Source organism: Vidua macroura, chromosome 6 (assembly GCF_024509145.1).
Source record: "Vidua macroura isolate BioBank_ID:100142 chromosome 6, ASM2450914v1, whole genome shotgun sequence".
Classification (NCBI taxonomy): domain Eukaryota; kingdom Metazoa; phylum Chordata; class Aves; order Passeriformes; family Viduidae; genus Vidua; species Vidua macroura.
Genome location: NC_071576.1, coordinates 43,321,934 through 43,454,655, shown reverse-complemented (window position 1 = coordinate 43,454,655; position 132,722 = coordinate 43,321,934). Strand labels below are relative to the sequence as shown.

The 132,722-nt window shown below is 39.2% G+C and overlaps 4 protein-coding genes across 5 annotated transcripts; 2 read left to right on the top strand and 2 right to left on the bottom strand.

Annotated features, from left to right (window-relative positions):
* Positions 1-8,446: 8,446 nt before the first annotated feature.
* Positions 8,447-30,197, bottom strand: TRAF6 (TNF receptor associated factor 6). Its single transcript, XM_053980676.1, has 7 exons — positions 30,157-30,197; positions 21,991-22,317; positions 17,530-17,680; positions 16,787-16,945; positions 15,776-15,847; positions 14,365-14,442; positions 8,447-12,865 (listed from the first exon to the last, which is right to left on the bottom strand). The coding sequence occupies exons 2-7, from the start codon at positions 22,284-22,286 to the stop codon at positions 11,984-11,986; spliced, it is 1,638 nt and encodes a 545-aa protein (XP_053836651.1). The 5' UTR covers positions 22,287-22,317; positions 30,157-30,197; the 3' UTR covers positions 8,447-11,983.
* Positions 30,198-37,286: 7,089 nt separating this feature from the next.
* Positions 37,287-40,409, top strand: RAG1 (recombination activating 1). Its single transcript, XM_053980421.1, has one exon. The coding sequence runs from the start codon at positions 37,287-37,289 to the stop codon at positions 40,407-40,409; it is 3,123 nt and encodes a 1,040-aa protein (XP_053836396.1).
* A 7,452-nt stretch (positions 40,410-47,861) lies between these two features.
* Positions 47,862-50,530, bottom strand: RAG2 (recombination activating 2). Of its 2 annotated transcripts, XM_053981548.1 has the most exons (2): positions 50,515-50,530; positions 47,862-50,072 (listed from the first exon to the last, which is right to left on the bottom strand). In XM_053981548.1, the coding sequence occupies exon 2, from the start codon at positions 50,065-50,067 to the stop codon at positions 48,484-48,486; it is 1,584 nt and encodes a 527-aa protein (XP_053837523.1). In that variant the 5' UTR covers positions 50,068-50,072; positions 50,515-50,530; the 3' UTR covers positions 47,862-48,483. The 2 variants fall into 2 exon arrangements, with proteins under 2 accessions (XP_053837523.1, XP_053837522.1); XM_053981547.1 differs by lacking the exon at positions 50,515-50,530 and having other exon boundaries at positions 47,862-50,088.
* On the top strand, positions 50,342-91,260 carry IFTAP (intraflagellar transport associated protein). The gene is given in 9 exon segments (XM_053981549.1): positions 50,342-50,539; positions 54,562-54,636; positions 61,536-61,691; positions 73,301-73,458; positions 75,001-75,072; positions 76,002-76,056; positions 82,902-83,032; positions 89,583-89,707; positions 89,709-91,260. Coding segments are annotated over 7 exon segments (720 nt in total). The 5' UTR covers positions 50,342-50,539; positions 54,562-54,636; positions 61,536-61,582; the 3' UTR covers positions 89,779-91,260.
* Positions 91,261-132,722: the final 41,462 nt, after the last annotated feature.

The following is a 132,722-nucleotide window of genomic DNA, read 5'->3' as shown; positions in this document are numbered from 1 at the left end:
GTCACCAACTTGAGAAAACCTCCTGGAGGAGCTGCCAGAATGGGAAGAAGGAATTTTTCTCACCACCTCCGGAAGACTGTTACCTTCTGCTTCAATAATGACCTAGACTGAGTCACTTCTCATCACCTAGAATCTGTCTTCCTTTTTTACTCTGTCTCCTTCTTAAGGTAAGTGATTTATTCTGTGTCCATGCAATTCTGTCATAAACTTATTGATGGGGCTATGCTTAGTACCACTGGCCTTTTTTCTGATATTCCCCATAGCCAAGCACATGGTTTTATTGCCAGGAAGCAGAGCTGCTTCTGGTCCTAGCCATGTGGACAGCAAGTTGGTTTATTTTTAAATTTTTTATCAATCAGAAGGCTTGCAGTATATATTACTGATGGCAGCAGGGTGAACACTGCAGAGTTTGGGTTGCCTTTTCTTTTTAGGTCCAAGTGGCAATGGGTTCACCTGGAAGGCCTTTTGGCACTTGCCACTGAGTCAGCAGATGGAAAATATTTGGCTCTTAGAGGCAACCTGTGTCCCCCAGAGGAGAAACTGCAGGTCTAGTGAGAGGCAAATTGTGGTATTTATAGTGTGCTTAGTTATGCAAACTTCTTAATTTTACTGTAGTCTCAGAGTAGGAAACCTTCCTAACTGGATTCTCTGTTCCTTCCCAACCTGGCTCCTTCCCCATGCCAGCAGCAGGACTCTTGGGCCTGGCAGAGTGCACCTCCCTTGCCCTGAAGGAAAGTTGTGCATTAGGTAAAGCCACCAAATGGGTGTCTGAGCTCTTGAAAGAGGCCAGGCTGGCTGTGTTCTCTGGCTGTCCCTTCCCCACTTGGGACAGGTCCTGCACTCAGGAAAGCAGGTGAGAAAACAAGACCCACCCAGGCATGGATTCCCCACACTGCCCAGGGAGTTTCCCAGGGGTACCTGAGCTGGAAATTCAGCCCACGGTCAACATTCTCTGTAGGAAGGTCACTGCAAATTTTCCTGTTAATTAAAAGTGTGAAGGGCAGGGTATTTGGTATTTCCCTGAGTAAAGAGGAGGTAATTAGTCATCCTGTTCATATTTCAAATATGGAAGGTGGATCTGGCAGGACAAAAATAGGTTAAATGGGATATTCTTGTTTGCCCACACATTTGGATAGGGCTTTTTCTTCCCCCTGTTATCCCAACAACTCCAGGTAAGGGCACCAAGCATTCAGCTACATAAACAAAAGCTTTAAAACAGAGGTAGCATCTTTAAAAACAACTTTCCAGCAAAGGTACAGCTCATTCTCATCAATGTGGTGCTCAAAATGGCATGCTGTAAAATAACTGCCACTTGCTACCTGAGAATTGGCTGCCTTTTATTCATTACTTGCATCTGAAGATATCTGGAGTACCCTTGTTAGTTATTTCCACCTGGGAGAGCAAGTGCTCTATCAGGATTGTGCCAGTTTACATATCTCCTATGTTTAAGCTCATCCCTTCTAGGGGGCTAATCCTGCCCCAAGCACTTCTTCAGATCTTGTGAAAGCTGTCCTAAGTCCACAAATAGTGGCAGCTCAGATGTTTGAGTAGTTTGGGTGCATTTCTCCAAACCAAGTGATGAAAAGAAGTGACAACTCCACTGCATAAGTAAGTGAATTGAAAACTGTCATTATTTATCAACAGTTGCTTGGTGTGCATGGCCAACACACTCTTGGGGCCACAGATATGGGCTTATGTGTAGGAGACTCACCTGTATGGGAGAGAGCAGTAAAGAACGGGTATATGCGCAGGTAAAGGAAATAGCTGGCTAGATTAATCTTCACCTGAATAATTAGTATAACAAAAGGTAGAGGCTTAATTATGGTTTGATAACCAGACTTTGCAATGAACAAAAGGAAAGCAAACTCCTTAAACAAAAAGACAATGGCTTGAAGGGTCCCACCTACCCTAAACTCCTGCCATAGCACAGAGCAGATTTTCAGTAGCTGTGAATTGCAAGAGTATTCAGGGAGTTGCTGTTTGAAGTGTCTCTCATTTGGCTTCAAAGCTAATTCCCACTTATGCCAAGAGCTAGTTGATAATTCTTGTGGCATAATTATTATCGACTGTGCAGTTAACAACCTCTGTTACATTGGAAAATAGATTGGAGTCAGAGATTTTTTCTGACCTTGAAATTTATGAAGACAGCTGCATTGGCTCACACACAGGAGTTTTCTGTGGTTGCTGAGTTTTTTGGTTTTTGGTTTGGTTTTTTTTGGTTTTTTTTGTTTTTTTTTTTTTTTTTAATTTTTAAATTTTTTTCCTTTTTTTTTTTTTACCTGAAAGGTTGAGTTCTGTTAGAATTGCTTGGGCTTCTCAAAGACAGACCAGTTATAAGATGCTCAGTCTTCAAGTCAGTACTGCAACAGGACTACCTAGAAAGTGACAGAATTTATTAAATGTCAGTAAGAAACCACAGACTGTGACACAAATCACCTGCCCTGCAGGCCTTTGAAACTGATTTACACCCATCACTGGTAAGCCAGCCCTCTTTTTCATGAGGGGTTTTTAATCCTCTTCACACTAAAGGCTTATTGACTAACATATCAATGGTTCTTGGAGTAGAAAATTGTTCACCCTTGTCTCCTGTGCATCTATCTCATGGCTTCACTATGACAAGTGCTAAACCTGTCTTTCTTCAGGTACATCTCAGGCTGATGGATTTTGTATTTGCTGTATGGTTGGATATAAGAGATGAGAGGGTGGGAGAGGCTGTTCTGCAGGAGAGAACTGATGGTATGTGTGAAAAGTGCCTCTTAAGTGGTCTATGCACCACATCTGAAAAAAACTCTCTTCTAATATATATATATTTTTTTTTTTTTGTGGGAATGGGAAAAGCATTCTGATGTGCATTTGGAACTTTGAATCTCAGAGATTCAGAACCACTGTCCATTACAAGTTTGAGTGAATACAGAGGATTTCTTGTGATTTTCCCCATCTTGTTGCGTTTTTCAGGAGCCAGCAGTGGATGGCGATTACATGCTGAGCATTGCTGTGTTTGGTAGTGCAGATGGAGCTCCTCTGAGCTCCTCCATTCAGCCTGTCACTGAATGTCATCAGTCTCCCTTCTGGCTCTTAAATGTTCAACATCTCTCTTCCCTGAAAGCCCTGCAGCAGCCTGGAGAGATGCTGCCTGCTGGACCCACAGTCCTGGTTAACTTCAATGGCTCATCCTCAACAACACTGTTTTAAGGAACCTTTCCAACTATCCAGGAGCTGCTCTGGCAGTCACACTCCCACCCCCTGAACTGTGGGAAACCCAGAACTGAGCTGGTAAGGAAACCTTTTCTCTGACTGTGAGTGTGGGGTGTGCAGCAAGCCAAGAGGGGCACCCATGGGGTTCCTGGAGCCACCCACTGTGAAGGGGCTTTGTTCCCAGCAGTGACAGTCTGGAGTGGTGGAGGTGTGACTGCCAGAGTGACTCCTGAATGGTCAGAGAGGAAAGTTTCCTTAACAACTTCAGGGAAAAGGAGCTGCCACCATCCAGCCATTCCCCTGTCAAACAGTGTCCTGTAGTTCTTAAAAAAGTCCTGCTCTTTGAAATCAAAGTAAATGCTGCAGTAAATGAGACCTGAGAGCATTTGTCACAAGCCTCCTACTACCTTATTGAAATGTATGAGCTGGTGTGAAATGACATCCACGCTTGTCAGGCAAACAATCAAAAAAGCCCATTTTCAAAAGCTCATTTCTTTGTCTTTACCCAATGCTTAATCTAATCCACTGTTTGTCTATATCAACATAGCTGTCCTCCTTTGCCTGGGGTTTACAGCGAGGAGAAGAAATTGTTCAAGATCTGGACCTCTCGCATCTTTTTTCTTTTTCCCCCTGATGAACAGTTGTGGTTAGCTGATTGACTCACAGAGCTGGTGATGCCTTCAGAGGGCAGCAGCAACCTCTCTCTACTCCTTCTCTGGCTTGAGAGTACTTACCAAGACTCAGCTCTACATGAAACAGAGAGTGAAGGTCCATTCAGCAGTAGACACTGCTGTTTGTAGGGACTGTGGAGAGACCAGTGGAGCAGAACTAGGCCTTTGAGGGACTGACTTTTTACTTTGCAGATGTGTTCTTCCTACATTGCTTGTTTGGGATTGCCCTTATTGGGGAAGCCTCCAATGGGCTTTTGAGAATCTTAGAGGAAAGCAAATTTGTCCCTGTCTCTTACCCTCCAAGCCTGCCCTCCCTTCCCGAGGCTCTGCCTGGGACAGTGGCACTCCTCACCTCCGTCCCCACTGTGTGTATTGGGTGCTGTGGGGCCTCTGGCTTGGGTTGTACCTGCAGAAAATGTGGGTTTGGGAAAAGGAGGACAGCAGAACCCATGGGCCAAGCTCTGACAGTCTTTTCTGCAGTGAGGAGTCCAAAACTGAACACAGGATTAGAGATGTGGCTCAAAGGAACTATGAGTTAGTACAATTCCATGGGAGAAAGACTTTTACCCTTTCTCATTTTGGCAAGGACATGTGATGGTGTTGGATGCACAGTTCTGGCTCAAAAACCTGCGGATAGTTGGACTGGGGCAATTTTTGTTAGAATTTATTTTTCTTATCTTTGTATAGATACATTATTATGTATTATACATGATCTATTTATAGCATACATTTGTATATATTTAATACAGTACATCAATATAATACTACACTTAATTTAAACATGTCTTTTTATGTATATAATATTTTTAATTTTTTATTGAGTTTTTGTAATCTTTATAATTATTTATCTGAGACTATTATAACTGGACTGAGAATATACAGGAACCAGAAATAGGCAGAGGTTAAAATATGGTTCCTTTGCATTCACACCTTGGTTTCCACTGCTGTTTGAAAGCAGCCAAGGAACCAAGTAATTCACTGTGGCTGTTCATCACTGTCCTGGCTGTTTGGTGGTCTGACCTCCCTTTTCCCAACAGTACTAACTTACCTTTCAGGATAATTATGTTTCTACCCATAAAAAGTCTAAATCCCTTCCATTCCCAGAGGATCCAAAAGCATACACTGTACAGACCACCAAGATTAATTAAAAATATTCAGTCCCTGCATTTTATCTAGAAGGATGTGTACAGGCACATGCCTCTATAAAGGACTTTTGCATGAAGAAACTCAAGCTCAGGGGGTTGTTTCTAGGAAGTGAATCACACTGGAGGCACTTTCTTAGGCAAGTCTAAACTCCACACTGTGAAGTTTATCACACGTAGGTGTGATACTGAAACTAGGAACACTTGTATGTGTCACTTTTCCCTGGCAGTACCTTCGCTCCTTAACACTGTTAGCAAAGGCCAAGGTCATACCTGGCTGAAACTATTCCTTTATTAAAGGCAGAAACAGAAACAAAGTTCAATCTTGGACAGAAACAGGTCCATGCAAGCAGGAATACCAGAATGGAAATACAAGTGCTAACTAAGCATACTGTTGTAGGATTTAACAGGTCAAACTCCTGGACTTGACACCTTCACTTGACACCTGCTGTGTGAGCATGCAGCGAGAGCAGCAGCTGCTGCTGAAGACAGAATGGAAAACCAGCAAATTACTAATACTGGTCTGTAGCAGGAGTCAGGATTCTGCACATCAGGTGAGACAAGGAAAGATTTGTGTTGTTGCCTTTTTTTTTTTTTTTTTTTTTTTTTTTCTCCAGTGTGTCAATTATCAGCTGAGTTCCGTGGAAATCAGGTTCTGTCTGAGAGGACTAAGAAACTGAAACCTCACATTTTTGGACAGTTCATCACAGGGCTAGAAAGATATCTGTCCTGCTTCTAATCAGCTAAGAAGAATGGAGGAGGGGTTTTCTTCAAAATTGTCAGTACCAAACTGCAAAAACACTGTTCTGTTCATGCACTGCTCCCTTCACTGCTGAGTGGGATAAATCTCTGGCCAAAAGCCACCAGAAAACACAGCCTACGAATCCATTCTGCCCCAGGCCAACACCTGTCAAGTCTGGCCAAGTCAAGTCAAACTGGCTTGGTGCCTCAGTGAGAAGCTCTCAGCTGGAATATTCAGGACCAGGGGGTAGACCAGGGCTTTCCCCCTGCTTCATCAGCAGGTGACTGGCTGCAATAACCATCCCCCTGGTGTGGCAGAGCAGCCAGCTCCTGAAGGCAACAAAGGAGCAGCATGAAATCACTGAACTTGGGAACACTCGTGCTGCATGGCCTCAGAGATCAAACCAAAAGGAAAAGAAGGCTCATTAGTTGAGGCTGGGACTGTAGCTAATAAATTATTTTCCTATTGCACAATCTCCTCCTTGCACACAGTTTCATGAAATTTCCTATTCCATCGGAGAGGAAAACTCCCAGCCAAAATGCAACTTTCAGAGTGTGAAATGCAAGTGGTTGTTTCAGTGGAGCAAACATGTTCAAAGAACATGATCACCAGAAGAGCAGACAGGGAAGCAGGGCCCCAGCATTTGAGCAGAAAGATTATTTTCACGATGCTGTAGCTCAGTCTTTATTTGCTCTGCATTCAGCATACACTAGCAAGGTAAATTATTTTTTACAGTTTTTTTTTTTTTTAACTGAAAGAATTGCAATTTTTTAGAAGGGTTGAGAAGTGGTGGCAACAGGTCCACTTGGGATGAAATATGGATGAGGAGGGACTCAAGATATGACCACTACTTTAGAATCTTTCTGTTTCTGTGCAGACAAAAGGAAATGCAAAAAAAGAGAGGACAGGAGAAACAAAGACAGTTCTGGCTGGGAGTTGGATTTTTTAATGCTGTTGCAAACTGGAAAAGACTGCAGAACTACCATGAACTCTTCACCCATTCTGAGCCCTGACAAGCTTAAAATAACTTAAGCACGTATCTACCTGTGTGTTCAGAGATGTATATTTATCAAGGTGGTTAGTTTAATTGTAAAAACTTAAAACCAGTAAAGGAAAAAGACTTGAAGGCCACAGCTCCTGACATTTGGTACTTCAAGGTTACTAAGACTGTCAGGTCTTGTGAGGGTGTTGATGGCACTCAGTCCAGTGTGGTCAAGCTCTCCCTTCCAGATGAAGTGGACAAAGGCTCAGTGGTGGTAAATGACGAGGGTGAGACCAGTGCCAGGGAAGTGTTTCCTTTGGTAAGCTTTTGTGCTAGCATAAAAATTTCCTATTTGAGTGGTATGAGATTATTATTATTATTTTTTAATCCAAGATGAGTAACAGGCAGAATTCATCAGCCCTCTTACTCATTTCATCCACACGGGCTTTAGATTCCCTCCTCACCATTTTTGGTCAATTAAGCTCCCCTTGTATTGCCTTCTATTTGCTGTGTATGCCAATACCATGCTTGACCTTTTTCAGGGCTAATTCAGGAAGTTTTTTTGACTTCTGTAAATGCTGTCTTGGAACAGGCTAAATAGTCACAGTTCCTAAATGAGAGACAGCACAGAAGAGCTGAAGTTTAGCTGAGTGTAGTAAGGAATGGCACAGAGACTTTCTCTTTCCAGCCAGAACAGCTGGAGTGCTGGTCTCCTGCTTTTTGGGGATGAGGAAGGTAGCAAAGCAACTGGTTTGGCACTAGTTAAGGATTTTAGCTAGAAGAAGCACATTCTTCTTGTGAAGTCACTGCAATGAACTAGTATTTGTTCAGGAAAATATCCCATCAGAGTATCCTGGTCCATATCTACTTCAGCCATTTTTTTTTTCAGAAAGGTACATGTACATTTGTACTTACACAGGTGTGAACATGCTCCTATATTGCTGCTTTTCTGCTTCTGCACATGGACTTTCCATTCATTCCTGGGGCAGCTGCAAATGCCAGCTTTTCCTGCTTAAAGAAAGGTCGTTATTATCTCACCAAAAGAAGATTTTAGTGCGCTTAAAATATGGAACACTAAAAATGGATTAACACAACAGAAAACCAATGTCTGAGCAAGCCTTCCTATCATGGAAACTATTAGGACCAACCTGGATGAAAGACAAAGTCATAATTAACTTGACATTAACAGCACATTACTGCAATACCACTAATGTTACTCAGAAAAATCTTAAGATTTTGAATATCCCTTCCTGCAGATGCTATAAAAACAGATCCAGATTGAGATAAATCAGAGATTGCAATAAAATCTGTACCCCTCTTACTGAGAGGAATTCCCTCTGGTTTCTGATCTCAATCTCCTGCAACAAAGTTTCAGCCCATAGTTGCTTTTATGACAAAAAAAACAAGCAAGCAGATGTGGCCAGAGAGCTGAGAGTGCAGCTTTTTTTAGAGTTACATCTTAAATTACAGGATGATTATGGGAACACTTACTTTATTGTCTATTACATGAACTGTATCTTTCAGTAATTAATAAAGCTATCAACACTATAAATGCCAGAAGTTTTTTATCTTGAAATATATTCTTTGCCTTCTTGATGCTGTATGATATCATCCACCTCTGAAACCCACAGGACAGAGAAACTACCACAGCAGTCCTGTATCAGTTAATACTTTTTAATAGACTTCCATATGAATAAAGATGCAACATGCAGTGCACAGTTTAATTAGTTTATTTTTTAAAGTTCTGTCAGAAATATAGCTGTGCATTAATTACAAAATATATTAAACTATCAATCAATTAATCCAAGGGAACAGGAGTACTTCCATTTTGTTCAAATGCAAACCAATACAAACCTTTAACATTGAGACAGAATAATCTTTTGCATCCATCATCAATGTATTTGGTCTGCTGCCCTCTCTAAATAAGAACAGAAAGGTCACCCTGATTTCATTTCATTAGCAAGTTTAATCCCTTGATAGCAAACATGACGAGACGCATCATGAGACTGCTTAAAAAACAACTCTATACATCTCACACTATATGAGCTCCCACATATACATTACATACCAACATTTTTAGCAAAATAATTTTCCCTGCCCTGCAGGGGAAGACATTCAGAGGCAAAGAGATAACACATTCATCATATATTATAATTGGAAAATTTGTGCCATAGCAGCTTTGCAAATACACGTACTAAGAGTCGGTGACTTAAACCATGTTAAAGACAACAGAAATTTGGAAGATAAAAGAAGCAAAGCCACTTTTTAAACCACCTTGAGATCTAGTAAAGCATTGGTTTACAGAACAAAACCCCACTGCTGAACAAATTACACAGGACATGGGTTAATTAAAATATTTCTTTGATTCAGCGACAACTCAATGCTGCAGACCTTTCTCCTTCCATTTAAATAGTTCTATCAATTATACCTCAGTCCACCATAGTAAAACAAGTTCTCAAAAGAAGATTTGAATAAAGGGAAAAGAGGAAAATGGAACAAGTACATGAATAAATATTTCATTAACATTTATAATCTTTTTATGACAGTAAGATTTAACTGATACTTAGAAAATTATCTCTGACAGTCTCTCATGTAATACTCTGATATTACAGTAATTTGTCATCACTCAGAGTTCTAGTCGCTAATATAAAAATACAAAACTAGTAGAATAGCAGCAGTGAATAAAGCATGCATATTACTGTGGCCAATACAGAATTATACATGCAGTAGCCTTCTATTCCCTATTGGCTTGTGCTATTGTACAATTTTAACCTGAATCATTTAAACCCTGCCACCACAAGGAGTTTCCTCCTCAGAGGCAGAAGTACATCAGATCTAGCAGATAAGGCTCAAAGCAAAAATTCCATTCAAAATGCAAATCATCAAAAGCAAAGAAAGTGTTAATGCATTTAGTGGGTCTTGGGTGTAAATTATCTGAACAGAGAATAAGGACATTTTTCTTATTTCTAGGGTTGAGGAAGGACCTGGAGTAGGAAGAAGCTCTCAAATGACAAATGTTTTTTCTGACTGCCTCCCCCTCCCTCCCCTCCAAAAAAACAAGAAGGGACACAAAAGAGAATGGCAGTTTTTGAGCATCTTGAAAAAACACAGGTAACACAGCCTGAAAGTGGAGAACTCGTGTACAGTGCCTTCTGTGCAGAGTGGCTCCGTGCACTGCCATGGATATTGACAGCTCTTGGCTAAGAATGGCTTCACTGGGAATGCTCCAACTGAAGACACTCCAGAACAATTCAGCTGATAGGATGAGGCTATTCATTATAAAATCTACTTTGGTTTTAAAGCTATCTTTCCCTGTTTTGAGTAACATATGCTCACCTGTCCCCTAATGACAGAGAATGAACTAAAGTCACCAACAACTAACTGCATTTACCATTAATCGGGAAGTTCATGTTTCAGTAGTGACAATACTCCATCGAACGCAATCCCTCTTCTATCTAATTTCTACAAGCATGTTCTAATAGGTTCTACTAGCAGAAGAAATTTTACTCATCTGGATATGATGAACAAAGTGGTAGGTTGGGTCCTGGAACTTTTACCTCTCATGCAGGCAGGCAGAGTATCCTCCCAAACCACTAAAGTATAGTAGTCTTTCTTTAGTCTTGTTTATATTAAGCAATGTGCCCTTTTCCCCACTGGTATTGCTTTGATCATACCAAATAGTTGGACCACTCTTCAGGATCTCTTAAGCTGCAGTGTCTCCAGTCTTTATGTTGTTCCACTAGCCTGGATAATGCATCATTTAGTTCTTTCTTCAGTATCTGGACATGTACTTAGATTATGGGGTGAACAAAACTTTTTTCTTCCCTCCTTTTAAAGACAAGATTCAGAACTTTATCAGCACCATGAAAGTTAAAATTTTTAGCACCAGTGAACTTGAACTATTCAGCTTTGACTGGTCAAAACTAACATTTACATGGCATACAATCAGTACAGAAAACAATACACACAGCATTAGGAACCTTTTTGACACAGTGAATCTAGTGTTTGATAAATGAGTATCTATGAAAGCCAGATGTTCTTCCAAAAAGCAAACAGGATTACTATTTTTCCTCACACTGCTGAATTAATAGGCTTTCCTTACCATCCATATTGCTGAGTTGGCCCAGTTCCGATTGTCTAAAGGGACAGGAAATACCCACAGCAGTTGGATGCTGATATGGCCAGCTGCCCACAGAGAATTCACAGGGGATGACCTGGGTACATCACCCACAACACCAACAGATCACTTGAACAGATGCAGGTCAAGAGTTCAGCTTTGGTACAAATTTGGGTTTCAACAACAGAAAACAAATTCTGCATCACCCTCTCTGTTTAGTACATCCCTTTGTTCATGTGTGCACTCACAACCTGAAACATGTCCAGCACTAGGAGATCCCACCAGCACAAAGGGATTTCATTCAAATGCTAAACTTTCATATCTCTTGATGATCGTGGTTAACATTCTGGGCCTAGAGCACACACTTATAGAAAGATTTATCAAGATAAAGAGAATTAGGGAGGCACATTCAGACCACACTACAAGTATTTCTTCAGTGAACTCAGCTCCCAGTCATTTAGCCTTCTCCACAACACTACCTTGCACCTTTTGGAAATACCACCATTAACTCTGCATCAACTCTTCATCAACATGCAAATTCCTGAAGGAGGAAAGGGTCAAAGCATACCTGAACCCTTGGTGACATGAACAAAGTCTTAACCCTAACTTCAAACTTCAGGAGACACACAGCCAATGCAAAATTCTAGGTAAGTCAATATAGAAACTCTCTCAGCTTTCTCAAGCAATTGTGAAAAAAAAAAAAAAAAAAAAAAGAAAAAAAAAATCCCTCATCTTTATTAATTTTGTTCCTTCCTTGCAACAGCATCTATTCCAAGGCACTGAGGTGAAAAGACTTACAGGTCTATTCGATATGACTAAAGTTTTACCAAGCTGAGATGCACAGGTTCTGCAATAGGATTTTCCTATAGGCAGTTAAGTTTTGATTAACACTTCATTTATTTAACTTGCTACAGAAGTAGTTTATTATTTTAAGAGAGAACCTTACCAAATATTTAAACGTAGAACCTCATATAGAGAAAAAAATACCAGCAACAACAAAGGTCCATTCAGGTGAAGATCAACTGTGTTGGCAACTATGATCTTTTACAAACCCGTTGTGGACAATGAAGCACTTTTGTGATCCGTGTGGAAAAACATGAGTAAGGCACCATTGCCCTGGTTAAGACTTGCAGGCTACATGGCTCCATCAGTACTGCGGGGCTGGAACCCTTCTCTGCGGACACTGTTCAAGTCCAGGCGCGTGAGGACCTCGCAGCGCACCAGGAGCGTGTCATCCTTGATGAAGGTTCTCTGTTTCAAGGTCTCCAGGTGCATGAAAGTCACATATCCAAAACCTTTCGGATTGCGGTGAACTGTCGGTCTCTGGAAGGCCAGTAGCTCTGGCTTGGCTTCCATCACCTCTTCATGGTTCTGCCTTTCTGGGCCTTCTGATTGATCCAAAATAGAAAGTCGAATGGTGCCTTGGAAAGGCCAGGGCAGGTGGCTGTCATATTCCCCTTGCATAGTGTGCACAAACAGAGAGATAAAATTAGCACAGCGCTGAGCATTTGGTAACTGGATATGCAGGCGCAAGCACAGCTTGTAGCCAGGCTTCCCAGTATAGAAGCCAGGACTGTGCAACACTACAGGTCTCTCTTCTTCCTGGGCTTTTTGCAATCCACTGAAGTTCTCAATCTTCCAGATATAAATACCATTACATTGTTGTGCCTCCATTTCAGTAATCTTTCCCTCTAAATTGCGGATAGTACGTTTGAGTTCTGCCATGTGAGTGTTCTGAGTCTCCATTTTAGCAATGAGTTCCCTGATTTGGTGATCTTGTCTCACCAGACGACCTTCTAACTGCTGAATAGTTTCCTTGAAGTTTTCAACTTCTGGATTGCAGTTGTATGCAGCATGTGACACGTGTGAGAAGAGGGCAGGCTCAAAGGGTAGGCCATTGATGAAGGGTACAGGATTTGCAGCAGTAACACTGATATTTTGAAAACTCTGAGCCATCATCCTCATGTGAACCTGAGTGAACTCCTGCATATGTCGTGCCAGTTCATTCCTTTGCATCTAGGATTTAAGAGATATGGTATTAGGAACACATCAAACATCTGCAATCACATTTTAAATGTGGCTCTGAAGAAAGTCAAACAAGTAGCTGCTTTTGTCATGTGAGAAAACCGGCAGTGTGAATCAAGGACAAAGGTGTGACAAAACAGCACTTTACCAACAGAGAGCTCCAAATTTAAGATCACTGTTAGGAAAATGGAAAAAGAAGTTCAAACACTAGCGGGCAAATCACAGAATCATTTAGGTTGGAAAAGCCCTTTAAGATCTTTGTGTCTTTGGCCTGATGTTGATACAGCTAGGGTTCAACAAAAGCATAGATATGAGGTGATTTCAGCACAGAATTGTTAACCTGAGAAGTTAAGATAGAACTGACATAAATGACTGCAATATAAATCAGATATGTGCATTATTGTTTTTGTTGGTGTGGGACTTTGGGATGTCACATATTCTTGTTAGAATATTTATCATTAGTACTAGCATATTGTATAGTTGCATAATTCTATGTAATGTTTTAATAATGGAACCTTTGATTGTATTTTTACAGAAGCTGCAGCATCTCCAGGAAAACAACAAAATTTAAGTTCTCCGGAAAAGACTGAGAACAACTTCTTACTAAAGACCAACACCCACACTTCAAATGGAGGTAATTCTGAGTAAAAACTTGAAGTATTTCAGTAGTACATACAGTGAGAAATAGGAACAGTATATTTCAAACTGTGCACCTGAAAGTAAAAGCAAGATAGGAAGAAATATGGAGTATTTTATACTGAAAACATTCTAGTCAAATATTCCAAAGGGCTGTATTCAGGGTCACCTTCTTGTTAACGAGCATTCATGATAAAAAAATCCAGGTTTTGTAGGAGTGAAAATTTCCCAATGAATCCATCATTAATTATGGTGCACATTCTTAGTAACACTGTTCAACTCAAAATGAAGACATGGTGAAAGACTGTTAGTGATAAATATACTTAGATTTTTTCTGTGTTTTAAATCTGTATTCCCTTCACTGATTTGCTAAAATGCTCCATAGTACCAAATAGTGTATGAAAACTGATGTGGAAATGAAGGGGAAAGACCCATTTTTACCAAGAGGTATTAAAAACTAGAAATAAGAGTATCTAGATTAATAATTTTAGAATTTAATAAAATTTCTTTATGGAGCTCTAGGAGTCATAAGTGTATCTGGCCACAACTTTGGAAGAAATGCTAGAAGCTACTTTATTGATGTGAAAGCTGAGAAAGCATGAAATAATAAAAGCAAGGTCATCAAGCAAATTGTTCACAGAGCTTTTTAACTTTGAAAAAGCAATTTTGAAATGAAATGTATCAACATGCATTGTTTCAGAATTAAGATAACTCAAAAGAAAAAACCCACAACCATAAATCACTGAAGATTTTGGGTTGGTGAATGAGACAAGAATAGGAAAACACATTACAAAAGCAACAGACAAAATCATGCAGAAGGTTTGCAATTCAGAAGGTACTGATCAAAAGCTTACCTTTTCAGGACACCCAAAGGCACTGTAAAAACATGGCACTGGGGCAGTAGGACAATCATTGTCATAATGGTTAGGCATCTAAAACAAATCAGATTTGATATTACTTCTCCATCAAGAGTATTCTCTTATCCAGAAAGGATACAGCTGGATGGATTTTGAACAGGTACCTGAAGTCAGATCAGTTTATACCTACATAAGTTCTTAAGGGAATATGGAAGTTTTGAACAGAAATGTTAGCTGATGATAAAAATTATACATCCCACTTGTATGTACTGTAACAATTCATTGACTTTGTTCTTATGTTAGGCCTCAGAAAGCATTCAGGTTTCCTTGCTAGACCAAACACTTTTTGTTTCTAGCCTATCCTCCAGCCAGGTCACGTTCAATTCCTTCCCTTCTGAAGGACTACTTGCACATACTTATTGTGTCCCTCTTTATTATCATCTTCCTCAAAAAGTTCAAGTTACTTCAATTTTTTTTTTGTGGTCCATGTTTTCCAGATCCAGATCAATCATCTCACTGCTCTGGATCCTCCCTATCCACCCTCCCTCAAAAGCACAACAACTTCAGCTGATGCCTTATGAGCCCTAAACAGAGCAAAGGATAATTCAGTATTTCACAGGCAGAACCCCTATTTATATAACCCCAGGTGTTTGCCTTGTTTAAATATCATGATGAAGCACAAGGCTAAAAAAGATCAGCTATTATTACAAATGTTTAGCATTCTCTGTTCCCCACTTCTTCAATTCATTATTCTAACAACAGACTTTTTCTTTGTTATTATTAAGCTCAGTCCTGTTTGTCAGAGTACTTGTGCAATTTTACAAGATCATTCTTTATTTTAACCCAGGCCATCAACATAATTGCCATCCCAAATTAAACAAATCAATATTTATCATTTTCATGCCAGTGAAGTTATTATTGAACAGAAGAAATAATAATGGCTATTATATCAGTAATGGACAAGCAGAATTCCAGCCAGCATCCCAGTTTGATAGTGAATTTACTTATAGCTACTTTGCAATAGTGGCTTTCCAAGTACAAAAACTCCTCCTCTCTGCCCAAATCAAAGTCTCTTCTTGTAATGTCAGCCATAACCACTGGCAGTTGTTGGTATTTTTTCAACTCCATTCAAGATCAAAGACGTGACGTGGCTCCTGTCAAGAAGCAGTAGAGCTGAACAATGTGATGTGCAGCCAAAATCCTACAGAGGTTTGCCAGACTGCAACTGCAAGCTGGAGCAGCATTTAAGGGAGTATCACATCTGCACTGGACATTTTCAGAGAGAGGCAGGTAGTGATTTAGCAGCTAGTAGACAAACTGTATCTCCAAGTTTAATTTCAGATTAAAGAAGCAATGTAAAAACAAAGCATCTGACTTGGAATAAACAGAGAAAAAGGAGATCTCTTACCTGCTCTCTGATGAGCACCGTGTTGCAATATTCACAATATATATTGGCAAGTGGGCAAGTTTGGTCATGAAGCTTAAGTGATCAAACAGAAAAAAGGAAGGGGAGAAAGCATCAGTAAAGGTTACCCAATTTAAGAGAGGGCTAATCACCCTTGATCAGACATAAGATTTTTATTCATATACCTAATTTTGCATTTAGCAATATGCAACTGTGAAACAAAGAGAATCCCTTTACCCTGAACAGTATGTTTTCTGTTACTGCTTTTTCCTGGACTTACATAAGAGCTTCATAAAGTTGCAGATATTTTATTTCCTAGAGCTCTTTTGCTTCAAAGAAATCTGATTTTAACCATAAGTTTCTAAAATTCATGTTCAAGTGTACTGGAACTATATGAAAGCACTTTTTTTGTTTGTTTTTAATTGTATTGTTGGACTGTATGAGGTACATTTGATTGACAATTCACAATATTAATATCCAAGAACATTCAATAGTCACTGAGATAAAACACATCCATATATAGATAAAGAAATGGTAACAGTAAAAGTAAAGTATTATCCTCACTATCACCCAAGTGAAAAATGCAGAGCCAGGAGAAGAAATCAGAAATTATCTTGGTCTTGTGTGGTAGCAGATATCCCCAAAATATTTACTTCCTGATACATTCTCTCTCCCAGGAATAAAAACTGCACATGTAAATTCTGCTTTTTGTGTTCCATGGGCAGTAGATACAGACTGTCTGATGGCAAGGTCAGAAATCAGTGGTTCTTACGCAAGTCCACAAGTCTCCTCACACCACATGGTTCCAAATAAGTTTGTATTTAAGGACAATCTCTCCCCAGCTTTTGCCTGTTCCAGGCTCATGTCCTGAGTTTGCAGCTTCTCAGCTGTGCAGCAGCACAAAGAGCTCTTCTAGACCAAAACCTTTCACTTTTTTTTTTTTTTAACTACTGTTCCCTTTCCAAGCAAACCCATGTGAATGCAGGTTGACAAACTGACACTCCTGCTAAATACCTCTTTATCTTCATAGGCCATAGATGTGGCACAGTTTGGGCAACACACTTGACGCCTCGGACACTCTTGGGTCATGTGCTCTTTCAGATGGTTCTTTGGGAAGGTTCCTTGGCACTGCAGGCATTCCACAGTGGAAAAATCACACTGCAGCTGGTGGTCCTGCAGAAGGGCAGAAGAGGGATTTGATACTTCAAATAAGAACTATCATCTCATCTGTTTTCAAGAGAAAGGACAGTACAAGACAAACGAATCCCAATCTTTCCTTCATGCAAGGAAATCCTTATACACTTATGCTGACTCTACCAACAGCCTGTTACTATCCCACTACTAAGGTCAGGGTTTCATGTATTCAGAGCTTTAAGAAAGCTCTCAGTAAAAATTCAGTTTTATATTTATTCTTTTAACTGCATATATTATTTTCCAAAACAGTTATTTCAACTAATATATGTAGCTACTTTGAGAGACTATTCAATTGACTTTAATAAACTTGTGTGAAGCATGGACATAGCTGATCAAAAGGCAGACATGCAGAAAGCTGCATTAGTACAAGTGTGGTGCACTGTGATGCTCCCTTGAGAATCACCTAACTACAACTAAATACAAATATGTGTAACTACAGTCTTGAAAGAAAAATGCATGGAGTCAGCATAAATGAGTATCAGGTATAACCATCTATATAAGTTATTTCAGATTTTTACTTGCCCATGAAAACAAGGTTCCATATTTTCAAAGTTACTTCTTACCTCTAAGTGCCTGAGCTCCATCTTCATGCTGCAGCCCTTGTTGGGACATTTGACCATTAATGAAAGGATTTCCCGTTTGGCAAAGTTGTCAGGAAAAAGTTGATTTTCAAGCAGAATTTCATTGTCTACAGGACATTTGTGACCTGCATCTCTAGAATGTGGAAAAGCAAGAAAAGATATTCCAATATTATCAACAGATTTCCAAGCACTTAATTTAAAATATTTTTACACCAGCAAGACATTAGTGGCCAAATAATAACACAGCAAAAAGATCTTTAAAAACAATGCTATTTATGTGGCATAATCAGAAAATATAAAATGTATTTCAGAAAAATTGAAAACACACAGTTTCACTGGAGGTGGCATGACTGGGGTTGCAGCACTTTTCAAACTCAAACACATTTTATTTGTACAAATGGCATGTTAAGTACTCTGGAAATAAACTTGAGGAGTATGCAAAGACACTAAGAATTTACAGTCCTGTTTCTGCAAGTACTTCACATAACTCCAACATCAAAAAATAGTTCACATACTACTTCAAAGCAATTATTTAAACTTTCTTAGACCTCCTCTCATTTCTTTCTCATTTTATAAACAACCAAGGTGATCACAGCTATGAAAAAAAGCACAATTGTCTTTTTTTTCCAGATTGACTTCATCTGTCTGGCATTACATTACACACTGCTCAGTTTGCTGGTTTTGTTATACAACCATTTGATCAGCTGGTCATCCTTCAATTTCACTATACAGCAAGCAGGGTGAAAACCTCCAGACGCAAAAATTATTAGTAACTATGAAAATTACACTGGACTTGGAACTGAGTGTTGCATCTGAAGCCATTTCAACAGCAAACAGACTGGAAGTCAGTGCTAACTGGTGAAGGTTTGGAATCTGATGGAACATGGATGCCTGCAACCTGCACAAGGTAATTAACAGCCTGCTCCAGTTCATCAGGTTCTGTCACCTGCATGTATATACAAACATCATTAGACATGGAGTAAAAAAGGGGATCACCACCATCAAACTTTCCAGTATCAGCTCATTCTGAAAGCAGTAGGCTAACATATTGATTCACAATTAAGTAATGCAGTTAAAGAGGCATGAGGGATCAAAGCTCCTGAATGCTAATGGAAACAGCAATAAAATGGAAAAATACATGGGGCGGAAAAATGTCAAAGAGCACTTGTGGTGCAAGGCTCAAAGGCCAGATCACCATTACTGCCTGCAAGCACAAGGGGAAATAGAACCTAGTGGGCTGTGGAGACCAGGAAGGAATTTATGTTCTTTGTTGGAAAAGGAAATAATTGCTCAGCAACTCCATCAGCAATGCTGCTAGAGGAAGTGGAGGTAAAGTTGCCACTTCAAAAAGAAGTAATGAACTTCCTTTCACAAGTTTTGCTTGCAGAGCAAGCTCACCACATGCCTGAGAATTATACTCCTAAACAAGTAGAAGAAAGAAAACACCTAGCTTGCCTTGTTTCAGAGTTCCCTGAGCTATGACCAGTGTGATCTTTGTCACAAGCTAGAAATGTTCCCTCACTTCACAACCTACAGGAAATCAGTTTTCACAGGTATAGCTTGGTTACAAACACCCTGTTTAGTGGAGCATGAAGACAGCTCAATAGGCCTGCTGATAAGACAGCAGCTTTATTTCTACAGAGAAAAGCTAATCATAAATAAGAGCGAGCAGCCAACAACAGATTAATTTGGAATAATGATTACCAAATCCCCAGTTTAAATAACTAGCAGATAAAGGGCAAAATAAGAATGAAATGCAATTTTCCGAAGTAGGAAAGTGTAGTAAGGAAAAAACAGTAACTCATTTTAGGATATTAAACAGGCTTCAAAAACTATTTACAAGGATCAGGATTGTGTTTAAAACACTGCTAAGGTCCATCTACAGACAAAGATGTTGCTACATATTTCCTGTGACAGAACTGAGTTTATGCACCTCAGTTCTAGCTTACATTACATTGAAGGTTTTCTTATGCTGGAATTTTTTATCACACTACACTCTGCCACTCACAACAGTACCTGTGAAACAATGGCCATCTGCTACAAAGTACAATGAATAGTCCTGTAAATTACCTTCAGATTAAAATACAGGTATCAAAAGTAAAGCCAGAATAATTTTGAAAGAAAAGCCTGCTCTGTGATTTTAACAAGTGAGCGGTTTAGCCGAGAAGCTGAGACATTTGGCAGAGGCTTTAACTGCAGCCATGCCAGCTGCTGGATGAACTGCCAGCACCCAAAGATGTCCCTGCTGCCCCTTGGTACCTCACAACTCTGCTTTTCCAATAAACAGAGGTCCTGATATTTGGCAAGCTCTACTACAAACCCTAAGTCAGCCTTGCCCTAAGATACAGGAGAAGACATGAGCGAAATTGAATTAGCTACTGCACCTGCAGTTAGTTCTTCTAAAATTTCCAGCAATATATTTTGTTGACAAGTAACATTTGTAAACACATTTGTAGTTACTTAGGTAGATAAGCTTCTCCTCTTCCATGAATTATAACACTTCAAAGCACTTCAGACAGCTTTATTTAAAAAGCTGCCAAGATTTTCTGGGAGGCAAACGTTTACTGTGATCAAATCTCATCTAATCATGTCCTTCACACTGTAAGATCGAAGAGTCCAGTTTTTAAAAGGTTTTCCATTTTTTTTTCTAGTTGCAGACACAACTCCTTCCACACAAACAACTACAATTGTTTGTGTAAGTCATAAGAAGCAATTACTCAAAAAATGCTTTTCCATCCTTCATCATTTAAAATCCTTAATCTCTGTGTTCACTTGAGTTAAGACAGTGGAGAAATGAGGAATAAAGAGAAGCAATTTTTCCTGATCAAATGAAGGCTGTGACAATCAAGTGAAAAAAAAGCAGTATTTAGAGAATATAAAATATCCCTTTCTGTTTTCATTTTAGTTCTGTAGAAGCTTCTCAATACCTCAATCAATCTGGTACTGTAGACAGTACATACTGCAAATCAATACCATACTGTAGACACTTCATAATTCAAATCAATAGCTTGAACTATGGATGCCAATTAAGCATGCAGTTCAGCCCTTCAGGGATTCAGAGAGATCTGGCACTTCAAGCTGTCCTCCCTGCTTTCACAGTCACTCAAACTGCCCTCCAAAGACAGGGTTCAGTGGGGAATGAGGGAAAACTTTTAGTAGCAATGAAACATCTGAAATATTACACTGATGATCTACAGTCTCAAAAGAAAAAAATGCTTTCCATCTTGTTTAGTATTCACTGAAACAGTCATCACTATTCACAGAAATGAAGTATAATACAGAAAAGGTATAAAAGAAGCAGAAACTTCTGGTCATGGTCCTTTCCATGGAGAAATTCTTCCAGAGAATTTATGTAGCAGAAACTACAGAGAAGCCCACAAAACACTGTATTCAGAGAACATAATTGCTGGTATGCTATTCATATAGTGAGCTACAAATGATGGATAGGGAAGAAAAAGAAATGGAATACACTATGGACAAATGGTATGAAAGACCAATCAAGAAAGCACTGTCCATTTTGCCAGCTATAAAATAAATGCCAGGGAAAAACACAGTAACACTGAAGACAATTTAATGATCTTTACAAAAAGCGTGCAAAGTAAGGTTGAAAATGAGCCAATTCTACATATGGGTCACACAGAATTGAATATATAAATTCCTACCAAAGTGACATTTGAGCTATCTCAGCAATTGCTAAGAAAAAAAATTGGCTTATGCTGAAAAGGAAAAATCCTACAGCATAATACCTATCAATGTAATCCAATACTCACTCACACGTGTGGGACACTGATGACTTCATTCCAGGTTTAAGGCAAGTGCTCTCTACAAGGTACTCTCTGCCCTTTCTTGCCCTTTCAATAATCCATTTTTATAAGCCTAGCCTGTTATTGCCTTTGTATCTTATTCCCAGGCCCTCATATGCCACCCGGTTTCCTCTCTCAATGCTTTGTTCAAAACTATTCCCTCATCACATTCTCTCTTCCAGCTCAAGAAGGAAGCAGCTAATTTCAAGTGAAGAACTGAAAGCGTGAATTGCCTTATCTGCACCAAGAAATCAAGTTGGCTGTAGTTTCCTGTAGTTATCAAGAGAAACAATCATTGGCAAAAGACAGGTAGTTTTATAATCCTGAGCTGGAAATGGAACTTATTTGGGGGACTTGTCTACCTTTCTTTTTTTAATTATTATTTGAAGTTTAATCAATTTTTTAGATTCATAACCTGGTTAAATTTGTGAAAATGGCAAACCATCTAAAACTCATAAAACTTCCAAACTTGTGACATTCTGGCCATATATAGCATCTTTAATGAATAATAAATTTCCAGAGTTCTATTAGCACCCACTCGTAATGCATCTTGGGCAGCTCTATTCAGTTTATATTGACCTTAAACTGCTCTGCTACATTAATTTTTTCTTAAAAACACCTTCCACAAGTTTTCCTTTACCTTATTGATTTGACAATGCAGCCTTTGCAGAAACGGTGGCCACACGGTGTCTGCACTGCTTCCCGGAGAGCCATCAAGCAGATGGGACACTCATATTTACTTTCCAGCGGCGGATCGAACTCCACGTCATATCCCTGCGTCTCCTCGGTGAAGGAGCCAGGCGCGTTGCCAGCACCACTGCCCACGCTGGAGCTCTCCTCCTTGGCTGTGGCGCTGCAGGCGCTGGCCATGGCTGCGCAGCAGCCACTCTCCCCGTCTCGGCCTCCACAGCTGCTGTCACTGTGCAGCAAGCTCATGGCAGCTGAGCAACGGTTACACGGCAGTGTGCTGCAACAAGGCAAAAAGATGTATTAATTTAAAGCACTTCAAACCCTCTCTCCCAGGCAAGAACAATATTTATTGCCAACCAGAAATACTGGAACAGAGTTACAGAGATTTGGTTCTAGTCAAAATCACTTTTGTTTTGTCCGCATTATCTTTTTTTGCTTATCTTGTGATATGTAGGAAAGGATACTGAATCCTGTCAGCGTAGTTCAAACACACCCCCCCACCCCGTTCTGTAATCTCTTTCATACGACTATCCGATTTCTGTTAAAAGAGAAATCATTCCTCTTTGTCCTTGCTATGTCTACTGTTTCTTTACCCCTTCCATATTATTTACTTCTAAGACATTCAGATAGATTTTATGTGGAAAAAAATACTGTACAGAATCAAGTTTTCTTGGAGGACAACAGCTCAATTCCATATTTTCCTTGCAGTGTATATATGCTATTTAGCATTTTCTTTATCGAGCAATTCACAACATAGATTTCAAACCGACTTAGCTGCAGGAACACAAATAAAATATAAGTCCAAGTACCTAAACCAAGCAGCTGATGTGCTGTAAATGAAATTCAAATATACAGCACTGCTGATAACTGCCAGTAAGACTTTAAATTGAGTAAGAAGCTACAAAGGAGATAAGGATAATAATTCCACAGCTCAAAAGCTATCTACAAATTACTAGTCTACTCAAACAGAGCTCTTGCTCTCCTTTCCCTCTTGCAGGCTAGCTGGCAGGAAGGACAAGGGACATGATTGTAAGAACACAAGAAAAAAGTTCCCTTTCCCTGAAGAGTGGTGGATGGCATACTAAAGCCTGCTTTTACAACAGTCCTCCAAAGCAGGGTGAACTCATAGGTATGAAATGAAAAAGTGCAGGTATCCCCAAACAGGTTGCTAGTGTTCCAACACAGAATGAGAGAACCTTTAAAAAAGGTCTTAACAACAAATACAAATTCTAAAGACCAAGAAACCTTCCTCTCTCCTGGTTTTTTTTTTTTTTTTTTTTTTTTTTTTTTTTTTTTTTTTTTTTTTTTTTTTTTATGTTTTTTAATTTTTTTTTACAATAATTTTCTTAGAATCCTGCTGTGGTTAGTTTTCTATAAATTACATTTCTTTGAAACACAGAGATTATCACCAGGTGCAAGGCAGTATGAGTAGTCTGAGGGTTATGGAGCCAGGGATGAAAAACAAGCCCAGTAAGCCCAGATTTGATAATCTTTTGCAAAGCAGCATAGGCAAAAGTCTCTTGCAGTGTTCACCTAATGAATTCACTGTAATAACATTATGTCATTTAAAATATATTACGGATGGAAATCCAATCAAGAGACGAATCATACATCACTAGTTATCTACATCACTACTACAGATGCTGAATACAGAAGAATGAATAGGATTACCTTGACCATGAACTCACAAAACTGAAAATTTGCTTGCCTATATCAGAATTTGAGTATCTGAACTCATTTTTACAAAACGTTCATGGAGGAGGAGGACATACAGGTAGTTTTATTTGCATATTTATTTTATAACATCTTTAGTGTTATAAAATTAACAGAAATATTAATCACACAAGGTCTCAACTAGCATTTATGGGAAACATATTTTGAACACATGCAAAAATCACAGGAATGTGCTTTAGGCCATTTACATGATAAACATCTGGCAATACTGCCCATGATAACACACTATGAGCTATTTTATCCAGCTATCCAGACCAAAAAAAGAGGCATATCTATCTAAAGAAAAATAAAATTACCATATTTTGGTTAGATATAGTTACAATAATCAAACCAGAACTTTTATTCTGTTGTATGAATATATGACTTTCCATCTTGTTGGGGTATGCAGGGGTATGAGAAGTATCTGAAAAGCAACATTCTTGACATCTCCAAAATACCATTAAGGTACAGAGCCTCAATGCACAGGCTGACAGTCCGGAGTTCAGTACTGAACTCACCAGCAGTGCTCCCTTTCTGCAGAAATAACTCTAGAGCAGAACTGTCTGGAACTGCAGCCGAAGAGTGCTGCTCATTTCCACTCCTGTTTTCCACCTCAATGTACTGCCCCTATACATTATCCACCACAACAGGCTTTAACACTGAGGCTCCTAAACACAACAGCAATACAAACTAAACACCGAGCGTGCTCCCAGAAGCCGCTCCAGCCATAGTCCAGACATGAGCAGTTTAATCCCAAAAAGGCACCAGCTCCCCCAGTGACTTAGAATGGATGCAGAGGAATCAGTGCTTAGAAAGATGCTCTGCGTGATTTTTTTTTAGCCTGCCATCAGTAGATATATTCTCTCCAGAGAAGAAACCCAGCTTTTTTCCACTGTTAAGCTAACACAACTTATTTAACAACTGCTGCAGAGGATGATCAGTCCATGGGCCACATTTCATGAAAAATCACAGGAACTAAATTGGGTCAATGGAGTGGGAATGTTGGTATGCAGGACATTAGAATCCGCAGGCCAGCCTAGGACTGAAAAATCCACATTACTCTAAGCCACAGGGATATATTTAGTGAGACTAAGAAAGGGAAGAGGAACATACGTCCCTTTAGCAATGTCACAAAGGAATTCAGGAAGTCACAAGAAGAAATATAAAACAGCTTTAGTCAAATTCAGCTGTCACATTAATTGCAAAGAAGTGCATGACTCTTCTCTTGGGCTGTTCCCAGGGAAAAAAAAAATCCCATACTATTTACAATTCTGTTCTTATAAAGAAAAAGCCATGATCTGACTTGGTATAATCTCACTAGTTGAACACTTTGTAGATTTACATGCTATGCAAGCAGTGCCTCTTTGGCCATTTGAACTGTTTCTACAGACATAGCAGGTATGTATATTCAGTCTACAGAAACAAACTGCCATACTAGAGTCAGTTAATGAACGAGTCACTGCAATCAGTCAACGTCCCAGTCTGACACAAAAACCCCCTTATTCAGTGATATACTCCACTCCTACATGAAGCTTTTTATCTACATATGACCAAGTGGTTCACAAAAAAAGAAGTGCAAGTATCTTTTTAACTTGGGAAATTCAGGCACAAAGAGACAACTTAAGATGATTAAGAGCCAGATTTTAAACTTTGTTCATATTTTATCTAAGATAGGATTCTTGCTACTACTCTTATCCATTTCATCTTATCTGTGAGCAAAATCCTCCTTCCTCCACACATATTTCAGTTGTGGGGCAAGGCACAACTTTCCAAATCAAAATCCACACTGCTGTTACTCAGACAATTAACCAAGGCCTTATTACTCCAGCACAGTTTAAACAAATTTCTCTATATGCTGTAAGTTCTGTACTAGGACTTAGACCTATCTCTTGTGGAAGTTACTTTATCCTCCAAGAGTAGAACATAGGTTTAATCTTTTTGGACAGAGCAGTGCTAGGACAAAACCAGCCATAGGAAAGAGTACTTTGGATAGTAATGACAAGTCTTTTCCTCAGTGAAGGTAGAGCAGACAATCTGTGAGCTTACTGTAGCAGTTTTTCACCTTCCTCTTGCGGGGAATTAAAAAAATGCTTAGGCTGGAAAAGGATGGATTTTAAACCTCAAACTAGGATATACCCCAAAATTCAAATCAATTCAAAGACTACATCAGTTTTTCTTCTTATTGATAATAGTTGCTATTCTTCCTCTGTGCTGAACAAAACTAAGTCAAATGCAAGTACAGGAATATCCAAATATTAATTTAAATACCTTGCGTACACCACAGCATTGAGAACTTATCCTTTTTTAAAAAATGTTAGTAGTTTAACACATTAAACACTTTTCTAGACTGCTCTCTGTACCTTTTTTGTTTCCACAACATTCGGCTTTCAGAATCAGGAATAACAGCAATTAAACTGGATCATTACATGGTAATTCTTGCTTTTGCTAGTGTGAAGTTTCTAAGGCAGAGAAAGTCTTAAACTACATTTGGTAATGTACCTGAAATGCTCTTTTCTAGAGCTAGGAAGTGCTGCCAGACCTGCTGACACTGGAGATAATGGGCTTTAGCTTGGGCACAGAGGTACGCAGGCCTTGGGCTGGCAAAGGTGGATTTCGCTCTCCAAGGCAACAGCTGTGTTGTTTGCCAACAGAAAGGAAGGTGCTTTCCATGCCAAGTGGTAATGGACAGAACTTGTTTGATCATTACCTGTGCTGCAGAAGTCTGGGAATGCCCTAAGGATGAAACTTTCATGCCCAGGAAAGACAGTTAAAGGACAGTTAAAAGAAAAGGAGTTCCCATTCCACTCTTCCAACTTTGAACCATAATGACACCTTTCTTCACTAAGTAACCTGTACTCTGCTGCTATTTACACTGCTACACTACACCGTGATTAGGCTGATGTGAGATAGCACAGTCAGGCAGAAGAGCAAACTCCTGCAAGAATAATGTACCTTATGATGGAAAAAAACTAATTCAAAACAGAATTTAAACTGCCCATATTTTAAATTAATGCATGCAACAAAGCTCAGTACTCTGATTTTTCAACTCCCATAGTATAATGAAGTTGAGGTAGGACTTACAGATTTTCAAATGCCAAACTCCTCTAAATTTAAAAAAAAAAAAAAATCACTGGTATCAGAAAGTATCTTCAGATTGCCTGTAAAATCCCACTATCATTAAGAGCATTAGGGAGGAAGTAAAAGTAGTCATTGTATACTATTTACACTGAAATATAAAATCATATTTTCAAGCATTAACTTAAGGAATACTGTGCAAGGAAGTATCAGTTGCGATATGAGAAATTTTTTATTATAAATCAGGAAGTACTTAATACAATTAATTTCCACATGACCTTTTCTGGAAAATTGACACTTGACTACCCATATAAATAATGAATCAATACAGAAGACTATTCCAAATCCTTTTCCTTACTCAAAGTTCACAAATATAATTAATTTCCTTGCAGCCTGGACAGCACACACCCAGCAGGGGAAATGCCTTTAGCACTGCATTGACAGAAAAACTGGCCAAACTTTTCTCTCTTCAGCTGCCTTGTATATGTATGTATAGATTTCTGGGTCATGAGACTGACAGACCAGTGGAGTGACTTTGGATAATTTGTTTATGGAGTAATACTTGCAACACTTATTCCCAGGCACATTAATCAATGGTCTACTGATAAGCACCATATGTTTCCACTAGGAGGTTTCTAGCTATCATCACTATGGTCTCATCCAGGCAGAACACATGGAATTATGCTAATGACTTTTAATTAATACCTATAAAACACTTCCATTTCAAAGCTATCAAATGGCTAGACAAGCTGAGGCAATAGGAGATTCAGGCAGAACTTTTAACTGCAAAAACTAAATTCTTATTTTTTGTAAGAGTCTGCAAGCATGTTGCTTATTTTGTTGAGATACAAACTTTCTTTTTTTCTAATAGCAGCAACCTTTCAGACATCCAAGTCTTTTGGACAACCACCACGCTCATATCATTTTAACATGTGAACCTAAAGACCTGAAAGAAGAATTTTTCTTTGAGAAAAAATCAAACAGCATTCAGAGCTCACTAGACTATCAAGAGCTCCTGACTAGAGCAGAGCAGCCCTTGGGGGGTTTCTGAAGCTTTCCAGGTGATTTCTCTTTATTTGTAAAGAATGCTGTCAGGCTTTAATCATTTTCATGCTTGAATGTTACTTAGGAGACTAGATGGTGGCACACTCACAGTTGCATTCATATTTTGTCCTATTTAAGTATGTCAAAACAAATTTAATTTTAGTGAGCTGTGGAAGCATACTATACTGCATTTAAGACCAAGATATTCCATGGGTTTTTCCATAACCAAAAAACAAACCCAGGCTAAAATTCCCTGAAACTTTCTTCAGTTTATTAACTTTTAGATAGAATTTACTGGGAACTATTCAGAATAACAAATAAAAAGAAAGCACTGTTAGTGAGAAGAACAGTACTACTTAACTCTTTACTTTGGCAGTGACTCTGGCTTCTGTTCTCCCTTTGCACACTGAGAACACATTGAGATATGCATTATTTCTTTCTATACCCCTCAGTAGATCTACAGAGAATGTAAGATGCTGCCCTAGTGGGGACAAAGTAAACATCCATAAAGCACTTCAAAAAACAGGCAGGGAGAGGTATGGCTGTGAACAAATGTGATTTCCACAAGGCACAGGCTCCAGGCTCCACTTAATTACCATCCACCTCTACAGGCATGAGGCTTGTATGGGGCATTAGTAAAATGATCTGAGACCCTGGGAAAACAAACAGTGAATTAAAGACACATTCTGAAACAACTAAAACATTACTCCTTTTCACTCCACCTTACATTTACTTCTGTTTTCTTTTTGACATGCTTTATACCCGGAAAATTTTATAGCCAGTTTTCACAGCCTGGATCTAAAACTTTTCTTTTTTAACATGTGCTTAGATAATCTGTGCTACTGAGATACAAAAGTTCCTCTTCTTGACATAGTAAACTCATGGAAGTTCAATGGGTGAAGAAAAGAATGCATGTTCACCATGATATTTTTTCATCCTGAAGTTCTATCAGCATAGGTACCTATTGTGTGTCTTGTCTTTCTAAATACAGTAGCAGTTTTCTAAGATAGAAAGCAGTACTGCAGTGTTGCAATACTACAAAACTTAAAAATTCACTTATGTCTTGACAAGTTCTCAATTCAACAGAGTCTGACTGAACTCCATGAATCTTTACTCAATGGGAAAAGCTGTAGGTAATGTGGAATATGCAGAAGAATTATGCCCAGAATGATACCATGAAAAAAATCCAAGTGCTTTTATTAGTATACTTCTGTGACTTTTCCCCCCCCTTCTTGTATTAGAAGGAGAAGTTTTATGGCCTTTTCATTCTACGGGAAGATAAAGCAGTTTGCCTGCAAGTCATTTAACAGCTGGTGAACACAGTGCAAAATTCACCCAAAACTTCAAATCAATACTTTATTAATCACTCACAGTGGTATCTAAGACACTACAAATCCACAGAGCTGAGGGGCAGCGTGCAGAAGGTGTCAGAGGCAAACATGGGGGAATACTTTCGGCAACCTTTAATGACTAGGTCTAGGGGATATAATTAGAACATTTTCCTCCCACTTACAGCTGAGATTTCCGTTTAAGTACGAAAAGACTCAGCGCGACCTATCTGAGATAGACGAAACTGATGGAAATTACTACTGAAGTCATAATTTATTACTCGTGTACATAAAGATACCGTAAATATTAAATACTGCCAGACTCTACTAGAAAAAAGGAGCTATCGGGTTTAGAAACAGTAGCTTGTCTTGCAAATTACCCTTTAAGGCGTTCCCGAATTATTTACTGAGTGTCTCTATTTCACCCCGGGAAAACAGAGCCCAAGTTCAGCTGATGTGCTCGAGACAAGCGGGAGCACAGCTCCAAGTTCCCGCTGCTCACGCTCCCGCCGCTGTGCGATAGCAGGACAGTCATTCCGGCCAGCCTCCCACCCGCCAGGCCAGCCGGCGTGCCTGGAGCCCCGGGCCGGCCGGGCTCAGCCCCGCTGCTCTGGCCGCGCCGCGGTTTCAATTCCGGAGCAGCGCAGGCCGGCGCCCCAGCCCCACCAGCGCCCTGCCCCAGCGCAGGCCGCGCTCCCCCGCACCCCCGGCCCGGCCCGGCTATACGCCGAGCTCCGAGCTCGGTGGAACGGGGCGCAGGACTCCGCGGGGCAGGGCAGGAGGCGGCTCTGCTCCCCAGCCGGCAGCCCCAGCACGGGGAAAAACGCTCCGCGCCGGGCGCCGCCACAAGCCCGCAGCGGCCCGAGTCCAGCCGGGCCCCCGCTCCCCGAGTCCGGCGTCCGGGCCCGCCGCAGCACCCGCCCTCTCGGCCGCCCCGCGCGTCCCGCCGGACTCACCGCGACCCGCGGCCGCTCCCAGTCCGCCGCCGCTTCCGCTTCTGCTCGGGAAGCGCCGGAGCAGCCGCTCGGAGCGAGCGCGGCCTCCTGGGCACCACGGCCGCTGCAGCGCCCTCCGCCGCCGCGGAGGGGCAGCGCCGTCGGGGCGGGGCGGGGCGGGCTCGCAGGGACGCGGGCGCTGCGGTGTCTCTGTCCCCCGTCCCCGACGCACACAAAACTGTCACCATCGGCGGCTGAGCCCTCCTGCCGGGGCCGTGTTCGCTCCGCGCTGCGGATACTTCTATGAAGAGCCATTCGGATGCGCTCCGCTGCGTCCTGAGCGCCGTTAAAAACGAGGCGCGGAGAGCCGGGGCTCGGTGGGGGTGGTGTGCGTGCTCACGGCTTGGGAGTCACCAAAAAGCCCTTTCTAAATGCAAACCAAACGCTCCCGAGAAACGATTTCCTCTGCCCGCCCCAGCTGTGCCGCGGGGACTCCTGCAGACACCGAAGCCGGGTGCGCTGCCTCCCCCGGGGGCTGTGGCCAGGACAGCAGGCAATTGTAAGAAAGTGAAATACCGGGACAGTGTGAACACAGACAGCTTCATTGCCTTAGGAACGAACGAGGGGAAATTGGTTGGTTGCATTAGTTTCTTGGGAAGAATCTCTGATTAACACACATTTAAATCCAACAAACTGTTCCCACTGTTTGGGGGGATATAAGGGGTGTGTGTTGTGTGTGTGTGTGTGATTTGCTGGGGGGCACAGTTTTCCAGGGATTTTCAGTGTTTCTGTCTGCATGCCATGCTCCCTGGGAGCTGCAAACCAGTGGATTGTTCCATGGCTAGAGTACCCGTCTCCCTCTGCAGGGTGCTGCTCCCACAGGCAAGGCCATGCCAGACCCTAATGCACCCTTCCAAGCACTGCTTGTGCCCAAAACATACCTACATTTTTTTGTTAGGACTTGCCAGGAAGCTAAAGAGGGAGAGAAATACCTGGGCCATCAGATAGGGCTCCAAAGAATCACAATAAAGAAGCAACAACATTAAGGACAAATAAATAAATTGAAACTTTGTGGACCTGCTCCTGGACAACTGGACAAATTTCTCCTGCCAAGTAAACATACTGTATACTGCTTTCATGAGCTGTAAAATGAGGAAGCTTATCATGGCATGGCTTTGTAAAACAGATATCCTTAGATGGAGGGCTTTGTATGTCTGAAAAATACTATTTTTTTGTAATCTGCAAGCTGTCAAGGGCACTGATGTCCAATCTATTTTAACTGAGAATTCAAGGAATTTAGCTGGAGTTTTTATTCCAAGAATAAATGAATTCTTTTATTCAGAAGGATTTCCAAATCTGTAAGGCTTAGGCCCATTCTCACGTCTTAATTTCCATGCTGTAACAGAGACAAATGCAAAAATGCTTTTCTCCACTCGGTGGTGCTAGCTGCACAGGGAAAACATTTTCCAGTACAGGATCTGTGCAGCTCAGACTGTTCAGCAATTGTGCTTTTATGGACACAAAACACACCCAAAGCTGTACCAATTTGAGATCAATTAAAATCTTTAGCTGCCTGCTCTATCCCTACAAGACAATATTTTTCCAAGGTGATTTCCTGTGTACTTGGAAGAAAAGCACTTGACTAGCTTATCTATGCTCATGTGGTTCTTTGATAAGGAAGCTGATGCCTGTACAGTGGGGTTTTGCACTTTTTGCATGGGAACTCAGGCTCCCGAGGGGACAGGACAGGCAGCCAGCCACCTGAGTGAAGTTTTGAATAAGCACCCCAGAGGGAGAGATCTGCCAAACTTTTCAAAGAGCCTCAAATTCCTCAATCCTAACAATGCACATTGTCAGGGAACTGTGCCTGGCATTTCAAGATAAGAGAAGAAATCAGTCTGTGACGGCAGAGAGTGATTTTGATTGATATCTGGCATTGCAGCTCGACTGATTTTTTTTTTTTTTTAAAGGTCTCTCCAAGTGCTAGGGAGTGAATAGTAAAATAGGTAGGTTGTTAGGAAGTTCAGGCAAAACAGCAGAGTAGTGAGTTCAGGCCCTAGCCATCTAACGTTCTCAGATGTCCAGAAATGCCTCAGCCATGACATCCTTGTCTCACACTGCCTTGGCCTGGAATGACATCTAGGGCTTCTGTTCTACTTAATCCTGACACTCCCATTCAGATGTTTCTGATTGGGATTTATTTCATATTAGGATTTTGTGTGTATCAGAATCTCAGCAAGAATATCAACATTTGTCTCTAAACCCTTTTACTTTCTCCATGTATTGCATATTCCATAAACACTTTGTTTCCTTTCTCCATACATTACTTGCTTCAGCATGAATCTTTACACTGGTTTGCAGGTGCTGTTAGCCTCTCGTGCGGCACAAACACTCAGGACTAACCACTTCTCCAAGACATCATCTAACAAGAGCAGCTTGAGTCAGAATAGCTGGAAAAGGACCTGGAGGTGCTGGTTGACAGCTCAAAATGAGCCAGCAGTGCCCAGGTGGCAAAGAAAGTCAATGATATCCTGGCCTGAGTCAGCAATAGTGTGGCTTGCAGGACCAGGAAAGTGGTTGTTGCTCTGCACTGGGCACTGGTGAGGCTGCACCTTGAATCTTCTGTTCAGTTTTGGATGTCTCACTACAATAAAGACATTGCTGGGGCAATGAGACTGGTGAAGGGTCTAGAAAACAGATCTTATGAGGAGCAGCTGATGCAGCTGCAGTGGTTGTTTAGCCTGGAGAAAAGGAAGCTCAGTGGAGACCTTACTGTTCTCTCCAACTGCCTTTCCTTCAAGGACATTGTACCAAGGTGGGCTCGGGCTATTTCCCGAGCAACAAATGATTGGACAAGAGGAAATGGCCTCAAGTTCCACCAGGAGAGGTTTAGATTGGATACTAGTTCTTCACCAAAGTTCTTCACCAAAAGGGTTGAAGAGTATTGGAACAATCTGGCAACAGAAGTTGTTGAGTCACCATTCCAAGGGGATATTTAAAACACATGCAGATGTGTCACTTAGGGACAAGATTTAGTGGTGGACTCAGCCGTGTTAGGTTTGTGGTTAGACCTAATGATCTTAAGAGCCTTTTCCAACCTAGAGGCTTCTATGATTCTAAGAACTGAAAGCATTGTAAGATCAGAGTAGATAAAAGAGTATGAGTCCTCTCACCTATTTTAGCTATAGCAAATATCAAGTATTATAACTTTTGCTGATTTTCCTCCTGGCTGACATCAGATGCTGTCAAGTAAGAGGTGCATTAACTGGGAGATCCTGAGCCACAATGTAAGCACTGTGGCCTCCCTCAGCCACCTTCTCGGGGAAAAGTGTGCAAGTCAGAAGTGGATTTTAAGTCCTGCAGGATCACAAAGTCTCCAGAAAAAGGGAAATGCCTGGGTGTTTATGTAATTTTTCTGCTCTTGCAAATTCCTGCTTCTGGAGCATGAACTTATGTTCATGTTTGAAAGGACCTGATGGATCACTAGAATTTTTGCACAATGTTGTGTGTGGAGATTGAAAACTTTCAGGGTGCTGTTATACAACAGCATCTTTCCACTTTGAGTCAGTTTTTGAGATAGTTGCTTTCTGGAAGTTTTCTTCTTGGACTTTCAGGAAAAAGACTCTACTGGCCGCTGTTTGTGGTCACCTATGGCCCATACCTGCTGTAATACATACCAGTTACTCAATAAGTAGGTAACTATCTTTTATATTGATGATTTGTCCTGCCTGCTTAGGGCCTTCAAGACTCTAGATACACATTACTAAAGAGGTAATAGCCATTAAAATTAAATACTGGTATCAGAAGCATGGACATTTTGTGGTCCCTGTTGTCATTCACCCAAACTGCAGAAGGCTGCCTGGGGAAGTGAGACATTGGTCTTCAGTGAAATAGCTTTGATGTGGAACACTAGGGTGATGAAGACTAGATTCTCCTCTCAGAGAGTTAACAGTGAAGAAATCAGTTATGAAACTATAAAGAAGAAAGCTAAATGCAAACTTTGTGTTAAAAAACAGTGCAGGTGCTCCTCAGAGAGAGTCTGCATACTTATCTCAGAGCCCAGGAGTCTCACACAAGACGACCTTGTTTATATGAATTTTGTGGTTAAGCCTCATAAATTGCCAGGTGTCACCTGGATTTGAGAGTTCTGTATTGTGTTCAGTTCAAATAAACTGTGGTTAGCACCAGTGTTGTACGGGGAACTCAGAGGGAGAAGGATAAGTGAGATAAACAGCACTGCAGTGTCTTTAAAAAGCAGAGGGAACACAGAAAGAGTGAGAGCACGCTTGAGAGACAGCAAACAAGCTTGACATTTGGAACAAACTGGGCAGGCACCGCAGCAGCTCTACAAACTCACAACGAGCTGAAGGTAGGCTAGCAGTATTAATGACAGCATCCCAGATGCTTGCAGGACATCCCAGTGTTGGTTTCTTGTCCTGGTTTAATGGGCAGGTCGGTGATTTTATATGTGCTTCCTCACTTCAGAGGTTGTTCTGTTCATTTTGGTGAGCTTTTTTATAAAGTAAAGTCTTCCTTGGTGTGAAGAAAAGTATTGCAATCTTGCTCGTCTTCAGAATTGTATGAAATACTGTGATCTGGGGGGAAAAAAGGGATTTCTTTTCCCTTTTCAAGAGAAAAAGAGGTGAAACTGAACACAGCTGTTTGGGTTGATTAAATAACCATGGCTGGAGATTCATGCCTGGGGCTCCCTCTGTAAGAATCTAAGTGGGGTAGGCAAGGTGAAAAAACATTGTTCAGCATGACCCCCAACTAGAATAACAGAACACGGGCATTTTGCATGAGTAGCAGGAAATTCCTAACACTGGGAAAATTTCTTGCTCTCCCAAGAGAGCTGCTGTAATCTCCACTGCCTAGAAGCTAGACAATTCAACAGCATTTGATGAATAACCTGTTGGCAACAATTAACCACTGCAGAAGGTGAAGGTCTGGTAACCTGAGAGCGCATCTTTGTCATTCATTTCTTCCAGGACATGTTCAATGAAAGAGGAAAAGAAAAATCTGCTTGAACTTTCATTTAACATGGGTAAACCCTGTGGGATTCATTTGAGCTGGTGATTAGTAGCAAGAGTCAGGTCATGGCTTTGGAGATGAGTGTGGCACTGCAGTGGCACTTACTCAAAGGGTCAGAAGAGCAGAGAAAGTATTAAATATTTTGCATTAAACGTATTCCGTGTTGGCTGTTTCTTTACAATGACTTTGATGTTGTCCTGTAGAGGCATTACTCATGGTTTAAGAGATTCTGAAAGTGTTGCTGGTGATGGTGAAATTACACTAAACTGCATAGGGTGTTATGTAGAAGAGAAGGATCTGTGGGCAGTATAGGGCAAGTAGGTATTCAATTACTCTGCAGGTGGTAGGAGCACAGAACTATTCAGGGAAAATAGGTTACTGGTCAGAGCATAGATTTCACCAAGTCTGTCATAAGATGCAGAAAAGAATGTGAGACAGTAGTAATGCTCTGAATACATCTGTGCACAGCTGCACCTCACAGATCTGTGAACAGCAGAATACAAGCACGCTCATTGCCAGGCTGGATCAGCAATGGACAGCAGGGGACTGCAGTGCAGACAGAGAAATTTAGGAGTATAGGCAGCTGGACAGAGCAATGTGGGCAGATGGGGACAGTGCTATGGGTAGCTTGTTCTCAGTGGGATGGAGTGAAGAGAAGCTGGGAAGAAAACAAACCTAACATTTTAGTTGCCAAACCTAATGAATTATTTTAAAGTAAAACTCAGCTCTTCAGGAAAGAGCTAATCAGACTGGTATGTTATTCTGGATGTGGAACTTAATTAATGCATGCAGTCCTTTCCCAACAGACTCTGAAGGGTTGTACTGAAATGATGCTTTATTGAAAGGTTATAGATGAAATAATCTCAGAAACCCTGGGCATCATCACTTTGGACCTTGACTTGGATGTATTACCTAATGAAGGACACTTTCTGAAAAGACACCAAACTGAGATTTCTAGCAAGTTATGTGGATTACTAAGTGCTGATAACATTAGTAACAGAAATCACAGCTATGTAATTTCTAGTTCTAGTGCATTGTCTTAAGGTAGAGTCTTCCTCATTTTTTATTACTCACACCAACCAGAGCAGTAAAACCAAAATAAATCAGAAAACATAACTGAATTTGCTCTATACTGTTTGTTTACCTTGTGCACTTCTCATGCCAGGTATTGAAAAAATAGGTTAGTCACTCTTGTTGTTTCTATACAATTTTATTTTCTGGGTCTGATGCAGTAGCAAAAAGTTTCTATGTTTGAGGTGAAAGTCTTGTATTTATTTTTATACACACCATATTTCCATGGAAACCACATTAATATTACTTTTGGCTGCACCTCTATGAAAGCTAAAATTAGGGTCAAATTTACACAGACATTTTCAGATTTCCAGTAGCAGCAATCCTTATAGAGAGATCTCAGCAAGGTACTTAAATGAATGACTAATATACAGTGTATAAATATTCTCTCACAATCAAATCTGAAGCCAGTATTCATTGCTATATCCCCTGTGGAGTTCAGGGAACTGTAGTGCTTTGCATCAACAGAGGACACACTCCTCCTGCTTTAATGGAGCTATTCATTAAGCACATGCTAAAGTACCTTACAAATCTGGGGCCTAAATAAAGTCTACATTGGCATTGAGTAGTATGTGCTGCTCTGCCCATGTGGAATGCTGTGTATGAAACACTTCTGACCAGATTCAGAACTAACAAGGAACGTGAGAGCAGTGGGTTTGCTGATTTAAGATAATACAGCATGAGCACACAAAATTCTACTTTTCAGACACCAGTTGAGTTCAGTTTCACATTAAAAAAAATCACCAGCTTCCAGAATGTAATGCTATTGTCTATAGTAGCTTTACTTATGGTAAGCTCCATCAAGCAAAAGAAGGATGGGGCAGATTTGGATGTTTACTACAGGATGAATAATGGCTTCATTGATGTTTACTATAGGATGAATAATGGCTCACACAGGTGAGCAAATAGACATGTGATGCCTCAGGATCAAAGTCAAAATAAATTTGGAAATTCATCTCATATATTGAGTGGACAGCCTTTTAATTTGGAAATTAAGCTAACTTACATCTTTCTGTTTCTCAGGTGATCTGGTTTCTGTGAGACTGCAGATGTCAGGAGCATCACAAATGGACCTACCTGAAGAACTTCAGCATACATATACAAAATTTTCTGAATGGAAATTCAAGCTCTTTAAATTGCGATCATTTGAAAAAACACCCTCTGATGGCAGCCAGCACATACACAAAGATCAAGCAGAAGAGCCTGTTTCTTCAAACAAAGAAATAATCCTAAATAAAGATGAAGCAGTGCCAAGAGGAGAGAAGATGGAGTTAACCAGCAATAGGCAGGGACTTGAGGAAGATGCCCATGACATGAAAACACAAGACAATAGAGCTCATCAGAACAATCTGAAGCAACTCTGTCGCATCTGTGGGATTTCATTTAAAACTGATTGTTCCAAGAGAACTTACCCAGTGCATGGGCCAGTGGATGATGAAACTCTGTGTGTTCTGAGAAAGAAAGAAAAAACAGCAACCTCTTGGCCAGATCTTATTGCTAAGGTTTTCAAGATTGATGTGCGAGGGGATGTTGACACCATCCATCCCACTCAATTTTGTCACAACTGTTGGAATATTATACATAGAAAATTCAGTAATACTCTATGTGAAGTGTATTTTCCTAGGAACAGCACAATGGAGTGGCAACCCCATTCCCCAAACTGTGATGTCTGCCATACTACCAGACGAGGAGTCAAGAGAAAAAGCCAGCTCCCAAGTGTGCAACGTGGCAAACGTGTCAAAATCACTGGGGAGCGTTCTCAGCTAAACAGAGGTGTAAAGAACCAACAACTCAAACAAGCACAGATAAATAACAAAAATTTAATGAAAGAGATTGTAAATTGTAAGGATATACATCTCAGCACCAAGCTGCTTGCAGTTGATTACCCAGTAGATTTCATTAAATCTATTTCTTGCCAGATTTGTGATCATATTTTGGCAGATCCAGTGGAAACAACATGCAGACACTTGTTTTGCAGAACTTGCATCCTTAAATGTATCAGGGTTATGGGCAGCTATTGCCCCTCCTGCTGGTATCCTTGCTTTCCTACTGATCTGGTAACCCCAGTGAAATCCTTCCTGAACATCCTTGATAATCTGAGTATAAGATGCCCTGTAAAGGAATGTGATGAAGAGATCTCACATGGAAAATATGGTCAACACCTCTCTGGCCACAAGGAGATGAAAGAAGGAGAGCTGTATAGCTACATCAATAAAGGTGGCCGACCGAGGCAGCACCTCCTGTCTTTGACGAGGAGAGCTCAGAAACATCGTCTGAGGGAACTGAAACGTCAAGTCAAGGCTTTTGCTGAGAAAGAAGAGGGTGGTGACATAAAGGCTGTATGCATGACTTTGTTCCTGCTAGCTTTGAGAGCAAAAAATGAACACAAACAAGCAGATGAACTGGAGGCTATAATGCAAGGGAGAGGATCTGGACTTCATCCTGCTGTCTGTCTGGCCATCCGAATTAACACGTTTCTCAGCTGTAGTCAGTATCATAAAATGTATAGAACAGTAAAAGCTGTCACTGGGAGGCAGATCTTCCAGCCTTTGCATGCTCTTCGCACTGCTGAGAAAGCCCTCCTGCCAGGTTATCACCCATTTGAGTGGAAACCTCCCCTGAAAAATGTATCCACTAACACAGAAGTGGGAATTATAGATGGACTATCAGGACTGCCACTCTCAATTGATGATTACCCAGTAGACACGATTGCAAAGAGATTCCGATACGATGCAGCCTTAGTTTGTGCCTTAAAGGACATGGAGGAGGAGATCTTGGAAGGCATGAAAGCAAAAAATCTGGACGACTATTTGAATGGCCCCTTCACTGTGGTGGTAAAAGAGTCCTGTGATGGAATGGGAGATGTCAGTGAGAAGCATGGAAGTGGGCCTGCTGTCCCAGAGAAGGCTGTTCGCTTTTCTTTCACAGTCATGAACATTTCTCTAGCACATGGGAATGAAAGCAAGAGAATCTTTGAGGAAGTAAAGCCCAATTCAGAGTTGTGCTGTAAGCCCTTGTGCCTTATGCTGGCTGATGAATCAGATCATGAAACTCTGACAGCAATCCTGAGCCCCCTCATAGCAGAAAGAGAGGCTATGAAAAACAGCGAACTGCTGCTTGATATGGGAGGCATCCTAAGAACATTTAGATTTGTCTTTAGAGGTACGGGATATGATGAGAAACTCTTGCGGGAAGTGGAAGGGCTGGAGGCCTCAGGTTCCACTTATATTTGTACCCTGTGTGATGCAACCCGCTTGGAGGCATCCCAGAATCTGGTCTTCCACACCATAACCAGAAGTCATGCTGAAAATCTGGAGCGATATGAAATATGGAGGTCCAACCCATATCACGAGTCTGTTGATGAGCTCCGTGACAGAGTGAAGGGTGTTTCAGCCAAACCTTTTATTGAGACTGTTCCCTCCATAGATGCATTGCACTGCGACATTGGCAATGCAACAGAATTCTACAGGATTTTCCAGATGGAGATTGGTGAACTTTACAAGAATCCTGATGTTTCTAAAGAGGAGAGGAAGAGATGGCAGTTGACTCTTGACAAACATCTCAGGAAGAAGATGAACTTGAAGCCTATGCTGAAGATGAGTGGGAATTTTGCTAGAAAGCTCATGTCCAAAGAGACTGTAGAGGCAGTATGTGAATTAATTAAGTGTGAGGAAAGGCATGAAGCTCTAAAAGAACTAATGGACCTTTATCTGAAGATGAAACCAGTGTGGCGATCCTCGTGCCCTGCCAAGGAGTGTCCAGAACTGCTGTGCCAGTATAGCTACAATTCACAGCGTTTTGCAGAGCTCTTATCTACAAAGTTCAAGTACAGATATGAGGGCAAGATTACAAATTATTTCCACAAAACACTTGCTCATGTTCCTGAAATCATTGAAAGAGATGGGTCCATTGGGGCCTGGGCAAGTGAAGGAAATGAGTCTGGAAACAAATTGTTTAGGAGATTCCGAAAAATGAATGCCAGGCAGTCTAAGGTCTATGAGATGGAGGATGTCTTGAAGCACCACTGGCTGTATACCTCCAAGTACCTCCAGAAGTTCATGAATGCTCATAAAACATTAAAAAGCCAGAGCTTCACCATTGATTCAGGGGGTAGTTTAGGTGACTCCTTGCCACTGGAGGTCTTGGAAAACCGTGATTCAGCAGAACTCTAAATGTACAGCACCTTTGGTGTTGGGTTTGTGATGGTGTGTCCCTGCAAGGAATCAGATTCTTCTGCAGAGGTACAGAGAAGTCTGAAATTTACACTCCCTCTTAAGCTGCTGAGAGGAGTTAGTTTAATAAACACCATGTGTGTTGGGCATTCTCCAAGAGGCAATGCACTGGTGCATTTACCAGTTGTTATATGAGATGAAAGCAGAAAAAATTGCAAAGAAGGGTCTTTGTTTTGTTCTGGTCATATTGTTTCTAAGGGATAAAATCAAAGTAAACAAGGTTTTATAGCAAGTTTTAGTTGGGAGGGAATATGATTGTGGAGAGTTGTGACAGTTGCTGCAAAGGAGCATTGCTGTTTGTTTTGTTTGCATTTCGTTGAATATTTTGTTATTTACTTTTTAAGAGGGCTTGATTATTTTCGTGATGGTTCTTTGGGTTTTATAAGTAAAGATTTGTCAGTGAGACAGTTGGATAATTGTTTTGGATAAAGTTCAGTTATTTTTGTAGAAAATACTAAAAATGCAAGCTTTGATGTCACATACTCCAGGAATATTATTATTTAACATATATATTGTAGTACTGCTTAGGATCAGATGATGGTATCATCATGCTAATTTACTATATGAAGATATAGGAAAGGTAGCTGAAGTTTTTAGAAGACATTTTTATCACAGCCTGTTTACTCTGAAAGGCAAGCTTGTGCTCCTAAATCAGGATTTACAGCACCTTGTGGTTATCTCATTATATAAAGTACATTCAAGCTCTGCTGTGTGGCTTGTTGCTTCATGAGCATTTACTTCTATGGTAACTTCAGTATATAGTACAATTTGCATTTGTACAGTTTTATTGAATGAATTCCTGGCCTCACTGAAGTCAGCAGTAAATCCTCATTAATACCAGTAGGTGCACAGTTTCACCAAGTGACTTTAGTCACAGCAGTCCCATTTCTCAGGAGATGGTTTTTACCCTGATCAGATACATGCCAGTAGGATATTTCCCTGACTGCTGCTGCTGTACTCCAGCTGTATCTGATAGCAAACCTTTTCTTACCTGGGATATACCTCATTTTCCAAATCTGTAAATGAGGGATAATATTTATTAACCTCAAAGATAGTTGCTTACATGACTAGTTAAAAAGCAATAAACTCTCTTGAAAATTCTGCATGCCATATTTTTCACCATTACAGCAGTGTTTAGTTGGTATTTGTTTCTGAAGTGATACATAGTACATTCATAATTCATAAAATTATTACTTTAATTCACTGACGTATTCATGAAACATACTCAATCTCATACCTGAGATGCCTCCAAATCATCCAGCCTTTCAGATCTGCATCTGTGGCTAGGGTGTTACTGTCTTTGCAGTAATGTTTCTGAAACAAGATTAAATGTGGAAACAATCAAAGCACAGATCTAAAATAATCCACTTTTTTTTTTTCATTTTGATGTGGCAGAAGTTGGTTTCTGAGTATAAGTGAACAATTAATTTAAAATAATTAATGGTCTGAGCTTTGTTCTCTAGTATCTTGTTCCTGTTGTTTACTATATCTTTTAGGGTCTGGCATTTACCATTTATGGACAATTAAAAATAGAATTAAGAGCTAGTAATTAGTACAAATATTAATGTAATTCTAATTTTGCTTTTCTTTTGGTTTCAACTAATTAAACCACCATTTTAAAAATAGTCTAATTTAGGATTTTAGTTTAAGATGATTTCTTTAAACATAGTTTAACACAATGTCAAAATCTGCAGTTGGAAAGAATGTCTTTTTTCTAAGCAGTCATAAGTGCTACAGAATTTTCTGTTTGGTGTATCATATATATCTGCACTTACTAAGTGTTCATTTCTAGATTAATATTTTTTAATTTTTTTTGAAAACAAGTATTTCCTATATAGCATAAAAATAGTTTTGCATAACTATCATTCTTTACCAATAAATGCAGACCACAAATAGACCTGTTTCCTAGGGTGTATAAATAGTAGGTATAAAGAACATTCTCTAGTAGTTATAGTTCTGCAGATATAGTTTTCATATTTGGTCAGCATTTATTTCATTATAGAAATAGTTGCACACTTTTCTTTTTTTCTCTGTATGTATATTTGGGACAGCTGTTTTACCTTGTTTTGTATCCTTGGGTTTGCTTGAATGAATTGGGGGTTTGTTTAACAATCTTGACTCATCTCATGGTGATTTTCACTCCATTTAAGTGGTATATATAGTTTTCATTACCTTTTGAACAGGAGTGGATTTCAAGTAATGCAAAGTCATCCATAGCAATCCATTGTTACTGATATGCATTTGTGTCATGGAGGGACCAGACTTTGTTAATTTTGTACATGTAATTTCAGTGACTCTAACTGAAACATGGTCAAATTCCAAATTCAATTTAACAGACTGCTGATACTGATATAATAGCAAGTGATTGGTCTCACTGTCTATGAAAGGGCTGAGTAAGTTTGATCCTTGTACATATGGCTTCTTAAGACAAGCTTTACATCCTGGGGTAACTCATCAAAGTGAACAAAATGTAAGTGGGGACAGAGGAACACAATGCCATGTGGCAGTATTCTTTTGTGAGTTATTTTAAGCTATAAGGTCATATTTCACACTCTACCAGCTCCAGGCAGGATAGCTGACACAGAGAGGTCCTACTATTTTTTCCCCCTTTTCTGTTTTTTCAGACTTGAATCTAGTTTAATCTTCTATTTCCCCATTGTTGACATCTTTCTGTAAATCAGTTGAGAATTTTGAGCTCATTAGAACAAACACTGAAAGGGTAGGTACCTGGAAGTGAAGCTTTTGTAAACAGAGCTGAAATAATGATGCTGCATGCACACAGCCATGCACTGGAAGACCAACAAATCCTGACTGCAGACAGGTGCAGTTTTTGGTTATGCAGCCTGTTGTTAAGCTTGCTGACTTTGAAGAGGCTTTAGACATATGGAGAGACTTATATTCATGGTACTCTTTCAAACCTTCACAGTCTCTTTTTTACATTAATAATTGGTACAAATCCTTCAGTAATTCCAGTAAATAATTACCACCTTGTTCTGAAATTGTATTGACTGTAGTTTTCATACAATCACATTAGGTATCTTGTTTTGTTTGGTTTTGTTTTATTCCAGGGTTTGGTATTGTGAATTGCCATGTTATAAATGATGTGAACTATGTTAGAAGCCACTATTCTGCTATCACATGTTCTTCTTCCTCACAGGAATAATTATATTGTCTTTACATAAATTAGCTTTGATTTTTAATCAAGTAGCTCAGAAACAAACACTAGATATTTAAAGGATCCTAATTTCTGACTACACTGAGTTATTTGCTTTGTTTCACTGCATAATTTTCCTTTTTATTAATGTATTAGAGTTTCTTATTTCATCAAACCATTTTAAAATAAAGGTCTTATAAATACTTACGTTTCTAACTTTTTATTTCTTACAGTTTTTCAATGATGCACATAATTTCCTGGTGGTAGTCTTAGTTTTCATTTAAATTGTGGATACTTTTAACAGGCTGTTCTAATACCCAGAGGCAACTGTGATTCCAGCCCTCTTCTGGAAGTCACCAATTTAACAAATGAAGATTACTCTGTGAATCTCAACAGTCCTTTCAGCACCCTTCCTCACAGGCAAATTTTGACAGAACACTAAACTGATATAAAACCAGTTTTATTTAATCTGTAAATGTCTTTTGGTTCACTTGCAAATATCATCACAGATTTTTTTGTAAAATCAGCCTTGCACTGTTATCACCATGCTAATACACTAAGTATCTTTTGCATCAAAGTTTGGCTCCTCACTAGAGGTTAAGCTGTAAAGATTAGTTCCAATCTATCTTTCAGTCCATTATTTGTAGCTAGCTTTATTCTACTTCAGAAAAACCCTTCTTTCTTCCTTAAAATGATATCTACAGGTTAAGAGATTTATGTGAACGAACTGGTTTGAATGGAACTAATGATGAGCAAATTAAGCTACCTGATTTCCTGTGTAATCAGATAACCAGACATCTAATATCTATCTGGACTTTATATCACCAACTCAGCTTTTTCATCTGGCCTCAATTAAAAAAATTGTTGGATGGAGAAAAACAGAGCCCATATAAAGCAAAAAGCTAAGCCTCAGACTGTTTTCTGGTAAATTAGGATGATATAACTCCTTAACTCCTAAATCTGTAATAACTGACTGAATTTTACTTTCCATGTACTCCTGTGGAGATAAGATGAAGAACAATGAGGCCTGTCACAGCTCTTCAGAGTACTGCTTTAGGGGACTGAATATGGTGTAATGGTCAAGCAGCTGACCAGCAGCAACTACTAAGTGTTTCCTTAAGTGTTTAAGGAGCTTTTATACCTTTTTCATCAAGCTTGATATTGTCCATGATACAAAAAGACACATTAGGGAGGATTTAATTAGCAGCTTTTCTAGCAGCATCAGGAGAGAGGTCAAGAGGTGCATTTTTAATACTCCTTCTCTGGAGATGAGCATTCTGAGCAAGTGGACAAATAACTACCACCTCTACAAAGGAGGTCTTGCACATCTGTGGAGTGGCCAGAGCCCCGTTCTTCCTGTACATGTTCATGTATTGAGAAACTGGAGAGTTTATAAGGTTATTTTCTTGCTTTTTTCCCAAAGTAAAAATGAACTCCACAGTGCCACAGTTTTTGAGGTAGAGACAACAAATTGGGAGTTTAACTTTCAAAGGCTCAAGCATTTCCCAAAAGTTAGTAATGTTTGAAATGGAATAAGATAGGAAATCAAATATAGAGGGAGCTGAAGCCACCAATCATGAAAAAGAAGTAAGCCAATCCTTCTGTCTTTAATACATAGGGTACAGCAGTAAATAACTTAAGAAATTCCTTTTCAATCTGAATTCAATATTTTCCTTTTGCTTTTGGCTCTCACTTGAATTATTTCCACTCCTTTCAAAGGTCCATTGGTGCAATGAGTCACTCTGAACTACAACACATGCTTTAGTGCTACCAGTAAAGTTTGTGCTGTGCTCTTCCTGTAAATTAATCAGGTACTTCAAGTTCCAAGCACCTTTCAATAGCAGTAAAATACATATATTCTTCTCTTAGAAGCTGATAATAGCAACACAGTTTTACTAAAATGTGTCTGGGAACCATGATGCTGCTTACTGTGGTTACAAAACACACAGGTCAATTGGATGCAGATACAATAGATATTTATTTCTGCACTTAAATCTACTTCATCTTATCTGTTAATTATAACCTGCCTGAGCAAGAAACATCTTGTATTGATTAGCTGGTTTTGAAGACAATGAATGCTTTAGAAGTACCTGTCTCAGGAAATTAGGTGCTTTCTGCAGTCTTGAATGCTATGTCAAATATCTTCTTTACAGGCTGAAGTTTGTATATCTTTATGTTCAAGTCCTTTCAAATATTTTGTGTTTTACTTATTACTTCTTTTTCCTGCAGTAGCTACAATCTCTGAGATGTGATTTAATGCTGCTTGTACAGCCTTTCACTGTGAAGCTGGGACGTGCTTTAACCAAGCAATTTTCCCCTCCTACTCAAATAAACCATACATTTAAAAAAACCAGCTCAAATACACAGTACACTTATGTTATGGGCCCAGTGAGGTATAACATAAAGTCTGACTGTGAATTGCTTTTGTCATAGACACAGTGTTAAGTAAAGAACAACAGCTCAGGTAAGAACTGGAAGGTTCCACACAGTGTGCTTGTGCTCCCAGGGATTCAGGGACTGCAGTCACTGCAGCTGCCGGAGTCAGTTCTGGAAATACAGAGTTGCTCCCAAGATCCTGCAACCACACCACCAGTGCCTGAGCCACAAGGCTTTATCTCAGGCTACATGTCACTTCTCTTAGGCCAGTGTCAAGCTTTCCCACTACAAAATATTTCCATTTTTTGGTCTGTATGACAAATTTGTCATACAGTGTGCTGTCCAAGGAACTTGAGATAATGACAGTAACTGAGAGAGGTAACAGGCACAAACTCAGACTGGGTATTGCCAGGGAATTCAATAGTTATGGGCAGCCCAGTAATTCTGGGGAGTCCTTTGTTGTTGAAAAATGGCGAAGTGGCAAGGGGGGAGTTTTGTTGTATGAGGATATTGTCCCTTTTTGTTGGTGTTGAGATGATGTGGCTTTAATGTAGGTGTGGATTTTTTTGGTTGATGTAAATAAGTGCATGATGAAGACATATTTTAATGACAATTCAGCTCTCTAAGACCTATGACTAACCTACAAAAGGGGACATTGACTATTTAATTTCATCAGTTTGAAGGGACTTTACCTGAACATGATATTAACTTACTCCTTGGAAAAACATATAGCAGTATATACTATGAGCTTACATAAAGTAACATAACAAAGGAAATGGGAAGCTGGCATTGAAATCTATGAATTTATACCCATATACAGGCTGTAGAGAGGGCAGTCAGGTTGATATACTTCCCCTTTAGAAGCTCAATCCAAACTTTAAGCTCCCTCAGCACATGAAAAGTTTATAAATGGAAACTTTTTAAGGTTGCCCATTACTTTTCTTTGCTGTTCACTTGGGGTGCTAAGGCTTTAAGGGGAGTACTGTGCAGACACATCTGTGTTGACAGGAATACTGTGCTCTACACACTGCTTTGTAAAGGAGTGGTTGCTCGGGGTCTGCACATAGTGATCAAATAGCTGACAGCTGCTCCTGTTTTTCCTTTTATTCAGGGATCCAGCATAAGAGTTGGACTGTGAATACTAAGCTATTATTGTTGGCTCACAAATGTTGAGCTGCTGGTATTGATTTTCTGAAAAGATGTTTGGAGCAATAATAAAAAAAAAAAATAATGTCAAGAATGATGAGGCTTCATAAATAGCCAACAAAAGAATCCACAAAAATCTTAGTAAACTCTTTGGCTATTCAACCTTGACATTGTCCTTTTCAATCTGAATCCAATCTTCTCCTTATTTTCAGAAGCCAGCTGCATTTGTTTTACCCTCACAGTGCTCCACTGGCTCAATGAATCACTCTGAGACACAGTTTGCACTTCTAAGCTTTAACACTCTACACAGTCACCCTGGGAAAGCAGAGAAATAAATGGGTAGTGAAGGACCTGGAGTAAATTATAAAAGTCCTGTTCATCAGAAGGAATTTCTTCTGAAGTCAATGGGAGCTCACAGCATGGGCTGGCTGTCAAGCTAGACCCCTCATCAGGCTTCATATGGACCTCCCAAGCATATGTGCTGTCCTTTTGTAAACTTTAGGATTTACAGTATTTGATTTACCCATGAATACATGAAAAAAACCTGCAGTCATTTTCATTATAAACTTTATTATCCTACTAAATTTTTAAAAATACAAACACAAAGAGAAGTTGATGATCACAGTAGTTTAAAAAAAGCAATTTAATTTTTACTGTGAGATGATATTCTCAACTGTAGCCAAAACTGACATATAATCATTCCATAACTCTCAAAATAAAAAATTAATTATCCAGAATTAAATGCTCCATATGTAAGCTTTCCATAATGGAAGTCCCTGAAGAAAACTGACCCTCAGTATCTGAATATTTCATTATTTCTGACACAAGGGACTTAAAACCACTACTTTTGTTTAAAACCAGAATAATTAGTCTCATTTTCTTTCATTACACCAACATAAAACTAGAGTAATGCAGCTATAAATTAGGTCAAATATTTCTAGAACTACTGACTAAGATAAAAAATTTAAATGGGCAATATAATGTTCTCAATGGAGAGCTGGTAACAGCACTGACTACATGGGACAATGTCTTACCCTACCAGCAGCTCCATTAAACATACTGGAGAGTAAGTTATAGCCTAAAATTCAGCACACACTTTACCAGTGTCTGGCTGTGTGTTTGCACAGTGCCCTCTAAGTTGGGGTCCCTATCTGGGTATTACAAAAATACACATAAGAGACAGAATAAAATAATGTGGTTTGAAATGTAACAAAAACACTGAGATAACTGAAATAAGAAGATCTCTTCAAGATCAAATAACCCACTTTGTTTCAAGCATTGTTGCCTTTGCCTATGATTTCATTTCCTCCCAGGTGAATACAAATCAGCAGTGTAAATCTATTCAAAGAGTCTCCGAAGAAAGGACTTTTTCGTCGATGTTGATAACTTCATGGTTTTCTTTTTGCGCAGTGGTTTCATGGGTGGCTTTTTCAGGCACATCACCTTTTGGGGAGTTTGTAGCCCTTTATTAAGGTCAATGTGCTCGTTGCAGAAATACTTGACATTTGCTTCTGAGAGACGTAGAAGCATGGTCTCTGAGAGATCCATACACTGTGCGTGGACCCAGTGGCCAGCCCCACTGGAACACAGGATCATTGCAGGCTTGTTGAGTTCTGTTGAATAGAAAGGGACCCAGGTGTTGATGTCAATATTGCAACTGGCACAGCAGGTGATCCAGTAGCCTGTTTCTGATTCATCTTCTTCATCATCTTCATTGTAAGTATCAGCATCATCAGCATCAAAACTATTGGCTTCCACACTAAAACAAAACTCCTCCGAATCTTCAAATGGAGTGGAGTCTCCAGGGTCTTCACTTGATGTCTGACTGCAGGTTTGTGTTATCAATTCTTCTTCCTTGTCTTCTGCTCCTTTGCATCTCAAAATGTAAAAGTAGTTTGCATCTGGGATTATTTGTTTGTTGGCCCCTGGAATGCCCAGCAAAACAGACCCTTTACCCATATCACAGCCAAACCACATTCGGCAGTGTTTAATATCTGGTGTCCATTCTGGACCCACAGTTTCAACAATCTCTATCTTACTATCTTCCAGAAGTATGGTGTTACACGCCAGCCGTTTCTGGTTGTCTGAGTGGTAGCCACCAACAAGGACAAATTCATTGTCACTGATCTGGCTCACTATAGCACTTGACACTGATATCCCCCCTGGCAGGATGGTGCAGGTCACAGCCGGGCTGCCCAGGGGCAGATCAATTTTTAGCCTGTACAAGTTTGGGGACCTGGTGTTATTTTGAAGTGAGTGGCCTCCCAAGATGTAGATTGTATCATCTCTGGCAATTGAAACGTGGAAAGAAAGTCCATCTTGAAGCTCTGGAACTAAGTATGATGTACAGCATCCAAACTCAAAATCAATGAGAAACACAGATGGCAAACAGTCGACTACGCTGTTCCATGTTTCCGTGGTTCTTTGTGCAAGAGGAGTATACGACCTCCCTCCAAACAGAACACTCATGCTTTTTCCCCGGCTATGAACTATATTCATTGTATGCCCATATCTAGCTTCAGGGACATCTCCACCCAGGTCTTTCTCAATGCATTGGAACGTAATTTTCTTGCTAGTTTTGCTTACCAAACTTATAAAATAAATCTTATCAGAAAGGTCATTGTTAGGTGTTTTACCACCATGGATGATATACTGGTACTCATTAGCCCTTGCATCGCTTCTGAGTGTGCACAGAGCAGGGTAGCGGAGAGGGGGAAGGTAACATGAGTCTTTAGAGAAGAAGACAGATTTCATTTTGAGCTCATTCTGCTTTATATCGAGGAGGAAAACACCAGTGGGACAGGATCTCTTTGGCCATCCTTTCTGACCAAAAAAGAAAACATGCCCATCAAAATTTAGGAGAGAGAAGCCCGGCTGAAGCAAGGATGAGTTACTGACAGTGGATACCATCTGCAGCAACATTTTGTCTGTTGACTGGGCCATACCGTGGCTGAGAAAATAAAAAAGACAAAACAAACAGATCAATTAGATCCTATCACAATTATTGTGATTAGATCCTATCATTATTATTTAACACAACTTGAACAAATCCTATGGAAATTGCGCTGCAGTTCACTCTCTGAAACTCATAAAGGCACGCTTCTCTGCGTCTCAAGACACGAATCAAGCATAAGGTGCGCACCATTTCCGCGGTATTTTGGGGATTTTGTGCACACCACGGGATCTTGGCATACGGACCCTACACACAGAACGGCCGCAGGCTGCGCTGCTGCGCCTTCCCGGAGCGGGCGCGGCCGCTCCCACGGGAACGTGGGCCTGCAGGCTGCTGGGGCCGGTAGTTCTCGCTGGGTGCCCGGCCCGGCCCGGCCCGACCTGCGCTTCCTTGTCCCGGCCGTGGGGAATCGAGACCGGCGGGCTCAGAGAGCCGGCGGCGGTGAGTGCGGCCGGGGCCGGGCTGCTGGCTCAGTCCCGGCGCGCCCGAGGCGGAGAGAGCGGCGCCGGAGATGCCGCAAGCCGAGATTTCCTGCCCGTTTGTCGCCCCGAGGCGGCCGGGGATGCCGGGCTGGAGCCCTCCGGCCGCAGCAGGGCCGGACCCCGAGTGCGGGAGCCTCGTCCGGCGGGGCTCGGGCTCGCCCGGGGCGGCAGGAGGCTCCCGGCCGGGAACCTGCCCCAGGGCCCCGCAGCCAGCGGGCTGGAGGACCGGCGTGCTCGGAAACATGAGATACACGTTTTGTTTACAAGGCAAACGTCAGGATTTGTTGAGTGCCTTTAGAAGGAGGAGGTGCCCGCTGTCTTTGCAGCCGTGCAGGGCTGGCTGGAGCGGCGGGGCCCGGGGTGAATCGCAGAACAGCCCAATCGGGATGCCGGGCTTGCGAATCCCGCTGCCGCGGGGCTTCAGGGGGCGCGAATCCTTTGTCTTTCATCTTTGCGCTTGCTTATGCTTTCATGAGTAGGTTTCAAGGGGTGTCTTTTACTCTCAGAAACATGTTTGTTTGAAGACAGAAAGGAGTTCATATAATCAACCTGGATATTGACTGTGAAAGAGATTTGAAGAGCACAGATACTAGGGGGAGAAATAACTGGCTGATTCATTTGCAGTGTCCTTTGGTGACAGTATACTGTCACCTTTAGCAAATGTCTAAGTTTCCTGTCCCAGCCTTTGCCAAATCCCCAGAATTTAAAATTTAAAATATTAAGAAAAACCCACTAAATTCTATATTTTAAAATGTAATAACTTTTAAAAATATTTAGGATTCATATTTTCATAGTTGCTGCTTTCATTTTGCTGTGACAACAAAATCAAGACACATAGGGTTTCTTTTTTAAGGAAGGATCTTCTAGTTACGTGATGTCAAAACCTGGGGGGATCCGAACAACATCCTGTAGAGGAAGAGTTGCTGTAAAAACATGGAAACTGATGACGGTGACTACATCAATTGCCATGTTGTACCATATTGCTGCACTGCTTGCCTGTAAACTGGTATGGAAACTGCTGTGCTAAAATAGGGATCTGCCATGGAATATTTTTCAAATTTGACATGTTTTCGGGCCAGAGCACACATATAGGGTAGGCATAGCCATTACTGAGTCTATTTGAAAAACAATCCATGGAATGGCTGTCTTACCTTGTGGAATCTTCCAAAGTTCATGGTTGAGTTCTTTTCACTATATAGCTTAATGCCTCTGCCCTGAGTTTTTTTTACATTTAAATTTCTTTTTAGAAGTACTGTACTTCTAAAGTTCAGGTTATAAGTTAATTAAATTTGTGAACCTTTTTCTGAGCATGTCGGTATACACAGCAGGTTGTGTCCTTATTATGCATGAAGAAAGACTTATGAATTTATTTGCCTTCAGGTGATATGCTAAACAGGAATCTGCTGCTTGTTTCTTACAAGCATTCAAAAATGGCATCATCAGAGGAGCTTGCACTAAGTTAGGTTTACTTGATTAGATGTCATTTGTCTCTTCTTTCATATTGTCTGGTTACTTAGCTTATTTGGTTTTACAGGATCTTTAGAAAAGTAAAATGGCTTCTGTACTGAAGATGCTGTAAGAAAATTTCTGTTCTATATGAGAAAATTAGAGTTCTTTATCTTCTACCTCTCCTGTTCTACATTTGACTGCTGGTTTATATTTGAAGTCAGATGAGGGTATTAAAAGTGGCAATCAATTTAACTGACATACTGGTACGCATCTTACATTTTTACATATACTTAAAGAATCTCCAAATAGGGCAATTATTAGTGTCCACAATGTCACAAACTATTTCCCAGATATTGAGTAGTACTCACTTCTGAAGAGTTCACTATCTGAAGAGTCTGCAGATACAGAGTGGAGAAAAGATCAGTGAAAATTTTTTGATTGGTAGACACACAGAACATACTGGTTAAAAACACTTAAACACACTTCCTTGTCTCATAATATTTCTTGAACTTTCCATAAGCAAACAGTTCAGTATGTAATGGAGGGAATGCTTATCTGAGATTTTTGGACAGAAGTAGCTCCTTAGGCACTGGCTGGAATTGCTTTGGCTTTTCATGTATTTTCCTGTTAATTACAGTGTGTCAATACAGTGTGGTTGCTCTTTGGCTATGCTGACCTCCAACTCTAACCTTCCAATAGCACTGATTCCTTTGGGCTGTGGCTCATCTAACCCTGAACAGCTTCGGGGAGCCCAGAAGATCTAACCTTATAACAAAGAGTTTGAAGTGCTTTTTTTGTGGCTTTATGCTCAAAACTGGAGTTGGATTAGCAGTATAGCTAGTGTAGAGGGAAACAGACAAATGCCTTTGTTGTGGTGCAACACAGGATACCGGGGAAGAGACACTGCAAGGAGTAAAGACAAATAAGAAGAGAAGGGGGGAATTACATAAACAATTGCCAATTATGATGACTTGAGTCATGCTTCATCATATTTAGTGTTTTTTAGAAGGTTAAACTGTAAGGATTATACAAGTAAATGAGAATCTCAGCATTACTTTTATAAGCCCCCTAATTGGGAAGCAGTAGAGACCTGAGCTAGAAACTAAGCTAACAGAAAAAAAAAAAAAACAAACAAAAAACCACTGATATTCTCCCTGTGTTTATTTTAAAATCAAACAATATTTTGAGCAGGTTTTTCAGGTAAGAGTTGTTTATATGGCAAGAAGAGATTATAAGGAATTCAGGTTTTGATGGATGCATTGGGAGATACATTTATAGAAGGATCAAATGAAGACAGAAGGTGTTTTTTAAAAACACTAGTTAATGTAATTTGAAATGTGCTTGCTATGGAAATAGATGGACAAAGTTACAATTTTGGGTGATGTACCATTTCAGAAATCCTATTAGGTGTTCATGGAGAAGTGCAGGATGAACATCTTTTAGAGGCAAGGGGTAGCACTGAATGACCTAAACAGCAACTGACATTTCATATACCTTTGGATAGTCTTCTTTGTCTTCTAGCTTCTCCTACGGAAGCAAGTCTACCATTGTTACATGTCCTAGACCCTAGTAAATGTAGGATTTATGAAATGTCACTAGATGACAGTGTGGCACTGAGTCACTCACAAACTGTGTTTATTAGTTAGTGTCCTCTTTGACCCTATGCAGAAATGGTTTGTTCACCTATGTGCTTTGCCTGTTACCTGTTAGTTAGGCAACAAAAATATTCTAATCAGGAGAACAATGACTAATCAGTGCTGCTGTTTAGTGTGACATCTTATATTTTTCAGCATTGAAAGTATTATTTGTAACAATTTCACAGTAATTTGAATGCTGCAAAATAATGAATGACTAATGAGTTGATCTTATGAACTGTAGCAAATACAAAGAACCTTTTTCATTTATACAAAAATAAGATATTTGAGCTGTACTGATTGGACAATGAGAGAATGAAATGCAGGATATCATGGAGTCTTAGCTGGTAAACACCCATTGCTGACCATTAATTAGTTTGCAATTATTTTGATGAGAACATAGATACCTAGTATAGAATTAAATTGTTTTTGCAGTATTGTGGTTGTTTTTCTTTGACAGATCTGTTTTTTCATTTCCAAAATGGAAAAGCATACCCCTGAAAAGCAAGTGCTGTTTCCATATTATCCACAATCAAAATCATATCCAGACGCACAGAGAAGTTTGAAGTCCTCCATAGAGATGCTTAAGGAAGGAAATTTTTTATATAGTATTTCTCAAAACATTTTCTAAGTGTATCAACAAAGTTTGCTTTGGGCAAAACAGTAATTTAGACGTACCTGGCTGATAGCAGTTTTTTGTGTCCTCTGTAATCTTTCTGTGTAATTTGGATTCAAATGTGAGGAATCTTCTGTGACAGCCCAGGGGTCTTGTGGCGTAGAGAGACAGCCTGATAGAGGGGATTCTATATGCTTAATTTGCAGATGTGCTCCTGAGAACTCAATCTACTCTGGCTAACTGGCTGTGACTGGTTTGTTTCCTTTCCTCTCTTGTCTTCAGATGGCACAACAAGAAACCCACCAGCCTCCAGAAGCTTTAACTCTTTGCTGTGGAAGAAGCTCAGAGTGACAGCAGGTGCCTCTTAGGTTGTAAATATCTGCAGCATAAGCTTCTTTATGGTTGAGTTTTTTTGAGCTTTTTTCTTTTACACCTATCAACCTTGTTGTGATCAACTTCAGAATTTTTCAGTGCTATTTTAAAATGCAATTTAAAATAAATTTTGAGTTAAAAAATAATTTCAATAGGTAGGCTGTTGCTGTTGCTGATTGGCATACTACTTTACCCAGGAATGCTACAAGTGGGCAATGACATTGAAACAGAGCAAAGGAAATGACAAATGCATGCAGTTCACTGAGTGAGGGCTAACTAAAAAGTCCAACTCAAAGTCCACTGAAGTAATTAGAAGTGTCTTTTTTTCTCCTTTGGTGGCCTTCTGATCAGACCTTGAAAGACTAATAAAACTTTGCACCCTTCTGTGGCATTTTTCATCAGTTTTGCAGTGCTTTTCTCCAACACCAAATAAATAATGAGACGCTGGGAAGTCCTCTGGGAACATATCCTTTCAACAGCTAGCAGTGCTGGGGCACGAGGATAAGCCACTTACATAATACAACACAACAGACAGAAAAACCTGGAAAACAATTTACTCTTCATAGCTCCCTGCTTTTGTTTTCCTGGCCCTACTTCACCCACTCCTGAGTTACAACATCTGCTGCACAGTATTTTAGAAATATCTCAACTCCCATTTGAAACTGCTGTGAGAATAGAAATAGAAGGAACTTGCAATGGAATTTGATTAGTACAGCAAAGCAAACACACCAAATGTTTGTGATAATTGTCTTGAGACAGTGAATAACTGTAATGCAGATAGGATGTAGTGATGTTTCTCATCTGAAATACAGCAGTGCTAAGGCACTGTGCCCTGTAGCATCCATATGGGCCTTTTCTACTGAAACAAAGATAAAAGGAACCTGTAGTGCAGAGTTGAATGCTGAAGAACTTCCCCCAAAATTAAGGGCATTCAGATCACATTTATTTGTATTTTCAGTAGGGCCTAGATAATACTCAACAGCTTTTTATCAAAGTGTTTGATGTATTCTGACCCTTGTTTGGGTTTGCGGTCAAAGATCTACTGGCAAAAAAAAAAACAAAAACAAAAAAACAAAAAACCACACAACCAAAAAATCCAAGAAATATTTAAGTGATAAATCCAGTCCCCCAGTTGTGTCACTTTAATATTTTACATTCATTTTAGACTTTTTTCTACCAGTTGACATGCCTTATCTTTAGAAATTCTTTTTCTAATTACTGTAGTTGAGAAGATAGAGAAATTAATTTTTTTTTGGCAACAGCATGTCATTTTTGGATGAGGACATGGTCTGTCTAAGCTGATCTCTGTCAATGACACAGGGCTTTGGAGAAGCTGCAGCAAATAGCTTCAGAATAATGTATATACATGGTAGGGAAATTATGTTCAAAACTGTCCTGGTCATAGCAAGAAGGTCTTGGATTTCCATCCTAAATTTAACTGGCAGAGAACCCATGTGAAAAGGAATAAATAGACTTTTCCTTCACAATTTCTATTTTAATAACATGGACAGAGCTCGTATGTTTTCAGCAGATTGCTCACTGTTACGGAAATGCTTTATTTCACTTGGTTGTCTTCTACAATTAATTTCTTAAAATAATGTATTGTTTGCATCTTCTTCATCCCAAATCATTCTAAATTGCATTGAGATATTTCCAGGCTTTTCAGCATATTTTCTGCCAGTACACAGTCATCTCTGAGCTGAAATGTAGCTGGCTTCCTGTGGGTTGCAGTAATGCACTCCAGCTCAGCAGGAAAAGGGAAGGCTGCCTTACTCATTTGTGTAGGGTTTGCCAGCCAGAATGGAAATGTGCTGGATACTTAGCCAGGACCCACAGGCTGAAACCTGTAAAAAAGGGCACAGGGAGTCCAGCATCCTACAGTTTTCAATTTTCTGTCTCATCTAAAACTGACAGTAAACAGTATTTAACTTGTGAGGGAAAGGGTTTTATTTGGAGGGCTTATCTAAAATATCTGATTGAATCCAGCTGTGCTTTGACTGTCAGATCCTGGACAATCGCATTCCAGGGGGCAGTGGCTGCAGCAGTTTGGATGAAATGTTAGCCTTACCATGGGCCTACAGGTTGTCTTTAAAGGAAGCAGTACTCCTGAAGCCATTGAAAAGTCATAAAAAAAAATTCTGCTCAGGTATGGGCCTGGCCTAATAGCACTGAAATCCAAAAGGATCAATATGCTTGCTTGCAATTAAAGCCCTCCGATATATCCTTTAAAAGCTCATATGAGCTGGGCATGAGAGGCACATGTTTTTGTCCATCTAAAGGTCAGCTCTCAGGCTCAGTAATGCACTCAGGCAAGCAGATGCAGCTCCCATCCACACAAATTGCTGATGCATCAAGTGTGTGCCCTTAAGGCCTCCTGCTGAAGGCAATGGCAAACATCCAGTTGATTTTAACAGGATTAGCTGTCATAGATCACATTTCCATCTCACATGAATTGCGAGATATTGGAAGGAACCTCATCTGAAAGTTTTTGTCCTTTGTAACTTTTAGTTTTTTCCTCCAGCTGGGTTGGCCTGCACCTGCTTGTGGCCAGAACTTCGTGCCTTTGTGTTTGCTTCTGGAGCTCTGCCTCCCCACAGGTGGTGGTTGCAGGGAGGAGGAGGGAGAAAAGTAGGGCAGGACAGTAGAGAAGGGAGAGCTTTCTTCTGTAAGTGTAAATTTGCAGATGTCTAGACAAGAAGGAGACAGTTTTCTGCCTGCAGGAAAATGGGTAACTGCTTGACTCAAAATGTTTTATCTCTTTTTTCAAGCAGGAATTCCCAGAATCACACCTTTCACCTGGCCTACTTTTAAAGCAAGGTCCTGGGATGTTTGTTAAGGCAGCAACCTCGGTGCATAGCTAACAACAAGCATTTGTTAAGGACAGGCTTGAGTTCCAGCTTTGCCTGCCTCTTTGCTCCATGGGGGCTGATGATCTGGAGCACTGCAAGCTCCAGCTCAGCACGGTGGGTGTAGGAGTGCCCTGCTGACATCTGCTTTTGCAGTGTGGAGGAGGCACAGCTTTCTGGGCCATTTGTAAGGGTGTTTCTGATGAGGCCGTGCTTTCAGGGTTGCATAAGCAACTATGACAAGCTGCCGAAAGGGAAATCCTGCATCCTTCCCTTGCCCATATTGCACATTCCCATTGTCCCCTTGTATGGGCAATCATGATCATAGAGGTGAAAGACAGATTGGAAAATATATCTTTAAAACAGAATAATATATGCATTTGCTCTGTTTACTCTCAGGTTTTGTATTGGTAGTTTATTTTGTCTGCCCAAGAGATGGACTGGAGTGGTAGACCAGGAGGTGAAGAGGAAGTAAAGGTGGTGGCGGCCTTTTTGGGAGCAGCCAGAACCTAGATAGACTTAAATTGATTCTGAGTGTACTTGTCTGCTAAAATCTCATTCTTTTTGCAAAGCTGCTACCTCATTCTTCATTGCTGCAACAATTTTGTTAAAGGTGTAGTTACTGTGATAGTTCTATAGGGAAAAAAGATGGGGCATTGTCCAGTGGTAATAGAGTATACGATTTAAAAATAGTGTATTTATGTTCAATCTGATTTTTGCAGACATAGATTATAAAATCTTGATAACAGGTGTACCTAGTGGATATTTTCCATGAACCTATGGTTGAACTATTAAAAGAACTCATTTATTAATCAGCCTTTTTTTAAATTTGAGAATGACTTCTAGGAGAACAAATCCATAGTGTGAAAACCTGACTTGAACCTATGCTAGAAGTGCTAGTAATAATTTTTTTTCCATGAAAAATTAAATTACATAAGATTTTATTGAGTTTGTAGAGACAATTAGCTTTACTTCTCTTTCCTTAAAAAAATTCATAATCTTGATTTTTCTTTCATTGCCTCTATTGTATTTTAAAGAAACATAAAGCACTTAAAATGCAACATAAACCAGGAAGTTTTTATTCCACCACATTTTGTGTTGTTTAATAGAATTAATCACTGTATAATTGAAATAATGCTAATACTCACTTGACCTGCCTCTGTGATTCAATGCAGAGACTTCTGATTTGTCTTAAACTGCTCAGAAGAAGACTGTGTTTAGAGAAATAAAATTGATTTTGCACAATCTGCTGATGATCAGCAAGGCTTAATGAGTGATCGCCTCAAGAAACTTCATTAAAGTCATTTGGATGGATGAGCAGGAGTGAATTGCAAAAAGAAGAAAGCATGGTTCCTGCTTGAATGCATCACTTACTGATATTTGACTCTAGAAGTATCCAAAGCCAGCACAAGGAAAGGATCAGATACCCTTGCTTTACTTTCCTTGACACTTCCAAGTTAGTTCGATTCCTTTGGGGAAAAAAGAAGATACATTTTTGATTTTAGTAGTATCTATTCTCTACCAGAACACTGCAGTAATTTCATTCCTTGAAGTGTCATTGTATCGACTTTTTAAATTGTGGAGGATTCCAATCCATTGCTGTGTATTTTTTCTTTTTTTGGGGATAGTTTAAAGAAGTAATTTCCTTGAGGCTGTGAATTGGGTGAAGCCTTTTACTTATGTAGAATTTACTGGTTAGCTCCTTAGCAAAGGTGAGAGTCTTTTGACCAGAAGCCTGGTTTCAGCTGTTCACCTCACAAAACTTTTCTGTGGCTGACACAGTGTGGTGATCATTTAAGAGAGACTCTGGAATAAAGTAGGTGGGAAGCAGCAGAAAACAAAGTAGAATGAAAATGAAAAAAATACCAAACCCTTGATGGGTTGAAATAAATTTTTGAACAGCCTTCTTGTACCATCCATCCTAAGCACATGTTCAGTTTCAGGGGTAGTAGATACTTCCCACATACCATCATCTGCACTTGCTGTTATTTAGGGCCATGCTACAGCACCAGGCAGTTCTTGAAAATGATTGCAAACAGGGAACAGGTAGTTCTGGCTGCCAGTCTCTCCTTTTCTGTTGTCTGAGAGAGTGGCTGTTTTTCTGACAGAATCTAGGCTTTCATTAGGACCTTGCTGGTTTTTCCTCTCCATGAGGAGATGATTCTGTAGACCTCAATAACAGCTGTGCAGGGGAATATCTGAAGTGAAGTTTCCCACATTCTGTAGGAAGTAGAAGCTGCACAGCAGAGTAAGAATCGAAATGCATGATTTTGGTACCACCTGGTCTGGGTGCTGAATCTCAGGCTGGTGATCTGGTGGCTGTAGAGCATGGCTTTCACAGAGAAAGCTGTCATGCAGGTAGTTAAGGATATGATTATGCCCCCAAAATGCATATTAATTTTCTAGTTGCCTAGAGCATTTTAGAGTTAATTAATGTAAGATTGGCCATCAACCCTCCACTAACCTATTTTTAAATAATTTATATATCTGGTGACTCATTTTTTTTAATCTGTTATTGGAATAGTATTTGTTTTCTCTTCCTTATGGGAATATTTTTAAGTTTATTATGTTAGTGTTTGTAAGGGAGTTGGAGATCCTAGACACCAGACTTCAAAGAAAAACAAAAGTAATTAACTTTTTCTTGATTAGATATGTATATTTGCTCTTTTATGGTAGCCTTACAAATCACAGCACTATTTCAAGTAATGATTTTAATAACGATAATGAGGAGTAGAAGGCACTGCTTGCCTCTCAAAGCCCTGTAATAGACATAAACAATTCTGAGAGTCTGGTGAGTTATATTCTGCTTTGTCAGTCCACAGAGAGATTAATAATGATTGGAATTTTGTAAAACATTAGAAAACTTAAACTTAAGGTCATATGGGTATGCATGTATTTTGATATCTTCAGAACATTAGTCTTCCTTGGTAGCAGGCAGTGCAACAAAATTAGTGTTTTATGTTAGAAGTCATACTTTATTTTCTCTCTGGTCTCCAAACAATTCTTCAGTCTTAACTTCAGTATGAGGTTGGCAGCCTTTCCTTAGTATCATTGAAGTTTTGGTGAAGAATTAAGCTTTCATTCCCAAAATCTACTTCTTAGTGTTGTGGTAAATCAGGAGAGGAAACAGAGGAACACATGCAAATCAAGCACTTTGTGTATAATGCGTTCCTGCATCTTGATCAGGTTTATGTGTGCAAACTGATTCTATTAGTGTGGACCTATGTGTATGAAAAATAAGTAATACTGGTAAGTGTTTAGCATCATGCAGGTGTTAACATGCATTTACACAGATTTTATGAGTTAGGAGCAAGGTTAACTTCAGCAGGCTTCACCAAGGGCTGTTCAGGACCTGTAGATACTGGTTTAGTGATGAAGGTGGGCTGCAGAGCTGTTGCTGTGTGACTGGAGAGTGGAGCTTCTTTCCTTCAGCTCTCAGCATTTGTTCCCTTTTCAAGAGTGGTCCTCACATTCCTGCATGGCTGTCCAGCTCCAGCATGCTCTCCCTGTCCTGTGTGCTGCCTCAGCATACACACACACAGACAGACATGTGTCATTGTGATTTAACATATGGTCCAAAATCTGGGTTTGTGGCTTTGATGGTACAGTGAGCGGTGCACCTGAAGATGATGGATTCAGTCCAAAATTTGAATGTACAGCTGTGTCCTGATTGTTAAATACAACATGCTGATGAGGGGTGTCGCTGTTTCTGGAAAGAAGGCAGGGTTTGAAAGACTGAACAACTTAAGGGAATGAACAACACCAAGAGAAGTTGGCACTTCTGTGGTCCATATTACTCAAGGTCATAAATTTCAAGCATAAATGATCACAATTTCTCCCTTTGTACTTAAAATTTTTATGTCCACATGAATTTTGGGGGAAATACTTACTTGAGTAAAGTTCCACTGACGAGATCAGAACTTCACAAGAAGAGAAGAAAAATTATACTTTCTAGTGCCCATCTATGTGAACAAGGGACTTTTCTGTTGATTTGTTTTCTGCCTGCAGGTGTATATAGCTCTTTTCTTTCTATTGCAGAAGCAGCCTACAAAAACAGATATATCTATTCGACTCTCAAGGTGTGGATGATCATGGGAGAACAACTGTTAAAGAACAGCGTCCTTGATCAATTTATTAGTAGCCATGAGCAGTCATATGAGGAGTTTCTAAATACATTCACATATCTTTTGAAAGGTATGTAATTTCCCAAATCTCCTGTTAGATACCACAGACAGAAGGAAAGATAAAAAGCAGTGGTATTTGGTGTCATTGTGCTACTCACCTGCTTTGTGACTTCAGGCAAATCTTTCTGATGCTTTTGTTTTTCCACTCAGTAGTGGGAACCCTAAGGACAACTTTCTACAGATTGTTTCCCGGGCTGCTGTGTCTCTACAGGTGGTTAGCCATTTATGCTTGCTTTAGGGAGGCAGGGGGAACATGCACTCTTTGGAAGGATAGATGTTTTCTAAGTACATCTTGCATTGTTTTGCTTGAAAAGTCTCCATAAAAGAAGAGCCTAAGGAAACTACTTAATAGTGTGAGATGGCCTGAGATTAGGAGTGTGCAATTTGGGTACTTTTACAGCTTTACTAACACTAGCCCAGTGTGCTGTGCCTGTATGTGTGCCTTCTACAAAGTGATTGTCTTCTGTGATGAAACAGCTACCTGCAGGGATGAATATATTGTCTAAATTGATTTCAGCAAGGCTTTCAACACTGTCCTTCACAAAATCCTTGTAGGAAAACTCAGGAATTGAGAGCTGGATTAATGGACAGTGAGGTGCATTGAGAACTGGCTGAGTGGCAGATCCCTTAGGGTCATGATCAGCAGCACAGGGTATGGATGGAGCCCTGTCACTGGTGGTGTCCCCCAGGGTTCAATACTGGGCCCAGTCTGGTTTACCTAATTCATCAATGACTTGGAGGAAGGGGCAGAGGCCTCCTCAGCAAGCTCCCTGCTGAATCAGAGCCAGGAGGAGTGGCCCATACCCCAGAGTGCTGTGCCACCCTTCAGAAGGGCTTCGACAACTTGGAGAGATGGGCAGAAAGGGACCTTCTGAAATTCAACCAAGGCAGGTGCAGGTCCTGCTCCTGGGGGAGGAATAACCCCCTGCACCAGCACAGGCTGGGGGCTGAGCTCTTGGAAAGCAGCTCTGTGGAGAAGGACCTGGGGGTCCTGGTGGAAAACAAGCTGTCCATGGCCAGCAGTGGCCAAGAAGGCCAATGGGATCCTGGGGTGCATTTGGAACCGCATTGCCAGCAGGTCAAGGGAAATGATCCTGCCCCTCTCCTCAGCCCTGGTGAGGCACATCTGGAGTTCTGTGTCCAGTTCTGGGCTCCTCAGGACTAGAGAGACTTGGAGCTCCTGGAGAAGGTCCAGCAGAGGGCTACAGAGATTATTAAGGAACTGGAGCATCTCACTTAGGAGGAAAGGCTGAGGCAGCCTGGCCTGTTCAGCCTCCAGAAGAGATGAATGAGAGGGGACCTTATCAATGTCTATAGGTATGTGACAGGAGGGTGTCAAAGGATGGAGCCAGGCCTTTCTCAGTGGTGCCAAGCAATAGGACAAGAGGCAATGGGCAGAAACTGATGCACAAAAGTTCCACCTGAACATGAGGAAGAACTTCTTTACTGTAAGGGTAAACGAGCACTGGAACAGGCTGCCCAAAGAAGGTGTGGAGTCTCCTTCAGTGGAGATACTCAAGATCTCTCTGGATACAATCCTGTGCAAGGTGCTTTATGATGACCCTGCTTGAGCAGGGAGATTGGACCAGGTGACTCACTGTGGTCACTTCCAACCTGACCCATCCTGTGCCAAGCTAACAGGTAACTTGGGTGAAGGTACAGCAGGACATCAGATAGATGATTAGGCTGAAAAGATCTCATGCTCTGCAGATGAAATAAAAAGTGGAGCTTAACCTTGATCTGAGTGTTGCTGAATTACAGAATTCCAATTATGTACTCAGGTTCACATTTTTTAACCGTGTTCTGACAGGTGCCATAAAAATAAGTGCAAGCTACATATTACTCACAATTCTCTTTACCACTGCTTTGCACTAGAAGTGATGTCCTCATACTATTGCAGAAGCACTGTATTTTTCAATTATGGCATGTGGCATGCCCCATTGATTGGTACTCAGAAGTCTGTCCTGTTCTTATCCTTCAGGCAGAGCTAAGTGTCAGTCACAGAAAACCAATGGGGGAGCTGAAGCTGCCACAGAAATAATCTTGTGGCAACTTTCTGTCTCTCCTGGCTATAAAATATAGAAGAGAAAGGAGACCCTGAGGGATAAGAGGATTGAAAATATGGTTCTGGTCTTATGTATGATTGATACACTGGGGACAGCTCCTATCATAGAGGCATGCTGCATATCATGATGCTACTTGCAAAAAGCCTCAGTATGTATTTCAGTCACTTTCACTGTCACTGTAGGCATTTGCCACTAAAATCATATAAAAGGTAGAGCTTTACCTGAATCAAATGCTTAGAAATGCAGGTTCTTATGATGGTATGAACTGAACAGCTCAACTTGTTTTCCTCCCACTTTCATTTTCCTTTCCAACCAACATGCTGGTTTGCATTGTAAACTAGTGACCTGCAAAAATTCTACTTAAAGCATAAAACATACATTATCATCTGATAAATTTTGGCTGTCATAACACTGGAAACAGAAAACACACAAAACTAATTGGATCCCATTGATTTCACAGAATAACGTATTTACAGAAGGTGATTTTCACTTGTGCATGAATTTATACTAGGTGTGGCATTGCAAGGATATTTTCAGCTGAAGTTTCTGTGTTATTCTTGAAAGCATCTGATAAGAATCTGATACGCTAGTGATTTTTAAATTTTTATTCATATGTTAAATTTACAGACAGTGAAGCTATAAGGAATATACCTGGAGTAGAAAGACCCAAGCATCCTTGGCTGTTCTGGCCTAGCTAAAAAGAACTTTTTGAGGCTATAAACAGGCTGGAGTGACCCCCTGTGAACACATTAGGACCTTCTGCTGAGAGTATAGTTTCATTCTTAAAAATGTGGGAAATGGGATTAATGAATTTTTACATTTCTGACTTCAATTTGTCTTTTTAAGAATTGCTAATATCCCAGTCAAGAAAACCACATTTTTAGAATGTTGTCTTTTTATTGAGTCTGAATTTGTGATATTACCTTTGACTACTTCTATTCTTCCTTGTGTATTTGGAAAGATACTCTCTTAGTTCACATAGAATAAGATCTGGAGTGAAAATAAGTCCTTCTAAATTCTATGTAATTGGTTTCATGATGTGTGTTTGGTTTATCTAGCACAGAGATATGTTGTAACTTAGCTGGACCATAAAATTACATCTTTGATATGGGATTTTTTTAAATCTTACAGATTTTAGTTTTCCTAAAAATCCAAGTGGTTCTGTTTTTTAAAATGTGCTTGGTGCAGTGAGAAAATGAGAGTTCATGGACTAATTGACAAGTAAATCCTATAGTAAGACTATTACTTCACGTCTACAAATCTGATGGAGAATGGATAAACATATGTAAATATATTTTAAAAACTCTGACTTCAGCATATAAAACATACTGCTCCAACAGGACATAACCTATATAGCTTAAATAAATAATATTTTAAGATTATAGGAGTACTTCCTCCATAAGAGGAATTTTTTTAAAACCTTTTTAATTGATTCTGTAATGGATGGGCATTTGATGTCTAGGTTCAGATTCTAGTTAAGTCTCTTTATTTTTCCTTTTTAGAGTATCCAAAGTATGCTTTTTTGTCATAGGGATAATAGTAACTAGATGAATATATGGGCAAAAGGACTGATGAACCCATGGGAATGTAGTTTAGTAAATTAGAGCATGAGTCCAGGAAGATGAAGTCTTTCATACTCACTGTAAAGCTTTGCAGTTGAAGGAGTCTCAAAAGAGCTGAATTTATAGAGGAGTGGGTGATACAGATTTCTGCAGGTATGGTCAATGAGTGGTATGTTCAGAGCTACACACTTTCTAGAAAAACTTTGGACAAAATCTCATGGAAATCTATCCAACCCTGCTTTTGAAAAAATTGCCAGAGGACAAAAGCCTCTTTCAAATCTTAGGGAGAGTGTTTGAAATCTGGTGCAGAGCTATGATGCTCAAAATCAGAAGGCAGCATCTGCTCATTTTTTAAAACTCAGAGGGAAAATGGGAAATTCACTGGAGCATAAAATATCTCATTTGACCTTGTACAAAAAATACAGAAAAAAAACCCCCAAATGTTCCAAGCTTCAAAAATTTCATCTAGATTTTAAATTACTCCTCTTTCACTTATAAAAATATGGGATTAGGGATCATTCAGCTGGATAGGAAAATGCTACCATGGACAAATTTTTTACTGGAATCCAAGTTAAGATTTGCATTTTTTTTTTCATGATTCTGGGCATTTGACCACTAGTATTAAATGAATTCCATTCCTGCTGTTAATTTTGCTGTATTTCATATACCTCCCACTGCCTCCCAGTGTGATGAAGTCCAGGGATCTTGTTTAGACCCATCTAAGCAAGCCACATCTTGGATTGAAACTTCTTAGCCTTGGTGCTGTTGTTTTGATGCTTCTGTGCTGAACAAACTGTCAAGTGGAGGAAGTTTGGAAGTGACTGATCACTTCTGTGCTTACAGGTGGCATGCCAGGGCCATATTCTGTGTTGTGCTCAGATTAACTTAATTCCCCAGTGAAAGCTGGGCAAGGTATTCAGTTCACAGTCCATTTGACTGTAGCTGTCTGCTTCCTTTTTACATTAACCACATTTAGGAAAAACAACAACTTTAAACTTCCTATATAAGTGTTAGTGGGGGCACTTTACAAACATCAGTCTTCACAGCAGAAAGCATAGCACAGAACTATATGAGAAGTGACAGTGAATGCACTTTTGTTTTAAAAATGGACCAGTAGGACAATGGTAACCCCAAGAGAAATTTCAACCTATGAGTAGATTTGCCAATAAAAGCAACTAGACAATTCAGTAAAACAAATTAAGTTAATCTATCATCCCCAGGGAACTTAAACAGGGCATGAAATAGGGAAACAGCATCAATTCAGAGCTTTTTATTGATGTGTTGTGCTTGATCATTTGATTGAATTGGTTGGGAGACAAAATTTGCAATTTTCAATTGATCATAAATTCAGTAGCTATCTCTGTGTAGGCTTTATTCAATATAGTATGAAATCAAATACCATACAGAGCCCCTAAATGTAGAAAAAATCCCAGATATAGAAATGCAAACTTAATAGATTATTTTTGAAATAATAATAACTGATCTATTTTATGGATATTTGTTGTCCCAGTATTTGCTCTGCAAGATACTTCATCTCAATTGTATAGACAGAAGAAAATAGGCTGAAAGAAGGCAAATGGCTTGTCCATTTGCAGAGTAGCTCAGTGGCAGCACCAGGTAAGTATAGAGGCACTCAGACTCCTGGAAACTTGGAACAGCCTTTGAACAGTAGTGCTTCCCTAATAGCAATTCTTTGTTTTGTGTGATGCCATTATTAGTGAACAATTTCTGAAGAGTATTTCAGATTTAAAAAAAAAAAAGTGTTTTCATTCTCTTGCATAACTGAGATTCTTTAGAACATCAAAAGGGAAATATTTAGTAATTTTGCTGTTGATACTTTGGTAGAGGTTCTATCCTATAGTGGCATATTGGCAGTGATTGAATTCTGCTAATACAAAAAGTAGTAACACTGAGTAAATTCTGCTGTACCTCATCACCTTGTCTAGAAAGGCATCGAAGTGCACTAAATGCAGCTCTTGGCTTAGTTTCGTCTGTTGCAGTGAGCCTTCTTTCCACATGTGGGAAGGATACAAAGCAAATAATGTCAGAGATCAGAGCTATGTATAAGTGACTCAACAGGACAATCAGGAACAGAAGTTCCAATTTAGTGCTGAATGCTTTGTAGAATTGGGTACTTTTCAGTGTTCAGTATAAAATTAAATAGAAGTGCCTAATTTCAAGAAAGTAGGCACTTGCCTTTAAAAATTAAGTCAGGCATTTTAGGGATGCCTTAATGTTGTGATTAAAATGTCCATATTCCAGCATTTTCAAAACTCTTGGGCCTTCTGACATTTTATTTTGTTCCCACCTGCTGTCATCTTTTTTACATTACTTGCTAAGAAAGGAATACTTTGTATGAAGATGTCAGATGCTTTTCATTATATACAATTTGCTTGTTTCTTACAGCACTTACTTACTTGTCTCTTAGTGCTGAATTCTTCTAGGATGCAAGCGCACAGAAAGTCTTCAAGATTGATTCTGCCCTGATTTATTGGTACATCACATGCTCTTTTAAAGTGCTCCCAACATATGTATTTAATGTAGTTTCCTTGTGCTGAGGAGATCTTTAAGCAAACTTGCGGTTTCTTTGACTGTAAAAAAAAAAAAAAATCAAAACCCCAAGCATTTAAGAAATAAACTCAAAAGGTTCAAAGTATGGCTTCGTATAACCCAAACTCAGAATGAAGTGCAGAGTTCTTGTACATCTGTTGAAAGAAACAGGATTTTGCTTGTACAAGCTACTGAAATGATGAAGTGCACATTTGCCTTGCTATTTAACTCCCAGCATTAGTATTCAAATGGAGAAGGTATCCAGGAACAACACTGCTGAGCTGTGAAAGAATCATATGAATTTTTAAATGATCAGATGGGATGAACGAGGAATAAACAGGAAATACCACTCCTTTTCTAACACTGAGACTATCAAAAGAGATAGATATGGATACAGATAAACACTACATAAAACCAGAACACATACTTTCCATTAAGTACAAAAGGAGAGATACTGGTACAATAAAAAACCAGCTAAATTTTTGAAAATTAGGAGCTCAGTAAATTTTAGAGAAGTATTGCTGTACATTAAGCTAGAGCAGGTCTGTGAGAGTGGCTGAAATACACTTGAAGTAGCAGTCATTCATCATTCCCCTGAAGGAGTGCATAATAAAGTCCTTTCCTGACTTATTTTTAAACATAAGTATCCAAAAATGGCAGTCAAAAGTAACTATTAGGACTTAAGAGTTTATCCTTTTAGGTTAGAGTTAGTCCCACTGAAATTACTTGTCCCAGTCCATGGAATAGGTATCCTGGCTGAGGAGATAATACAGTGGAATTTTCTTCCTTCCTTCCTTAAGAAATTTTCCTTAAGAAATTTAAATTAAAAAATCAAGCCCATATTACTGATTATAGTAAAACTTGACCTCTTCTGAAGGGAAAAAAAAAAAAAAAGCTAAACTATACTTTGTGCTGATTGTTTGTCGTTTAATCAGAATAAGATCAAAGACTTTAGGGGAAAAGGCTGCACCAGCTGAATTTTTGTGTTACAAATATTAATTTGCACACTGAGGTAAATGTTTTAGGCAAGTTATTTGCTGTAAGGGAGTTCTGCTTGCTCAGTACTACTCTGAGATCACTGCCATTGAAATTAGTGTGGATTTTGATGGAGTAAGATTGGAATGGACCTTACAGGAGTTCAGATAGTAATGAGATAGACAATGCAGATGCTGAGTGTGGGCAAATATGGTACAATATCTGTAAAACATCCACTGCCTTTTTGGGTGGCATCAGGAGGCTAAGCCCTTAGACTCTTAAAACAGGACTACATGATGAAGTTTAGGTGCCTGAATTACATCTGAATTGCTCCTAATTTTGGACAGGTGTGTGGAACTCTAATACTGAAATCCTCCAGGTGCATACTATATGGTATAATTCTTGTTTTGAAAAGTCAAACTGCATTGATATACAGCAATTTATACATAGAAATACATGGAAATAGAAAGGTATCTGGTTGACATAAATCAGAATGGCTTTTTTAGGCTAAGTAACTTCAAAATACTATGTATTGTATATTGTATTCCCAGCAGGACAATATACAAGCATAGAGAGGCTGCGAATTTTGTTAGGGTTACTGTGTCATAGGGATACTGCAGGAAATGTGAAAGGTACTTTGATTGAGTTAACAAAAATCAAGAAAAGGTTCTAAAAATTACTTTCTCAGCAAAATGGATTTTTAACCTTGAAATTCCTTGTTTTCCTATTACAGCTTGTAATTTAGGGTAAATGAATGCAGTGCTGTACAATGGCTTACATAGTTGCAAATAGTTAAATACAGGTAGTTCTAGAGTGTGTTACCACCTTGTGAACATGTCGAAGTGATATTTTATGGAAACATTTCAGTGACAGCCTTTTTTCTTGTTTTAAAATGTTTGCTGATGGTGTGTTTGAAGAACGGAGAAAGTGAATGAACATGACATTTGTATTTGTTATCTCTGCTCAAGACAGTTATTATTGTACTGTGAGTAAATTTTTTTTTTTTTTTTTTTTTGTTCAGGGGTCCTGGAGAAAGTCACTGTAATATTTGAATTCCAGGTTTTCAATCAAAGCATAACTTGGAAGAGATTTAAGGGATTCATAGGCCTTCTGCTGGCCCTCAGTCCAGGATTTGAGGACAAAAAAGTAAACCGGAACTTAAAATAGTAGCTTTGCTGTATTTGTTGGTGGTGGTGGTGGTGGTGTTGTTTTATAGCTAAAGGGGCCTGTTTTTAAATCTCAACAAGTTTTTATTTTTGAAATGAGTTAATCCAATTGAAAAAAGTGGGAAATACTTGTTAGTTTGAATCGTTTTGTCCAGTGTATTATCCCAAGCCAGGTATTCTATGGTATGTTTTTGGCTCCTATGTCTGGTCTGGCTTTGAAATGCTTCAGACCATGAGAATTTTATCATTCTTCTGAGGCTGCTATGTCATCTGAGAGATTTCACTGACAGTAAGGTTTTCCTGATAATACAGGTAGCTCTCTTCTTTGGTTTTGTGATAAGTGACTCCATTACTCTTTGAAATATGTGGTAATCACTAGACATTCTCAAAAAATTCCCATCCAAATTGGAAGACAAAGAGAATTTTAGGCAATATAGAGGATAGATAGCAGGAGAGAAAAAAAATTATCAAGTCGGATATCCTTTTTGATTGAAACATGTTTCTGAAATCTGCACCATACTTGTAGTGATACTCAATTATGATGGATAGTGCTCTTGAGAGACTCAGATGTACTTTTCTAGAGATCTAAGTTGGCTTGTTATTTCATTTTTAAGATACTGACAGTGAAATGACTAAAAAGTGAGACAGAATCTGTCTGCAGAATAAATATGTGAATCTTTATATCATTTCAGCTTTCTTCCTCTGCTACATTTTGTTGTGTTTGTATCCCTTATTTTTGATTTTTATCACATATTGTGAAGGCCAGTGTTCTACAACAGGATCTTGGCAGGTTGAGAGCTGTGACTCTGAATCAATGAGTCCATTATCACTTAGTCAGGGAAAAGGCAGAGTGATCCTCTTGCTGGCTTGAATGTGATCTTTCCTTCTCCCCCTTCTCTTCAAAAAGTAAGGACAGAAGTGGTTGAAATTCAGAACACTATCAAAGAAATACAGCTGTGATGCTTGTCTTCAGATTGTAGTTTCTTTAACTTCAAAACAACTTTTGTGTGGTTTTTTTTTTAAAATAATATTTTTAAAGTTCATTACTGTTGCTGTTTCAAAGGGGCCAGTTATGTGGTGAATGCATTGGGAGACTGTAGGTGTCAGGAGTTGCTTTGGGCAGCTGAAGTTGGCTCTTACAGGTCCTGAGGGACTGTGCTCAAGGCTGGCAGCAAAATGTTTAAATCACCTGCCCCCCTTTAATTCATATGGCATGGCCTCATTATGCACATGGTTGCATAGCTGATATTCTGTCCACAGGATTGCATTTAACAGCTGCTTTGGGTTGCTTAGACATTTTTCTTCTGAATTTTTCTTCACAAGCAGTCATGAATCTAGTATCACATTGCAGTGCTGAATGTTTCATCGAATGTATTGTTTAATATTCTCTAACCCAATAAGTTTGCAATTGTCTTAACTAGAAAAAGGTTTCTGTCAAAAGTTTATGACTGATCTCTTAGGAAAAGGGACAGTGCTTCTAAGCTGTAGTCTGGGATTGGTAAATGGCACATAAATACTCTGAATGCAGTTGATTTCTTACTAGCTCGTTTAATCTATCTAGCTTTTTAGCTGTGACAATAGCTCAGGTGTCCAGAAAATATATAACCTAATAAAACAAGTTTGTCAGCTTATATGTGTGCCTAATTATAACTGCCCAACTATATATCATAGGTCTTTTCATGTTAAAAGTGGTATTATTTTCTCTGGAGAATTCAGAAACTATATTTTTGAGAAGGATGATCCAATTTATAGCCCAGAAGAATGACCACAGAGGTATACAAGAAAAGCATGGGCTAGTGTAGGAATATCATGTTTACTCATCTGGTGAGAAAAGTGTATGGCTTCCAGAATTTTTTTATCACTTCTCATACAGAAATTCTCCTGATGTGCACAAGGAGGACCCTGGGTTGGTCCTCAGACCTTGTTGGTACTCTGCTGCTCTGCAGATGTTCGGCTGCGTTATTTGCCAATACACATTTGCCCCAAAATACATTAATTTTTTTTTGTGGCTTATCAGTCTTTATGATAAAGCTTGCAAGTTCTTAGGGTAAAACAGGAAGCCCATCGTGTTTTACTGCTAAAGTAAAAAAAGATGGAAGTTTTTTGAGCTAGCCAGCTAGTTCTTCCTGTAAAGTAGGGTGACAATGAAATTATCTTCAAATAGTGGGTGACCGTTTTACCAGTCAAGAATTTAAAAGAGAGTTTCATGTCTAATACTGCTTCATTTCCATGGCTTAAAAAGAGAGTATGTTGGAAAAAAGTGATAGCTCATATATACTGCTGTATCCAAATACTGTTTTAGGAAAACACTTGCAAAAGAAGCAGGGAGAAGCAAGATGTTACAGAGACCTGGGACTTAGGAATTACGCAGAAGATCCATCTGTTATCTGAGCATTGAAACGTGCTTGCTGGATTGCTCTGGTGTGGTGCAGTTTGCTTTCTATGAACCCTGACTCTTGTGAGTGTGTACTTCAGGCTATGCCCAGCCTGCCAGCCCTTTCTGCGTGTCACAGAACTGCAGCACAGAGCTGTCCCAGGGGATTAATAATTCTTTGCTGTATGGCTTAACATAGCAACCCCAAAGGCATCATTAAAACTCTCCACAAGAGTTACTTCAATGCTTATAATACATAATTAGGCTTTAGAAATGCAGCACAGTGTTTCTTATTGTTGCAAAGTAAATTTTTCAAACTAAACCCAAAAAGCTTAATTAAATGAGCATTTATTTTTCATTAAGAACATGTGTGAAGTTCATTTTAATTGATTGACCTATAACTACTCATTTTTTGATAATGGGACTTTTAAAATAAAAAGTACTGCATTTTTATTTTGGCTGTGATTACTTTATTTTTTGCCAGGTTGAAGGAAAAAAACCCAACTATTCAGTGTGGGTTTGGAAATCCATACTTCCATGTACATAGTAGTCAGCTTCTAGACGCAGTAAGGTGTAACCTTACTGTCTTGCTTTTTGGGGTATTTATATTCTTGGTTGATTTTCTGAAGTTTTCTGTATCTTGCATAAGCTTTTGTGATAATGAATTCTTCTGTATTGAGGAATAGGTAAGACTCTGTGCAATTGAAGTTCAAACTGCATATTCAGTTTTATGGTAAAGTCTGGTAAAGTTTTATGCTAAAGTTTTATTTTATACTTAAAATACATGTATATGTTGTACATGGAAGCTTTCATGAGAGGAAAAGTTAATGTGTAAAAAAGTCAATATTAAATGTAATTAAATACATGCTTTTCTTTTTCTTGAATTGTGCATTATGTTATCTGATCTGGTGTGATTCTGCTTGCAGAGAAAGAAGGAAAGACAATTCAGGGAAGTAAAGTGGACTCCTTAAGAAAAAAAAGTTTTACTTCTGAATTACCAAACAGAAATAAACAGGATGTCTTGCCTGAAAGAAGCAAAGAAATGTGGATGTCATTTCCACCACGGATGCCAAATGAGAAGGAGGTAATGAGTTGACATTTGTCCATGTGGACAAGCACCACATTTAAACAGATGAAAATATGGAGAGATACACTGTCCAAATGTTAGAGGCTAGTGGTATTTATCCTATGTGAGGCAAATATTTAAAATGCTACCTAAGTGTTAAATACTTAGAGAGGCACCTGCAGAGATCGTGTTTGGCAGTGGCATTTGCCCTGCTGAAGAGCTGCCGTAATCTGACTAACAAATAAGGCACCCTGCAATGAGCTAAGTAATGCTTTCACTGGAGACTGCAGTTTGTGGTAGAGGTTGGCAAAAAAGAAAAAAAAATCCTGAGAGTATGGATGCCACCAGCATGGACAGATTTATTTGTTTCTTGAAGGTTTTAGGAAGTACAGAGTTCTGTGTTCCTGAAGCTATGTTACTGCCTGAAGTAAACAGTAGACAGGCCAGAGGCATTTTTGATCTTCTGAAACATAAGGGATTAGGGATTTAATGTGTAGGGACAAGAAAAAAACAGACATCATCTGGAAGGGAGGGAGATGGAAATCTGAGTCAACTTGTTAAGAACTTCTGCCTTCCTGCCCGAATAACAAATAATTAGGCTGTGATCTAGTCTGTACTCAAAATTGCCCTTCATTAAACTTTTATTAAAAAAGAAATAGCAGGTCCTTTTATGAAATACACAGAGTAACACACTGGAGTGCTTTGAAATGATGGGCCTGCCAGGCCTCAGAGCACAAGCTGCCACTTTCCTCCTTGCTAGGACATGTCTTTGAGGTAGAATCAAGCAAGGCTTTTAAAACAATTATGTTCTGTCAGTTGATTTTGTAATAATAATGACAATATTTTTTGCCATTTTTTTCATAAGAAGTATTGTTTCCTCATTGGTATTAATTTGTCTTTGTGTCTCTTACTTTAGCCACATTGAATTGTCTTTCTGCCACATAAAGCAACATACAACTTCCATTATCTTTTATGCGATGGAACTTCCATAAACCTTTATGTATGTTTTTGTTTTTAAAGAAGAAAAAGCTTCAGACATGCCTGCACATTTTTGTCACATTAGCAGTTTAAGAAGCAAATACAATAATATTAGAATGCTGCAGAAAAATTGCAGTGTAGTAGCAGGAAGAGGCCATGATGCATTAAGTTGACCACTGTAACCTTTAAGCCTGACCTGAGAAAGGAAAAGGGGGAAAATACTGCTATTGAAAACAGTGCTACTATTCTAAATGTTGCTTTTTAGACATGCTATGATTACTTGCACTGTTGTTCCAATTGATTCAGTCAGGTCCTGTGTAGGTTTTCAGAGAATTACCCGTACCTGTTCTGTTTTCAGGAGCATTCCATTAACTTCTTAAAAATTTTTATATACAACATCTATAGAGCTGAGGAATGTGTTCTAGGGGACCCTTCTTGAGCAGGGACAAGGTGACCTGCAGTGCTGCCTTCCAACCTTACCCATTCTGTGATTCTGTGAACTGTGTATAAATCAGTAGGAGCTTTGGTTGTGATTTTGATTCTGTTTCATGCATGTAAGTATTTCTGCCCATCTATCTACAGACAGTGATGAGTGAGAGCTCAACAGCTGGTGTCTTGGATGCAAATAATCTCAGTTTGTCTGAAAGAGTGAAGGTGAGGTTTTCTTTGATTTTCTTCAAAGTGGGGATTATGAGTAGAACATGACTGATTTTTCCTGTACTAGTTTACAAATTACTTGCAATTTGTTGATGTATTTCCCATCTGTGGGAAAAAGAATGAGAGCAGTCCAAATTTTTTTTTAATGTTAGTGAGTACTTTTAAATTGTAAAAGTTATGTAAGTCTTGAGACTGTTTTCAAACCAGGTTGGAAAAAAATTATCTGAGAGCATCTTTAATTACTTCATGAAAACACAGAAGAAAATTCAGGGCATGTAGTCAATCCTCCATGGTAACACTATTTGCAGATAGGCTGGGAAAAAACCTTTCATTCTCACCCTGTGCATCCATTCAGAATGATACCTGAAATGAGAAATGTCTTGTCTTTGGGTATGTTTTAAATAGTTTAGCGTGTTCAAGGGACATTAGCCTGAGAAAACAGTTGAGTAAAGCCCCAGGTGAAGTATTAGCAATGTAATAATTCTTAGGGGTTTTTTTTCCTAATCAATTCACCATTAGTGAAGGATCAAGCTCTAGTTTGCCTACAGCATGTATTCTCTTCGTGCCATATGAAATGAGCTTGCAAAATTGCATAGTAAATTATGCATCATTTTCCTATGAAAATATTTTACTTCTCCATCTTCCCACTAATTCCCTGAGAAAGTTACTGTACATCTTGAGCTTCCTTTCCATCACTTAAGCTGATACATGGCAATTTTGGCAGTAAATCTTTGACTATACCTAAAAGTATTTCCTTTGGGTTACACTTTTCAGAGAAAACTCATATGCTTTCTTGGAAAAATGCAGGGGAAAATGGAGAAGATGAAGTAGACAATTTAATGCATTTTTGCTATGCTCTAGATTGTACTATAAGGAATGGAACTGATATACTTTTATCTATTTTCTTATTTGGGTTTTCATGGCAGGTGGACAAATACTTAAACTTGGAAGATGTAGACACAGATGAAGAGATGTGCAATGGTAGGTTCCCCCCTTCGTATTCACCATCGTTTTCTGTCTTTGAATGTAAGTGTGTGAACATTGATTAAAGAACTGCTTCTCCCCTAAAAGAGATGATCTTGCTCAGTTCTTCTATTGCTTGAAAATTCCCCACATTGCCCCAGTTCCCCAAACTGAAGTACTAATTTCCTCACTCTAAGAGGTAATGAAACAATAAATTAAGGGGAATATTTATTGTACTTTGTCCTGGTGAAGATTTTTTTTCAAGCTTTTCTAGAAGTGCAGAGAGCTTCTTGTTAGCTACATCTCTCCATATTAATGCATTTCTATTTTGTATTGAAATTACTGTCATTACAAAAGTTGTTTTTTGTAAAGTAATGTGGGTGCTAAGAGACAGTGCTGTAAAGTGGAAATATTTAATGAAAAGGCTGTCCCTACCTATTAAAACAACTTCATCCTGGGCTTAAAATAGATTAGACTAATTTTGAATTCACAGTGAACTTCTTTAAAAATTCCAATTAGGAGCATTTTGAGTTATCTTGAACTGTTCTGTACATCTATAATAATTTTAACTCTTCCACCTCCAAAAAGTAAATGGAATGCTAATGTCTATACTTATTTGTCTATCATAGGTCCATCCTTGTATGGTCTTTATTCCAACCAGAAGTGACAACCTTTTAGTGTTTAAATTCATTTTCCTCATCTATACCTGTGACTGTACAAGGAAACCAGGCCACACAGATTAAGGGATTTACCTGAGGTCACAGACAGAAGCTTGCAGGGCTTTGATGCTTGGTTTCTTAGTTATTGCCACTTGATTGATCTCTGTTGCATCCTGGAGTTTGGGTTTAGATTAGGGTTTTTAATTTATGTTAAAGTAAGTCAAGTTCTGTAATCCCGCGCTTCCCCCGAGTTGTTTCCTCCCCGCGGTTTCTAGCCCCACGCTGCCTGCTGCCAGATCTTCCCCCTGTAACCACCCCGCCGTCTGGCCCCGGGAAACCCCATGCCGGCCACCCCAATCCACACGATCCCACTCAGCCCGAGGCTCGGTGTCCGCCCCTGCGGGGTTCTCTGGTTGGTCACTGTTGCTGGCGTCACCGCCACGGCAGCTGCCCCTATTGGATGGCAGGCCGTGGATCCTCTTGCCCCACCCCTCCATAAAACCCTATCCCGCCGGCGCCCAGGCGCCATTTTCTCCCATGCGAGTGCTGGGAGCGGTTGCATCTTTCCATCAAACCGCGCCACGTGACCAGTAAACCGTTCCTGCCAAGCATGGAGTAAATGGACAAATTCCTTACCTCTTTACCAGATCCCTAGCGCACGGTAACAGCGGCTGGCCAGCCCACGCGCCCGAGACACGGAGCTGTGTCCGGGAACCCGCGGCAGAAAACCCCGGCAGCACGTGGAAGCTACGCCACAGCCGGGCTCCCAAGAGCCGTGTGCAGCCGGGGAGAGCGAAAACCCACACCGCAGATCTCTCCACTCTAACAGTAAAGTTTGGATTAATCTTTCCTTTCTGAGTGTCCTGAATTCCTGTGAGGTCTGAGGGCTTAAAGACTTCCAGTATCTCACAAGAAAATAATAAACCAATGTAAGTCAGGTTTATGGCAAATATTCTTTCTCCAACCTTTCAGAAAGGAGGTAGTAAAACAGCAGTCCCAGATCAGGTACAGATGTCAAAGATTTTTTTTTTTTAGTGTAATGTTCAAATGTGCCCATTTTTCACTTTGGAGGGCATTGTTCTGTGTGTATGTCTTAAATTCTGGCATTACCTATTAAAAAGCCCCTGGAGTTTACTGGTGGAAGCACAAACCCACATTTCACTTGTGTCATAATGAAAGGAGAAATGCCTATATCCATTTCATTAAAGTATTGTTACATATCTCTAGTTCCAAACAGGCCACAAATTGGTTGATGAAAATAAAGCCCAACGCTAAAATACCAAGCAGAACAGTGAGGAAAAAGAACTCTGCTTAAGCTTGAGGATAATTTAGTGCATTCAGTACTGTGACAGACCTTGCCTTTCTCCAGCTTTTGGGTCATTTCTGTATATTTGTGTCCAAGAGTAAATGTTAATCACATACATATGGAAAACCCTTTAAAACATGCTTCATTTGAGGCAGACTGCCTCAGTGAAGAATAAGACTATATCAACAATGCTCACTAACAACGTTAGGTTTTTAGATTGTATTTTCTAACATTGAAACATGCCTAGCCAGAAGTTAATTTTTCCTTCTAAATGCTGCAAGGAGAGTAAGCAGCATCCAAATTTATACCTTGGAAACGCACAGCCTGGGTCTTTGAAGATAGTGGTTGAGTTAGGCTAAAAATTTTCTCCTTGACTCTTAAGTGCAGAAAATAGCACTTATGGTTTGATAGTTGTCTTACATGTCAAAATCCACTCAATAGCTTCATACTAAGAGAGGTAAAATCTTAGTCCTGTAGAAACCTTAGCAACAAAACGCAATTTAAAATATAAAATTATGTCACTTCTATTGCCTGTTAAAGTAATCTAGAACAATATCACTAGTGAATATCTTAATAAAAGAATAATTCTGAAGAATTCCAGTTAGTTTATAAATGAGGTAAATTGTGACACAAATTAGAGACATTCTGTTGTTGACCTTTTTAAATGCTGCCACCTTATGTCAGAACAAGTGATTGATTTAAGACTTCATATGGTCAAAACAAGCTTAAAAATATCATCGTTTATTTTACCCAGTAAAAAATACCTTGCTAGTAAATTGCAACAAGCCTTTATCTCTCCTTGTTCTTGGCAGCATTTCAATATCTCTGTGCTTCACTTGGCTTTAAAGGGCAGATCAGTTAGCTGAGTTAGCAACTGTACATTAATACAATAAATATTCACACTTAAGGGCAACTGGCTCAAAGCTGACAGTGTGAGAAGCATGGTAGAAAATAGGTGTTAAAACATCCCATCCAACCAGTGCTGTTTGGCAGATGTCCTGGAAGAGTCATTCTAGTGAAGTTTTTTGGGTTTTTTTGGGGGAGTTTTTAAGGTTTTTTTCCAATTTATCTGGCAAGTTCAGTGTCTTTTAAGGTGTGAATGAATGTGACTGCTTCTTCAGAGTAGGAAAAGCAGCCCATAGATTTGGCCAGTATGCAAATTCATTGTAGCTGCTTTTGTTTGACAGCACTGGGCTGAAAGCTTGAAACGGGGGCAGTGCTTTGCATTGTGGGACTTTAGCACCATAAACCATGATTGGCAAAGTGAAATTGCTGCCCTAAACCACAGCCTTAATGCATCGTGTAGAGACAGCGTGTGCATGGTGTACTGTAATCACTCTCCCTGAATTTAATCTCTAACTGTAAGGAGCTTAAGGCAACAATAGAGATGATTAGGCTTTCTCCAGGGATGGATGGATGCTGCCTAGTGCCTATGTTTTGGCAACAGGATTTTCCGTGACTGTTTACAAATTTCTTGCTGCAGGGCTTGAGGGGTAGCTTGGTAATAATAGGTAATATTTGAGTAAAGTACCAAATATGTTAAAAAATGTCTGGAGATCTTGAGTGTGCTATTGTTTAAATACAAGAGAAAATTAAAACAGGACCAATTAAATGTGTGGGTGAGGCTTCATAGGCAAGGATATAATTGTCTCATCCTAATCCAGCATGGGGCACTGAAGTACTGCAAACTTGTCTTTTCAAGGTCCCAGTTGTCTGTAACCCCTCCAGAGGCTGAGGAGAACCTGATTGACTCAGTTACTTTGAAGCTGAGGCCAAGCATAACTACTGTTTATTTAAAATTTTTTTTTTGGCAAATTGTATCACCATCTGTTATTTTTCATAATCTGTGCCTCTCCATTTATATTTTGAGCCTATCCTTATATCCAGAAAAATCATGTTGAGGAAGAGGATTCAGAGTTAAATGAGGCGAAATTTTTGAAGTATGGGGCTCCCCCCCAGCTGGTGAATCCCTTTCTTGTTTTTCTTCTCTAGTCTCTGCAATCCATTTAACACTGCCTTGAGATGATTTCACACTAGGCAGCTCTTTGGGACTAACAGCCTGAAGCATGAGAATTAGGGGAGACTGCAAAATTTAGCTTTTAAGCTTTTTTTGTTATCACTCTCTTCTCAACTCCCCATCAACAGCATTTTTGTGAAATGTAGTGTCTGAAAGTGGTAAAACCTGTGTCAGTGTATATATAGCTGTCAGTGTATATATAGCTGGGCATCATTTGGCTACGGTAAAGTTATAGACAAAACTTTGAACTTGCTCACTCTTGAAAGTTAAAAGCAAACTTGTGCCAGTAGATTACTTTTTTCTGTACTCAAAATTGATGTCGATGGTACACAAGAAGGAAAAAACTCCAACTCAGCAGTGTTGACAGATTTAGTAATCACTTTCTGGGATGTGGTAGGGAGGGACTAAAGAGTGTTGTTCACTTTCCAAATATGCTGTTATTAAAGTATGCTGGACTTGAGTAAAATTGTCAGCCATATCATCCAGGGAGTTGATTCTTCATGGTATGAGAGGTGCATTTCAAAATGTCTTCTGCGTTTTTTTGGTATCACTGCCTGTTGAGTTATCTCTATATATGGTGCCGTTGGCAGTATCCAAGGCTTTCCTGTTGCTAATTAGTCACCTCCACTGAGAACATAATTAGCAGCTTAATTAGGATCATCCAGTAGTGCTGTAGCAGCAGCTTAAACAAGCTTTGAGGTACTGGCTAGAACTTACAATGGCCTGGAGTTCCTTTGGGTGCCCCCACTGAGAAGGACGACTGTCAAAACTCTCTAATTTTTTCTCACTGAAGGGGTTTCTCTATTAAACATTATCAGGGAAAGCAGTGTTTACCAATTAGACTTTCATATGCTGTCACACAGCCAGCATAGAGAGAGACAAAGCTCATTTCTGGCATGTCTACTGGCAAACAAAGGTTGATTACATTCTTACAGGGTGATTGAAGGGAATTTGAAACATTGTTTGCATTACTAACAAGCCTTAAAAAGTGGAATTGACATTCTGAGTATGACAAGCACTTCTTGCTAAAAGCAAAAATAAATTTCCTTCTGTTGTCCTAATTCTTAAGAGTTATCTTTCTGAGCCATTGCCAGGCTGTTGCATAACAGTGCTTCCTCCTCATCTTGTCTCTGCAGATTGGTCTGTTGAGGGGGAGAAGCTCTTAGTGCAGAAATAATCAGTGTTTATATCAGTAGGTGATAAAAACGTCTTGATGTACAGACTTCCCTTACTTTAGTAAGGATGTAGATCTAGGCTGCCAGTTTGAAACAATAGTGGAAGATGCCATTGTCTTTAAATGAGCATTCACATCTTCCTTCTGTCCTATAAATACTTTTGACCCAAATGATGAAAAAAAGCAGCTGCAGAGCACGTGTAGACATAGCCTGTGGATTGTACTGTCCTTTTCAGAAAGTTTTCTCATATAACTGGTCTGAACAGATGCTATGCTGAGAACAAGGACTGAAAGCACTTACATGGCTGGAGATAGACATAAGCAACCAAGAGAATAGGGATGAAAACAAACCCACTTATCACAAAACAAGAGACAAAAATCCAGAAATTAAATACTCAAGGGAACTAATTCAACTGTTTTAAAAAGAACATTCTACTTTGCAATTTGAAGCCCTGCTGGCTTTTAAATAGTACACTATTCCCAGAAGAAAATGAAATTAAGAATTTGATCATGGATTTTTTATGAAGATCTAGCTAGGAAATCTCTATTTCCAAATGCAGGTTTACAGGGGAATGAGAGATCCATAACTCCACTACTGTGGTAAAATTGTGCAGGTAGAGATAAATAGACACTATCTGTTTCACCCTGGATCTATGTACTCTCTTGTTGCTTCCATTAAGTAACATTTAAGCAGTGCTTTGAAAATTTATTCTGAGATTACAAGATAAATGTAAATGCAGTATAAAACTGTAAAGAAACTTGTGTATCAGCTGAAAAAAATGGTAGGTAGATTTACATAATCCTTTGACTAAATTGCAAGACATATGGTCCCCTTAAGTTCTTTCATAAAAACATTACTGAGACTCGATGGACACATCTGTGCTGTGGCAGAGCTGAGATTGATTCATGTTAGAAGATATTTCTAAACCTAAGGCATATCCTTCTGATCTGTCACAGAATGCAAACCCACTGGTCCCTGTATGAATGTTTTGCTGAAGTTTGTAAAAGAAAAGTGATTCAGAAAAGCTGTTCATTTGTGAGCTGTGGAACAAATCCTGGCTGTATGGAAAGGTTACATGTCACTCCATCCCAGACAGGGGGAAGTCCTCTCAAGTACCTTTTTTTGGAAAGCTCAGGGAGAAACAAACGTCCATGAAATACCCTTAGACAAGAGAGTCATCTGGCACTGCAGTGGGGAACATTAGTTGTTTTACCAGGTATTTTTACTTCATGTTTTGTGAGAGTCATACTAAGATGCTTTGCAATGATTCTTTATGCCCAGTGTACAGGTGGTGAAGCTCTTGCTAAAGAGAAATGAATGAGCCTGCTCAGCTCATCAATGGCAGACAAGGTGTTTTATAACTTCTACTGCAGACATCTCTGCTGAGGACCTTCCATCTTTGTTCTGAAAAAAAGGAATGTAATCCCAGGTGCTCTCTGAGTTTAAGAGCATATGCATCCAGATTTCAATTCAGCACCTTTAAGAAAGAAGAGGTACCACACAAGTTTGATTTTTCCTTAGTACAGTATTGCTACCTATATTTTATCTCAGGACTGCGTGGATCTTTTTTAATGATAGCTTATGCAACAATAGCTACATCACACTCTAACAAGCTACTGCCCATGTCTGAGCACTACAGGATTTTAGCAGGATTTTGCTAATTTATGCATTGAGTGGAAGGTTAAGGTTGACTCTCTTTTATTCAGCAGGATCATTAGTTCTTCCAGGAGAGGTGGAAGAGACAGTGGCTTGCTGTACACCCTCCTTTGATAAGCCTATTCAGCCGAAGTTCAGAGCCTGGTCAGTTCCCCAGCCATCAGAAAGCAAAGCCCAAGAGGTATGAGGTCAGATGTATTCATTCAAACTTTGGGGGTTTGGAGTACTGTTATTTTTCCTGTTGGCTTCTACTGTTATTTCCACAAAACCAGAGGGATATAGATGTAGTATGTGGAACTGCTGTGAGTTAACAAGTCATATTATTAATTTTTAAATGAATAATGAATTCTTAAATACGTTAAGAATTGAAATAAACACACTATTTTATCTTGCACACTGCTACTATATAAACTTACATTTTCAAAATGTGCACTTCAATACTTCAAGTGGTATGTGGGCTTTTTAATATTTAATTTGTGTAACTCACAGAATATTCAAGTAAGCCTTTGCCCTTTAAGCCTTTTAGCTACCCTTGCTTATGTGGAATGATGGACCATTTAATTTTCCAGTGATCTCATGATCTTATGGCATACTCATTGGCTTAGTATAGGAGACATTTTCTGCAGCAGGGAGGTAGTGAATGATCCCTTTAACATGACACTTCAAAGAAAAAATAGATTTTAGAATATATTGTGGTCAGAATAAAGATCTGGTCCCTTGGAAATGAGTAGTACCAAGATGCTGCTGAGAAGCTGCATTGTCAAGGTCTGATGTGGAGAGGTTTGTTTTATGGCCTCTGAGCCTTTTAATCAGACACAGTCAGTGCAAGCTTTAATTTAGAATTGCTGTCTTCCTTCAGAAATTCAGTTCTTCTCAAACTGCAGCAGCAGGTGTGGATTGCTTACAGGCTTATTTTAAGTCATTAAGCTTCCTATCCAAACAGTCTGTGTGAGCATTAACTTTGGGGATGTTTCTATTGCAGAGGATTCTTCACTGCTCTTTTCCCCTGCCTGATCATTGCAATTGAAGCTGAAGTTAGCTTCCAGCTAAAGTGAGCCAGTTTTGATAGTTTCACATGCTTATTGACGTTCCCGTGAGGATTAAATCAAGTTTATAAATGACGCGTGACCAGTGAAGGGTTGGTGTTATAGCTCTGCATATGGTGTCTCCTTTCCTGGGCTCAGTTGTGTTTAGTTCCTTGCAATAAACTCTTTACTATAAGGAACAAGTCTGCTTTGGGAAAAAGTAGATGTTCTAAAATGACCTTTCAAGCTTTAATACCTACCATTCTGTGAATAAAAATACTCACTCTTTTCGCGAAGGATTGACATAATTCAAGGTTTTGCCTTTAGATATATCCATTGGACACAAACTAACACCCAAAAAACTAGAATGAGGCTCTATAGCTTTCTCATTTCATAACTTCTGTAGAGAAGAAGAAGGGTTGTAGCAGCCTGCAGTGTTCATAAAGGACTGGATATGATTCTTTAAACTATAGTTCATGAAAAATAGATAAAGATATGACTGCATGCAAAATTCATTTCCATTTGAGGGAAATTTGGGTTATGAAAGAAACTGAGTATTATTACATTGGCTAAGAGTTGCTGCATTTTTCAAGAAGAAAGACAATTTCCACAACCATTTGGTTGGTGCCAGGCTACTTAAAATGAAAGCAGCCTTTCCCCTAAATTATAAACATATTTTTGCCTTCATTTAGATACTATAACCGTGGCCTGATTTTTAGAACCATCAGGACTGAACAGGTCCATTTTAAAGTCCCCCAGTGCTTCAGATTGTCATTGCTTTGAAAATTAAGTCTTGCATTGCTTATGGCAGGACTAGTTTTGAAAGAGAAAAAGATTTTCCCTGGAGACATCTCTGCTTTAAAATGAGACTGTTCTCTGTCCATCAAAACAAATCTGTTAGGGCAGGGCAACATAATGTGGCTGCCTAATTGGTTTTCTTAGAGAATGGAAGACCATTCTGTAGGAAAAATAGCAGGAGGAGAAATGTCTGTGCTATGGAAACACTTGTGAGGCACTTTAGGGTAAATTGTGTATCTCTCAACATATTGCTAGGGAAAGTTTAAAAAAAGAAGCTCTGCTAAGACCCAGTTTATAAGTTGGATAATTGTTGAAGAACAACTTGTCTCCCTGAAAATGTTTTTCTGTTCAAAAGCTTGTTAGAAAGTGGCTTAGTGAATGACACAGCAAATTATTTGTGTTGTCCACTAGTGTTGTTTCATCTTTCTTTCCTTTCTTTAGACATAAATGTATTTCAGGATTTCACTATTGGCAGTGGAGCATACATGACCTCCCACAGGCCACTGCAAATTGAATCGGCTTTCATTCTATGTTTGAAGTACATTATCACAGAACATTTCCCTCCCCTACCCAGAAATTTATTTTCTCCTTTATTTCTACTTAATATATTTTTTCATAAAAGATATTATAGTATTTTTATGTCTTAATTCCTGCTTCCTTGTGTTTTTATTCATTCTTATTTCCTTCTCTGCGTACACATGAGTGCAGTTGATGCATACTTTTCATCCACTTGCTACAATCATGCATTCAAAGTGGGATTCATCTCACCTAACTTCAGCTTTAAATGTAGTTTTAGTCCTCCAGTCACCAAGAGGCAGAAATAAGCAACTCCAGAAACTGATTAATCCCACTTGCTGTAGGAATTTGTTGTAAGATGTAATGTATCTCCATCCAATATAGCTCAGGCTGGGCTATTTTTGGCTAATTGACTACCTTAGTCTAGAAACCTAATTTTTGTATGGCTCCAATTAGGAAAGAAGAAATCTGTCCTTTTATTCTCTTTTATTTGTCTGTAGTTTGAGCATTCAGAAAAGTACTTAGCATATCTGTAATTTTATCTTAATCTGTGGCATAGCAGCATTTATCCCCTAAAATACAACTTCCATTGAGTTCCTTTGGTTAAAGTTTTACTGCTAGGCATCACCTGAGGTTTGTTTCTGCTACATGCTATGCATAAATGCAACAAGAACACGGAAGAACTTAAAGACAGGATTGACGAAGTCAAAGAAGATGGAAGAGTTATATCTTCTCAGAGGCCAGTAAAGACACAGAGATTGAATGACTTGTCCAAAATGATGAAGCAGAAGTGGAAAATTGGCCAAGATTTATTGACTTCTAGTCCAGTGCCCCAAGCTCAAATAAGCTTTTTTTCTCCCAGGTACTCCAGGATATAGTAAGCTTACATGAGATCATAGCATATATGCCTTCCCCACACTTTTTTTTTACTTATTTATTGTTAGTGAACTAGTTAGTTTTCCCTTGAGCATGTAATGAAATCACTGGTGAGTGTACGTGCAAGCTTTACATAAGTTGAACAAGTGAATCATAGAGTGCCATAATTACGCAGAAATACAAGTTTTAGAAGGAGAGAGAGAAGCTGTTTAGCTAAGTGTAACTCCTCACAGATTAATAAAAGAACCAAGTTGCCAATTATTAATAGACTTCTGAAAACATCAACTTTAAGGTATTTTATTTACAATATTACTTGGTAGAACAACCTCTAGCAATATATTTCAGTTGTTAATATGAATATTGCATTCTTTCCCTCCTTTAATTTGGACATGGAAGTGTAAATGAAAGTGATTTTTTTCTTCAGAGAGTAAATCACAGAAGCAATCTTAAGCAAACTGGCAGTTTTCTAATAGAGTAGGATTCTATTCCCAGAGAGTTCTCAAAAAGATTTCAATTAGATGTTAAATTAGACACCTGAAATTCACATATTTCTCTCAGCTCCTTAGGCAAAAATAACAAGATAATAACTTGATCAGCTCAGAGAATTCAGTGTTCTACTGTAAAATGTCTTCCTTTTGACATAGAATAAAATTGCAGTTTGCAGTATATAAGTTTTAGATTGCTTGTCTTCATGGAAATTTGAAGTCAATGGCTTCTTGGAAGAAGAAGAAGAAGAAAAAAAGGAATCCCTAATGCTTTGAGTATTCATTTGAGAGATGAAGCACACTGATAAATAAATATGCAGTATGAATAAACTTTTCAAATGTGCAATGAGTGGGTAACAGAGAAATCGTTAACAGAGTGAAGTTGGGTATGTTTTATTTTGGCATCTTATTTCAGTTAGCGCTGTGGGGTCGAGTTTTGTAAACAAAAGTTTTTCCAGTATTATGCTGTATCTGCATAAAATGTTCATGGAATGACATAAGGCCAAGACAAGGTCAGAGTGAATGTGTGTATACTTTCTGTAACTCTATTGAGAGAGGAAAATAGATTTGCTTTTGTAAAATCCCTATAAAAGCTTACTGTACTTTGAACTCTTCTTACCTCAGTTACCTTAAATGTGTGTTGTGGTTTAACCCTGGGCAGACACCAAGCCCCACAGCCACTCACTTGCTCTCCACCAACAGGATTGGGAGAGAATCATAAGGGTAAACTGGAAAACTCATGGGTTGAGATAAAGACAGTTTAATAGGGAAAGTAAAAGCCTCACACATAAGCACAGCAAACCTAGGAGTTAATTTGTTGCTTCCCACGGGTGAGCAGGTGCTCACCACCTCCAGGAGAGCAGGGCCCCACCCCACGTGACAGTCACTTGGGAAGACAAAGAACATCACTCCAAATTCCCCTTTTCTCCTTCTTCCTCCCAGTTTATGCCCTGATGACATATCATGTAATGTGGAATATCCCTTTGGTCAGTTGGGGTCACCTGTCCCAGCTGTGTCTCCTCCCCTGCACCCCCAGCTCCCTCACCACCGTGGCTGTACAAGAAGCAGAAAAGGCCTTGACTCCGTATGAGCCCTGCTCAGCAATAATAAAAACATCTCTGTATTACCAACCCTTTGTTCTGCACAAATCCAAAATACAACCCCCTACCCGCCACTGTGACAGAAATTAACTCTACCCCAGTCAAAACCAGCACAATGTTGTAAAAAATATTGTTACAACCACAATAACTGAAAAATATTAATGCCTTGCATTGTGTTTTAGAAGAGTGATTTGGATTTCTGCAAATGAAAGACAGGTAGTAGAACCCTGGTTGCTGCTACCATTTGTTACACAGTTGTTGGTAATCATACTGACAAGGAATTGTACAAGGCTGTGCCTGTGGAAGAGATGGAAATGAGCATGAATATGCTGAGGAGGTCAAGGAGTTGGCTTTATCTCTAATGGGAATGAGAGTTTGTGTGCAAGCTTTATCTCCTGTTAACATCTTTCAAGTGGGCTATTTATAAAAGTTAATGATGGTTTACCTGAAGTAGTCTATGGACATAGGCTAGATAATCTGTGTGTGCAGAATTAATAGTTTTTTTCTAGACCAACTCTATCTACAGGGTTTTTCCCATTTATAAATGCCCATGATCTACTCATCTGCATCCAGGATTATTTGGCAGCTCCAACATGTAAGCCAGATCCCTAGAAAACTGAGCAATATAGATGATTAATAAAATTATATAACCCCATAAAAACTATTTCCTGATTATTCATGCAAATTACAGTTTATTAATAAAGGATATAGATACTACCCAGATGCTCTCTGCCATGTCTATCGGGTACTTGGCCACCAGAGAGGAACCCAGTTACTAATTCTCTGACTTACTCGATGGCATTAACTGTGTCAATGCTTCTTCTTACCAAAATATCACATCAAATTGTGCAGGATTGTGCCTTCTAAACTGAGCAGTGATCATAGGATGCTGAGTGTTCTTCCTGCTTTTCAACAAGTACATGTATTCTTAATTTCATATACATCAGTACTCATGGGCTTCATCAAAGACTTGTCAAAAGCTTGGAAAAATAAGCATGTGTTTAAACATTTTGCTAATTTGGTACTGAAATACTTAAATCTTTGAAACACATTTCTAGACAATTTATATTAACTTCTCAAGGGATAGGGAGCATTCCTACACAGTTTTAATATTGAAGATGTGTCTCCTGTGTTGTCCTGGAATTCATTTTATGTAACTGCTTACCATACACCTTTCTTGTCATGGCCCCCTGCAGTTTCTTATCAGCATGGAGCCTGCCATAGTTATTTGTTTTCATTGGTTTATTTTATAGGCAGAGTGGTTATTCTAAGATATTTCAACCAGAAGCAATGCAGAAATGCTATACAGTATGTCAACAAAGCACATATTGGCAAATGCAGTAAGATTCTTATGTTCGTCATGCAAGAAATGCAAACTAGCCAATTCCGTGTCTCTGAGATGGTGAAGAAAATTATTGGAGTCTGAAAATTGATTATGTGTCATTTTGTTCATTGCAGGCCTTTCCGTCACTGAAACTGTGTTCAGGGAAGCCTGTTACATTAGTATCAGATGCATGTATGCTGCAGCTTTATGTAATACTAACCCAAATGTTGATGATATGGAATCTGTCTTTGAAATTTAACATAGCTGCATATAACATGTCCATATCCCCACAGCCTTGATGCTACAAGTGGCAGGAATGTAATAGATGTGTGCAAGGGAAGTTTCTAGATTCCTTGCCTTGAGCAAAATTAGTTAATGATATTCATCCAGATACAGTACAGTACAAATGTGGCACATTAAATGGCTTAAATTAGGTCAAATTGAATAATTGAATTTATTCTTTTACTTAAAAAGAACTTAATCAGCTGAGAGTGTTAGAGTCAGAAAAAGACAGTTTAATTAAATATTAATTAGAAGTTTATATTTTGAGCTTCCTTGTTATCACTTGCAGCACTATTATTTATGTATCTCTTGTTCCTCATTACAGCTACTGGGCGATGATGTTCAACCATTCTCATTTGATGAAGAATTTGATTATGACAATGTGGCATTGACCCCGAAGTTCTCTGAAGCTGAGCTGAAGGCCATTATAGAGTTGTTTGAAGAGAAAATGGGTACAAATGTCAAATCAGCACAAGCTGAAGACTGAGTCAGAGGTGTTATGTGCAGGGCTGTTGGAATGACCTTTTTATGGGAGGAATGTAGCTCCTCTTTGTACCTTTATTTAGTGTTCTTATCTGCATGGCCAGTAAATGGCATCCCTGAGATTTGTCATTTATTCTGTCAAGGTGCCTTGGATCCTGTACTGGCTCAGGGTAGGTGTGCTGGAGTGACTTCTCCATGGGAGCAAAACAAGCTGGTGGATTTCAGAATAGCATCGTGGCTACTCTTGCTTATATCTGGTACTCACCCAGTTCCTGTGTAGTACAAAGCTGGTCCTAAAGCTTACCTTGTTCTTTCAGTAAAGCAATTAAAAGTTTTTTAACAGCTGACAAAACAGTTTATGAACTCTTTAAATGTATAGAGATATATGAGTGAATAAATCTGGGAATATGTTTTTTTTTCCTCTATCTTTTGAGTTACTTCAGTTCTGCAAAAAATAAACATTCCTGTTTCCAACAAACTTCTTGTCTTGATCAAAATTGACATGGTACAACTCATAAAATTAAAACAGTAACTGGTCAAACCACCCGCCGCCACCTTCCACACAGAGGAAAAAATAGCGATCTCATCCATTAAAGGAATTGGCATTGAAAGGCTGTCAGATTTTAGATTTTTTCACAAGAGATGATTCCAAATAACAACTTATAGCTTACACTCTGCATCACTGAAATACAGCAAGCTGGAGTTGAATAAAGGTCAGCTATATGGGTGGAAGAGAAGAGTGTGGCACCTCTGACACAAGGTAGTATGTACTCCTGCTCTGAAGAGTTCAGAATCCTTTGTTTTCAGTAACTGTAGAAGCTTTGCCAGTTGAGGCTTGGTTTAAAATCGCAATGCTGCATTGTATTTTTGGTCGTTTTCTGATATAACTGCATTCACTAAAGTTTACTGACCAGCATTTTGTCCTTGACCTCTCTCTATTATTTCTGAAGGGGGTGATTAGCAGGATAAATGCGGGAAGAGTGCCCAAGCAGACTGACAGGGCACCAAACCATAGGTTTGTTTAAAGGCTGTGGATGAATTTACTGTGGCCGGTGGGCTGCTTCATTGCCAGTAATTTATGAAAGCAAAGAAAGATCTTCTGATGTTCCAAAGGAGATTTTCTGGATTAGTGATTTTGTAAACCATAATAATGCTCCACTGAAATCTGAGTAGCATTGCTTTTGAGGAATGGTATTTACCTTGATTAGGGGATATAATTTAAGAGTGAGATTCAAAAAAAAAAAAAAAAAAAAAACAGAAAAGAAAGAGCTCTCACAGAAGATATTTAAGGAGACTGATACAAAATTACAAGTATGTTGTATAGAAAAACTGGTTTGTACAGGACCTTGCTGGTAGAAGGTATTGGGAATTTTTTTTAACATCCGCATTCAAAAAAATGCCTGTGCTGTAGTTAAAATGCTTTTAAAAATGTAATTGGCTGTGTAGCAGATTCTGGTGGGTTTTCTGAAACTTTTTTTTAAATGTGAATTTATTTTAATTCAATAAAGTGTTTTGTTGGACCCAAGGTATTTTAAATTAAATGGTTTAGATCCAACTGGAGTTTGCCACTGAAACCTTAAAGTTAAAAATTTCTGAACAGATGTAATTATTAATTCATCTTCTGAAGGATACAGATAATGTGTATAAATTAGAAGGATAAGAAGTAAGTTCTGGAAGCGCTCCATCACAAATCTGGGAGAAAGAAATGGAGAAGTGCTGTATAATGATAGCAAGGTCAACCTTTGAAAGCCTCAAGAGAAAAATAAGGGAGACCTCATTAACATATGTATGTATATATATGTCTGAGAGACCTCTCTGTAAAGAGTTTGTTATCCTGCAGACAAGGAATCAGCCATAAATTTGAACATTTATGGCTTTGTGGAATGGTGAAGTAGGGCTTCTTGTGTGTGTTTTTTTAGCAAGGCGAGTCACACAAACAAGAGATCAGTCCTGTGGGAATCCTATTGCGTTTAGAGTCGATGAGAAAACTTACTGAGTGGTTTATAATATTCTTCAGGCCACATCATCTCTGGAATCTCTTAAGTGCCTTTTCTATTCATTTCATTATCAATTTTTCACTGTACATTAGGGATACATCCAGCCATTCAGTTCCTTCTCTCATAAGAAGATGATTCTTACCAAATGTTCGGGGTACCTACTGTGCTTCATAAGTGTCATTCAGTATAGTCATTATATGGTTTCCTTTGATATAAAGAAACACTTTGCTGCAGAATACCCAGCAAATCTGGAACTCTTTAGTGACAGTTATCTTACACAGAGAAATGGGAATAATTCATTTACATTTACACCACTCATGAGTTATTTTTACTCTTTGTTAACAGGCATGAATATCACAGTGAAGATTAGGCAATATAGGCTACATTTTCTGTACGTGACATTTTATTGGCCTGCCCCTGTGGTTGTTTTTGGCTTGTACCTTTCGTTTGATTACCTTTCACAGAGGAGGCATATTTTCCTCTTAGCCATTACCAGGTTGTCATTTTTAAGAACATACTTTATGTGCATGTTAAATTTTATACTTGCTCATGGAGTTAGTTACCTGGAATTGTTTTAGTGTTTGTGAGGTGGTTTGAAGTCTGAATAATATATATCTTTTCCTCTTGTAGCTTGTATTCTGTTTAATATTTAATATTTTCAGCAGGGGCTGGCTAGGGACATTAATCTTTTCTATTTATGGCCTTTTCTAAACATTTTTCCTGTTTTCCGAAATAATTAAAGGCAAAACTCTCACATGGAACAGGAAATTTGGAGTGCTACTTGGGATCGACTTAGGGCTGCTGCAGTAGGGAACAGCTTTCTCCCTACCACACTGACAAGGATTTTGAACTGCAAAATCTCTGACACTGAGTGAACTCCTGGGGAGTGAAGGCTGTGTGATGCATCTCCCAATCCCTTTGTACTAATGATTTCATTGATGTCTAAAGTGCAACAGAGATTTGCATCCTTATCAGTCAGTGAGTTTATCTGTTGAACTTGTGACTGCCCTTGGTGTTGCCAGATGGATACTGTTTCTCTCCACAGTCTTGATGTATCCTTAGTTATGGGGAGGGACTATTTGTTTTAGTAACTCTTTGAATTTTATGAGGAGTAAAATAATTTTTCCACTGGGGATGGAAACTGAAGTGTTGTTTCCTTGGCTGGCTGAGGTGAAAGTTTGATATTGCTAATGTTCAGGGTTAATGTTCACTTCTCATGACTGTAAAGGGAACTGTAATTATTTGTTGAGATAATGGTTGTGGAAGAATGAGATAAAGACTGAAGAAATGAAAACATACGTAGGCAAATCTGACTCAGACAGTTATGGGTATATTTCTATTAATGCACAGAGGTATCCTGGTATACACTTATGTACACACTGAAGGAAAATAATTTTATGGAGGGTACCCACCAGGTAATTCAGAACCTTATGAAGAAGATGGTATGGAAACAAATCCCTGCTCTTATGGAAAAGACTGATCCTCTGGCCTTCATTTTTCTGCTGCTATAAACTGCCAGAACTCTACTGAGGCCATTTGTATTCACACAGAGCAGACAGGAGTCTGGTATTTACAGTCTTAGCTGAAATAATATGGAGCCAAATCAATTCCTGATTTAACTTCACTGAATATATAGTTATGTATATGACCCATTATCATTATGGGAAAAGATTTAAATGAAGAGCCAATGCAAATGAAATAGAAAAAACATATCTTGTAACTGTTCAAATACTACACAGGTTCTTTTGAAGTTTCTGTGGTTGTATGTGCTTAGAACATTGCTTTTGGCTTTTATAAAACATATATTAACAAAACATAACATACATGTTCAAGTCCTGTGCAAATCATGAAGCTTGTTTACATACATAACTACATAAAGATTCTGATCTCTGTTTGTGTGTTTTTTCCCCTCTGCAAATTGACAAGGATTGGAAGTGGACTTTGCTTTATCTTGGAATTGTTTTTAAAATATCTGATGTCTTTTGTAAAAACATGCACTTTCTTATAAAGGTAGACTCTCAGTGGTGCTACTCTAAATGCAGAAGTAAAAATAGAACCAAATTCCTGGTTGCTCAGCAACTTCATTTACATCATACTGTGGGTAAACAGACATTTGGTGTAAAAGTCTTGGATAGCAGGCTGATTTATATCCTGTTGTCCTCCACCTTGAATTCTCTTTGGGAGTCTAAGCAGTAACTTGGTCCCACCAGGATCTGAGTGTTCACAGCCCTGCAAGGAGACCGCAAGACAATTTAGTGACACTGACCAAAGCAGCTGAAGCAGCAGCCTTGTGCTGGGGCTCCATGCCTACTCTGCTGCAGTTCAGCCAAGTGTGGCTATTCACCTCTGTTCAGCGGAGATTTGTGTTCTTGCAGCAGTGAATGTGCCGCTCCTGAGGACAAGGCTTTGCACAGAGGTTCCTTGGGCTCCATTCCCTTTCGGGGCTCTGCTGAGCAGGCAGCTTGCTGCCCTTCTTCCCGGGCTGCAGCTCAGCCCCTGCATTTCCAAACGCCCAATTGAGGCCTAACCCCCTGCCCAGGGTTCTCCTGGCCTCAGGAAGCGGCTCCTTGCCCACAGAGCCAAGCGCTGCTGCCAGGCAGGGCATTCCCACCGTGGAGCGCTTTCTTGTGGCATCTGTCAGTTAGCACAGCTGGGCTCAAGGGCCACATCTGTCCTGGGCTCCTCTCACTGGGAGCTGGCTACCTTTGCCAGTCCCGAGCACACGCAGCGCTCCCAGGTGCTGAATGTCTGCACATCCCTTGGGAAAACAAGGCAGACAGTTTTCTCTGCCGTGGTGTTAAGTTGTAGAACATCTCGATGATGAATTTGGTACGTTTGTGATTGCTGGCTGTTGGAGGTGGCACCTTGTGTTTTGCTGGCAAGATACTGTAAGCCAATGTTGCAGGTGTATGGGCTGTGAAATACCACAAATTAGACTGAGAATGCTTTTAGTGCTTGTCTGTGAGAAGTTTGTAAGAAGAACAGCAAGTGCTAAAAGGTACTGTCATTTTTATAGACAAGCTACTTTATTTGCAATTGCAGTGCCCCACAGTTAAAATGAAAATCAATTTTAATGCCTTATGAAAATGTAGAAATATTTGTCTCATTTACAGCACTTCCAAAACGGACAGATAATAAAATGATCTATAATTTTATGTACTCTGTGGTATCTTGTTCAGTACATCTCTCCACATAAACATTCCAAAAGAATGAGGAAAGATAGATCTGAACAACATTCCTGAATCTAACTTCACACTGAATTTCAGATTCAGTAGAAAACTCTCTCTCTATATTGAAAGCTCTCTTTGATCTGAATATTCCCAAATTTTGGGGAAGTAGATGCTTAACTTTAAAAATCACTAATCAAACATTTCTCTAACAACCACATACTACTGATCTGGACTAAAAACCAAAAGCAATAAGGGACCTGCCTATATAAAAAGAATCAATGAAATGTGAAAATTGGCATAATGCACTCTGTATGAAGATTGTTGATAAAAGGACTCTAGAGATAGTAGAATTAAATGAAAAATGTTATTTTTCTGAAGGGTGAACCATACTAAAATATTCTGTTGACTTAATGCAATTCTTGAAAGCCTTTGAATGGCCAACTGAAAAATTAGTGTAATCATTTTGTAATTCATGTGGATATACACAACAGTTATCTCTTGAGCCATTAAAACAAGATTAAAATTTGTGTGAGATTCTTCAGTAGATTTTGTGGCAGTGCCATAAATTAAGGCTTTAGCCTCATTCTATCATATGTTACAACAAAGTTTGTTCTTCTGTGGCTGTTGTGGTTGAGGATTCTTGTGGCAGTTTCTGGAGAGCAGGTGTGAACTTGTAGCAAGTAAGCTCTAAGTTTTTTGAATACATCTGCTTTTATGTCCAGGTGTATAAAAACTTGAAAGGTGCAATATGATGTGCATATTTCTTAGAAAGGAGCAAGTGTCATTTATGATGTTGCTTATGCTCCTCAGAATAACTTAGCAAGAGGAAAAATTCTACCTATTACCTAAAGTCTTGATTCTCCCATTTAGATTTGCTGCAGATAGTACATTTGGTGTTTGAGAGAGAAATGCTGGAGTGCATTTTTCATCCTCTTTTCCTTATATTTGATTTTGTCTTTCCTATGTCAATTCTGCAACTAGCTTTCCAGAAGTTGACACTACATCAATCTGATGAGCTACTTTCCTGCTGGATAAAATTTTAAAGTAAAAAAGATAGAAGGCTGGTGTGTGGGCCAGGAAGCATCAAAGCATGGTTAGCATTTCATGCTCAAGCTTAGCATTTGCAAAGCTGTCAAAACAATCAGGAAGATACAAATAATGGTCAGCCTACTTATTGAATGAAAATTTAATTCCAAATTGTCTTTGTTTAAATCAGCTGCTTACACTTTGTCTCCTCTGCTCACCAAGGATTCTGTTAACTAACATTTTTCAAAACCCAGACTGCCAAAAATATTGACAGCTTTCATTAGCTGAACAACATTTCCCACAACAAGATTGTGATCCATTTAAGGCTCTTTGCTTCGGGTTGTGACACATTGCCTGAATTCCACGGATTTATTCCCCATTCATGAACATTAGTGATGTAAATTGTACAAAACCCCAGTGGCCCAGTGGATATCCTTCTGCTGACAGCAGGAAGAAGAGATGTAGTGGGAACAGAGCTTGGCTAAGCAGCCAAACGTTGCTTGTGCTCCAAATGCGATGCTTGATATTTTACTTTTGATTCTTTTGCAATGTGTGTGTGAGAATCTTGGTTGTCAAAAGCCAGCTGAATAACACCCCTCCGCACTGCGCCCCCAAGCCCCACTGTATGAAGGTGCTGGCAAGCAAGCTAACCAGATTCAGCTGGCTACTGTTTCAAGGGCAATAGGGTTACATGTATTACAGGGCGTGTTTTACAAGGTGCTGGCAACCGATACTATTTCCTAACTGACAGGATTGGGCTCTGCTCACAAGTGTGCAAATGAATGTTTATCTGGCACTGCTTGTAATCCTATGCTTCCCAAAACTTAATTTTTGAAATGTATATTGTTTTGATACTTTTGACTCACTGATCCAGAATCAACAGATCAAGGACATCCTTCAAAGATGATACTAAAAAAATCATGAGTTCGAGTGCTCTGAAGTGATGAAATTAAGAATGAAATAAAATTGGGTAATGTTAAATTTAGGAAAAAACATCATGCTGAAATTCAGATTCACTAGACTCTGCAAGTACTACAAACAGAAGTTGATGGAGCTGTTTTGCTAAGGTAAATTAAAAGAAATCTGGAAATAAATATTGGAGAATATGCTATAGGGACACAGTAGCACATCATCCAGGAGCTGTATTTTGTTAATATTTTTCCTCTAAGATTAAGGTACATGAGAATGAATGGTTGAGGTTTGAAGAATTTTGCTTGTTAAGGTTGTCTTGTCTTGAGTTCCAATTCCTGTAATGGAAGAAAGGGTGGTTCAGTTTAGTGAAGCAGGTTCAGTCTGATTGTTTTAGTTCTGGAGCATCTCTACTCTTGATTTGTACACAGGCTGGCAGCCCATTTGTGAAACATCACTGCCAGCATTTGCAAAAATGAGCAATGATATATTATTTAAATATTCTGCTTTTTTTGAGCAGTCTCTCTGCATTACAATTGCACAGTAAGATAGGAGAAATGGCTTTTTTTAAATGTTCTTAAAAGGCAACTTAGATTAGAATTTAGAAGTGGAATGTTGGATCAGAACCCCATCAGGGCTTTGTGAAAACCTGTGTCTATATGTAGATCTTTGGTTCATGACTGCATGGCTCAGCTTTGAGCTCTTTGCCAAAGTAAATTACATCACATTTGATCTTACTTTGGAATAAGGGAAGTGATTTTTTTTTTTTTTCCCAGAATCCAAAATGTCTGTCAGATCTATATTTGCAGGGCATTCTTCTTTTACTGTTTCCTCTACTTGCCTTCACTGGTCTCAGCTGCTACTATACAGCAATCAGTATAATATAGGGTACAGAGAACAAGCCAAGGCATTGCTACATTTTTCAATAAGAAAAGGGAATCTTCCCCATATTGAGAGCTGAAGAAGCTGTTGAAACCCTTTGGCTGACCATCTGTAAATTTGAATAGATGCACATTGGAATAAGCTGGTATTTTTGTGAAGCATTTGTTCTGCCCAAATCAGGGAGGTGCTGCTGGTTGAAATAATTCAGAGCAAAACTCAGGTCAGTCAACTTCAAAATTGTCTTTTGGTCATTACAAATTCCTCTTGATACTCCCATTCCACTTTATCTCTATCAGAATCCATACAGCAAACTCATGGACACTCCCTGTCTTTTTCAGTTGGGCTCCTATATAATGCTGCCAATTCTCTGGGACACTTCCAGGGAGCTGCAGCTTATCAAGACACTCTCCAGAGGAGCATGGAGTTTTTATTTATTTTTTGTTTCAAAAAAGCCTCCATGCAATCCTTCCTCACCCTGCCCTCCCTGAAGGAATGACTAGGGGAGAATGCCAACATCTAGATTGATTACTACTTGTTGGTGCAACAGTGTTCAGTTTTGCTTTTCAGTTCACCTTCCCCAGCCTTTCCTTTCCAGATGGAATTTTTCCTCTGGTGCCAAGTACTGAGGAAACAAAAACGTGTGTTTCTTCAAACCACCCCTATATTATTAAGATTCAGAAAGATGTTTCCTGATGTATTCAACAGGAGAGGAAACTGATTGCTACCTCACAGTAAAGTTTCTCTGCTATAAATGTTAATTGTTTTAAGCACTCTGGAATTTTCTGTGACCTCTAGGCAATTTTTTTTCAATGATTGTTGATACAATCTCTCAGAAGAAGGAGAGAAAAGAAGTGCTTTGCTGGCTAGTTTCAGTAAGCTCTAAAAGTTCAAGTGGACCAATTACACGTAAAAGAGCAACAACTTTTTAACAAAGCTTCATTTGAATCCCAAAGGGGAAAAATGATAGAAAATCAATTAAATTTCTACATGAAAAAATAGCTCATATTGCAAAGCTTTCCTTGCATAGCTTTCTGATTATGTTTGGAAGCAAATTGCCTTGATTGTACCTTTGACGGGAAGGAAAGTCTTTTAATTAATTTAATACATGCTATAGCGATACTAAATTTATCATGGAACAATTAAGTGGGTCTACACTGATATTTTTTGCCCTGTTGAAAATGGATATTGCTCACTTAGTGAGTCATGCTCCTGCTGGGTTGACGCAATTATCCATTCATCGCAGAGCATGTGACCAAAAAGTTATTAGGACCTTTTATATAGGAGAGAGGCTGAATGGAGTAAACAAAAAGCCTATTTCAGTGAAGAGTCAGTAAAAGTTCAGAGCCTGTCCCCCCACTGGTGGCTGAACCCAAACCCTCAAGCCCTAAGACAGCCCCTCCTTTGGGTATATTCAGGCTTCAGATGTATTTTCTGTCTTGGACTGAAATGAGGAGTGGAAGTGATTGTCTGTTATGTACTGACATGATCCTCAAAATCATGTGCAGCTAAGAACAATTGATTGCAAATTTGTAGTAGCATCTAGGGTAGTTGCTGCACTAGCTGCATCTGAAACCAATTTTTACCTCAAGCTGAAAAAGATTTTGTTGTGTTTGCTGATAATAGGATTTTTAAATGACAATTTTAATTTAAATGTTCTAAATATGGCATGAGACAACACAGTTGATTTCTTTTTTTTTTTTTTTTTTGCAAATCATGCATGTTCTTATAATGATGTTACATTATGTAGCTGAAAGAAAATAACATTAGGAATCTTCTTGATATGTCTGTTTAATACTGGACACATTCTTGTCTTGCTGAACTAGTATAACTGGGTCGCATCACTTTCTCTGATGGATCTTGTCTGCTGGAAATGTATTTGCCTGCATCCTGCTTTTCATGCTGAGGTGGGCTAGGTCTTTTCTGGTGAGTTGTAGAATCAAATATCCAAGAGCTGAGTAATAAAGGAAAGACTCCATCACCAGAGAATGTCTCATGAATTAACTCATAACTGTCTAAAGTCAGATAAAATATTATCACAGATTTTTATAATGTCTCAAGGCCATAAACAATGAAAAATAAAAAGCTGCACAAAAGAGGAACAGTACTGTCATTGCATGCTCTCTGATCTTTCTGTGTTCTTAGAGAAGGGCCAGCTGATGAGGGATTTGTTTATAAAAGGAAGCTAGTAGCTATGGTTATGGAGAGACTTGAGATGGGATAAGAAGATTTCTAGCAGCAGTGTGAAGGAGACTCTGTTCTAGAAATTAATTTCAGAGGTGCAAAATTGTGGCTGTGAGCTCTGTACCATGGGACTGGTAAGTTCTGATTTAGTATATTCTTCATTATTTAGTGATTTAATTTTATTAGAAATCTTAGATTTCATAATTAACATTTTGAATTGTGACAGAATTGGGCTGGAAAACAACAGTAAGCAAGGAGTGCTGTCAGATGTACTTTCTAATCTTGTTTACCAATAAAAATATTCAGTGTTGAGCAGAATGGCAAAGCCAGGTACCAATATGGCTGCATGACATGCCTGGCATTAGGTAGAGAGGTGCAATTTGTGCCAGTTAATGCAGTAAAGATTCACTTCCTTGAGGATACAGTTCAAATTTGCTTGTGGCTCACTGAGGGTGTCCATAGGGTGAAAGGGCCAGCTCAGTACCTGTCCCTTCCTAGTTCCAGCAGGTTTGCTGCCCATCTCCTGGACCAGCTGAGGACTGTGGCTTCAGTGACCTTGACCATGGTGGTCAGGCTTAATTGACTGTGTGTAGTCAGTAAATGTATCCAGACTGCTGGTACAATCACATATTGGCTTTTTCCAACTCTGGCATGAATGGTTCAATGTAGCCCTTCACCTTCCCATCAACTGAGATTATGAAACAAAAAAAAAAAAAAAAAAAAAAATCTTGTTTCTTCTTTGTTATTTAAATTTGCCTTTCCCACCATCACAGACACTATGCATTTATGTGAAAAATACCAAAAACATAGCATGTCTTCACTCTACTGTAGCTTGATTGCACTAAGGTTCTATGTTTAATGTTAAGCCTTTTTCATCAAGAGGAAAAAAAAATACATTCTAGCCTTGTTGAAAGGCAAAGATTGTTTGTGAATTCTATTAGTGCTGAGATCAGCATCACACTTACTCAAGACCTAGTCCCTCTGAAAAAGAACAAGGTTGTGTCAAAGGTGATTGAAAATGTCAGTGATCCTGAAAGGCAATCATGTATGGCTAATAATTCCCAGTGTAACTAGAATGTGATTTTCATTGGATTACTCTAGGAAAGATGCTGCTTGGCAGTTTCAGCAAAACTGTTAAAGAACTATGGTATTTTTAGAAAAAGACACTCCCTCCTGATCTATTTCAGTTCTTGAATTTTCCACTTAAGCCTGGGATCATTAATTCCTAATGCAATTCGTGTGCCCCACGAGAACAACAGACCAATAGGAGGCTCTCAAGTGTGCTGCCTGCTGGCTGACTCTGTAAAGAGCCTGGTGGCTGATGAGCAATGCTCCAGACATAGTTTCCCAGTGCCTAAATCACAGTAAAACAGAAATTTTTGTTGGGGAGAAATTACTTACCCTTAATTTCCACCCCCCCCCTTTTTTTTTCCAAGATAACTCAGAAAGAAAGGTAACTGTATTGACTCCATAAAACCAGTTCTGGGTGCAGAGCACATGGTGGCAATGTTGCGCCACTCCTGAGCAGCTCTCATGTGGCACTTACCCAACCCATATTCATTTACTGTGCAATAAATAGATAGATGCAGTAGAGTGCTGCTTTACCCCGGGAATATTATACATGATGGCACTGATTGTGTTTTCTGGTAAAATAAAGAGTAAGGTATAGGAAAAAATATTTTTTCTTCCCTTCACTTTACCACTTCTGTATTATTTGCATGCATCCTAGGCACAGAGATACAGTTTAAGTTTTGCAGAAATAATGTGGCTGGTATTGGAAAAAGATATGACAATTTAGTTTCGTTCCATAAACCAAGTACACCTGCCTTAGAGGAGCACTTAGGATAATAAAACCTCTACCCATCATGCACACAGAGAAATCGGAACCTGAAGGTTTCTCGCTTTCAAAAGAAGGCTTTACTATTTAAACAAGCTAGACATGAACTCTCTCTTTGAAAAACATCTCTAGCCTAAATATAACGTTTCCTAAATGTCTTCAAAGAAGTGGAAGGAAACTTTTCCTTAGCTGGAGAAATGTATTGACGGAGGAAACTTAAGTGCCATACAATTATTTTTCAAATGTGTAACATAGCTATATTTTATGATCATTATTTCTACTGTCAATATTAGAAAGAGAAAAAAATAAGAAGAAATGGCCATGGTAATGAATTTTCTCAAAATGTGTTGTCATTGAGTGATTCAGCTGGAACTGTAAAGGTCCCAATTCAACCTGTGCACACAAACCAGACCTGCTGCCTGTGCCACTGACTCCCTGGGCCAGACTGACACAGTTCCTAATCTTTCAATCCTATTACCCACCCTCTCTGTGTTGCTGGTGAAGTTTCTTGTGACTCGCCATGTTCCCTGCCTCAGAAATGCTATGATAGCTCCCACTGCTTATTTTAGTTCATTTCATTTCTCCCTATTCAGCCTCTGCCAAGTCCCCGCTTGCCCAGCACTTGTCAATAGTGTGTCGGGGTTGTACTACTTTGTGTGATTTTCTGTGCTCTTTGCTTTACAGCCCACACTGCTGGAAATTAACAATGCAATGAAATTTCATTAGGAGCCCTTGGCCTAGCTGCCTGCAGTCACAAGGCAAAGAAATGCACCACCCTGTTTCCCTCAGAGATTTAGTTTAACTTCATCTTTCTGTTTTGGTTTTAAATTGAGTTTGAACATGACAGAAACAAACTCAAACACTACTAGGGAGAAAATGATAAATCCCTCTGTAAAAATTATTATCTGTGAAGTGCAGAGAAATAGCTAAGCTAAACATTTGTAATTTAGGAAGAACGATATTAAGACCTTTAAAAACTGTTGCTGGCTTTTGCTTGTTTTCTCACATGTAAGTAAAATATCTGTTTGCTAATCTCAAACAAGTGCTAAAAGCCCAAGCATTTGTCAGTTGCCCCAACAAAATTTGTGCTTTTGCCACTTTGCATCAATGGTATGGTGATCTTCTGCATCATTTTCTGCCAATCTTTTTTAAAAGCCTGTACAAGTGTTATTTTTGCAGTCAAGGCCTTAAGTCCCTAGGAGTCTTAGCAAGGCTTCATTGGTGTGCAGATTTATTTCTACTGAGCAGCCAGAAGTATTTCAGCAAGGAAAAGATGCTGAAGAGAAATGCAGTAGCTATAGATAGTAAAGGCAGACGCTGTGGAGTACTGACTGAGGGCTAGAAAGTTACAGAGATTGTGATATTTAATGCTCATCACTAGTTCAGAGATGGTATATCTTTTCCTCCTACCTTGATAATATTTTACTTGGTCAAGGTCTGATGGTAACAAGCAACAAACTCCATAGTACATCATATATTTTGTCTTCTTCAGGAGCAGCACATGGAAAAAGTGTGAACATCACATTTACATGTTGAAATAAGTCCTGCTTCCATGAAGTGCACCATAGAAGGGATTAATTGTGTGAGTTTCACATGTGATATGAGCTCCTTTAGAAGCAAAAACACAGAGTAGTTTAGACAGGACCATGGAAATACAATTGTCCAGCTTGCTCAGAAACTAACCCCAGCTGGTCCTCATAGGGAGTGACACAGGCTAGAAAAACATTAGTGGAGACAATGGCTCTGCTATCCTGATTATCTCACTTTATTCTTCTCTACCACCCTGCAACCACTGGGCAATCTGTTTTGTAGCAAACAATATTTGAGATCTCATTGTCTTTGGGGAACTTCCTTTTCATGTTTTATTACTTCTCAAGCTACTTGTTTTGGGTGGTCTGGGCATGTGCAGCAGTATAGCAGAGCTACAAGATGCTTAAAGTATATTCCAACATTTTCCATGCTGTTCTGTGACAGATGTTTTGTCCAGTCATATTAACCTATTATCTTGAAAATAAGTTCCTATTAGAGAAAATGCAGACCTCATTTCCCCCCCCCTTACTTCAAAAATCTGTTCTAGTATGCTATTGAGGTCAGAGTAGTGAAGCAGCCGTAGCATGCAGTAATTTTTACCCCTTCCATAAAGGTATTATCTTTCTGTTTGCAGTCATATAATATTTTCCAAATTGAAAATTTATTAAAAATCCTTACTACCCAGCTTGTGACTCAATCTGTTTTTGTTTCTTGCTGTTCTGAGATTAAGTGTATCTGGTTCACTTTACTGCGATCACTGGGTGTTTCTTTCTTTCCCAGAAGCTGTTATTTAGAGATTCTCAGTTCCAGGAGCAATCATGCTTTTGACCTCATGTTCAACATTGTTGGTGCTACTGAAAAAAATATTAGGTTTTACTTTGTGGGCTATAAAACCAGTGTTTTTGATCTCCCTGTCAGATTCCTTGCCTACCACATGATGATCCCATTTTTTCTTTAATTAATATCTAATACAAAAGAATGTATCTGATAGTGAAATTTACTGGTGGCAATGCTGGGAAGTGCTTTAAATGTAGAAAAGGGCCAGAACACCACTCAGAGGACAATGTTTTCCCTTGAAAATAGAATCATCATGAATTAGATGAAATTCAGAAATACAGAGAGAAAGGAAATTCACATGAGGAGGGATTTGCCAGTAGCCAGCTCTCCTGGGGATTCACCAGACTTCTGTCAAGAATGGGGACTTTGATATTATCAACATAACAGAAATTCAGCCCAGCTTGAAGTCTTCTATCTTGTCCCTTTAAAATGTAGTCTTCCTTAACAAATAGCATCTTGGACAATAACAAAGAAATAATGTATTTTTTCCATGATAATATAAACATACTTATATCTTAATTTAATTTATTAATGTCTTGTTGGTGTCTTTGCAATAGATTTTTGCCATTCCAAACATTTGAAAAACAGAAAGAAAATTCTATTATCTAGGTTTTAGTTTTCTTTAAATGTTATCTCTGAAGGCACATGTATTTGCTTGAAAATAATTGCAAAATGGCATAACTCTGATTTAAACCTGTGTCACCTGAATTTCAGTGATAGGAGCACTTAAGTTGCTGGTAAACTTCAGCCTAGAAATGCTCTGGCCTTTTCAGTTCTTAAAACATATTTCATAAACAGCATTTCCCTTCTAGCCTGCAGCAACAGGATTTGATATTTTTATACTGCCCCACACATACATCACATAATACTGCCAGATTCTTTATGAATAACTGATACAATTGACTTCTGAGATAAAAAGAAATTTATGTGGGAGAATCCACAGAATCAAACAAAGTTGTGATTGTATTCCAAAGCTGAACCAAGGAAGGGAGGAAATAGATCTTTGCTGAGGATGAGCATTCCTTCAGGAAAGTGAGTGTAAGAGAAGCCACTGCATCAATACTGGTGAGAAACAAGGGCATTCCAAATTTATCCCACACCTTGGCAGCGTGGCAGATCAATGTATCACGGAGAATGCAGGAAAATACAGAGCAGACATCAAGGAGGTCACAGCAGGTAAGTAGCATTCTGCCCCTAGGAAGGACTGAGTCCTTATTTTTGGAGTAGAGTTTCACTACTGGAGTATTAAACTTAGCAGTGTCACTCTATACTACAAGAGCTCATTCTACATTTTTGTGGGAATTCAAAAAAATGGGAAACAGAAACAGCAGCCTTCGGACAGTGGTGCAAGTGTAGCACACAAGAAATCAGACAGGAGAGCAGCCGTTTGAACATTAAGAATATTTCAGATCTTATTGCAGCTATGATGAAAAAGAAAAGGCTTTTGTTGGCATCCAGAAGACTTTATGGCTCTGCCTGCAACTCTTGCCTTTTACCACTGTATGCCTGAACGTGTCAGGATGAATGCAATTTTCTTGTTTGCTTGATGATGGAAGGGTTTCAAATTATCCAGAAAATAGCTTTTGTTGAGTAATTTAATTTTCCCACTGGAACATGGTGTGATTCTAAAAAACTTATCTTCCTGATGAGGACAAACTCTGAGATCCCACAGTTCCAGAGGGAGGATCAGTAAGGCTGGGGTAATCTGTATCTAGGGAGTGGTGTGCTGTGCCTCCAGTTTGAAGGGTAGAGAAAGTCTACCTAACTTTCCTCACTGCATATATTAAGAGCTCCTTGTTTTGTTTTATATCACTACTGTGGTTTGCAAGGAGTGACAGACACTGTGTGAACCCCCACTACTTAGTATTTCAACTACAGCACTGAACTTCAGCAGAGATAAATAAGAATACTTCAAAAACTATAGCAACTTGTTGTTCTTGTGTTAATAGAAGAAAACTGAACAAAGGAAGGAATAAGACAGGAAAGATTAAGTGACTCCTTATCTCATAGCACAGTGACATTTTCCTATCCTTCTTAGAATTCATGGCCAGCTCTAGGAGTTGGGTTAGTAAACTTATATATTAAAATTCCAACTACTTGCTGAACTTTAAAATATTTTCCCTAATGCCCATTAGATTGAAAAGAAATCTTCATTATTCCTCTATTTGTGAATGGCTTCCTTCTGTCAATGTTATTTTGTGAGGCAGCAGTGGCTGAGGCATTGCTTTACCTTTATTTATGATGGTTGGAAATACAGAGTTATACATACTACAAAGCAAGCAATAATTTATGACAAGGTGTGCAGTATGCAAAATGTCATGTAGTTTGCAGAGATTAATGCACAAGCCAAGTGCAAATACATTAACTTAACCAACTATCTGGAAAGCAAGCTTAATGAAAGAGGGAAATTAATGCAAAATATGAAGAAAAAACCCCTATGAATTGACTCATCTCTGAGTCAAGTACACATGTATGTGGCAGGGACAGTTGTGTAAATCAGAACAGGCCAGTTATGCCTGACAATCAAAAACAGCACAGGAGGCTGAGTTCAGCAAATCTTAGTCTGTTCCTGTGTTAGGGGTGTCACACATCTAAGTATAGCATTTCAAACTGTGTTTCTACCACATTTTAAATCAAGTGTCCATGTCTCATCCTGCTAAGTCCCATTTCTGCAATACGGATTAGTAGAAAAGGTAAAGCGACTCAGTGTCTTTGAGTCTGGACATTCATTCCTAAGGAATGCTGCATGTTGTGATCTTTGGGAAAGGCATCCTTATCCCGTCAGGCACACATGTAAAACCATGACCACAAATTTTATCAGTACCTATCTGTGGTCCATCCCTAAGTCAGCTTTAAAAGACTGTAGGTTACACTCTTGGTTACACTCTAAAGCTGCTGTGCCAACACCAGAATTTACACTGTAAAACTGTTGACCTTCAAGTCACGTGTTTTCTCTGAAGTCTTCTGTGTTGACACTGCTTGCCTTACTGTTTGCTGTGATTGGCACACATGAATTGCAGCCTGTGCAGACACCAGTAGTAACCTTAGGCTTAATGGAGGCCATCAGAATCCCAAAAAATTCCACCATCAGAAACATAGACCTGCCATCTTACTGTCTCTTCCTATAGCACCTGACACTTTTTCACTTCAAGTCTTCTACCTTCAAGTGCTACATCTCGTTGGGCTGCAGAAGAAGCTAGTCTGTATATTCTCATGGCTGCAGGCCCACAACATGCAGACTTTTATGTGAGAGCAGCAAAGGTGTGACAGAAAGTGGCTTGAAGACATAGGTTTAGAGGGAAGCATCCATTCTGGTTGATCCCCTCCTTCTGTTCCAGGAGCTGTGGCAGTCCTGTCCTGTGCACACGGCAGGCTCTTCTGCTGAGGCTTCTGAAGCTCATTCCAAACTGCCATGGGTGATAAAGATTACTAGCTATGTATTTATTCCTGCAGAGTGGGTTACACTGTGAAATTTAAGAGCCCCTCAATATATAGAAGTCCAACTAGATGATTGAATGGGCCTTTCTAGTACCATGAGTTTCTGTCTGTGTATATATATATATATATATATATATATATATATATATAACCATTAGGATCCTGCTTTCTGTTGGCTGCACCATTAAATTTATGGGACTTGGCAGTATGCAGAGGTAGCTGCCATTCTGTGAGACAGAACATATGCTGCCTGCTACACTGAAATGCACACTACATTGTTCTGAAAGTGTTGGTAGTTCATATGAGTCTAAAATAACTCATTTGTTGAAAATATACTGTGATTTTAGGGGCAAGGAAAAATATAATGCAGTCTTGTTTGACTTCTCTCCGTTTGAATTTGGAACAAAAATCATCAAACTGTAACTGGAAGAAGTGATGAGAATTCAAGAAAGGATTCCTTACTGGGTCTTTGCCTATAGTTTTATTTCCACAGTTTCTATTTAGAATGAAATCTTATACTTAGCCATTCAAATACAGGCTCTCTTGTCAGACAATATTCTCAAAAACCGCTTATGGAAAAGACTGTCACAATGTCTGTGATAAAATTAAGATGTTCTTAACTTGCATATGAAAAAATAAAAGTATTAAATCTCACTAATCACTTAGACAGTAATTGTTCATGTTTCAGGAAAGAATACAGTTTTAAAATTTTGTATGCATAATTAAAAAAAAACAGCAAGAAATAGTTTTCTATCTTAATTCTTTATTTCAACTGACAATAGCTAGAACTTATGACAACAGGAACTATTTTCCCTGTAACTAGCAGAAAAGTAAGTGCTATATATGGAATAGGAGTGTATTATACACTGGAAATTCTATCTTTTTAGCAAAACATACCTTGGAAACCATTAACTAAAATGAAGTATTTCTTAGTCACTAAGTATGTGTGTGGTATTCTTTTTAATTACCTTATTCACAATTTCCCTAGATAATTTCTTGGTTAATATGATAAAGAAAAAAAAGAAGATATTCTAGTTCCTTTTTTATCCTTTCATAGCACATGTCTATAGCATGCATTGAAAAACACATGAAAAAAAGCCATGTCTTCTGTTCTGTCTTTGCTTTGGGGACTTAGAGGGCATTTGTAAGGAACAATAGTAGCTGCTAAATTGGCTTGCATGTGGATGAACCAGAGTCACCTTGGCTAATGTCAGACACTGGTTCTGAAGTTTATAACCAGCCCCTTTTTGGACTCAATATTCAAGGAAGTCCCTTCAGTCAAAGTAATTTATGAATTATTTTTCTCTCCTCACCAATTAAAGAATTCTATATATCCTGCATTCACAGCTGTCACTAAGTTAATATATCTCAAAAGTTTTTGTGCATATTAGAGAAAAAGGTCATATTCCTCTTAAATGCACTCTGAAGGCTACCTTTTGTAGGCTACCTCACTGTTAGAAAATTAATTAATTGGCTTTTTCCTAACAATGCATTCTCTCATGCCTTTTATTGTGTACACTGACTGTTTCAATTGTATCTAATCATAATTTTCAAGCATTGTTCAAGCCACAAGGGAGAAACTGTACTGACAATAGCACTAAGTGTTTGCTTCTGGCAATCTGGAGAGATTTGATGGTTCATTTCTTTTCCCCACAGTAACCTCATGATATCCATGCTGCCTGATAGTTCTATAAAGAAGAACATCAAAAAATACCTACTCTTAAACTTCAAGTTGAGCCTGTTTACCTCATTATTTCCTTTTGCATCCTTCTCCTTGGAGTAACTCTTAACCTGTCTTTAAACTCCTTTTGGTTATTGTTGTATATATTTAGGATGCAGAAGGCTCTTTGAAGAACCTGGGAATGATATATAAAGGGACTTGAGCCATATATATTTATGGATGAAAATCCATGACATATCTTTTATTAATTTATGCCTATTGATGTTCTGTTTGTTCAATTTTGTCAAACAAACATGGTACACTGAATCCTGCCATTTTTAATTATGCTGCATCCTTACACTTACTGTGCTTTTCCTTCAGGTTTGGGTCTGGGGCTCTCCCAAAAGAGGCTCTCTGCTCAGCTGGGGATGCTGTGCTCCTGTCTTAGGAGGCAGTGGTGGTGGAGCAGCTGGGGCTAGGCTGCTTTGTGTAGAACACTGAAGGTGACACTGGGCTGTAGGCAGGGCAGAAGGAGGAGGAAGGAGGCTCAAATGGGGAGAAGGACTCAAAGGGAGGAATGGGGACTCACTCTGAAGTGAGACACTCCTCCAGTGTCTTGCTCCAAATCATAGTGATGGAACCACTCAGCCCTCTTGGGGAGGACAAACCCTCCTGTTACCACTTGGGCAAGGTTTGCTGAAGGGACCCCATCCTATTTTGTCTGGATGGCTTTCAGTTTTCCTAGTGGCTTATAAACACCCAAAAGCCTTATATTCATCCTCAGGAGATGTTTCCTTAGCTCTCCCCTGGCACACAGGTGAGTTAGGGTGAAGAGAGCCATCTGGATCAAATAGCTACTCTTCATAATCAGGCTACAGGGACATACTAATGGACCCAGCTATGTATGAGATCTGTATCTGCATTAATGAGTTAAGACAGTGCTTAACAGGTACAATTTGAAGACCCATTAGGCATTTCTACTTGGTAAATTTTGGAACAGCCTCTGGGTTTGATTATATAGTTACACTTTTTGCTTTTGATATCCATTTGCTTCTTGCAAGATTTGTGACATCAGATGCCATTCACAGAGGTGACATTAACAATGAGGAAAAATACTAGTTTCTTTTATCTTCTACTCAGTAAATGCATTGTGATTTTTCCAAATTTAATGGACCAATAAATGATATAGCTAAGCTAGTTCTGCTAATTTTCTGATGTATAAATTTTTGATCTTATTATGTTTAACTATATCCATTATAAAGTGAATCATCATCTGCAGTTGCATCTTTGCACTCTAGACCTGTATAGTATTTATTCCACAATCTGTGGTTCATGTGAATTTTGGTATATAGCTATCCACCAGTTCCTTCTGCTTCTTGAGGAATAATAGTGAAAAATACTGGAAGAGAACTTTTATTTCAATTATCTCTCTTTTGTCTGCTAAGAAAAAGGAAAACTGCTTCAGGTAAATATTTTATTACTTGTTCCCTTCAATTCCTGTAAAATCAGTCTATGAGAGAGAACTGTATACCTCAGTCCTCTTTGTTTCTGTTCAAATATATCCAGGGTACTAATACCGTCTCTATTCCTTCCACTTAGGTTCAGAACTTTTCTTTCATGTCATTTATCTTATAGCCAGAAATTGAGCCATATTCCTTTATTATTTTGAATTGTTCTCAGATTGATTTTGAGGGGATTGAAATATCCTATAAAGCAGCATCCACATGAAAAGGAAATTTTATGAATGACATTTCCTAGTTTTACTGCTCTTCTGTTTCTTCTTCCTCTCTCTTAGACTATCAGTGGTTCTTCTGACATGATAAAAGGTGCCAACAGATACCCCACTGTGGATAGGGCTCTGCATAAATAACTGAGCTGTATGTGAAATATCCCTGCTCTTCCTTTCATCATCCTTCTTTCCTCCAAACAAAAAAACTATGGAGCAAAACATAGGAAATGCTGGAAGTTATGTTTTTGAAAGACAGTAGAGATAATAGAGGGAACTAGGTTTTCCATATGGATGAGGCATAAGGTGTATAGGAAGGGGGTGACCTTCCCTACAATCTCCAAATTCGAGAAAGAAAGTCAGAGCCAGAGGGGAGAAATCTTAATCTCAGAAGATCCCCTGGGAAAGATATTTTGTGTTTATCCTGCACTAGCAGGTGGTAAAGCGTGTTAATTTACCACTCGTTTGCCACAATATTCTTTCCTCCTTTCGGACTGAAGCCAGCTCTGCAACTAGCTAAAAATCTGCACCCTTTCAAGGACACTGAAACACAAATAATGGAGGTTCTGCTATTTTCAAAAAGAGTTCACAGCCTGCAGAAAATCTATGATTTCAGTCTAATGTATATCTTTATATTTCTCTCTCCTTCCAAATCTTACAGACACCACTGCAAAATCTTTCTTGCTCAAAAAGAAATCAGGCAGTCATATATAAGAACACAGAGTTTGAGTCAAGTAGGTGTCAGGACATCTGGCTTCTTACATGTTTTATAATATTTTATGGTACAATGTTCTTTCATGTAATGGTGCAAAGAACTGCTTGTGACATGACTTTTGAAAGCTGTGATGTTCCACAGTGTATCACAATTACTGAAAAACTTCTGGCTAAATAATCAAGACCTTAGAATTCTTCATACCATGTCTCTTGTGTGATGGTTTATTTGGTAGTGTAAATCAGGAACAGAAATGGAAACCACTAAAATTACACTCTCACAAAGCTATTGGTGAGATGCCCCAGTCCTTTAATCATCTTTGTTGCCTTCTACTGCATGCAGGAGCTCCAAGTCTCTCTAGTCCTGAGGAGCCCAGAACTGGACACAGAACTCTAGATGGGCCTCACCAGGGCTGAGGAGAGGGGCAGGATCATTTCCCTCGACCTGCTGGCAATGCGGTTCCAAATGCACCCCAGGATCCCATTGGCCTTCTTGGCCACTGCTGGCCATGGACAGCTTGTTTTCCACCAGGACCCCCAGGTCCTTCTCCACAGAGCTGCTTTCCAAGAGCTCAGCCTCCAGCCTGTGCTGGTGCAGGGGGTTATTCCTCCCCAGGAGCAGAACCCCGCACCTTCTTTTGTTCAATTTCAGACAGTTCTTCTTTGTCCATGGGTCATAAGCAATACTGTTTATCAGACATACTTTTTTAGATGCAGTGGTGGCAGCCTATGTTGAAGAGCCCATTTCTCACTCACAGACTACTTGGAATAAAGCTTATTTCAAAAAGAAAAGCCTGGATTGGAGCATGGTGCATGGGCTGCATACCCAGCAACACACACATCAATTGAGTGGTAATCCGTCCTTTTAGAAAACACAGGGTCTTATGCATTAATCACAGTTGAGTGAAAGATGTACTATTGGATTTTACTAATCAGAGGTGGTTTGTTTCTCAGATTATTCAGCAATTGTAACAGCCTTCTAGCAAAAATTTAGGTACTTAGAAAGGTATACTGTGTAACCCAGGTTTGTCATTGTACTGTGTGGAAGAGAAGAGAAAAGGAGAAGAGAAAAAGAGAAGAGAGGAGAAGAGAGGAGAAGAGAGGAGAGGAGAGGAGAGGAGAGGAGAGGAGAGGAGAGGAGAGGAGAGGAGAGGAGAGGAGAGGAGAGGAGAAGAGAAGAGAAGAGAAGAGAAGAGAAGAGAAGAGAAGAGAAGAGAAGAGAAGAGAAGAGAAGAGAAGAGAAGAGAAGAGAAGAGAAGAGAAGAGAAGAGAAGAGAAGAGAAGAGAAGAGAAGAGAAGAGAAGAGAAGAGAAGAGAAGAGAAGAGAAGAGAAGAGAAGAGAAGAAGAGGCGAGGGCAGAGCAAGGGGAGGAAAAGAAAGGAGAAAGGATACTTGGTCAGCTATTTTTTCAGTCATTTTCTCAGATCCAGCTCTAACTTAAAAAGAAGGGAACATTCACAAAAATGGGACTTTCATTTATGGGCACAAAGCTGAATTGGGATGACTGAAATTCAGTCCTTATTCTTTCTGGAAAATAGTTACATTTGACATAGTCCAATGAAAGGGACAGTGATGTAAGGACAGATGGGTGTGAAGGTTGTGAAAGAGCTGGTGGGTGGGTAGAGCAGATGGAGGGCTTCAGCAAAAAGTGTCACTGGGAAATGTCACTGATGGGTAGGGTTAGAGTGGAAACAAAATGTGCACAAAAACCAAACATGTGGGGTTTTGTGGCTTTGTCATCCAGTTTCCAGCTGATAAATTATATTTTGCAGTCCTGCCAATCTCACTGTCCTGCCAAGGCCATTGTGGTCCAAAGTAAGTGTATGCAAATAAGTACTATATAGTCTCTCTGATTCACACTCAGCTCACTGTCAGGATTGGGACTGATTAACCATTGCCACAGACTTTTCTCTGAAATCACAGAATATTCTGATTTTGAAGGGACCTGAAATGATCATCAAGTCCAACTCTTAGGTGAATGGCCCATATGGGGATTAAACCCAAAACTCAAAAAACCCTCAGTTGGTTTTTAGCAGCATGCTTTAATCAACTGATCTAATCTCAGTGGCTAAATGTTAAGCTCCCAGACTCCAAATGAGAACAAAACAGGAGGAGCAGCTTGGGGAGCTGAGGTTTTTTAGCTTGGAGAAAAGGAGGCTCAGGGATGACCTTATCACTTTACAACTACCTGAAAGGAGGTGGTAGCTATGTGGAGGTCAGTCTCTTTTCTCAAATAGTAAGTGGTAGAGCAAGAGGAAATGACTTCAAGTAGCATGAGGAGAGGTTCAGAATAGCTATTAGGAAAAAAACTCTTCGCTGAAAGTGTGCTCAGGCGTTGGAACAGGCTTCTGAGGAAGTGGTTGAGTCATTATCCCTGGGAATATTGAAAAATGGGGCACGTAAGGACATAGTTTAGAGGTGTACTCGGCAGAGCTGCATAAATGGTTGGACTTGATGATCTTAAATGAGTCTATGATCAAAATGATTCCATGAATGTGCCATCCCAGCACCTGTCAAGTAGGCTTGGAAATGAGAGTGAAGCCCTTGTGTGGGCTGAAGACTGTAACCCTCTGTGCTTCCTTGGAAGCCACAGTGAAGCCAAAAAGCAGATGGGCAGTGAAAACCCACTGCCCATTCCTCTGTGATCTGGCTCTGCAGGGACGAGACCATCTGAGGAGCATGGCAGCCTTTGTCTGGCACCATCTTTGTACTGTGCCGTGTGCCGAGGTGCAGCCAAATGGGCACAAACATTGCCAGCCTGCAAAGATCTGCTCTGAAAGGGAACCTCCGACTTACTTCTCTAAAGACATCTGTTCTCTTTCTGCTGGGAAGAACAGCCTTTTCTATATTTAATAGCAATGCATAGGGAAAATGTAGCTGTGGTGAAGACATTAAGGGAGAGAGGAAGGAAGTGCGGAAGGAAGTGCGGAAGGAAGTGCGGAAGGAAGGAAGGAAGTACGGAAGGAAGTGCAGAAGGAAGTGCGGAAGTGCAGAAGGAAGGAAGTGCGGAAGTGTGGAAGTGTGGAAGGAAGGAAGTAAGTGCGGAAGGAAGGAAGTGCGGAAGGAAGGAAGGAAGGAAGGAAGGAAGTGTGGAAGGAAGGAAGGAAGGAAGTGCGGAAGGAAGGAAGGAAGTGCGGAAGGAAGGAAGTGCGGAAGGAAGGAAGTGCGGAAGTGTGGAAGTGAGGAAGTGTGGAGGTGCGGAGGTGCGGAGGTGCGGAAGTGCGGAAGTGCGGAAGTGCGGAAGGAAGGAAGGAAGGAAGGAAGGAAGGAAGGAAGGAAGGAAGGAAGGAAGGAAGGAAGGAAGGAAGGAAGGAAAGACGGACATTTGCAATGGAAAATCATTAGATCTGTTAGACCTTTTCACGAGCAGGTAAATTTCCTGCTTTCAAACCTAATGTTAGAGGCTTTGCTTCATAAATAAGCCCCCCTTGCATAACCTGGTGCAGTTACTGCCTGAATTTATGCACATAATAATCTCAGGCTTTGCTTCAGATAATAAAATCTCTACATGGCACAAGGAATAACCCTAAGGTGGTGGCTAAGTCTGGTTTGTGATGATCTGAGGGGAGGATTGGGAATGGCCCCCCAAAATGAGCAATTGGTTAATGGCCTGGGAAATTATTAATGGCCTGGGAAAGCAGAAAATCAAGCATTTTTCTGTGTTTGCCTCCAGGTGATGAAGCATTCAAAGTTAGGAACTATGTCAACACAAAACATTCATGGGCTTTCTATATATCTTGCCTTTCCCAAAAGTGGCTGTATGACAGATGAAGCTGGGTAGTCTGAATTGACCTGTAGAGGTTATCTAGGCATTCTGGATGCCACAGTGTAACTTGACTTCCTTCCCCATACTGTAAATTGCAATCCCTAAATGTGCTGAGGAAGTACTTGAATATTATAAGCAAAGAAGGTGAGACAATAAATGGAAAGAAGAGGTATAGCTGGGCTCAGCACTGCCATCAACAAATCCTGGCTGTGACTGGAAGTGCCTATAAGGTCTAAAAACCAAATTGTTCTTTAACAGATAGGAGAAAAAAAATCCCCTTCAATAGAGTTGAGGAGGAGATGAGAATAATTCTTAATTATAAGTTTGGTTCTTCATCTGATTACTAATACAGTTTAATTTAACACATAGTCTTAGGAAAAGCAAGTGAAAAATGCAACTGTGGTAAGGGATAAAAGATACTCCCTGGGCAAGCAACATCAGGAAAACAAAAGAAAAGAGTTGCTGATTATGAATTGGCAGGGCAAAGCTCAAATAAGTAATCAAAGTAAAAGGCAACCCTTGAAAAAACTAATGAAGTACAGAACATCTCTCTGAAAGCATAGTGGTGGTATAAAGACACTATTCCTGGTACTCATGATACTCAAAAGTGAGCTCTTGGAGCTCTGGGGAGTGCCTGGCTGGGGAGTTCTGCCACAGAAGAAGTACAAACCTACTGATGCAGATGCAGTTAGAAATATTATGATATATAACACCGCTTTGTCCCATACCTATTGTAGTGTTATTTAAGCAGACTGAATCCTGTAGGTCACCTTAAAAGGAAGAAAGCCCTCCAAAATACTAAACAAAACAACCCAACAAAAAACCAACCACCAAACAAAGGATTTCTGCATAGGAAAGTGTCTGTAAAATGATAAATTCACTGTGAGTTTATTATTCTTTGTGAGTCTTGCAAACTGAGCTACTGAACATGGGGCAATTTACATCACCCGCCTTTGCAAAATGCAAGAGTACGTGAGCAGTGCATGGAGACCATGCATAGAACCAACAGAATTCATTCTTCCAGTACATTCATTTCAGAAGGCCATGCATTTTTATTGCCAAGTTGATGCATTAGCTTTCCATAATGCAAATGGAAGTGGATGTGTCAAGGAACACAACTGTATTTTACCAGCAGTTAGGAGATCGGGATTACTAATAGGTTTATATCCCAGGACAGATTTACTCTGTTTAATTTTGTCTGTTGCAAAGGAGAGGTTAAATCTAGATACATTATCAAGCAGATAAAGCAACTTTTTATACAGTGCTTAGAAGAGCAGCATCTGTTCCTGGGAGATTTGTCATCCTGCATAGACAAGCCATATGTTTATCAAACAGCTCCTGGAGCAGTCTTATTAGCTAGAGGTGTTATTTATTTATTTATTTATTTATTCATTAATTTATTAATTTATAATAGCAGATCTGAATAGGAAGACAGTTTTCAGTCATTCCAAACTCAAACACTTTATTTTTTTCTTCTTTTCTTGCCTAAGGTATTTTTTTCCCTCTTTTTTTTTTTTTTTTTTTTTGTTTGTTTTGTTTTGTTTTGTTTTGTTTTGTTTTTCACGGTGGTAAGGAGAGGGGAGAAAGATGCAGAAAAAGAGATGAGAAGGGAGACAGCAAACTCAACAAGAGCCCTGTAGTTAGAATTGTTTCCTGGGCTCAGCTTCTCCCTGAATGTGAAGGTACTCAGAACATGCCTTTTACACAGGAGAATGAGAAAGTTGAGCACCTGGCTCTGAGGTAACATCACTTACAAAAAATATTAGACCTGATCTGAAGATGAATCAAAATTAAGTCTTTTCTGTGCCATCACATTGAATTAATATGCCCATATAGCTAAATCAAACTTTGTGGCAGAAAGCAGGGAGCTGCCACCAGGACAAAGTCCTGGAAGTTGGAAGAAAGGGCAGGATATTGCCACCATTTGCTGTGACTACCTGGGTAATGGCTCTATAATGCACAGTTTTCTCTATGGTCTTCTCAAGTGCATAGCACAGTTGTAGATATTTGAAGCATTTTTTTCCCTTTTCAACATATTTGTTCCCCAGATAACAACAATTAGTTTGTTGAGCTTGATCTTTCCTGTGGCAAAATTAATTTTTATCTGTTTTTCAGACCTGAGCTGTTCATAAACTTAGAGGTCAAATTTGCTGCTCATACAGAGGACTGTTATTTCTGAGCACACAAAATATTTCCCATCTTCACACTGGCACTCAGGCACTGAGGAGAGACAGCTTTAGTTTAGCCTATCCTCCTCTTCTTATCTCTTTCAGGCTTATTAACTATTCCACAGCAGACACAAGGAGTGTTTCTATATTTCTGAGCGTTTCCACAAAGCTGAAAGATGAACATTAATAGTGGCTTCATAAAATTCATGTCAGATTGTTGCTATGTTTTATTTGTCAGAGTTGCTGAGCTTGTGACATCCAGAGGGCTCAGAATATATCACAGTCTTCCCTGGGAGTGCAAAAAAAAAAGCATTTGCCAAAACAGAGTGCCTACTGTCTCCCCTGCCTGCACAGCCAACTTCTCTTTGATGCTGAGGGAGATGAAGACACATATCAAAGGGATGGACTGATGCCCTACAAGTTTATAAGGCTTGGGGCCAAAGATAAAAAAGCATCAGAAGGCACCAAGTTGTAAATAAACAAACACTATTGACATTGACTTTCAGCATACATTGAACTGTGTACGTCACTGTGTAATAAAGAATAGAAAAAACCAAAATGTAAATCAGTGTTGAAGCTACTGTGCTGTTTATAAAACATGTGCTTTGGAATATGCATATAAAGTATGAATTCATATACATAACAAAACCACATACCACGAATCCAGGCAATTTTGAAACATTCTGAGAGTAAATTTTATTTTTTAACAACAAAAATACATGTTTCTGATGGTAATACAGTTTCGATACTTAGGCTTCTGGGCATAAGGGTTGAAAATTGGAGCTGCAGTAGAGTTCTCAGAGATGTGTTTCCTAAAAACTAAGGTAACTTATCCAGGCTTGTGGCTCATAATAGGAAGTGTTACCTAGTGATTTGGCACGCATCTACATTTACATGGTTAGTTAGACCTCTAAAAGGCTTTTTGCTGTGGCAGTGTCCTGCATTTTTTTATGTGTGTGTTGAGTCCTGAGAAACAAAGTCTTTTAAAATGCCTTACCACTTTTGAAAAGCACATCATTTGGCCTTCTTGCAAGAAGCATAGTACTTTCTTGTCATAGAATATTACAAAGTTATGACTTCATTATATTTTGTATCTAAAACCAGTTTAATCAGACACAAAACACAGAAGTCCTTTTGCTTCTGCCTTGTTTTATTACAGTGCTGTATACTGATAGTTTACAGCAGAGTCCTTGGTCCTTATTTCTACTCCATGTAGCCTACATTATTCATGTGCTGTGTCTTATTCATTAAAGTAGGACCCTTTGAAGTCTAGAGTGGCTCAGCTTCTCTGTGGACTTCTAATAATCCAAAAAAGTAAAAAATTATATGGAGCTCCTCTCCTAAAATATGAGGGGGATCATAGCATATGCAGAATGCCCAGGTTGCTATAAAACTGAAAATTTCATTTCTACAAACCTCAGGGACAAACTGCAAGGAGTAAATCCCATGACAGTATCCATTTAATGGTGTGTATTTCAAAGACTGCAAGACTGAAGTGAGAGGCACTTGGAGAGAGAGTTGAGTGTGGAGAAATGGGAAGAACTTGATAACATTAAATTAAATTACAAAAAACTTCAATATTAACTATTCTGCAATAGGACTATTTATTGTTTGCATATCAATAGAACTATTTTTATTTGCATATCAAAGTCTCAAACTTGGAAATGAATGGCTTTTAGGAAGAAAGATGAATGGATAACAAGTTAGTGCATCCATGTCGACTCTGCATATACAATGTTTATGTGAGATTTGTTTATTGTGTGTTTGGACTGATGATATATAGGGACAGGCAGAAGTTCGCATAGACATGGGCCCATCAAATGGGTCTTGCCAGCTTTTTAGGTGAGCAGTTTTCTATCACATGGAAAGTCTACTCAGGAGACACTTCAGGCTTACAAAATATAAGCACAACCAATTTCTTTTGCCTTGAGACTGAGAAGCCTGTGGAATGATGGGGAGATCCTTCCTCCAGGAGCTGCCAGGCCCAGCCTTGGTGGCCGCTTTCAAGCATCAAGAGCAGCCCCTGCTGCTGCCAGCCCTGCCAGCCCTGCCCATGCCCCCCACCAGGACCCCAACTTTTGTGAGCAGTGTGAGATACTTTGGTTTTCCAGGACTATTGCAAGCTAAAGAAAAAGGCCAGGTCCTCCTATTTTGCTGCTCTTGCAGGGCAGCACTGCAAAGAACTGTTTTTGCTATATCCTGAGACTTAGATTACTAAGATGGAAGGAAATAAATTTCAAGTTGGCAAAAATATGGGAATACAACCTCTTTTTCTCTCTAAATTTTATGAGCTAGCTTGCCCAGAAGGACCAGTAATTTTTAACACCAAAGGAATGGCAGTGTAAGGCTGAAAGGATTTAAAAATGAAAATAGGGGAAGGAGGGGGTAGGGAGAGGGAAAAAATTACGTGATTCCAGAGCTGTTAAACTATTAACAAGAGAGGTGTTATTTTGTTATTCGCGTCAGAGATTGTGTCTCTGTTAAATCCATCACAAGAAATTCTAGTAATTAACCCACACAGACACTTATGCATCTAATCAGATTTGAGATACTTGTGCTCTTGGCACAAATAATGATTTCTAGTTACTTAAGACCAGTATAAATTGGCATTTAGCTGAAGCTAGCACCTACACTGAACGCTGAACTTGTGCTTTTCAGTAAACTACCTCAGACTTTTTTTGATAGAAAAAAGCAGAGAGGTGAAAGAAAGCACTGGGAGATGCCAAAACTTTCAGAGAATCATAGAACCATTAAGACTGGAAAAGACCTCTGAGATCATTAAGTCCCTACTGGGACTTAAGCTGCTACCATGTTCACCACCAAACCTTGTCCCTAAGTGCCAATTCCTTTTTTTTTCTTTTTTGAACACTGCCAGATAACCACTGGAGATTTACTGAGGGAGTAAATCTGCTCAGACTGCTGAGCAGAGATCTTGTCCAGTGATCTTAAATACATATTGAAAATAAGGACTTTTAAGCAGGTATTTTACCATGGTGCTTTAAGTGATAACTTCAACTGATTTGCTATCAATAACATATTGTGGCAATGTGGAATTGTGACACTAAAAACATCCTGGAGTCAGTAAAATAAGTTCAGTTTTTGAGATTCTGAAAACTAATTTTATTATGTAAGGCACTAAAAAGAAACTGGAATAAAACCTTGATATTTCTTTAAAAAGTTAACACAGTTAAAATAAACAATTGGTACAATATATTTGTACTACTGAACACAAATTCACTCTCAGAAATAGTGCAAAAAGCAAAGGTTTTCTTTTCCTCCAGAGCTAGGAGTTAGTGAAAAAAAATTATATTCCTATGAATAAATTCTGCTTAGGTCATACTTATTTTGATGGAATTGATCCTTTTATCAAAGATCCAAGATCATCTAATAAAGGATTTTTTTTCAAAGTAAAAATGTAGCTAAAGTTATTACCACAGGTCTTAGTCCAGTATTTTTACCTAAAATGTCTGACATTTAGAATGAAAATATATATTATTTTGAATTAAACAATATATTATTTTCGCATGCAAGAAATCTATCTCTAGTAATTTCTGGAAGCAGTAAAAGAAATTATCATACAAGATTTCTCATAAAACTTAGATTAACTGGTCTGAGAACCAAAAGCTACTGTGTCACCTTGAAGCCTGACTGCATGGCATGAATTACGTGCTAAAAATCATCAGTGTGTCCCAAAGCAACAACTTAGTCTCAACAAGTCATAAAAGAATGTGTATTGCTGATTGATTGTCAGTTCTTGTCTTCACAGGAAAACATTCATCAAGCAGGAGGGCCAGATGACTAGGCTCAGATTAGACACTGTGGAAATCACTGCTCTCATGAATTAGAGGAAGTGAACCTCTGAATATCAGTTTTAGGCTTTTAGAACAGAGGTGGCACAGTCTTTTACACTGAGCTTCCTGTAGTCACCAAGAAATGCTTTCCTTTCTTCAATGCACACAGATTTTCAAGCAGAAGCTGCACTATTACCAAGTAATTTACATATAAATTAATCCATATTAGACCATATAAATCACTCACTCCTTCACAGGAGTGATCACCATCCAGTTGATCTGATTGCCTAAGCCAACATATCTATCATAATAATTTGTTTTAAATCATTAGGTAGACACTCCTGTTAATGGGCCTTGTGTTACAGTTCTACTGGAGACAGACCTAAGTAACAAAGTCCAGCTCTGAAATTCAAGTTTCCAGTTATTTGGCACAATCAAGAGTGGTATTCAAATGTGTGATGCTGCTTCAGACTGCGCAAACAAGGTCTGATGCACAGGAACACCAGGGAAAGTCAGGACCTGGCTGCCTCCAACACAGACTCTAGGTGAAGGTTGTGGTGCTAAATGTTCCTCTCACACATCATCAGTCAGTCTTCACTGCTTCCAACTTTTTCTTTAGCAACAACTGCCTCTAATTTCTGCTAAAGAAACTGCTCGATTAATGCCTTGGTGGTAGCAATTTAATTTTCCTGGCATACATTTATTTTTTCTGAAGTGACCCTGTTAAGTTTAAGAAGTAAAGCTGTTTTGAGAGAACAGAAATTGCTGCATACTAGATCTATGAACCTGATAATTCCCCAACTCACCCAGCTCCCTCTGGAGTTACATGTTGGTTTCTACCACAGAAGACAGTACTTTAGAATTAAAAAAAACAACCAACCAACCAACCAACCAACCAATCCAGCCAAAATCAGTCTTGACTAATTTACTGCAGCAGATGTGTGGAAGATGGATAAGATGCATAGAATTAAGGAGTTTTTTTTTTTTTTTTTGTTTTTTTTTTTTTTTTTTTTTTAAATCTCTGGAGTCAAGTTAAAATGGAATACTGTCATTAAAAGGTTATCTGGTGTAACAACCTAGCCAGCAAAAGGCAGAAGGAGAAGGCTGTATTATTCTGTGAATTGTTTTATGAAGTATCTCTGATACAGACAATCAGTGACCTAAATCCTTCAACAAGGAGAGATTTACAAGAACTTGTCTATAGAGGCAAAGTGCTTCCACTGACTTCAGGCAGCCCTGGGATCAGGGCTTAGCAGAATTGCTCATAAATATAGCTTACAGCTACAAAATGCCACAACTGGGAGCCTTCAATAGGAAACTATGTGTATTCATGCCTATGGAAACAGTCTTCACATACTGATCATGAAATGGATGGGGTTTAATAGCTTCACAGACCTGTGTGTTGGACTCTGTAAAGTTACTTTCCTTTATTAGCTCACACCATTTTATTTATGCCCATAGAATTTTCCTACCAGTAATTTTTTTGTTCAGGGTTATTTGAAAGTCTCCCACTTGGACAATCGCAACCTGTGAAACTCCTGTATGGATCAAAAATGAGTGTAATTCTCCACCTGACAGTATCTTCTTAAAGGGCTACATTTTTGTTGTTGTTTCTTCTTTTTTTTTTTTTTTTTTTTTTTTTTTTTTTTTTTTTTTTTCTTTTAATGAATGATAAGCATTACAAGATGGATCAGGTAGAATTTAAATATCCCAAGCTGTTAAATACCAAACACTTGAGGAATACTTAATTAAGCAGCAGTATGCAGCAGGCGGTCAGACTCTGAGTGGCTATCGCATTGCTGGGATGGTATCACGCTGGAAAAGCCCATCTGATTACCTTTATTAACCATCTCAGAATGGTAGTAATTAACTACTGCAGAAATTTACTGTCTAAAAAGCACATTGTTATCAATGAAATGAATGCAAGTTTTCACAACACTGCACTTAATGGGCATTACTGCCACACACAAAGCAGTACTGTCATATCATTTCGCAGCCCATTTGAGTTCAGGTAATATCAAAGCTGTTACATAATACAAATTTTAAGCAGGATTCAGCTGGATAAGTAAGTGGAGTAGAGATTGCTGCTACCTGTGTGGTGCTGGCAATCTGTAACTAGCATCCTTTGATAAATGAAAATGGTGAATTTTAAGGCTGGTCTTCAGAGACTGCAGCTACATCCACTCTGTGAAGATGTATTCTGACTGCATGACTGTACTTTGACATTAACTGCCAAAACTTCAGCCACTGTGAATTTGATGTGGCTATGCATATCATTACAGCAAGAAATTAATTCAAGGATCATCATGTCAGGGCAGCTTAGTGACAGGGGCCTGGTGTACTGCCGAAAGTACTGAGCTTCCTGTCTGAGCAAGGTAAACTATCAGACCCCTACAATTAATGGTCACTTTAGTCATTGCGCCCTCCATCACATGTTGCTGCTCCTAACCCCATGTGTTCAACAAGGGATAAATAGCTTTCTATGTAAGTAAATCCTCAGTAGAAGCAATGAAAGATGCATGCTAATGTATCCCAGCTGCTGATTAAACATGCCAAAACCTTAAATTGCCTTTCTTCTTTCAGCTTGATGTGTTATCCTTTTCACTTCTTGCCCCAAGCGGCTGGGAATTTGTGCGCCACAAACCAACGACTACATGTACCTCATGGATCATTGCTGGGCAAAGCAACATCTCCATATACTTCATTCTGTCTTTCCAAAATCCATTATTATGCCAAGGAGTGAACTATTCCAGCCCCCTGAGCAGCTTCAAGGAGCCATCACCTTGTTTAAAATCTCTCTGACAGCAAATATGTCTTTTTTCTTCCCTTAGAAGGGAATAGTTACCCAAGCCACTCGTATTGAGCCCAGGGTCAGCAATGGGTTTCCTACACATAAAATGACATGACTTTGAAGCCCATTGTCTCACTGCCTCTGTGGGTCAGAAAGCAGGATTTTTATCCTTTCTGAAAAGAGAAGAATTGCAACTTGCTAGTACTTGCTTCTCAACTCTGGGATGGACAGAAACAGCAAATGTAGTGCTATGGTACTAGCACAGCAAAAAAAGGAATTTGAGAAAGGATGTTGTGACATATGCCAAAACCTGTGCTGTTGGAGTCAAAATTACTGAAACATCCAGTTTTACTTGATGAGTTAGAAAATTTTTCATATAATGACTTAAAATTATCTCAAATGTTCCTGAAATAGACTTTTTCTAATAGGTGTCATGAAATGACAATGGAAGGAAATGGTGCATGTTTATATTATGACCATTTCAAACCAATGTTGATCATCTCTTTGTGTCATATTTTACCAACGTATATTATATATCAAGTTAGCAAATAGTATCTTTCAGGATTAGAAGCATTACACTGGGGCAAGAGATTGTTATTTAATAATCAATTTAGTACATTAGTTGTAAAATAAATCAGTGTCACTGTTGACACTGGCTATTTCATGCATGCTATTCTTCGTAAGGATTCAACACTGGCTCATTTATGCAGGTGAAAAAGACAAAAAGGAAAGACAGTATCTTGTGAACCAGGAGACATTTTTAAAACGTTTTAAAATTATACTGCTATTTTTCAACATCTGCCTTTGGCAGCTTTCCTCCCTCAGCACATTTGCTAGTCAAGGCATTATTATTGCATATGTTCTGAAGATGTAGGATACTCTTCAAAAGGCTTTATTTAAAAGAAATAAAATCTGTAAGCACACTCATTCCCAACAGCACAGTATAAACATTTGACAGAAATAAAACAACAAAAATCTGGGGACCAGATGAGAAAATGAGTTGAAATTCGTACTCATTTTCACTGAACAGTTTCATCTTTGGTCTCTGTACTATTTATTTCTCTTATTATGAAGAAAAAGGTTGAGCCAAGAGAAAGTGTGAGTCCCTGCAGAGGGACTGAATAGATGTTGTAGCACTCAAAAGTGATTACAGAGAGATTGATAATAAAAATAGCAGTGAATAACTTGACTGATGCTGAGTTACTACTGGAAGTATGGCACCACCAGCTTGCCTGATGCACAGACAGATTTTTGTTCAGTTTCCAGATTCCCGCAATTATGTTGTTGTTGTAAGCAACAAAATATTTCAAATAATGATAGCAATTAACAATGAAAACATACATTATGGGACTCATGCAGTGTGCTCAAGGCATGAGTACACACAATCCTCCTTTCTCTAGATGCTATGGAAATATCTTTACATTGTAAGATAGCATTTAAAGTCTCCATATATTCTTTTCCTTTTGGTCTTGAAATAAAAACTCTGGATTGACAGAGTAAAGTTGACTAGTAGGTAAAGGTGAGCTTTGATGCAATTTCCAAAACTGAATTCTCAATATTTAAACCTTACTGAGCACCAGGGACTTAAACATCCTGGAGCTTTGCACTCAGACCAGCAGCAAAGGCCTGGGTGTCCCAAGTGAGATAAGGCAGCACTGATGTGCCAGAAGTCCAATGCTGTAGTCCTTAGATCACCTTCCTCCACCTTTTAGAAATGGATTTTGTAGCAACAAGGGCTTTTGTAAGGAGGTTTTTCTGGGAGGGCTGTCTCCAATTCCAAGGTTCCCTTCTCAGCCTGAGGAGGACCATGAGGAGCACCAAAGCTGTAAGCAGTGTGTGTGGAGCACTCTGCCCTTTCTTGCTTCAGATATCATTACACAAGTGCAGCACTGGATACTAAAATACTAAAATACCAAAATACCAAAAGCACTGTCTAAAACCAAACAAGCCTGTAGGAAATAAAAGGCATGACCTAGGTGAAATGATTTCTAGTTTCCAGACTGGTTGATGAGGGACTGGGGTGAGTACTGAAACAGACACTGAGTGAAGTGGCCAAATCTTTGTAGTCTTGAGGTATAACATCTCTAAGAGATAGAAAGGAGTTAATAGAACAGAATAATGAAGATTGTTCTAATTCTGTTTTATTGCTTATGCCAACCAGAGTTAGTGACATGTAAAAAGTGAGAACTCTCTTTATGCTATTAAAAAGAGGCTTGAAAAATTTAAGGCTGGTTTTTCTAGAAACATTTCTTTCGCATTGGACAAAACCAACAATTTGGCTTTCTCATAGAGTTAATGATTTTAGATTCTCTTTAAAATCAGCAATTTAATAGGAAACTGCCCCTTCATGCTAATGCGAATTTGTTTACTCACAGTAGGTTTTTAAGTTCTTAACACTTGTATTTCAAACACACACTCTTAAAGTACACAAATCAGCTTTTTTTTTTCCCCTTCCTTTTTATGAAGCGAGATTTTGATTCAGATAAGACTGTGGATAAATGCCCTTAGACTTGCTGTAAAGGCCACTCACTGACTGCAGCTCCCACTGAAGTCAGTGGGAGTTTTTTCACAGACTTCAAGATGGCATTAGATGTGATCCGGGTGAATTAAGCAGAGCAAAAGTGCTGTTATAAAAGCAGAATGTCATGACATCAATACTATAGCTCATAGCCACTTTTTCTAGTCAGTCTGTGAATTTAGGAGGCTAAATACAAAGGAAGCACTGGCTCCACAGAAACACATTGTGAGGAAAGGTTTCAATATTTTAATATTGAATAAATATTTTATTTTTTAATTTTTAAAAGGAAAGAGAAATAAATACAATGACTTAAAAGAAGTCATAAGGGAATATGTGTCCCCTTGTCCCCTTGTTTGTAAGAAAACTTTTAAGTACTTGAGCTGGTTGAGGGAGGAAGGGGGGGATAGAGGCAGGGAGAAATTGCTAGAATAACTGGAAATGAGGAGGTGGACAGAGTAATAGCAGCTGAGGATCTGGAGAACATGGATGCAGATGGGGATGTGCATTTACAGGAGCTCCCATGGCTTGATGCCAAACTTAGAGCTGAATTGACTCCTTCCTGGAAAAGGTGTCATGAGCTGAAGATGCTCCCCCATGCTGGGGTCAAGAGGGCCAGGAGAACACAGGTTGTGAAAGTATTTAGAAAATTTTAACTGCAGGGAATTTGTGTCAGCCTTGTTCAGGTCATTGCCCTTCCAGTTTCTGCAGGAGTCACAGGCATCTATAGCTAGGAAGAGATTTTTTTTTCTTAATCTAAGTCTCCATGGTGCAGTAACATTTAATCTGACAGCAGGATGTAGGGGTTGTTGACATGCTTAAGCCAGTTTTTGTGATACCCTGTGAACTGAAGATATCACCCGGAAAGGTTTTTAACCCCACAAAGATTGTCTATTTCTAATTATTTATTATCTTTGCTGTTATAGAATTTTCCTGTCTTACATTTAGGACATTGCTTCTTTTGCAGCCATCTTGAGATAACATTAATAATCCCCTTTTTTCATTTGTGTTATCTCCTTGGAAATATTTATAGACTATGTTCATATTCCCCTGATTCCTTCTTTCTGCAGAGAGAATTAATTTTGTTTCCTCAGTCATTCTGTCTGTTATATGTTAGACCATAATCCTTCCACAGTATCATTGTCTTGCCCTTCTACGCATTGTCTTTACTTCTACAATATAATTTTTAATCATGGACAAGAGAACTACATTTAACTTCTTAAATCTAATTGAATACATGTTATCTGCTCTTTCAGCTGCTCGACTGACCAAGGTGCAAGGCCAAGATGATACTTTCAAACTTCTTGTCATACCAGAACACTCATGCTAAACTGCACTTAGTTTATTTTAGTCTCAAAATACTATGGAGAGGAGAGTTTCAGCCACACAGCATTAACGTTTCCAATAGGTGAAAAACGAAGGGCAGAAGGAATGAAATTTAATCAGTTTTTATAATTTTACTTGTAAAACTAGAGCCAGAAAAAGCCATCATTGATACTTTTACTAAACATTTTTCAAGGTATATTGGAACAACACCTCAAGAGGATTTAAACTTTTAATTGCCCTTTAATTGCCATAGGTATCCAACTATTGACCTGTAATTTAACACCAAATCCAGCAGTATAGTTTTCATTCAGAGAGATGCTCTACAGAGACATACTGGTTCAGTTTAGATTAGAAAAAATATTAAGGCTGCAATCTATTCTTTTGATTCATATATCTGTTCATTTGTTCCTGTAATAGTACCACATCTACCAGCCTCATTAACCATAATAGATCTCTAAGCTCTTGGTGGGTTATAGGTTTCTAAAGTGTTACAAAGTAATTCTTGTCACTATAATTTAAACATGATGTTGTTGTTATTACTGAATCTATTTTGTGAACCTTTTTTCATAACCAGATATATGCAGAAATGCTTGGTTGTATATTGCTCTTGGCTGCAATGGTAAAAAAATCTGGGTAATTACAGCTGACGAATGGTGGGTACTGAGCTCTTGAATACCTACAGCAACCTTCTTCCCTAGCACACCTCACAGGGAAAGTGCTGCAGTATAATGCTAATGAAGAATATTACCTACCTGGCCCTGAAAACGAGCCCAAACTGTGATCATTATGCATGAAGGTACTCATATTCACTGTCAGGAACTTTGCCAATGCACCTTTTTGGTGTGATCAAATGACAGAACAACCCAAGGCATTATTGAATCCTACACTCAAAACTTGTAGATTTTTGTCTGTAGAAAATAATGCTGCTCTAGTCATTCATCACTAGGAGTTGCAAGAAAATGCATCTTGTACTCCATGCAAGGAGATTCCAGTCAAGCCCTAGATCAAGATAAAGACATTTCTTGTATTCTGCATTATACTTTATCTGTGAAGGGTAGCAAGCAAAATAATGCATCTTGCTTTTATAATATTATTTCTTAATCTCATAGAACCATATTTTGTAATTACCCAGCATTCTTTTAAAGACTTTAAAGGTTTTGTCAGCATCAACTAGTGCAACCGAACAACTTCAGTGTTTGTCAAGTACATTCACAGTTGCTATTATATACCCTAAATGCAGTCATTTGTCAGCTACTCATTATTTCAAACATCTGTAGTGGTGAGATGATTGTTGGAGAGCCATCTCTAATATTCAGGATCAAGCTCCTCCCAAAAGAAGTTTAAACACCCGTATCAGCTGGCATTTCAAGTCAGACTGGGTGAAAGTGGACACAACAGATATAACTAAATTGAAATTGAAGAGCTGATCATCTTCAGTACTCATTAAAGGATTCACATTACCTTAGCTGCACTCTGTTTAGGTGAAACCTGGGTAAACAACGTGAGCAACATGTTTAAATTACTCTGGAATAGTTATAGCAAGCCCTGCCTATGTCCCTGCAGATGGTCGGTCAAAACCACTCGACAAACATCCTTTGTGCTTCATGGGAAAAGAAATACTGGGCCACTGAGTGCTGGAAGGGAAGATCCTTTTCACTGAAGTACACCAAAGGATGTGTTACTCATGGATTAGCTAAATGACATATTCACTGAAAAAGCATAGGATATAGGAGAACTAATTCAGTCTGGTCCTGCCCACTATTTTTTTGTCTAGAATTTAGGTTATCCTACAAGGGTTTGGGTTTTCCCAGCCTGTGTTATCATAGTTCTGTCTTATAATCCTGTGAAGTTCTTATTTGCCTTTAGACTTTTTACAATAAAGTTCTCTACTTTTGTTTCTGGAATTAATTTGTCCTTTGCTCTTCTCTAACACTGGTACATAAGAGATGATAGAGGAATATATAAAACCCAATACTACTGGTCATGACAAAAACTCTGCCTGGAAAAGCTACATATCTTCTTATAATTTTAATATTTGCTTATTCTATCTCATACTTTATGAGTCTCAGCAATGTCACAGAGTGGCAGATCTTTAAATTTTTTTCTGTGTTTTTTTTTCTGAACTAAAATGAAAAAAAAGGTCCCACCAGGGACATTAGTAATTAGTTTTCCTAGCGTTTTAGCTTCTCCCCATGTTTTTTCTCCCAGTCTTGTGTTTAAACGTGGGAGATGAATAAAGAAATATTTGCAAATACTGTGCTATTGCAAATGTCAAAATGTTCAAGGGTACAAGTGGATTATTAATCATCTGAAAGGACTCAGCTGGCAATCCATAAAAGGCAAAGTTTTTTATTTCTGTGAAAACTATCTTTTCTCTCAAATAATTTCCCTTTGGCAGAGTGACAACATTGGTTCAATAATTACTCCAACCATTGGAGCTGATTTTGAAACCTTATATCAAATTCAAGTAAGACCTAGTGTATAACCAAGAGCTTTCCTCTGCTTTGCAATACTAAATAGAATCACATAACAGAAAAGTACACACGAAACAGAAGCCAGTAGAAGCATTTTGGCTAAGATAAAAGTAATAGACCATAAGGCCTAACTGGAATCCCCTCACACTTTCTATGCATTTACTGTTTCTAATAAAACCTCAGATATCCTGGAAAATGATCAGAAAGAGTGTAACACTAAATAAATCTGGGCAGCTCAGAAGATGAAAGCAGCCGGAATCATATTTTACCCTGGGGACAAAACTACAAATCTACCTTCAAGCCAACAATGATAGAATTCAACACTGAATGAAAATTCTCATTCATGTAGAAATTTTATGCCATGTAGAAAAAAATCCTACAAAATGACAAGTGACTCTTGACCAACATTGGCCTACATCTTTAATAAATGATGTAATTTTTTTAATCTATAAAGACTAGAGATTTTGCTTGTTTCTTGTGAAAGTGTGGAGGCTCTTTTCTGTACAGGTTCCTTCTTTTAAATGTACAGAGGAAGATTATAGCCTAAAGTAAATGACTAAAAGCAACAGAAATAAAGCAAGAAGAATGCTGTCTTCTGTCACTGGAAAAATGTGCTGAAAATGTACATGTTTTTCTGTGTGTATATTTTCCCATGGAGAGCAAGGGTGGGAAAAAGTGACAAAAGTGAAAAAAAAATATCAGCACAGAATTTCAGTGAGATAAAGAAGTTTAAACAACTTTGCCTCTCTGTCTCCCAAGCTTGCCTGAATCAACAGGGAGAGCAATAATGTTTAGAAGGCTGTCTGGCAGTGAGTCTAAGAGCCTTTCCCAGTTGGCATGGTTATTAAACTTGGAGATTATTGCCAGTATTATTGCCTTTGAGCAGGGCTGGATTGTGGCTGAACACTTGGGTGTGTCATGTACCCATCACTGCCCACTGAAAATCTACGTGAAAGCAGTCCTGGTACCCCATGGCTGGCCAGAGCTGTTCTGACCTCAAATAGTAACTGGGGTCTTGCAACTGAGAGCCCATAAGTGCTCTGATGGTAGCAGAAATGCTCTTCTGTCATCAGAACTGCTCAGGAATCAATATCTCTAGCAAACCAGGCTTCCTACTGAGAGCTCACAAAGCTGAATACCTTCAGTACATATGGTATTAATGATAATTCTCTTGTTAAGTCATCAAATAAGATGTTTTGAGATTGCTTTGAGGGAGTGGAGAGAGACAGGTAAGAGGCACTTTTTTTAATGTGCAAACTAGCTTAATTCTCTAGAAGTCATTAAGCTACACCAGATGTGAGTTGGGCTGTAAGAATTTTGTAGGGAGTTGACTCCTCTGTGGGGGAAAAATGAGTGCTGCATGCATTCAGGAAATAGGTTTGGGTATGTTTTATTCACAAACAACAGATACCTAAGGTCATGCTCACCTTTTAAAGAGATGTAAAAAAGCAAACTACTTATAATCAATCCATCATCAAGACTTCAGCTGGAAACGCACCTGTGTCCCAGACTATGCTATCAACATCTGCTGCCTGTTTTTGTCACCTCCTTATAAGCACTTATAATATTTTGCACTGGTTATTTTTTGGATATATGGATTTTTTTTTTTTATTTCAGATGTTGAAATAATGTGTTCCTGCAGACCAGCAGTATAGATGCAATTTAGCCCATGATATCGTGTCTGCTGCTACTGGGTGTGAGTATTAGTATATCACCTCTAGTACAAATCATCTGTAAACACACACATTTCTTCCAAAAGCCAAGCTCAATTATAGTATCAAAGGCCAGTTGTCTGATTCATGGTAGTAGCAAATGTGTAGAAGGAGATAACTGATATAGCATTAAATATAATTATTCCTCTACTTAAAAAAACACAGACCCTGAACAAATCAACAACACACCTTTGAACGGGTAGAGTGTTTTTGTAATGGTTTATGACTTTGCTTAGGGAGGCAGTGCTTTTATCCAATATGAAATACTGATTCAATGCCTGGGGAGCCACAGCACAAGGTTGTTAGTCATCACGGCGTCAAATCTCTCCTACCTACACACAACTGGGATGAGCTGCTCTCTTTGCACCAAACATTCTCTGGCAGGCTGGTACTTGAGGGGTGCTCAGCACTTGATCTCTGGCTCTCGCACCCTCCCTGGCAGACTGGGTTCTGCAAAAGCCAAGTGGCAGCAGTAGCTGGAGCACTGCTGCCACAAGCTCCCCAGCTGCTTACCCCATACTGGGCTGAATCTGGT

Excerpts from the sequence above, each read along its gene's own strand:
- TRAF6 (XM_053980676.1), bottom strand. The coding sequence starts at position 22,286 with ATGAGCTTGCTGCACAGTGACAGCAGCTGTGGAGGCCGAGACGGGGAG. Across the intron at positions 16,946-17,529 it reads TGGAGCTCAGGCACTTAGAG|GACCACCAGCTGCAGTGTGA; the intron begins GTAAGAAGTAAC and ends GCCCTTCTGCAG. Across the intron at positions 15,848-16,786 it reads TGGCCTATGAAGATAAAGAG|CTTCATGACCAAACTTGCCC; the intron begins GTATTTAGCAGG and ends TGATCACTTAAG.
- RAG1 (XM_053980421.1), top strand. The coding sequence starts at position 37,287 with ATGTCAGGAGCATCACAAATGGACCTACCTGAAGAACTTCAGCATACA.
- RAG2 (XM_053981547.1), bottom strand. The coding sequence starts at position 50,088 with ATGGCCCAGTCAACAGACAAAATGTTGCTGCAGATGGTATCCACTGTC.